This window comes from Chinchilla lanigera, unplaced genomic scaffold (assembly GCF_000276665.1).
Source record: "Chinchilla lanigera isolate Chin_1 unplaced genomic scaffold, ChiLan1.0 scaffold00005, whole genome shotgun sequence".
NCBI lineage: Eukaryota > Metazoa > Chordata > Mammalia > Rodentia > Chinchillidae > Chinchilla > Chinchilla lanigera.
In genome coordinates, this window is record NW_004955406.1 from 40,413,183 (window position 1) to 40,516,986 (window position 103,804).

The following is a 103,804-nucleotide window of genomic DNA, read 5'->3' on the forward strand; positions in this document are numbered from 1 at the left end:
AGAGAGAGAGAGAGAGAGAGAGAGAGAGAGAGAGAGATTCCCACCACCAGAATATCATCTAAAGTAAAAGGACCCTTGCTATTATGGCTTGTGTCTAGATGTTCCCACAAAGCCTCATGCAGTCATAGGTGGGGTTTTTCAGAGGTGGCTGGATCTAGAGTGTGTGACTGATTCATGGTGCAATGCTAGCATTAAGGGTGCTGGGATGAAGGGTGAGTGATTACTAAATCAGCCCACTGATTAGATTGGCAGTGCCCTAACCCTGGTAGCCTGGATACAGTGTAAGGGGCAGAGAGGCTTGCATTCTCCCTTCCTTGCTGCTTTTGCTATCTTTTGCTTGCCATAAACTGGTTCTCTGCTGCGTTGTTCCTCTGCCGTGCCACCCTGCCTTGGAGCCAGGGAATTATGAACTGAAATCTTACAAACTGTGAGCTAAATAAACCTTTCCCTCTTTAACTTTGGGTGTTGGGTATTTTCCCTCAGCATAGAGAGAAAAGTAACTTTCTAAATGGAGAAGTGAGTCATGGTGACAATCTTGCCTTAGACATACATGAAGCACGAAGTTACACCCAGGGTCTTGACCACAGCACACTTAACCTTTTGAATAGATGCTTCTGACATGTGGGTGGGCTGTCCTGGGCAGCACTGGGTGTTTAGCAGGTTCCCTGGCTAAGTACTAGGTCTGTCTTCAATATTTCTATCCATCATCAAATGTCCCCTGAGGAGCAAAACCACTTCTTGTTGAGAACGACTGAGTTATACTGTATTTATTAATATATACTGTATTAAATACTGGTTGCAGTAACAGAAACCAACTCTAAGCCCAAATGAGAAGCTTGTTAGAAGAATGTTAAGAGTATCATGGCACCCAGAGGCCTGGATGCAAGGGCCTCCTCTTTGCAGGTCTGACTCCTTCCTTTCTCTTGCTGCAGACTGGCTCTCTCTGGTGCTTGATTACCTGGAGGGAAAGGCCACCACTACATATTTAAAGCTGACACACCTTTTGTTTATTATGGAGGCAGCTGTCTAGAGTCTCTTGGTTCCAAATCCAAATTCTTAAGGAAGGCCTCTGATTGGCCTAGATTAGTCAGACTGTGCACGGCTGGTCCAATCAGTGTGGTTGTCAGAGGAGAGAAGGGCATATGCCCCTGGGAGTTTCCCTGTAACCTATGGATGTGCAGTTCCTCTGGGCAGCTGACACTTTAGGAGTCCCCTTGACACGTCTGCAGGAGGTTTAGAGATGTCCAAACTGGACGCTATGCTTGAGAGGGCAGGAACTGTTGCTATTGGTTTCTGCTCCTAGCTCAGCCTACATTTACAGGCTGAGCAGCTGCTGTGCTACCCAGGCTTTGGTTTAGGATGTCCTAGGTGGGAGGGACCAGTCCCTCTGTGACTCATGGCATAGCTCACTCAGCCAGGTCCAACCTAGAGAGCCATCTTTACAGTCTGGCATTTGCAAGTCCATAAAGATGTTTTATGCAGGAAATAACTGCAGCCCTCCTTCATAAAGCTGGCCTTAGAATGTGCAGCCATGGAGGTAGAGGAGGCCCAGGCTTTCCCTGGCTCCCCAGTGCTAGGTATCCATCCTCTGCCTGCGGGGTGGGAGTGTGGCATTGCTGCAAGACTCAGCCCCTGGGGACAGAGACCCCTGCACCCTAGATGCTCTGAGCTAATGGAATATGGGTGAAAGGACATGGATGTCCACTTATTTGGACTAAAGGCAAGGTTGGTCCTATTTTGTAAGCCCTTCGAGCTCGCAGGACCTTGGACAGGTTATTTCTCCTAGAGCCTCAGTTTTTTCACCAGCAATGGGAATGATACCTGCCCTGCTTCTTGCACAGTATCTACAATTTATTGGCTAGGAAAATGCTTTCAAATGTATACTGACATTTATGGTCATTAGTTCAGCTTCAGGAAATTTCTGAATCCTCAGAGACTGCCATTTGCTTGACAGAGGCAGAGCAGGGGTGACACTGCTTCGAAGCTGTGCCTCCCAGACCTACAGCTGCTAAGTGAGGATTTCAGAGAAGATCCCTCTAGAAACCCAGGAGCTTAAAAATGAGTTGAGTTTTTATCCCTCTGTAGGTTTCAACCTCAGCTTCTGAAACATGGGCAGAATAGCAGCTCCCACTTCTGCCTGGCGCAGACTAAGGGCTGACTCTGTGTTGCTCTGTTGACTTATAGCAGAGCATGCCAGGCATCATGCCACGTGCTGGGCACAGAGCGGTGGCTAGAACATGACCAGCCCTTAGGATATTTATGGTTTGCCAGAGGGGGTGGCATCTTATAGAGCAATGTGGCAAAGCGTCTGACAGTGATCCACCTGCCCTGGGCTCTGGATCCTCTCACATGCCAGCCTGGAGCTGGAGCGGAGAAGTCAGATCAGGCACGACACAGGGATGCCCAGCATCCCAGGCCCGCCATGGAGCAGACAGCTTTCAGGCTGGTCCCCTCCAGGGATCCAGAGGAATGCCTTCTGCCTCACCCCTCAGGCTCACCAGGAACACCTTTAGGAGGAAAGCAAAAACTCTCCCTTTAAAAAAAACCCAAAAGATTAGTCATCTAACATTTTCAACCCTGGTGTAAAGGTTAGGGAGGGGGCATCTGGCAGACAGGGTATAACACAGTCAGTAAAACTGATGCCACCAGGGTGACACAGGGTGTGGTGGGACCCTTCGGCTCAGCCTGGAATTGCAGGAGAGCTGTTAGCTGTGGGCAAACCTGTGGCCAAGGGAACCTAGAGTGGACGGGGGCTCATGTCACAGAGGTAGTGAGCCACTGAAGGAACAGGGGTCAGAACCTCCAGACAGACGCCAGGACGAGCAGCCTGCCCAGAGGGGCAGGGGGGTTGGGGGTGATGGGAAGCAAAGCATGAATGAGTCTAGGACTTTTCTGGGGGTAGGCAGGGCTCTGCTTCCCTCCCCGGATAGTGGGCCTCCCTCTGCCAGCCAGGTGGGACACCAGGTGTCTCTGGAGGGGCTGGGGGCAGAATGTCAAATTCTGTCCTCACTGAGGCTACGGTGAGGTAGTCTCATGTGCACACAGAGGGACATGGAAGATACACAGGAGGTGAGAACATTCATGAGGGCAGCAGAAGAGCAGTTTGCTTAGTTTTAGGCCTTTTCCCATGTCCTTATCAGGAATATGCTACCCTACCTGTCTCATCTGTCTCCCCCAGCTTCAGGTCTGGCTCCGTGTCCCTATTGTCATCCATACTCAGCTCTACGTATGCATCATGCCTGGGTTTGCAGTCGGGAAGATGAGCTCTCCCACTGTGGGTAAAGCCAGCTTCTAGAAGTTTTGTTTTTTTACATCAGTCTAATTTGTGTGGAGTTGGACCCCCACCTTTATTTATCCTTCCCTCTCCTTTCCTGCCCCTCCTCCTCCTCTCTCCTTCCTATTTGTTCTCTCTTCTCCCCTCCCAGCTGTTCTGTATTTCCTTTGCTTCTCATATGTCTCCTCTCTCTCCGTCCCTGCTCTGTGCCGGCCAAACTGACCTTCACCTACAGCTTGGCCCTGGAGTTTTGGGCTGAGGTTTCTTTTCCCGAGAAAGGAGCCCCAGGCTGCTTTGGTTTTTATGGGGAAGGGAAGGAGGTGCAATGGGAGCCTCAGACGGAGGCTGGGAGCGGTCGGAGTCTTTCCAAATCCTACATCCAGGCTATGTATGGACCCCTTGCAGGGACCCAGCCCACTGCTTTTTTATTTCTTCATGTTCTTCTGATGGTCAAGGACTTACTGTCCATGGCTAAAACCATCTTTTGCATGCTGTGTCTCCCAAATCCACGTAGCTTCTCTGCACTCAAGGCTTGTGGATTTAAATACCTGCTGGACACCTCCACCTGGGTGTATCTCACATCCCTCAGACCCCAGATGTATATGGCAGAAGGAATCCCCTCTTGCTCGCAGACCTCCAGTAGACCCTCTGAGACACTGGAGCCCCAGGGGCTGGGGCCAAACGGAAGTCAGTTTGCCTGTTCCTCATCCACTGCCCTGCCCCACCCAGGCCCCTCATTTACATCTGTAACTTGTCTCTCCTTCCCCACGGCTGCCAAGAGGCTTTATTTTTTAAAGCGGTTTTGGGCTCACAGCAAAAGGGCAGATGGTCAGAGAGTGCCCAGGCAGTTGCTCCCCTCACTGCGTGCCTCCACCTCCACCATCCTCCACCATCCTCCACGAGACTGGCACGTTTGTTAGGACTGGCCAACCCATATGGGCACGTTGTTACCACTCAGAGTCCACAGCTTACCTTGGGGTTCCCTCTGGGGGTGCTCGCTGTATGAGTTTGGACGAAAAGGTAAGACCTGTACCCACCTTACACCCGGGGCAGTCACACTGCTCTCAAAATCCCCTGTGCTCTACCTGGTCATCCCTCCCCGCACAATCTCTGGCAACCACTGCTCTTTCCATTGTCTGCACAGTCCTGCCTTTTCTAGAATGTCGGGCAGCTGGGATCATACAGTAGCCTTTTCAGATGGGCTTCTTTCAATTAGTAATATGCTTCCAGCTTCCTTTGCATCCTTTACGGGTTGGTTGCTCCCATTTAGCGCTGAAAAATGCTGTGTTGTCCACAGTTTCCTATCCACCTACTGAGAGACACCTGGCCTGCTTCAAGGTTTTGACAATGATGAGTAAAGCTGCAAACATCTCTGTGCAGGTTTTTATGTGGACACAACTTTTCAGCTCATTTGGGTATATGCTAAAAGTGCAACTGGTGGATTCTATTTTAAGAGTGTTTAGTTCTGTGAGAAACTGCCAGATTCTCCCGAAGTGGCTGCACCATGCTGTGTTTCCAACAGCAACGAATGGGCGTTCCAGTGGCTCCACACGCTAACTGGCGCCTGCTGCTGTCAGTGTTTTGACATTCTCGTGAGTGTGCAGTGGTGTCTCGTCATTTTAATTCACACTTCCCTGACAACACAGGGCACAGCGCAACTTTCCACATGCTTATCTGCCACATCATCTCCAGGGAGGTGTTTGTTAATGTTGTCACCCCACTTTTTAGATCTAGTTGTTTTCTTCTTGTTGATTTTCAGTGTTCTTTGTATATTTTGGATAACAGCCCTTTATTAGGTATGTCTTATGCAACTGTTTTCTCTCGGTTTGTAACTTGTCCCTCATCCTCTTGGCAGTGTCTTTTACAGAGCAGAAGTCTCAGGTTTCAGTGAATTCCAGTTTGTTAGTGTTCTTTTATGGATGATGCCTTTGTTGTTGTATTTGCTTTTTTCCCCCCCTCTTTTTGATGGTACCGGGATTGAACCCTGGGTCTTCACACTGAGCTACATCACCAGCCCTTTAAAAAATTGTTAACTTCTGAGACAAAGTCTTGCTAAATTGCTAAAATGCTAAATTTCCCAGGCTAAGCTTGACTTTGTGATCCTCCTGCTTCAGCCTCCCAGACTACTGTGATTACAGGTGTGAGCCACCATGCCTGACTGTGTGCCTACTTTTATGGGGACCACACCAATGGTCTCTCGACCTGACTCCCCATATGGCTTCCTCTCCTGCCTCCCTGCCCTGCGCTTGGAGGATCTCTGCAAACTCCACCAATGTTGGCCATGCCCTCCAACTACAGACCTCACCTGCTGCTGGCCGAGCTGCCTCCCAAAGTCCCTAGGAACTCAACCTGGGGCCACTCCTTGAAGGTTCATGTTTTTTTTTTTTTTTTTGGTTTTTCTCCGGTACCGGGAACCGAACTCACGACCTTGCACTTGCCAGGCAGGTGCTTTTGCCGCTGAGCTAAATCCCCAGCCCTCCTTGAAGGTTCATGGCAGCCCAAGTGCCTCCTCCTCCTGTGATCTCTCTCCCACTCCTGCACCTCTCTACCCTCCCACATATGCCAGTCCTCAGGGGCAGTTTCCCTGCAGCTTCAAGAACTAAGCTCCTATGGGCAGGTGGAGTTTCTTGGCTGGGTACTGTCTTATCTCTAGTACTGTGTCTTCCACATGGTGATAACTATTAATTTAATAGCAAAAAGCATCTCCAGCACTATGTGCCTGAAACTCTCCCAAATGGGTGATGTATTTAACTCATCTGTTCTTTGCAGTACCTCCACAAGTGAGTGTTTGATTTTTGCCAGCCTACAGACAAAGTATTGGAGGCCTACCAGGGTCACAGAGCTGGGGCTCAAACGCAGACCATCTGGCTCTAGAGTGAGTGCTATTTATAGTACTGAGTTGCTTCTCCAATGCAATAATATATCTTTTTTGAATGACTGACTGACCTAGAGATGAAACAGAGACAATTAGGAAATAGTGTGAGAGAGTAGGTGGGTCAAGCTCAGAGTGAGTAAAATCAGCATTTGCCTCTGACAGGCACTTAATGGTTGTTGATTGACTGATGGATGCACTCTGGAACAAGGACATTTATCCTGTCCCAGCTGCCCCTTCTTCTGGGAGCAGCAGCATAAGGCAGATTACTGGTGGGACAGAGCCTGAGTCCTTTCCCAGGGACGTGTTGGAAGGACGCCACAGGGCACATTAGTATTGTGCTTCCTGAGGAAGAGACAGCCTGAGATTCAGATAATTACTTCTGAGATGTCTAGGACATCAATTAAAAAGATTCAATCAGTCATCCCTGAGCTCCAGCTCAGCTCCATCCCTTCATAGCAGAGGACACTGGAGTGTTCAGTGCCCCGAGGTCCTTGAGGTCACTGCTCCCATCTTGCATCTGATCAGTCCCTGGCCACCTCAGGGGTCTCCTCTGTTGCAGACGCTGGGGAAATTCCCACAGCCCCTCACATCCTTGCCTCAGGGAATCTTGCTGTGCAGTCGGAATATATGAAAGTAACTTTCTCAGGTGGTTAAAATATAATTGAGGGGCTTGGAGAATGTGTTTGCCCCCCAGGAACACCTGGATGTCCTACGCTCAGTCGACAGGACTGCTTCTGAGTGAGTTTGTTTATCGGTGAGTCACAGCATTTCAGTCTATAAAGGATGCACTCCGCTCTGTAAAGGTGCAGAGAGGCACTCTTAGCTCAGAAAGCAGGATGTGGTCAGCCTCCCGGATGGGAACATGGCTTGCCTGTCAGGGACAGTGCTGCGAAATCAGAAGGCCCTGGGAAGACGGTGCCTACCTTAGAACCTGCCGAGCTTCCAGAAAGTCTGAACCAAGATGGCATCAGGAGTTTGTGGAAAAGGATGAACCTCTCAGGACCACTTTGGATTCCTCTTCCCGGAGGTGTGAGGAAGGTGTGTGGGAGGAAGACAGGACAGTCAGACTCACAGCAAGAACCTCAAAACCAGTTAGGAATGAGCCTTCCTTCCTTGGGAGGCTGGAGAGAGCCTCCTGAGGACCAGCATAGCGGCAGAGGTGACCAGAATAGCCCAAGTGTGTCCCTTGCGCTTGGAGTTAGAGAGAGGACAGGCAGCAGGAAGGTCAGCGGCCCCCAGATCCAGGCTATTGGGACCCAGCCCCTGAGTATCTATGGTTAGCTCCACCTGGCAGATCTTCCCTAGGAGGATAGGGATTTCTAGGGGTATAGGGGCACAGGGATTGGCGACCTGGGCAGTGCCAACCAGTCTCATCACTTCTATAGTTTGATCAGGACAGACCTGGTGATCTGTCACTTCACTGTTACGATATCCATGGGGAATTGCCCTTGGCTTCTTACAAAGATCCTTTTAAAACAACTGTTTCACTACATTAAGGGAAGGAAGCCATTTGTTTGGTTGGTCCATTGATATGTTTGAGAATGGGCGAAACAGACCTTTGGTGAGAAAAATTAGAACAGTGGAGGACTCTGGCGGACTCTGGTGGGAACGTTCTGTGGTGTGCACACTGATTTAGATGTTGTTTACCTGGGCATATACACGTGGCTAAGTTTATTGACCTGTACACTTTATGTGTATGTTTACTGAATATAAATGATACGTCAAATCAAGGGACCTTGTCCCTCTGTCCTGAGGGGAAGAGATGTCCCCGCATTTCTTCACTGCAGAGAGGTGGACGGCAGGGGCCCTGGGTGGGGAAGTTGAGTGCAGTAGAAAGCACTTGGCTTGGGGTTTGGTCTCTGGCTCTAGTTTTATTTTGCCATTGCTGTTTTGACCTTGGATGAGCTGATCTCTGGTTTCTTAAATCCTTAAGATGGGCTGGGGGCTTGTGATGACTAAACGAGCGAGAGAAGCAAAGCGCCTGGCGTGCAGCTGGTGCCCGGGCAGCTCCTCACAGAAGCCTTCCCTGCTTCTCCAGATCGCGTCAGGTGCCTTTCTCGCTCCCACGCACCAGCCTTGGCACCTGTGTAATTCAAATGTGTATCTTGACAACAGTGCAACTCTCTGGCAGCTGCGGAAATCTGTGGGTTTTTATTAAATAGTCAGACTGCAAATAAGGACTCTGCAAATGCCAAGAGCTCACTATATTACAGTATTTTTGTCATTCTAGTCCCCACCCCCTCCTAGGCTCTCAAAGCTTGATCTCTACTGCTCCTGGGCTTTCTGATCTCGAGGGCAAGGCCTGGGTCTTGCTTAGCTCTGTAATGTCCCCAGCTAACAGAAATGCTCAGTGGATATTTGGCCAGTAAGTGTGGAACTAATGAATACACCAGTGTGTACATCACTGACTAAGAACACGGAAGAACGCACACACTAGTGAACGTACGGGTGAGTCGATCAGTGCATCAGAAGGGAGGGGGTGAACGGGGAATGAGTGAGGAAGTGAGGGTGAAGGTAGGAACGAAGGAGGCTGGTTGCTTTCCTTCCAAAGGGCTATGGGATGGTACAAATCCAAGCAGGCCCGTTCCAGAGTTCTGGGAAGACTCAGAGGGGCAGCCTGGAAGACAGCCTTCAGGGAGGCCCGGCTGCTGCCCCATGCATTCACCCTTCTTTCCTTCCTCCCCTCCACTTCCTTCCTTCCCGCCTTCCTTCTTCTCCCTACCATCCACTAACTTGCAGACAGGTAGCAATGCTGAAGAGCCATGGAGCAGGACATGCCTCCAAGGGACAGGGACCGAGGCCCGAGGTTGTCTCTTCTCCTCCAATCCCCTTTCCACAGCCTGTGGGGACCGCTGCCTCCCCTGACACCGTGTCCCCTAGCAGATGTCTCTCCTGTCTCGTCAGCCACAGAGCGGCTGTCAGGAGTCTGCATTATTTATCTGCTCTGTAACATTTACTGGGATTTAGTGTTTAATAACTGTCACTCCAATATATCTTTTCTTAATCCCTTCAGATCTGCTGCTGTAGCAATTTTAAATATTTATCAACACTGTTCTTGTGCTCGCTGGTTGGGTTGCAATTTTCTTGTAATTAAAGATTTACAAGACACCGCTTGAGATTTGCGAAGGATTGGTGGGGATCAAAGGGGGAGGGGAGGAGATCTGGTGTTGGAATCTGACACTCGGGTCCTGAGCTGGAGTCGGAGCCTCTGGGAAAAAAGGGCAGGCTCATCGCCAGCTCCCAGGGGCCCTCCCCCTTCCCTCCGTGTACACAGCCAGGTGTTCGGCGTAGGCGGACCTTGTGGGGAGAGGAGGTTTGCCTCCCTGCCTGCCTTCCCCTGGGCCCCCACTCTGTGGCAGGCTTGGGTGAGGTGCCAGGGGACAGGAAGGAGCAAGAGAGAAGAGGACCCTGCTGACACAGAGCTTACATTCTAGTGGCGGAGACAGACGGTAAACATGTCAGCACATTTTAAAAATACCATTTTAGTCTTTGAAAAATGTTATACAAGGACTAAACAGCCAGTGACTAAGGACAGGACACTGTGTGCCAGAGTTTTTTGTTGCAAGGGATTAGAAACTGGTTCTGGAAAACTTAAGCAAAAAGAGATGCCTGGAAGGATAGGGAGAGTTCATAGGATCAAAGGCGAGAAGAAAAGAGAGAAAGAATTTTAAAAATGCACAGGAACCAGAGTTACTTCGGGGATCTTCACGTCAGCATTCACAGACAGGTTCTTCAGGACACAAGTCTCCCGACAGTGTTCTGTGTTTGTGACACTCTTGTTAGGATCCCAGTCCAGGGGCAGAGGGCCCTCATGATGGCTAGGGAGACAGGGTGGCCAGCAGGGAGCCCTGCCTGAGCGGTGCAGCCATCTGAAGCAAGGTCAGGGCAACGGTGCCAATAGCAGGGCCTTTCTGAGCTGACAACAAAACAGTGACGGAGCCAGACACAGGAAGAGCTGAGGGGAGCGAGAATGGCAAGTGCAAAGGCCCTGTGGTGGGAAAGAGCTCAGAGCGTTTTCAAGGGGCAAGGGAACTGGGTTCTACATTTCCTTACAAATTGGGCTGGAGAAACAGACCCATCTTTGAGGACTGTGTCCTGGGGCCAGAATTTTGTTTATTCAGAGTAGAATAGAAAAGACCGAGGTCCATAAAGCAACCCCCTACCTCCTGTGACAGGGTTCTGGTGAGGTGGAGCTCTGGTCAAGGGATGCTTCTGGAAGCCTGTGGTGGACCAGGTGGTCTGTTAGGTTCTGTGGAGCAAAGATGGCTAAGATATGGTCCTCAGAGCACTTAGAATCTGTGGGTGGGATAGGAACAGATCATCACATCAAGGCAGTAACAGAAGGAAGTTGGAGAATTTATTTGAAACCTTCTTTTCTAGGGTAGGTGTTTAGTGCTGTAAATTTTTCTAAGTACTACTTTAGTGGCATCCCACAAATTTTGTTATTTTGTGTTTTTATTTCCTTTCCCAAGTCTTTTATTAGCCCATGGATTTTTTAACAAAAGTTATTTAGTTTATTTAGTTGCCAAACATCTAGGGATTTTTAAGTTACCTTTTGTTCTGTTCTATACTATTCTAGTCTATTTTATCATCATTATTATTATTATTATTATTATTATCATTATTATTATTATTTCGAGGCAGGGTCTTGCTATGCAGTGCAGGCTGGCCTTGAACTCACTCTGTAGCCCAGGATGGCCTCAAATTTATGGTGATCCTCCTGCCTCAGCCTTCCGAGTGCTGGTATTACAGGCATACACCACCATTCCCAGCTTACATTCTATTATCAATTCTGATTTATTTTCATTGTGGTCATAGAACCTACTTAGCATGATTTACAGCCTCTTAAATTTATTGACTTTTATTGTGTGGCCTGGAAGATGATGTCTCTTGACAAAAGTGTCACATATATTTGAAAAGAATGTCTATTGTGACATTGCTGGTGAGTGCCTGAAAATGTTGATTAGGTCAAGCTGATTGATAGTGTTGCTCAAATCTTTTGTTTGTTAATTTTCTGACTACTTGTTTCATTAACCCTTGAGAGAGGGGTATTAACATTTCTGATTATAATTGCACATAGTTCATTTCTTTTTGTGGTTCTATTCATTTTTGCTTTACGTATTTTGAAGCTCTGTTATAAAGTATGTGCCTTTTTTTTGAGACAGTTCTTGTTATGCATTCCAGGGTTATGATTTGTATTTCTGAAACAGACATTGCTAGTGGAAAGGAGATCACTGATAAGGATGGAGGCCTGCAGACCTTTTTATTTGTTTGTTTGCGTGCTTGTTTCTTTGCTCCAGGAATAAGTTCCTGGCCAACCTGGCTGTGGCAGAGAGCTCTTGCTGCCATGGGTGATCAAAGAGTCCGGAGAGGGCTTGAGAGGTGGTCTGTGAGCATTTCCTGAGTGGCAGCCACCTAGCTTTTACTTATTATTTATAAATATAATTTTAGCTAACATTTGTCATGCGCTTAGCATTATGAGGTATGCTACTTTCTATGCATTAACTGCACATAAACCTAAAAACCTGAGGGTTTGAGTATTACTAATATGCACCAATAGAGAAACAGAGCTTTGAGTAACTTTCTCAAAGTCACACAATTCCCAAGTGACAGAGGCAGGAACTGAAGCCAGACCTATCTGGCTCCCAAGTCTAAGCCCTCAAACGCTGTGCCACACTGTCTTAATGTGTAGGACGCGGAGTGCTTGCCCCTCACAGGGTACGCTGTGCTACTGTTAGCCCGCGCTGGCTGTTAGAACAGCTCCCATGTTGAGTGGAGACCTTCCTCCCTGTGACTCACGTGCCCTGTTCAGTTCCCTCCAAGACTCCCCTCTCCTCCCTCTTCCACATGGCATCCCACACCTGCCTGAAGACAGCTCTCCTAGGCCACCGTCCGGCAGGGCCCCTCTGGGCCCCAGCGCTGGGTGCTGTGCTGAGGGAGCTCCGGTTCCCAGGGTCCTTAGACTGTGGCTGGCAGGCTAAGCAGGTGAGGTCCGGCCAGGGCAGAGTTTCAGGATCATTACCTCCCGTCTAGACACTGCTGTTACTAATGCCGTTGTGCCCCACACTGTCCTTTTCTTTGGCAAGAGAAATTCTCTTGCTGCTCAGACCTGCTGGGCTGAGTCATGGTGGAACTCAGCTCAAAGCCGGAGGTGGCATAAGAGGGGAGGGCCAGCGAACTTCCCAGGTCTGGCATGGGTCTGATTCTTGTTCCTGAGACAAAGTCCCAGGCAGGCAGGGAGAAGAGGGAGGCTGCACAGGTTGCAGGGGGATGCTGGGCAGTCATCTCTTCTAGAGTGGAGCCTGTGTACAGTGTGTGCACATGCGTGTGTAAGCACGACGGGGCAGGTCATCTAGAACAGCCGTGAGCCTCATCTCCCTGGGCCTTTCTGGTCTCACTTGTGGGAGACGGAATCCCATTTCACTGAAAAGCATCTCCGAGGCAGAGAGGAGCTCTGCATGAGCCGGTTCCCAGCCTCCGCCGCTTCCCTCCAGCTCCAGGGCGGAGGGACGAGGAGGGAGCCGGGGGACCCCAGGGCAGCTCTGGCAGTCTGCAACAGGGCTGAGGGGCGTGGCAGAGCCCCAGGCCCAGCGTCACCAGGGCAGGCCCTGTCACCCTCTGCCTGAGTGCTGGTGGCTGCCGCTCTCCAATAATTCGCTCTTACACAGAGCCCCGGGTAATTGCCTTAGATTTACTCCTAATTAAGACTTCATGGGGGTCCTGATGGGTGCAGAGGAGTGAGCAGAGGTCTTGGAGAACCTCTCTGACCTCCCCACGGCCCGGATGGGATAAGCGGGGGAGTCCAAGTGTACGCAGTAGGAGGGGCACCTCCCTCTGATCTCCTGCTCTGTGTGTTGTCCACAGTGACCTTTGAGGGAGGCAGCCTGAGAGTCCTGATCCTCAGAGAGCCTGTAGCACCTCCCTGGCCTCTGCCAGGCCTCTTCCTGGAGGCAGGCTGCCAGAAGACTGTGTTCTCTCTCATCACACGTATTTGTGCTTCCAAGCATCACATTCGGCAGCCTGGTGTTTCACCTGTCACTGGACAAAGCTTTGCTGCTTTGTCCACAGCAAAGCAATGTTACATGCAGCAGGAGGAGGAGGCAACATTAGAGTCTCAGCTGTGTGACCGTGGGTAAATCACCTAACCTCTCTGAGTTCTGTGTTCCCCATCTGTTGACTGGGGAGGAAAATGCTGCCCAGGTGCAGAGCATGAGCTGGTCGCTTTCCTCTCCCCGCTGGCTGCCATCCCTGAGTTGTCAGTTGTGACTGTGGTGGGAGGCAGGGTCCCTGGAGAAGGCAGGCGTGAGCCTGGTGTGAGGGAAAGGGACTGGGAGCCCGCGTCGGTGGCCCCTGGGTTCCTTTAAGGAAGGGTTCCTTTAAGGGTGTGGCGTGGAGCGCCTGGACGCTGGGTAAGTTGGCCTTTGGAGGAGTTGGGCTGGAACTGGCACAGGTTTAGCCCTGGGCAGGCTGTGTGGGCAGAGGGCTGAGTGGTGCCAAGGCTTTAGGCTGGATGCTCTGGCATCCAGAACACAGACACACTAATCACTCTGAACTTGTGCCCACTCCTCTGCCTTCCTTCCATGGCACAGAGAGGACCTGCTGGGTTCCAAGCCCAGGCCTGCCCCAGGGACGCCGGACGGCAGGTCTCACCTCCACACTGCAGGGCAGCTCCCCATTCTGGGATCTCTGCTCCAACCTTCCCAGGTTGGTCATGGCCAGCGCTGGGGTCACCACCAGGACGGGGCACCACCCACGGCGTCTGGCCCCGGGCAGGCATCTGGGGCTCCCATCCTGCACTGCCCTTGGTTGGCTGTGTGGAAAAAGCCAGATTTTGTGTCAGAGGAAGAAAGGGTGTGGCTTAGAAACCAGATAGACTCTGATTTGAGTCCAGGGCCTTGTACTACGTAAGTCATATGCACTTGCTAGACCTCAGTCTCTTCGTGTCTAAAATGAGGTCACAACTCTCCATTTAAGCAGAGGAGTTTTAGGAGGAGTTTGGGAGGAGTTTGAGGACATTGAAACTACTCTGATACCATTGTAGCAGGTACATGTCATCTGTTTGTCCAAACACACAGCATGTGTGGCACCGAGATTGAGCCGTACTGAAACCTGTGGCCTCTGGGTGACAGTGATGTCCCCCTGTAGGTTTGTCAGGTGTGACCACTGGGCTCCCTGGTTTGGAGCTTTGGTGATGGGGAGGCCACGTGTGTGGGAGGGCAGGGGGGGCAGGGGCAATATGGGAACATTTCATCTTCCACTCAGCTTCACTGTGAGCCCCAAACTGTTCTCAGATATAAAGTCTATTAAGCAACAAAAACAAGACCAAATACAACAAAATGATGGACGTTATGGTGTGGATCTAAAGTATCCTCCAAAATCTCACGTGTTTAGAAGTCTGGCCTTTGGAAGGTCATTAGATCAGGGAGGTGCTGTACTCATCAGTGGGTTAAGCCCCTGAAGAATGCATAGCTGAATGTGCAGTTAGGAGGTGGAGCCTTGTCGCAGGTGGGTCACTGGGCGGTGACCTGGGAGGGTGTGCTCTTGCCCCTGCTCCTTCCTTCTCTCTCTGCCTCCGGGCTGCCATGAGGTGAGTGGCTTTCCTCTGCCTGCCCCTTCTACTGTGATGTTTCTGCCTTGGAGCCAGCTGACCATGGACTGAATCCCCTAAACCCTGAGCCAGCACAGACCTCTCCTTTAAGTGGCCAGTGTCGGGTACAACATTCCAGCAATGGGAAAGTGACTTATACAGTGGTGTTATGAATGTAACACTGAATAATAAGCACTAAAAACCTTGAATTTTTGTATAAAGACTTGAATTTGTATACTGCTTTAGGTTAAGAAAATAACTCTCCTTCGTGGTATTGTTGGGAGGAGAGACGATAACGTGTGTTGAACATCCGTCTCACAGGGAACACGTGATAAATAACAGTCCTATAGTTGTAAAGTTCCCACCCAGCCCTCCTACCTGCCAGAGATGGCACAGGAGCGAAAAGACGCATAGATATGGAAATCTGTGTGGTTCTGCATGCTGTTTTTAGTTAGAGCGGTAATGACAGCAGTATTCACAGGAAGTGCCCTAATATGTTGTGTTCTCAGAATGTGTAAGCCTGGGGACCCTGGGGGGAGCCCTGGCACTTCTGGATGGATCCTCTCTTCCTCCCGTCCCCCAGTCATTGCTCTTCCCTTCCGAATATTCCCAGTCCAGGAACTTACTGTTTATCAACTACAGAAAGGATTTGGGATGCTAGAGGGGAGATTTTTGTCTTGCTAAGTCCTCACACTCCTTGGGGAGTGGCCAATTAGAGCCCAGCTCAGAGAGATACATCACTGTCACACCAGGCTCTTGGGCCTCTGGGCCAGGCCGGCTCCCAGGGAGGTGGCCATAGGTCACGCAGTCTCACAGTCTCGAAGGCAGGCAAGGAGGAGGAGAGGGTAGGGGTGGTGAGGGCCGAGGGGCGCAGGTTGTGATCATTGGTCAGAAGCCAGGGAGTCAGGGCGGGGCTTGAAGAAGCTCCAGACTCGGGGCAGGGGAAAGTCATAAATCCAAACAGGCCGCAGTCCAGAGCTCTGGAGCAGCTTTCCAAAGGAGCTGAGGGTTTGTGCTTTGCTTGTGAGGCCCCTGCCCACTTTGTGTCTTATTTCCCATAATTTTGAGGAGGCGCTAAAGGCTAAAAGGCAAGAAAAAAAGCCCAGTTTTTAAGTTGATATGTTTGCATATTAGCACGCTCTCTAGTTCTGTGGGTGGGAGGGAGGTGGGAGTTGAGAGCCCAACCCTGTCTGTCTCTCCAGCCTCATGTATTCCCCCATTCATTCATTCTCCGAACTCCGAACCAGGCAGAGTTCTAGGCACTAGCGGGGAGCATGGCCGCGACTCTGTTATCTTCATGGGGCCTTGTATTTTAGGACGTCCCCAGTGTGGTAAAGCATGATAAGCCTTGTGGTGGGGCTGAGGAGAGGTCCTGACTAGGAGGAGGTCAGGGAAGGCTTCCTGGAGGAGGTGACATCTAGGCTGAGACCCGAAGGATGAGTAGAAGCTGGTGGATGAGGGTGAGAGTGTGGTGTGGGCTGGGATGTTGCAAGCTGGGGAGGGGGGCATTGTGTACAAAGGCTGACAGGCAGCGAGTGTGGTGTTTGATGAGGCTGACCGCAGAGACAAGGGAGACACTGGAGATGTAGGCGGGGGCCGGGGAGTGAGGGGCCATCGCTGCACCCGAAGGCTTGGCACTTGAATCTGAGGGCAGTAGGGAGCCTCTGATGCATCTTAAGCAGGGAGGTGGGATGTGAGAGAACCAGAGAGGAGCTCCCCAGGCTTCTGGCTGCCGAGTTCCCAGAAAAACATTGGGCTGGTGTCTGTGACAGCGGCCTGGGGAGAGTGGCAGTGGCCTCCCACACCCGTTCCCAGCCCAGCCTCCCTCTTACCCCCTTGTCCGGTGCCATGGGCCGTGGGTGGGAGTGGGACTCCTCCTGAGCCGGCCTCCCCAGGGGGTGCTCCTGCCGCCCAGCTGCCACTCTTGGCATTGGTGCCCCTCAGTCTTGGAACACCCCCCTGCACAGTTTCCTCTGTTCCTCTGAGGCCGCTGGAGGGGGAGGCTCCTGGGGGCCCAGTGCTGCCTCAGATCCCCCAGGAGCAGCAGTGGGAGCTGAAGGGGAGGCTGGGAAGGGCCGGACCTCAGTCTGCCCAACCCACCTGAGGCCCTGGCTCTCCTTCCTCTCAATGGCGCTTTCAACCGCAGAGCGGGACAGAGCCCCTGGGTGCTGCAAGTGTGAATGAAAAATAATGCAGCACTATGAGAAACAGCAAGCTGTTCTTCAGGAAACTGCAGCCGAATTACCGCACGTGCTCGCAGTCCTGCTTCTGGGTACACACCCTACACGGAAAGCAGAGTCTTGAAATAGTATTCGTAGATGCAGACACACAGCAGCATTATACACAGGATCCAGGAGGTGGGAGCAACCCGGGCGTCTGCTCACAGATAATGGATGAACAAGATGTGGTTTATCCACACGGTGGAACATTATTCAGCCTTGAAAAGGAAGGGACTTCTGAGTTGTGCAGCCATGTGGGTGAACCTGAGGACATTGTGCTATGTGAGCTGAGCTGGTCACAAAAGGACAGGCACTATATGATTCATGTACACGACATACAAGAGCAGTCAAGGTTAGAGACCAAAGTAGGAGGGCAGCTCCCTGGGGCTGGGGTAGGGACGGGGAGTTGCTGAGGGAGTGCAGTTTCCATTTTGCAAGATAAAAGGATCCTGGAGACTGGCGTCTACTTACACGTGGACACTTAGGAGTGGCTCAGATGATAAGTGTTGCTTTTTTTTTTTGTTAAACCACAATTTAAAATAAAAGTAAAGAAAATAAATCAGATGATGATAATAAAACAGCAAAGCAGAGGCCAGGGTGGGGGTTAGGATAGGCAAAGCTCTCGCTTCTAGCGGGCAGCAGGAAGCAAGAAAAGCTTCAACCAAGCGAAGACTCCCCACACCTGAGCCACCTCCACTAGGGGCCCTGGCTCCCCCTGTACTCTTCACCTCATTGGGGAGCTGGTGGGGACTCAGAGAGGCAGCTGGACATTTCCCTGACACCCACCTGGGCGGGGATCACCACTGCTGTGTCCCTGACTGCGCCCTCTCCATACGGGGCACCGCCTTCCCTCTGCACGTATTTATAATAACTTCCTTCCCTTGTGCGTCAGTCTTGGCTTATGTCTCCTCCACGAAACTACCAGGGAGGCCAGGAGGTGGGCGGCACAGTGTTGCCGTGAGCCCCGCACCATCTAAGGACCTTGCCTCCTTCCTCTGCCTGCGGTCTCTCTGGGGCCCAGCTGAGGCCAGGGCACGGGTGGGACGCAGTGCAAAGCCCCGTCCCCTCCCCGGGGATGTCAGTGTGCACTCGGGAGGCTGCTCACGCCCCTGATTCCCTGTGCCCAGGTGTGACTTCGCCCCTCCCTCTGGTGAAAGCAGTGAACCCACGGGGACCCATGGCACGTGCCTGTTGGAGCAGATTCCCACGGCCTGGAGAGCAGGCAGCACTGGCTGCGTGGTTCCTCAGCGGGGCCCTCCTCCCTTGTCTCAGGGGACCGGGAGGTGCCCTCATCCCCCTAGGCTTCCTCTGCCGCCCGGCTCCCTCTGCTGCATGTCTGTGCACCTAACGCCGTGCCCATAGCCCTTGCAATTTAGTTCCTGAGTGCTTGGTGTGTTCGCTGTGCCGGGGTTTCCTGAGCTTTTTGGGAATCTCTTGATGTGGATCTGTGGGAACCCAGAGAGGAGACAGAAAGGAAGATGGTGGTGGTGGGGATGCCGAATGTCAGAAATAGGCTCAGGCCATCCTCCTTGGCAAAGCTTCCCCTCGCCGCGCTGGTCTTCACTGGGCCCCTTCTGAACTCTTAACCTGCGTTCACCTTAATCTCGGTCATTGCTGGCTTATATCATTGACACAATGCAGAAGTTATTTTAATGGGCAAGGTTAGACTTGAAATAGTATTCCTTTGCCAAATGATAGACTTTTTGAGGTAAAATACCATTTCTTTTTCTTTTTTCTTTTGGTTGAGACAGGGTTTCACTAGTAGTTCAATTTGGACTTGAACTCACTACGTAGCCCAGGCTGACCTCAAATTTGTCACAATCCTCCTGTCTCAGCCTTCCAAGTGCTGGGATTATAGGTCTGCACACCATACCTGGCAAAACACCATTTCCTATTTGAATTTTACAGCAAGATCTGAGAGAAGATCTTTATTTTTGCAAAAACATTATACTTGGCCAGGTGGGAATGGTGGCCCACACCTGTAATCCTAGCTTCTCAGGAGGCTGAGGCAAGAGGATTGTAAGTTTGAGACCAGCCTGGCTAACTTAGCCAGACCCTGTGTTAAAACAAACAAATAAGAAATAAAGGTCTGGGGGTGTAGTGGTTGAGAGCACCTAGATTCAACCCTTAGAACTGCAAAACAAAATTGTAGTGCTTCATTGATTTCCCATAGACTTCTTTTGATTTTTCATGCCCAAATCATTTACTTTGCAGGTACATATTATGTCATGATGCTGTTGATTTTTTTCTTCTTCACTGTAATGCATCTCCCCCAGATCCTTAGTTTTTCAGTGGCTTTGAGGGTGATTTAAACACTTGTCTAACATTGATTTCATCAAAACTCATTAAAATCTACATTTCTTGGGGCCAGTTATGCAATTTTACTTTGCAGTTGGTTCACATGTTGTGTGTGTGTGTGTGTGTTTGGGTGTGTGTGTTGAGGTAACAACCTACAGTTCCTGGAGACTGACTAGGGCCTCTGACACATGGTTTGGGTCGGACAGAGGTTGGGGTTCAGTTGCAAGCATGTAGAGGTGAGGCGTGAAGGTTAAAGAGTAGGTAGCTTATTAGTGAGTATTTCTGTGTTGTACTGGCCTGCGTTTTTCAGCACAGCCAGGGAGATGTAAATGTTCCCAGAAGGACCCCTGCGCTGCCCTTCTGATCCCTTGCTGGTGGTTCTGAAAGTGCCTTGACTTTCCTTTCCTTTTTTTTTTTTTGAGATGAGGTTTTGCTATGCAGTTCAGGCTGGCCTTGAACTCACTTTGTAGCCCAGGCTGGCCTTGAATTCACAAACTCACAGTGATCCTCCTGCCTCAGCCTCCCAAGTGCTGGGATTACAGGCATGAACCACCACATCCAGCCTTTCCTGTGGTTTTCTCTCCCTACCGACATGAGGGAAGGGAAGCCCGGGAGGAGCAGCTCCCAGGGTTTAGGGCTAACAAGGGGGTGTCATAGGGGAGTGGGTTTCATTTGTCTAAGGAAGCATTTTCTAACAAATAGAATTATTAGCTGGATAGGCTGCCTCATGGGATAATGAGCCTTCTGTCATCTGAAGTATTAAAGCTGGGAGGTGGGTGGGAGGTGGGGCCGGACTCTCCCAGATCTTAGAGTTTATTATTCGACGTTTTTTTGTATTATGCTACAAATTCCTGAGAACAGGCCTGGATGTTTTACTCATCCCTGACCCCAAGCACCTGTAGATGCAGGGAGAGCAGCTTTGGCTGGTCACGAATACGCACAGGGGCACCTGAATGTATGGTGAAGCCATGGAATGAACGAAGCAGTTCTTAACTTCTCTGTGGTCCCCAGTATGCTCTCTGGATGCCAGAGCCAAGGTTAAACTTCCTCCCATGGAGCTTCAGTGGAAGATGGAGGCCTGGAGAAAGAAGAGAGGAGGAAGGGCCTGAAAAGAGGGGCAGCTGGGTAATTTATAAAGGGGTTTTGAATTTATTGGGCTCTTACAGTCACTCTTAACCTTGCCCGTGGGTGTAAGTCATCTGGGAGCCTTTAAGAAGTGGTGCTGTTGTCTCTCACCTCTGGAGACTGCGCTTTAATCGGTCTGCGGTGCTGGGCATTGAGATAGTTTAAAGCTCCCCGGTGATCGCAGTGCACGCCAGGGCTGGGGGTCACTACTGCCTCCCTGGCAGGTGCTGTGCAGAGTCCCTCATTTCATCCCCACCACAAGCTGATGAGGCAGGTCACGGCTCTCAGAATGCAGGCCTTGCATCAGCAGGACCCTGGGAAACTGGTGTTAGAAATGCCAATGTCCAAGCTTCCCTCTGCACTTAGGGACAAGAACCTCTGGGGCTTTGCTTTGTGTTTCACCCTTCTTCCAGGAGGTTCTGGGGCAAGTGCAAATTATGAAGGGAGGTGCTCCGATCCCCGGTTCATTGATGAGTAGGGAGATTTACTTACTAGCTCAAGGGACCGTGCAGAGCCAGGGTCAAAGCCCAGATTCGAATCTGGTGCTTTGCTTCTGTCCCCACCTCTAGGTCCTTCCTTTCAACCTGTAGGGCTCTGGTCAAAGCTGACGCAATGCACTCCTTGTGGGGCGGTCCCTGGGGTCCCTTGCTAGCCTTTGGTTGATGTTTTTTCTGCTTTTGTTTGGTAGTAAAGTTGAACTCCATCTGGGGCCCAGTTGCTCTTGCCCTGGCAAAGCAAAGGGCAGATAACCCTGGAATTGTTTTAAAATGGTTTTATTAGGTGCTTAAATAGCTTCTGGCTGATGGCATGTAGAATGGAAGAGTGGAGCAGAATTGCCTGTGACATTTACAAAGTTGTGTTTGTGCAAGCACATGTATGTGCGCATGTGTGCGTGGCTCATGCACATACCCGTGGGCTGGAGGGGGTTGGTCAGAGAGTTGAGGAGCTGAGGAAGCAGCAAAAAGGAGAAATAAGGTGAGTCTGATCTACCCAAAACTAAAGGGAAGAAAGACTTTGAACTAGGTTTCCACGGCACAGCGGTGAATCCTCTGTCCTGGGCACATGCTGGTCAGATATGGGGTTGGCAGGGGTTGGCAGTTGGCAGGGAGAGCTCTCACGTGGCTCCAGGGGTGAGGAATCTGTGGAGCTGGTGTGGTGGAGTGTGGCAGGAAGCTGTAGGTTTTGATGGGCTACAAACTGGAAGCTTTGGTTGAAGGTTAAGAGCTGACACAGGAGCCCTTGCTTTGTAATGAAGGCACCGGGTGCTCCCTTCCGTTTCCGTACTTTAGAGGAAGTGTCTATATACGTGAATCCCAATCCCACTTAGCTGCAGACATGGTAGACATTCTTCACTCTAAGTCTCCCTGACAGACCCTCAGATCACTGTGGGTGGCTCTGTTTCCCTTGGCAACTCTCAGCTGATGTCTTCCATTCTGCAGCTGTGCGTGTAGTTCTCAGACCTTCTCGTGCACTGGTCCTTGACCTTTCTGAGTTTTGGACTCATTTCCGAATCCTATCAAATCCGAGGTGCCCTCTCTCCAGCAAACTTCACATATGCATGCACCCAGATTAGCCAGCAGCTCACAGAGGTCTGGGACTCTTCATCTTTGACCTGTGGCTCTTGTGGAGACCCTGGGAAGAATGGCTGCCCCTCTACTCCCTCTGGCTCTTCCTCCAGTCCTGCTCCAGACCTGGTTCTAGTCCCCTCTCCGCCACTCAGTGTAAAAAGAATGAAGAGACTGATGCCTGGGCTTAGAAGGCAGTGGCCTGATTCTGACGCTCCTCAAGGCTGGCTTCAGCTGAGAGAGGTGGGATTTTACCAGACAATGTGGCCTTTGAGTTCTGGAACAGCGAAGTGAGTATTCATCAGCGGTGGAGCCTCTGCTGTGGTTGCTTCACCCCCAGGCACACAAGGATCCCTCCACGGGCTCTTGTTCCTGCCCACGACATGCCCAGCTCCTCTTATCTACATCAGTGCAAGTGATACCGTCTCCTTATCCTCAGCACTTCCTACTGACGGCCTGATTGTCCCATCCAGCGTCATACCCCTCAGAGAACATGTCCACCTCTTTCCTTGTGCTTTGCCCATAACACAGTGCATCAACTGAATAGAGCATGGGAATTTGGAATTAGAAGACCTGGGTTCAAGTTCTAGCTCTACTCTTATTGATTGTGTGACCTTAGGTAAGTTATTTAAATTTTCCCAGACCTCTGTCTATGTAGAAATTTCCAGTCCTCACACTGTGAGCACCGTGCAGGCAGAAGGCGCCAGTGCATCTTCCTTCAGGAGGTCCTAGAGCTCTGGTTTGAAAATGGTAGCTTCCTCGGCAACAAGAGAACAGCAGTAGGTTGGGGAAATGCTAGGGAATTATTCTTCCTCTTGTTACCACCCTCAGGAATAAAAAAGGGCCAGGGTGTCAGCCTGTGAGGAGGAAAGAAAGGAGCCCAGCTCAACCTATGTGATAAAAATAATTCATATGGGAGGCTGAGGCAGGAAGGTCACAAGTTCAAGACCAGCCTGGGAAATTTAGCGAGTTAGCAAGAGACTCTGTCTCAAATTTTTTAAAAAAGTAAGAGGGCTGGAGGTGTAGCTCAGTGTGAAGGGCCTGGGCTCAATCTCCAGTGCCGAGCACATACACATAAAAAGAATAATGTGTGGTCTACTGGGGCACATGCCTGAGCTCACTGCTAAAACTACTTTGTCATCTATTCTTAGTAATATCTCAGTGACTTAGGCCAAACAGGTTACTATTACTCTGGGTTCTGGGCTTTTTGGGCACTGCAGAAAAGGGGCCTTAGAGGAGCACACGTGTGCACAGCAGTGGTGGAAGGGGTGGTGGGGCCCTGACTCGTGACTTTAGCAGGGAGGTCAGCAAGGAGCAGAAGCAGCCTTTGGATGAGGACGGATGGGCACTTGCTCAGGAGGGCTTTGTGGGATGAGAATGAGACAAGTCCCATGGCTGCAAGGAAGCCCCGGGACCACGTTTCCTAACTGACCCATGGGAGGGGCCCGGGAGCTGGGGGAAGAGGCGATGGAGACTCCCGCCCTCTAGATGCCGGCTTGGTGTACACTCTGCTCGGTGTCCGCCCCCATCTGCTAGCTGACATCTGCGCTCCGAAGCAAAGGAAGCCCATGGGCAAAAGCTGATCTGGTCTTAATTCTGACCAGCAAGGAAGAACCGAGAGAGAGCAGAGTGATCAGAACCTCCGGAGGAAGCCGCCACCGAGTTTTAGAGTTGATAGAATCCAGGAAATGAAAAGGAGACTTGTGCCAGGGCATGTTTTGAAACTTTGAGGAAAAGAACTGTCAGCTGTGGTTCTCAAGATATCATTCCAGAGGTTTCAGTACCAAAGTCCTGACAATGAAGTTGCAAATTATCCTGAGGACTTTTTTTTTTTTTTTTTTTTTTTTTTTTAAAGAGCCCAGTATCTAAAAATAAACGTGGCTGTGCAGGGAGCCCTCTAATGCACATATTTTAGAAGTTCTAACATCCGCAAAGATTTTCTGACATACTTTTAAAGTCTGTGAATTTGAATACAGTAAAGCAGACTGGTTATGACAGAGCCCTTGGAATCTGACAGCATTTGAATCTTGACTCTGCCACCTACCAGCTGTGTACACTTGACATCCTTTAACCTTTCTGGGTTCTAATATTTAAATATGTCCTATGGGATAACAGTATCTACTTTCTAGGGTAGCTGTGAGTGAAATGAAATGGTATCAATAAAATCTGCTGCAGTGGCCAGCACGTGGGAAGTGCTGAGTCTATGTTAGACATTGTTGTCTTGTGTCTATGTTAGACACAAGACAGGGAGGCTCTTGAACAGGGGCAACTTCTAAAGCGTGGTGCAGATGGGTCAGAACATATGGGGTAGATTAGCGGACAGGTGATTGGACACTGGTGACACCCATGCGGAACCCAAGTTTCCTTTGATAAAATCATCTGTAGGGAAGTAGATACCGTGCCTGGACCAGCCATGGCATTGCGTGAGGCAGGACAGTGATGCTTCTGTCACTGCTGTGTCCCTGGGAATGACATGCTTTGACAACAAGCTTAACTCAGATGGAGTTGAGGCCAATTAAAATCATTCCTGATGCACCGCAGAGCTTACAGGCGCAATGGCAAAGCCTGGATTGACGGGAACTACTTGGGAGAAATGGAGAAGGGTGAGAAGCCTGTGAATGAATACTTTTGGCTTCAATTTGCAAAAGTAGGGGAAGGATGGACTCAGAAAATACAGAGGTGTGTTTAGTGTCCAGCTCTGGGAAAGTGCAGGAAGAACTTTAAGATTATGTCTGCAATAGTCTCCTAACCGATCTCTCCACTTCTGCTCCTGTGGACCCCAACCTTTGTGCTGTCTTCTCAATCTAGCAGCCAGAGGGATTCCATGCCACCCACACCCCAGTGGCTCCCCTCTTCCTGGAAGGCAAAACCAAAGTCCTTACGATGGCCCATAAAGTCCAACAGGATTGCTGCTGCTGCTGCTGCTGCTCTCCTGCTACTATGACCTTGCAGCTACTCTTCCCCTCCCTCTCTGGCTCCAGCACAGCAACTTTCTTGCTCTTGGCCTTAACCCTTGCTGTTCTCCTGGCCTGAACACCCTTCCCCAATTAGTAACTGCTTGGTTCTCTCTTCTAAGTCTGCCCAGTGAGACCATTTGTGATCACCCTATTTAAGTCCCTCTGACCTTTCTCTTCCTCATCTGTGACTTTTCTTTCCATAACACTTTTGTTTTGTTTGAGGCAGAGTCTTGCTTTGTAGTGCAACCTGGCCTTGAACTCACTATATAGCCCAGGCTGGCCTCAAACTCAAGCCAGTTCTCCTACTTCAACCTCCTGAGTACTGGAATTGCAGGCATACACCACCAGCCCAGTTGTAGTGCTTCTTATGATCCAATATATTGCATATTTTTGCTACTTTCTTCTCCTCATTAACTTTCTCCTTTCACCAAAATGCAAGGTCCCTGGGCTCAGCAATTTTCACCTATATCCCTAGTTTCTAATTATGTTCTCTAGATACTTGTTGCGCACAAAGGCTGGAGGAAGACAGCTTCAGTTGCCTCAGGGCACTCACTACCCTAGTGTGCCCACTTACCCCAGCTTTCCCAAGACTGGGAGAGTTCTTGAACACAGGAGTTTGGGGCTGGGCCCAGAAAGTCTCAACTGGTCACCCATGCTAGATTAGCCAGTCCTATCTACCTCTGTGACACAGTGACTAGGCTGAGAGTTCCTGGCAATGTCATGGACTCACTAGACCCTCATTTTGACCGCATTCTGCAAAGTCTGCCTTGCTGGCCCTGCAAGACGCTGCAGACACATGGGCTGTGGGCTGCAGGATGGTGTACTTTGGTGGCTGGTCTCGGCTCAACAGCCAGAGATGGTGGTGAGCACAGAGTATCAGGTGGCAGGGAAGGCCGCAGCAAGGAGCCACAGGACTGTCTCCTGGCCCAGATCTGCTCCACAGTCCATCCCAGCCATGAATGAAGATGCAGAAGACAGTATGGAATTTCCCAGTGGCACCACTAGGGAAGGAAAATGAGTATGTTCAATAATTGGGCCGGGCACAGAAATCATTTCAGTAGATGTAAAGGACAGAGCCTAAGTAGCAGCTTAAGATTCAAACGGAAACAGAAGGGCAGAGTGGTGTGCACTTGTGATCCCAGCAACTGCGGAGGCCAAGGCAGAAAGACTGCAAGTTCAAGGACAGCCTGGACATCTTAGGGAGCCCTTATTTCAAAAATAAAAAGTTGGGACTATAGAACAGTGGTACAGTATTTCAGGGTTCAGTCCCTAGTACTTCAGAACAAAAAAAGATTTAGACAGAAACAAAGCTTGTTTTCTATTTAGGATTTAAGAAAAGATAGCAATCTTAAATGTATAATGGAGGCCAGGCCTATCGCACTTTGCATGTTATAAAGCCAACATGTTCAGCTGACACAGCCTTGGTCTAGAGCGCAAGCTGGCAGTGAAGGCCACACGGGCTGTGTTCACAGAAGCACAGACCTCGGCAGGGTAGGGAGGCTGCTGTGCTCTTGACTGGTGGAGCCACACCTGCGAGGTGTGTGTGGCCTCATCCCTGGAGAGGCTGCTCTGGCCCCACCTACTCTAGGACACCTGGGGCCCCACCTGGGGCCTCTTCCTTCCTCTCTGCTGTCCCTAAAACAGCTCCCACTCTCAGGAGAAAAGAGGCCAGGCCCGCCTTCTCTTCTTTGCCCCACCTCACCTAGCTTCATTCCCTGGGGGAAGCTGACAAATTTGGGACCTGGGATTCAGCTGAGAGACAGAAAAAACTCCCCGTGACTTTTCCGCCAGAAGAAGACTTGAGCTGTGGAGAGCAGCATGGCAACTGGGCACTGGCAATAGGGACAGGGGCCCCTAGGGCTCAGTGACGTTCCCCTGCCCAGGCAGGGCCTCAGGGAGGAGCCTGAGGGAGACAGGGTAGATCAGAGGAGCAGAGGGCCCTGGGGACCCAGGACACTTGCCCTGCTCACCTTCCAAACTCAGGTGCGTGTTCTAGTGTTTGAGCTGGAGGAACTGAAAGCCTTGGGTCCTCTAGATCTGTGGGGGTCACTTTTTAGGCTGCTGTTCCCCAGCGTGGGACTCTCTAGAAAGCTGTGCGGTGAGAGTGGGTTTGGTGATTCCAGAGCATCGCAGGGCTATGGCTCTTAAGGGCATGGAAACTTCATTCTCCATGTCACATGGATTGGCCAAGAAAGGCAGGGCTGATCCACTGAGGAAAGGAAAGGAAAGAAAGGGAAGGGAAGGGAAGGGAAGGGAAGGGAAGGGAAGGGAAGGGAAGGGAAGGAAAATGGCAACTCTGACCGCAACTTTCTATGGTCACTACAGGCCCCGCTAAATCCACAGGCTGGCTCCAGTCAGGTGGCAGAGCTGCTCAGGGCAGCTGTTATGATCCCAAATGCATCCAGGAAGCACCTTGAGAAGCATCAGGAGTAGCTGCCAGGGGTGGGCAGAGGAGCGGGAACAAGCACATGGATGCAGAAAGTACCTCTTTACCCCTATGTCACCAGAGGCCACATTCCCTGGGAAAGCAGCCACGAAGGAGTCGTACTGGCCTTAGGGTGGGGAGGGGCAGAGGGACCGTCCTCCATCCTCTTGCCTGACTCTTCTGCTGTCTACCAGAAAGCCAAGCCTGGAGCAGGTGTGAACAGTCCTAGTAACCCCAGGCAGCTGCCCCGTGGTTCTCAAAGTGCTGTCCCCAGGCTAACAGGGTCAGCATCACCTAAAAACCTGTTAGAAATGCACATTCTCAGGTCTCCTCCTGCTCTTCTACCTGAGGTCCATGTGTGAGTGTGCATACAAGTGTGTGTGTGTGTGTGTGTGTGTGTGTATGAGAGAGACCAGTCATCTTTGTTGAACAATATCTGCGGAGATTTGTGGCAGGTTAAAGTGTGAGACCCCTGCCCAGGAGGAAGGAGACTTCTAAACTGGCTGCTTGCTGATGGTCCTCAGAGACAAAATCTTTGTGCTTACTGAGGGATGCTACCCTCTGGTTTTCCCTCTGGGTTCTGTGAGTATTCTCATTCTAGGTCCATGGGCCTTTGGCTCTGTCCTTGGTCTGGTATCCATCTTTGTACCTATTTGCAGTCTTGCTGGTGGCTTAGGATCTGCTTCCAACCAGTCTGCCATGTGTGTTCTGTAACATTGGGTGGCACTCTTGGGCTCATATGTGGCTTCCTGACAGGTTCAGGAAGCCCATTCCTCTCAGTAGTCTATCTTGGAAGCAGAGCACAGCTGCCCAGTGGCTTCCAGCCCTGGCACTGCCCCTCAGCTGTCCCACAGCAGCCCCTCTACCCTTGGCTCTGTTGACTTTCCAACAGATGTTCACTCCTCTTCACATTTGGTTCTCGGAAGTCAGTCAGTTAAAAAAAATACTACATAAGCAAACCAGGCTCATTGCAGATTATACCAGACTGGAAGGGACGAACGAAGCAGCAATTTCCTTATCCCGGAGTCCTCCCCTCCTCAAATCCTCTGCCACCCCATGCCCCCCCCCCCCCCAGTGAGCCAAAGTTTTTGCTGTCTGGATGATTTGTGATTCTCTGCGTGACTCTGCCTCTTGGGTTTGTTTAATTAGAAATAGGCCGGGAAGTACTTCTATGCACTGGCATGTTAATTGCTTATTAGAAAAGGAGAAAGGGTGACTGTGCTGGGCGATGGAAGTTTCTGCTCTTGCTCCATCTCTGGGCTCGTCTCCGTCTTTCTCCCCTACGCTCTGCTTGCCTTCGGGGTCCTCTTCCTCCCTTTCTTGCTGGTCGTCAACAGCCTCTCTGCCCTTCCTCCCCCAGATCCCCTGTTCACAGCTGTGAGGACTCTCTGGGCTCTGCACAGACCCAGAAGCCCGAATTCAAATCAGAAAGAAAACACTACCCCACCCCTCTCTTCTCACTTTTATTAAACCCCAGGTCTTCGCCCCCTCAGTTACCTTCAGGCTTTGAAATGACACCAAAGTAGAGAGCTCTTTGCTTAGACCCAGTATGCAAAATACTTTCCTTTCATTTGATTTCCCCTCTTACTATTGTTGTTATTATTGTTTATTTTTATTTTTTACAAAACAGGAGAAAAGAGTGAATTGGGTTGGGGGCAGGTGACACGTTTCTCCACAAAGGTACAAAATCGCCTATAGAAAGTCAATTCCAAAGAGCCCAGGCTGTTGAGAGGCGGCATCCCTGGGCATCCCTCTCCCCAGATGTCCTTCAGATCCTGCAGGGGCCGCTTCCGCTTTGGGGGCCGTCCCCTGAGGTGGGAAGGAGAGGCCTCCTCAGCCCTTGCCCAGGAGGGGAGCTAGCAAGCAACTGGGACTGTACAAAGAAAGAGAAGAGGACGAGGGGCAGCCTGCGGGCCGAGGGCCTGGGGGCACGGGCAGGAGACAGCCAAGCAGAAGGCCAGCAGCCTCTGGGCGAGTAGATGAATGGGGAAGTGGGAGGCTCCAGCCAGAGTTCAGCCAGCGACCTCCTGCTCCTTGGAGGCAGCCCTCAGAGTGGGGGCACGGAACCCCCACGAGTAAGAGGACCATTTGGAGGTCACAGGAGCGCCCCCTGGAGCCACAGAGCTGCATCTGTCTTGGTCTAGCTTCCAGGCCTCAAGCACATGGGTCCATCCACTGTCCTGGCAGGGCATCAAGCCCAGATTGCTTCCCTTTTGGTAAAAAGTAGTCCTAGTTATTTCTCTACTGCTGAGAACTGGCTGAGCTTCAGGAATTTCGAGACAATGGTGGTGACAGTGCCTCCCCTTCTGGTGATCTGGACAGCTTCCTCCCTGGATTCCAGGGCAGAACAAGGGGTACAGACACCACCCGGACAGAGGGGGCGCCCCAGCCCCAGAAAGCCCAGGCTGGAAGGAGAGGCCGCCCACCTACCCCTTGCCCGGGCTGGCCTGTGCCAAGGTGGGCTGCAAGCCCAGCTGCCAGCAGGAGGACAGCAAGAGCCAGGATGGCTATGAGCCCAGGCCGGTCCCCTAGGGCTCTGTGACGAGGAGTGGCCTCTTTAGTCCTGGCCCATACACAAGCCAACTCAGTGTGGGCATCGGCAAAGGCCACTTGCAGGCAGGCCCAGTACTCTGTGGCCGGCAGGAGGCGGGTGATGTTGTAGCTGTGGGTGCCCTGGGGCAGGCGAGCCAGAGCAGGGTTCCCCTGGCCCCGGGGGGCAGAGGTGCTGGACCAGGTAAGTTTGGTGGAGAATGTGTTGGGTGGCGGGACCCAAGACAGCAGGATGTGATAGGGGTGGGTCTCCTGTACCCGGAGCTTTAGTTCCCGTCCCTTGTCCCTGCCTGGCTGCAGGGGAGCCCTGCCAACTACCACACTGACCGTCTTGGTGTCAGCCCCCACCAGGTTCTGGGCCACACAGGTGTACAGCCCTGCCTCTTCCACAGTCACCCTTCGAAGCTCCAGGGTCCCCTCGGGATACACTCGGTATCTCCTGCCTACGTAGGCAGGCGTCAGTCGAACCCCGGCTGGAGTGACCCAGTAGATCTCAGGCTCTGGTTCAGCCAGCGCCCGGCAGTGCAGTGCCACAGTCCCTCCACTGGCCACCTGGAGGCTCGGGGGGAAGCTGCGGGGGGAGATGAGGGGCAGGCAGCGGTCCGTCATCTCCCGGAAGGACACCTCTCGGACCAGGTGGCGCTGGAGGTCGGGTGGCTCAGCGCACATGGTGGACTGTGGCTCGATGAAGCGGAGGCGGGTGCCGGTGGCATTGGCCCAGCGGATGACGCAGTCACAGCGGATGGGGTTGCCGTGGAGCCCCACCTCCTGCAGGTTGGGCAGGGATTCCACTGTCTGCTGGTGCAAGGCACTGAGAGCATTGTTGTTGAGCATGAGGGTCTCCAGCTGGGGCAGGTGGTGGAAGGCGCGGGGGTGCACGAAGGACAGCCTCGGGTTGTTGGTGACATCCAGCTTGGTCAGCTCGGGGAGGTTAACCAGGGCGAACTTGTCAATGGAGACCAGCTCCTCCATGTTGTTGAGCCCCAGCTCCTTGAGGTGCAGCATGTTGGCAAAGTCCCCTGGTCCCACCCGCTGCAGTGGGTTCTTGTTTAGGTCTAGAAACTTGAGCCCCGGCACCTGCTCCAGGGCCCGCCTGGGCACCCGGGCTAGCTGGTTGTCATAGAAGGAGAGGCTCTCCAGGCTTTGCAGCCCCTCCAAGGCATAGTCTGAGATCTCCCGAAGGCTCATACCCGCCAGCACCAGGCTGCGCAGGTTGGCCAGGGGCCTGAAGTTCATGTCCAGGATGGCGTCCACCTTGTTGCCGCCAATCATGAGGATCTCCAAGTTGGGCAGCATCTCGAACCAGCGGCTGTCGATGGCCCTCAGCAGGTTGGAGTTAAGGTGCAGCCGCAGCAGGTTGCTGAGGCCCGCGAAGGCCCGGGGAGCAATGCGGTAGAGCTGGTTGTGGTTGAGATAGAGCTCCTGCAGGCCAGCCAGCCCAGCGAAGCTGTGGTCCTCCAGTCGGGTCAGCTGGTTCTCCTCCAGGTGCAGGCTCAGCAGCTGCGGCAGGGCCCGGAAGTCACAGTCCCGGGCGTCTGAGAAGCTGTTCTGGGACAGGTCCAGCTCTGTGAGGTTGGCCAGGTAGGCAAGCTCACTCTGGTCCACGCGGACGATGCTGTTGCTCTGCAGCAGCAGGGTCTGTGTCCCTGCAGGGAGCGCAGGGGGCACCGCCGTCAGGAACAGGTCATTGCAGTCCACGGTGGTGGCCTCGCGGTAGGATGAGCGGGGTGTATACCAGGGCCGGATCTGGCAGGCACACTGATGTGGGCAGGGCACACGCCATGGCACCATGGGCACAGCGGCAGTGGCACCAGCCACCCAAGCTAGCAGGAGTGGGGCCACAAGGAGCCTCATGGTGGAGCTGCAGGGCAGGAGAGCATCCACAGGAAGAGTTCGCGTCCTGCTCTTGGAGTTTTGCAGGGTTAGGCTCAGCAGCCCTGCCAGGGCCCAGGGAACCACCCTCCCAGGGCAGTCATTCTAGGCGAGGCTGGGTAAGCATCACTTGGTGCCCTCCTGGGTGTGGCTTCTCATCCTCACGCACCAGGGCCTGGCCTGCTCCCTCATCGCCACAGCCCATCTCGGGCAGCCCTGGAAGGAGAGGGTGCAGAGTTAAGGTGGGGGCAGGAACAGACTCTATCACTCTACCCAGGCCTCCCCGTTCCACTCAAGAAACCAAAGGTGCAGCAGAGGTTCCAGGACTCTTGGGTTCTGCCCTATAATCCTTAAAGCTTTAGTGTCTTTTTTCTACAACCTATGCAAAGTGGCTATGAATCTTTAGGGAAGAGCCCTGGGATGACTCAGAGGAAGGTGTGTGTGTGTGTGTGTGTGTGTGTGTGTGTGAAGCAGCATGGGTAAATTGGAATTATGGTCATCTTCAGAGATCTTCTGAGCCCAGAGAGATGAGGAATAGATTCTCCAACCTTTCTTGCCTCTTTCTTCCCTCCCTCCCTGGCTCACTGGGTAGATGGAAGAGAAAATGATTGTTTCTAGGCATCCCTCTGGTGATGTGGGTGGGGAGGGGGATAGTGTGAACAAGAGCACCTTCTAAAGTGTGGGACGGAAGCTGGTGCAGTGGTGAACAGAGTCTCAGCTACTTGGGAGGCTGAGGTAGGAGGACAGTTCAAGGCCAGCCTGGGCTACAGAAAGAGACCCCATTAAGAAAACCACACCAACCAAATATAAAAAAGGGCTACCCAGGACTCAAGGTGAAAGACAGAAAACCTGGCCCTACATCAGCACAGGCTGGGGAAGAGGGGGTGGCCCTGCTTGGGATGTGCCTAAGTGTTCCTAGGTGGGGGGCTTTCCCTTTCCCAGTCACTTGCCAGGGCTGCCCTGAAGGGAGGCAGTGGGGTTCAGAATCCTGGCTCTGTGGGTATAGCTCAGTGGTAAAGCATTTGACTGCAGAATCCTGGCTCTGAGCACCTCAGTCCCATTAGAGACCTTCAGTGACTGACCTGACCATTCTTTTGATGCCCCTCCCCTCACTCATGGTGCACAGACCTTGCAGGTTGAAGTCACCCTGACAAGCTGCCCTTCTTATGTTTCCTCCTCATTGTCTCCCAGACATCTCCTTTGCTCTTGAAGACCCAAGTTCAGCCACTTCCCACAGAAAGCTTCTCCTAAACCTCGTACCCCAGGGGCTAGGGGCTGGTTTGTGCCTTACAGTGTCCACACTTCCTGCTGTCACAGTCCTGACCTCCCTGAGTGGAGAGCAGCACCAGCTAGCGCAGTGAAGGTGAAACTTTTAGAGACCGAGTGCCCAAACTCCCTCCTCAGACCCCACTTATTTACCACGACGGGCTAACACTGCCCCTGTGGGTGCTGTTATCTGATGCTCAGCTGCTGGCGTGATGCTGGGGTGACTTGGCTCATGTGCCAAGAGGGCTCTGTCACGGGCTTGCCAGCACTGAGCTAGAGGCTTTCCTTGCTTGTTGTTGAGCTTATATATTGGAGGACTCAAGCTTGTCCAGAAGGAGGCCCCTCCACCCCAATCCAGAATCCAAGCAGCTCAGCTCCTCTCTTGGACTCCAGGGCCAGGCTTCCCAGAAGCAGGGCCTGCCTTGGCCTAGAACCAAAGATGGAAATAAAAAAAGGCCAAACTCTGGGTTCCCTCTTCAGATCAGGTCTAGCTCTTAGATGGAGGTCAGATTCCAGGCAGATTTCCAGCCGCAGGTGTCAAAAAAAGTGCCTACACAAACTTAGCGAGCACCTACTACTGCTAGGACTCTTCAAAGTCTCTGAACATCTCACTCCATTTAATCCGCATTATGGGCCTGTAAGACATCATTTATAGCTGTAGGTCTGGAGGAGGTCAAAGGACTTAATCCAAGTCATATAGATGGTCAGCAGCAACAGAGGAAAATCACCGAGTCTGGAGGTTGGGCCATTTCCTCCTGCCTTCTCTGTCCCCAGTCTGGCCCAGGCTGCTCCGGGCCACTGGAGATCTGGGGTGTACTGGCTGCAGCAGTGAGCCGGTGCCCATTCCTGTTCCTTGGGGTGAGGGTTCCTCACGAAGGAGCCAGGAAAGCCTAGAGGCAGGTCTCGGATGCCGCTCTGAGGCCAGAGGGGCTCCAGGCCACCTCATCCTGCTCTTGGGATGAAGGAGCAGGGAGCAGTTGGAGCAGGGTACCCACCCCAAACAGGAGAGCGGCGGGCCTGCATACATCTGACTACTTCCCACTTTCCTCGGCAGCTATTTCTGAAGGTGGGATAAACAACCGTAGCTTGAAAGGCGCAGAGGTTTGCGTAGGGGTGTGTGCGCTGACACGTAAACCTCAGGGTAAACAAGCACATGTGCACACATGCATGCACGGCTGTGCACGTGTGCAAGGGGAGGCCTGGGGAATACTACAGCCATCCAAGCCCAGGACTGGGGGCTGGGGAGGGGGAGGGAATTGGGTGGTATGCAGTGTGGGCAGACAGGAAGTAGGGACCCTGAGAGGGTCCCGTCATGGATTTGGATGCAAAGCTTGTGGCCCTGTTACTTATACTCACACCCCAGGGCCACTGACTCTCACCTAGACCGGGCCTGGGAGAGCAGGCCCACCCCCAAATGGTGCAGGACACCGAAGCTGCTTCTACCACTTGCTATCCTGGAAAGAATTGCTTGCGTTCTCCAGGCTTCCATTTCCTTGTGTATAAAATAAGACTCATTAACGTTAAAGGGGTTGAATGTGTTGCACCTACAAGGAGCTCAATAAATCTCAGCTCCCTTCCAGTTCTGGCATCTCCCAAGGTGAGAGGTTGGATCCTAGGGCCCAGTAAGCCTCCACTGAGCTTACCCACCCCGGCCCAGCATGGTCTCCCCACTGGCTGGGGGGCTGGGAGCAGAAATAGATAACACGGTCACACCTTCATAGAGTGCCACGCTGGTTGGGGAGGCAGGACCCAAACTGTAAAATGATGGGGACAGCCCAAGATGGCTCCCAAGTGGACAGTCTCTGCAGTGAGCACACAGCCTGCCCTGACCCTCAGACCCTACCTCAGCCTGGCTTCCCTCTCCTCCTCCACCACCTTTGTCCTAAGTGCTAAGTCAATGTTCAGCTGCACGGTTACCAAGAAACCTCTCAAACTTAAAAGCTCCAGCCCTGGAGCCCCTCCCCTGGCCCCCTTGGCTGGGCAGGAGCCTAGGGCTGGCCTTTAGAGTCCAGAGAGAGGCGGCGGCTGAGGTCTCATCTCTACCCAGCACGTCTTACTTGAAGGGATGGCACAGGCCCAAGCGAGTCCTCCCCTTGCTTCAAGCATGGAGCCCTTTTCATGATGGGGCTCAGAGCTGCCCACTCACTTGCCATCACCGTTTAAGGCTGTCTTGCACGTGGCCCACTCACAGGGACCCATTAGCAATCTCTACTGGGGAGCTGCAGAGAAAGCTAATTGTGTTTTCGCTATAATCTCCTGGGTGAGCAGGAGTTCAGACTATCACATGTCCCCTTCCCCAACTGGATTGTGAGCTTCTTGCCATAGGGACCATGCTTTTTGGGCCCCTAGAGCACCAAGTATAGGATTTAGCAAATGCTGGGACTTGTGAATGGGTATAAATAATGAAACACGTAGAACATGTGTACAGTGATAGTCAATTCTTGTACCCATCCTTTATGCAAGCAAAGAAGAGGTTGTTTAGTCTTATTTTGTGCAGGAGGCAACTGACAGAAAGGTTGAGTGACTGGCCAGAGGTTACATAGCTTCTGTGAGGAGGGGTCAGGATTCAAACCCGAGGCCTCTAACTCCAGAAGATGTCCCTCCAGTCCAGTCACCATCCATCAGTGCTGGCTCTACAGGAGCAGAGAGCCTAGAGCACCTGCCTCAGTTGCAAATGCCCCTGGGTCCTTAGCAAATCTACCCTGACTGTGGCCTACTGGGCCCTAGATCCTATCCTTGACTCCTGGCTTGAGTAATGCCCTGGGGCATGGGAGGTGGTGGAGGGCTGCTCCTGTGTGAGTGCGGGTGGGCCTGTAGCCACAGGGGCAAACAGCCAGTGCTGCACCCAGAGCTCAGCCTGCCCTCTGACTGCAGTCAATGGCTGGCTTGGAGACCACAGCCGCTGAGCCACAGGCCAGGACACAGGGCTGGCTGCCTACTCCAAAGGCAAGGTATTCTCTTGGAAGAGCCAGCTTTGCAAACCCAGGTGGACCCCCTCCTCCAGGGAGCATCTCTGGATTAAACAGGCAGTGTAGAATGGACCTCCTACACCTCCTATTAAACTAAGCCCTTGGCAACCATGGAAGGCAGAGTTTTGCAGACACTGCGGTCAGGAGTAGGAGCCCTGTCTTCCAGCTCCTGCCCTGGTCCCACCCTCAGCACAGCCCTGGGGCTCTGGCTGGGAGGCGTGGAGGTTATGTAAGCAGAGCCTCTCTCTGCCCTCCTCCTCCCTGTTTTTCCCTCTCCATGCCTCCCAGCATCCTGCCCAGCCCTGGGAAGCCGGGGGTCCAGAGGGAGGACGGCGGGTGGGAGGTGATCGATTGCCTGGTCTTGGCTGCTGTGGTGCCAGTTCCCCTCCACCCAAGCTGCGGAGACAGATGGGCAGCATAATTGCATGTAGTGTTGATAAACTCCGGCCTCCTCAGCAGCAGGTAAGCGCTGGGTGGGAGCAAAACTGAGGGAGTGGAAGGAGCCCCCCTCTGTAACCCGATCTCCAGCCCCTCCTGGGAGGTGAGAAGGGCTGTCACTCCCACCTTTCATTTAATTACACACAACTAGATCCTTGGGGCTGGTGGGGACCTTCGCATTTTTCTGGTCTTCCAGAGCCGGAATTCCATAAATAACTTATGCAAAAAAGGGACGGTGGAGCAGAAGGAGCCTGGGCTCTGCGATCTGGGACTGAGCCTGGCTCTGTCACTGGCTGTGCGACCTTGGGCAATGAACTTAACCTTGGGAGCCTCAAATGCCTGGGCTGGGAAGTGGGGAGTTGCTGTGAGGTCCACAGGCGGTAAGGCCTGGGACGTGCCTGCGTTCCTCCCATCACTGCAGCCTCTCCTTCCACCCTCCTTCTCATTTCACCGTTTGTAATATTTTTTGAATCACCATGGAAGTGTAAAATACACACAGGAGCATGCACAGTGGACCCTAATCCCACACACAGCTGCCAGCACAACCACCACCCAGATCTTTGAAATGAATCCCAGCTCTCCAAAAGGTTCCTACCTGCCCCTTCCCTGTTGATATGTGGCCTCCATCTGTCCTGAGCTCCATCATCGTCAATCAGTTTTATCCTCAAAACTCAGAATTGCCCTTCCTTTGCCATCACAGCTTGAGACTGGGTCTTGGGGGTTAAGTGACTCTTGCATTAGAAAACTTTAAATTCACTGAATTCATCCTCCCACTGCAGAGTGGACCAGAGCTTCCCTGGGGCTCACGCATCACCAGTGGTCTCCAGGGAGAGAGACTGGGCCTTCTTCCTTAGAGTTCCTAGATCCAGAAACTGCTGTAGGCCTTAGGACCCAAGCACTGGCTGGAATCCCCTTAGCCTGGGTGTGCTGTGTCACCATGAGCCAGGAAGATGGCCTGGCCACCTCCTGCTCCCTGGGCACCTAGAGTTCTAAGGCACTAGGCAAGGGCACAAAAGGGAGGTGGCTGGGATGGAAGGGCCCAGTCCTGCTTCCGTGCGCCCGAATTTCCATCGCACCTCACTTTGTTCACCTACATTCTCCCACAACAGTGGGAGGCAGGCGCTGTCTAGATGAGAAGCAGAAGCTCAGGGACACTGAAGGACCCAACAGGGCCCCACAGCCAGCGTATGGGCGGCCAGGGCTGGACCGCAGCTCTCTCCTTCAGCAGCCCAGCTACTTCTGTGTTTCTGTGCCAGAGCTCACCTGACCCCACCGGCACAATGGGGAGGGTGGAGAGCCCCGGGCAAGGATGAAGTTCTTGTGGTCCAGCCTTGCCCGCCCTCCTTTCTGGAGTACCCGCGGGCAGGGACCCCTTTCTGGACCTAGGCAGGAAGGGTCCTGTGGCCAGGCAGGAATCTCTGCTTTGCCAGGGCTCCTGGTTGGCCCCGGCAGTGGGTGAGAGAATGCCATGCCTGGAAGGGAGCCTGCCTCATTATCCCTTAATTAGGCCTGCGGGTGCCAGCAGGTAGCACACGGTCATTTCTGATGCACTACACCAAAACAGGCTTTGGGGAAGCTGAGCCAGCCCACCAGGTGTGAAGAGTGGCTTCCGGCCGAGCTCACCTCAGGGAAACATTCTCTGACTCCCCACCACCCTCTCCCAGGCTCCCATGCGCCCAGTATTCCCCCCTCACAGCCTGGTGTTTTCCCCTCTGCCTGTCCCACTTCGAGCCTCTCAGGGCAGGAGCTCTGCTCCAGGCTGCTGGCTCTTCCAACAGGTTGGCACACAGTAGGAACTCAGAGAACATCTGGAGAAGGAGAGAAAGGAAGCAGGAAGGAAAGAAAGGCAAGGCCAGCGGGGTGTTGGGGTGGGTTGTGTTGGAGCTCAGAAGCCCAGGGGCATCAAGCGCCTAGGAGGTGGGCTGTGTTTGTGCTGACCCTCCTGTTGCCTTCCTTGCCAACTGTCGCCATCCCAGGGCATGTGTTCCTGGGCACACACCCTTGTCCCCTGCCCTGGTTCTTGACCTTCCCTGGCTGCTTTAGCCCATCATGGTCACGGGCTCCAGGGTGAAGAAAGCTCTTTGCTCTGACTCAGGTTTCTACTCCTGGCTTTGGCAGGATCCTATGTGGGCTGCCTCAGGCTCCCCGTCAGAAAGCCTGTGGACTCCCCCCACCCCCAGAGCTTAGGTGAGGGGTGAAGGCACCAGAGCCCTGTGCATGGCCCTGTATCTTGACCATCCTCTTGGATTCTCCATCTGTGCGTGGGAAGGGCCCTGTCTCATGCAGGGAACATGAAGATATCTCTACAGCACTTGAGCTTGGTCGAGTTTCCTTCCCTTTTCGTCTACCTTTGGTTCATCAGGGCCCATACCCTTCGCTGGGCAACACCTCAGTCTCTAGGTAAGCAGGGCGCCCAGCTCCTGGGAGCCTTTACACTGCAGGCTGACACTCCTTCCCGAGAGGGGCTTCCCTCTTTGATGTCACAGACAGCAGGGACTGGGGTCCCAGGACAGTCCTCTGAGCTGCTCTAGTGACACCAAACAGCCCTGCTGCAAGTGCTCCAGGCTGAGGTGAGCAGCCCCTCTGTTCCTAGTACTTCCTGCAAGGGGTGAGAGGGCCACTCCTGGCCGAGCTCTAAACACTCAGCTTGATGGCATCCACAGATATGTGCTTTGGCCTCTGCCACCAGCCAGATGGACAACCACGACCAGTTGCTGACCCACCAGCTTCCCCAACCTCCCTTCCTAGATCAGGCTGGGGTACCAGGCAGACTTCCAGGGCAATTGCTAAGTTGCCCAGGCTTGGCTCCAACATGTGATCCTCCTGACTCAGTCTCCCAGTGTTCTGGGATTATAGGCAAGCACCACCATGCCCAGCTCCCTGTAGCATTCTTTAAAGGCTTCCTCCTGCAGCCAGGGGCCTGGTTCGCCCCTTAGTCACCAGGGATCCCTGGGAGCTTGCACAAGGGTGAGGGAAGAGGGACAACTCCAGAGAGGTGCAAGCAATGCTCTCTCTTGTCCCATGCTTTTGCACGTGCAGGGTCCTTGCCTAGAAGCTCTTCTCCTCACTTATACAATGGGAAATTCCTATAAAGAGTGTACTTATACCGCACATCTGCAAAGTCCTTTCTGGCCACCAGCACCCCTCCCAACAATCTGCCCCTTGCTGCCTCCTGCACCCCTGAGCCGCCCCCGCTCAATGCAAAGCCCATCTCTCTGTGAGCTGCCGAGGCTGGCTGGGGCAGTGGCTTTTTGGCCTGGGCACTAATAGACAGGAAGGCAACCACAGGGATTCCAGAAGCTTGAGAGGAGGTCCGAGGTCCTCACAGGGCTGCAGTGCAGGGGAGGGAGCACCGAGAATGGCCCCATCCGCTCCGCAGAGAGGGAGGCAGAGCGCAGGAGGAGCAGGCCCGTTCAATGCAGAGAAAGGCCAGACCCCTTCTAACGGAAAAGGAAAATGAAATCAGAATGAAAATTGATGAGGCGGAGAGAAAAGGAGACTCATTTCATCAGCAGGTTTGCCAGATGAAGCTCAGAGATAAATCACACTGCAGAAGGAGCCTAGGTCTTGCACGAGGACTGCTGTCTTCTCCCTCTGTCAGCTGTCTTGGGCAGCCACGAGATAAATGGTTGCAGCTGAGCCCCGCTGTGGGGAGGGGTTCTTTTCCTTCAGTCCCCCCATGCAGTGAGAATGGCCTGTCCACCCTCGCCACCGAATCCAGGGTCACCCTAGACATTCCCTCTCCCAGTCCCTCCCCAGAATGGGCAGCTGGGAAATTTGTCCCAAGTGCAAATTCTGGGTGGGGCCCTCCAGGTGCTGCAGGTGAATGCGATAACCTCTAGGGGCCAGCTCCACAAACCAAGGACAGTGACACCTAGACGTGCTCACTAAAAATATATGTATACGACGAGCTTCCCTGGCAAGAATGCCAGACTCCTTGCCTCTACCTCCTCTGGCCACAAGAAAATGCTTTATCTGAGGAGCATTAACAGAGCCCTGACTGTAAACTAGGTGCTTTATGGATGCAAGGGGCTAAGGATACAAAGTATGGGGAGGGCAGGTGAGGATTCACAGGTTAAAAACAAAACACCCTATTAGAGCATACAAGTTATCACAGTAAGGGCAGCAGGACTCAGCCTAGGGGAGAGAGCACGAATCTGCCCAATGCAGGAAGCTGGGCAAGCATCCAGGGGAAGTCTGTTAACAACCACTGAACTGTGCGCTACAATGGCGAGTTTGATGGCGTGCAAACTGTACTTCGGTGAGGCCCATTAAGTGCTGCCTGGATCAGCAGGTCAGGGAGTGCACAGATGGTGAAAAACTGTAGACTTACAAGAGCGTCGGGACAAAGGGCTGGGAATTAAAAATGCAGAAGGTGAATTACAAGGAGAAAGTGGCCAGAGAGAGAGCTATGTGGTGAACAGGCCATGGCAGCTGGCCAGAGTCCTGGTCTCGAATGACACTGCAGGCAGAGGGAGCCAAAGGGCCATATGAGGCAATAACTACTACGGTCATCAACAATAACAACCTTTTAGGACCGAATGCACCTGGCAATTGAAATCTCGTGTCTCTATGTTCTGCATACATGCCCCAAAATTCTTCTGTTGGATACTTAATTTCCAGTGTAACAGTGCTGGGGGGTGGGGCCTTTGGAGAGGTGTTCAGATCATGAAGCCCCTGCCCCTGGATGAATGTTGTTATGAAAGGGCTTGAGGGAGGGAATCCAGTCCTTTTATGTCCTGCTTCTGCCCTATTAGGACACAGTATTCCTCTTCACCAGATAATGCGGCATTCAGGGTGCCATCTTGGAAGCAGAGAGTAACCCTTGTCAGATGTTGGCACCTTGATCTTGGACTTCCCAGGCTCCAGAACCATGAGAAATAAATTTCTGTTCTTTATAAACTACTAGTCTATAGAACTCTCTTATAGCAGTGGAAATAAGACATAGTGGAGTCTCATAGATGCCAATATCCCCAATGTTAACAGAAAGAGTATTAAGTGACTTGCCCAAGATCACAGAGCAAACAAGTAATGGGGGCAAGGTAGAAGATCCAGTACACTTCTAATCCAGTCCTTGTTTTCCCAGTGCGAGGGCAATGACAGTAATGGAAGCCACTGACAGTGATTGGGAGCCAGGCCTTGGACTAGCCACCCGCATGGCAAGTCCACAATACTGTGATGTAGGGGTGATGAGCTCCACTTCACAGATGGGGGAGAATAGGGATCCCCCAAGAGCATTCAGCGGAAGCCAGGACTCGGGCTAGTACCAAAGTCTGGGCTCTAAACCCCAACCCTTCACCTCCTCCAGCCCCCACTGCCTAGGTCCTTCTTCCTCAAGCTCAGAATGAAATAGGGAGACTTCCAGCCGACTTCTTTTTCATCATCTCCCTTGGATCTGGGCCAAGCTAAGAGAAAGAAACAGGCCCCTGGCCTAAGGTCAGCGATCTTTCCTCAAGGGAAGGAAGCTCTCCAGCCTGGCATGGGCTCCCTCTCCTCCACGCCTGTCCGTGCCCTCCGGTCCAGTGCACCCAAAGAGCCAGTGGCACCCAGAGCCCTGAGCTAGTGGAAGGAAATGCTTCCATTTGCGATCAATAACAGGCATAATTCAGTGACTGCAGCAAGTACAAAGGAGTGTAGGTTAAATCAATATTTAGAAGCTTCAAAATTAAACTAATTAAGAGCAAGCCTTAATGATTTTTACTGTCTGGGAATAAAAAAGACAAAAAGCCCACCTATATTTCACGATTCCACTTTAGTAGCTTGTAATAATCTGGGAAGAGCAGAAATTGAAGGCGCTCCAGCAGCTCCGCGTGCTGCACTGCAGGAGAGGGAGCACCTTGTCTTTGGTGGAGAAAGATGGGGGAGAAAATGCATGGGGTGGAGCTCAGCACATGAACAGCACATGGCAGAGCCCACTGGCATGGAGTCGGGGCTGTTATGGGTTGAACTGTGTCCCACCCCGAGTGTTGTATTGAAGTCCTAACCCCAGGCACCTGTGAATACGATCTTATTTCAAGACACATCCCCCACCAACGGCCACCAGAGAAAGAAGCCTGCAGAGGCAAAGGCGGCCTCTCCTCATCTTTCAAAGGGAGGACAGCCCTGCTGACACCTTGAGTTTGGACTTTCAGCCTCCAGAACCCAGAGACGATAAGTTTCTGTTGTGTTACGGCCGCTGGTTTGGGTTTGTGGTGCTTTATTAACACAGCCCCGGGGAGCTCACAGAGGGACCCTAGGGTATTGTTCACACTCCGCCACTGGCTACCTGTGCAAAAGCAGGGAACAGGCTTAATCTTCAGGCCCTTCTGTCTTCACCTCTGAAAAATGGGGATAAGAATAGCACCTTCTGTCTTACTTAGAGATGCATAGATCAACTAAAAACACAAGTGTGACTCAGGCTCTAAGAGCTGCAAGTGCTGTGCAAATACACCCAGGCTCATGGCTTCGAGGAAAGAATCTGCGAACAGACTCAGGAGCCATCTGTCAGGTGAGCAAGAGAAGGACCATTCTAAAAGCTAGTCAGATCATAGAGGTGTGTTCACTTGGCGTTAGTGATATTATATACAAGAAAGGTGTTTTTATTGTCATTTTGTTTTTTTTGAGACAGGGTCTTGCTATGCAGTTCAGGCTGGCCTTGAACTCGCTTATGTAGTGCAGACTAGCCTCTCACTCACAGTGATCCTTCTGCCTCAGCCTCCTGAGGGTTGGAATTACAGGTGTGTGCCACCATGTCTGGCATTTATTGTCATTTTCAACAGGAGTTTTATGTGCTGCCTGCTTAATGCTGGTTTTTTTTATCTGTAAATGAATGGGTTGGACAATGTTATTTTAAAATTATTTTTTCAGCATCATTTTCTGGGAATATATATATATAGAGAGAGAGAGAGAAAGAAAGAGAGAGAGAGAGAGAGAGAGAGAGAGAGAGAGACAGAGAGAGACAGAGAGAGACAGAGAGAGACAGAGAGAGGAAGGATGCGTAGTGTGTCTTGGCAGCCCTAACCTTGTTCTCATCCTTAAACCTTTCTCTGCAACCCAGTCAGAGTCAGATCAGTGCCAGCCAAGGCCTGTGGGGAGAGAGCTCAGGAGTTGGACTGTTCCGGGGCTTTTCTGGGGCTTGCTCGGCTCTGCCCCCTGCTGCCTGGGTTAAGTGAGAGGGAGCCAGAGTAGTTTGCCTTTATCCTCCCCAGTTTACCGGCACGAAGGGAACAGGAAACCACACTGCCAGCAGATAAAATCTCTATCGATCTTCGGAGTGCCGGTGTCCCAGGCCTGGGTATTTGTCCAAAATAAATGTACCCGATGCCCCACATCCTCAACACGGGAGCTCCATCTCAGGTGCTGTGGAATGGGCAGCTGAGCTTGGAGCCTCTTCTAGGGCCCCAGTAGGGCCTGGGGTGGGGAGGTTCTCAGGTTGTCTCTCAGAACCTCTGCAGGGGCTGGACCTTGCAGCTCTAGGGCTCCTGAGTGGCCAAGGGAGGGGCCACCCTTCCTGCCGTGTGACAGCCAGCATTCTTCCCAGGAAGGCATCCTATCCCTGTGGCGAACGAGCGTCTGTTGGCACATAACTCTCTCTGGGACAGGCGACATCAGCAGTGTCACCACCACTTGGGATTTACCGCCACACCATCACTACAGTCAGCCCATCCCCTCTGCTAATGTCGCCAGACCCATCACTGCCACGTGCACTGTCCCTGGCTGTGGTCGGCAGCGTCCTGTGCTCGCTGCCCTCACCACACATCACTCCGAACCCTCCATTAGCACCATCACCTCCATCCCCTGCCTGAATCCTGATCCTCGCAAGGATGCGGATTTTCGTGAGAGCATGTGTACAGCTGTGCTGCTGGGACACGTACAGACTCGAAGACAGAGATGGATTCTGCCATTGTAAACATGCATGAGATGGTGAGGGACACTCTCCCACGGTGCCAACATGGGCACAGTGGCCACGGATACACAGACCTACACACGAAGAGAAGCATGAACACGCACAGGTACTGCACACATGTAGTATGCCAGAGGAAGGGGCGTGGCGATTGAAGCACGTGCAGGGGATGAGTCTACATGTGACAAGGAGAGCCCCTGCATTCTGCCTGGGGGACATAAAAATGACAAGTATTCACCTCCCGTTATCACTGTGCTTTTCAACTCTGGCTGCACCATAGAATCACATGGGGATCTTTTAAAATATACCAATGCCTACATCCCACTCTAGACCAATTAAATCAATCTCCACAGGGTAGAATCCAGGTATGGTATTAAAGAGAAACTTTCCAGGATTTCTGTGTATATAAATTTTCTATCAAAAGTAAAAATAAACTGTAAAGGAAATGTGAACCTTATAGTTGTTAATTCTGAAGTATTTAGAGAGAAGCATGCTGATGTCTGCAATTTATTCTGAGATGCACCAAAACTGAGATGGATGGATGGATAAAGGACCAGATAGATATATAGAGAGAAGTAATAAAGCAAGTCTTGTGAAAAGTTAATGGTAGAATGTAGGTGGTGTGTATATCGTTGCTCACTGTGAAATATCCCTTCGCTGTTGGAAATTTTTTATAATAGAATATTTGGAGAAGAATCCCCAGCTGGTGTTACTGCAAACTCAGGGCTGAGAACCAGTGCCTACCAAGGGGAAAATCCAAGAGCAAGTGAGTTTTGCTCTTCTCTCCGCCATGCCAGGCTCCAGTCGGGGGCTCTGCAAACCTTCTAAGCGTTTGTTCAGTGCACCAGGGGAGGCGGAGGTGGCTGCTCGCCTCGGCCCCCACAGGGCTGCCCTACGTGCCCCAGCCTGTGTCAACCACCGCCTCCAGCCCCTAGCTCTGCCCTGTGTGCACAGATCCCCAAACCTCCCATTTCTACAGCCCTGGCTCTGCATTCTGCATTCTCTGCAAGGATTAAAGGCTTCCCTAGGAAGGAAGACCAGAGCCCGATGATTGCAGTGTGTGTGGCTGTGGGGGGTGGGCAGCGGGGGTGAGGCTGGCAGGAAGGACCGATCCTCATCAGTATGCTCCTCCCGCCCCTCGCCCTGGCGGGAGCGCCATAGCAACACCACTCTCTTTAAACACGGGGTTTGTGCTGCCATCACAAAGCAGCATTAGGCAATTTAATTAAGGAGCTGGCAGCAGACAAACTTCGTGAGTTAAGGCATTTTATTAAATCCCACTGTATTATGCAGCTCAGTTCCCCCTGGAGCTGTGGAGCTGGTAGAAGACAGAGGAGAATTTGCTGGGGCTTTCTTTTCCCTTTCTTGCTTTTTCTGGTCTTCTTCCTGCCTCATGAAAGCTAGAGCACAGGGAACCCCAACTGTGACTGTGGACTCCCCCGAGCCTGAGGGCCACAAGCAGCAGTCCAGGGACTTCTATCCTCTCCTTCCTGTTACAGAGGCTGTCGGGCACCTGATTGCAGGGCCAGGCCTCCATGGCGCGCTGCAGCATCCACGGCAGGCTGCTTCCCGGCGGGCTCCAAGCCCAGCTCTCCATGCCCTCTTACTATTACCGCTCCCATCGTGCAGATAAGGAGGTGGAGGCATATAGAGGTTATCTAACTTGCCCAAAGTCTTGTCAGAAGTATGCAGCAGAGAAGCCAGCCCAGATTTGTCAGGAGACTGTGTGGGGCCTGTTAGGACTACATGACACCTCACCTGCATTCTGTGAAGCAGGGTCCTCCTGTCAGGGAGCCTCAGGTCCTGCCTTGGGGGTCCCTCAGTGTGAGCAAGCACAGGGTGCGGCGCTGCTGGGCAGCTCTGCAGAGGCCCACCGCCTGCAGGTTTCTGGCCAGCCGTAAGGGTCTCCTCGGCTCCCCAGGTGATGGGTCTGACCTGACCAGGGGAGCCCAGAGTCCTACGCTACAGCGCCAGGGCCCTGCTGAACAAAGGTCAATGCCTTTCAGTCCACAGATACCCACCAAGGCTCCCACCCCATGCGGGGCACCATGGAGGCGAGACAAGACCCTGCCCTCCACACCTGCACCCCACGACGGCCTCCTGGGCTCACTTTCCTCAGCTCTAAAATGGAAACAACAATAGATGCCTTGTCCTGCTACAACAGCCGCAACCAAATTAGTGAATTTCATTAAGGGCTTACTCTATAACAGGAACTTGTCTTTCATTATCTTTTTAAATTCTCATGACTCTATTTATTATCCCCATCACGCAGCTAGGAAACTGAGGTTAAATAAAGTTAAGCCTCTTGCTCAAAATCATAGAGCTAGTAAGGGGTAAGTACCAATGCTTTAAATAATGTATATGATTATATGGAGACATATAGAAACAGATACATGCAATATATATACACATATATGTATATTATATAATTATATATTAACAACAGGGTTGAGGTAATAATTCTTTTCTGTTTGTTGTTGTTGGTTTTTTTTTTTTTTTGAGACAGGGTCTTGCTGTGTAGTTCAGGCTAGTTTTGAGCTCACTATGTAGTCTAGGATGGCCTCGAACTTGCAGAGATCCTCCTGCCTCAGCCACCAGAGTGCTGGGATTACAGGCATGCACTACCACACCTGGCTTGAGATAATAATTCTTACATTTATAATCATATTATATTTTATTTCAGAGCTCAGTTTGCCACTGTCTGAGTCCATTTAGACTACCATACCAAAATACCAACAACTGAGAAATTTATATGACACAGGACTTATTTTTCACAGTTCTGGAGCCTGGGAAGTCCAAGATCACAGTTTTGGCAGGTTCAGGGGGTTCTGGTGAGGCCTCCTGACTCACAGACAGAGGGCTGTCTTCCCCTTGTGGCTTCCCATGGTGATGGGACAGGGCAGTTCTGGCCACTTCTATGCGGACACTAATGCCATTCCTGAGGGCTCTGCCCTCATGAACTAATCACGTCCCAAAGCCCCCACGTCCTAATGCCACCCCCTTGGACATCAGGTTTCAACATGGGGACTTGGGGTGGGGGCAAACATTCAGACCATGAGCCACTAAACACAAGGCGGCGTCATGGCGACATGGCAGGAAGGAGGAACACGTTTCCTGCACACGGGCTTCTCTCGCCTGGGGTTCAGAACTGCAGCCATGGAGCTGGTGGTCCCACCAGGCAGCTTTGTCTGGGCCAGTGTCTCTCTTCTCTCCCCAGCTCTGGCCTTCACTGCTTGACTCTGTCCCCTCATCCTTCAATGTCCTGTCTGTGCCTATCACCATCTTCTCCCCTGCCCACCCGGCCCTGCTCCCGGTCTCTACCTCTGCACACGCCTCACTGTGCCCAGTGCTGACCAAGGCACTGCACTGGGCACCGGGTGATGCCTTGGAGGAGTCCCCAGATGGCAGTCCAGGGAGGACAGCACTGGCAGCAGGGAAAAGGTGAGTGGAGGGCCACCCAGACCATAGCAACTCCACGCGTGTCTCTCAGGAAAATACATTTGGCAGTAAGAGCTCTGCCTGGATGGAAACCCAGGTATCCTAATCCCAGCTCTACCACGTGCCAGCTATGGGGCAATCTTGCCAACCTCCAACACCTTCTCTTCTGTAAAACGGGGATAAGAATATCTGCCTTGAATCTTAATAGGTATTATTTATTGAAGGTTTGCTATGGGATGGGCCTTTCAGAAAGTGTTTTAAAAACTTGAATCCACACAACAGTAAGGGTGTTATACTTACTTCAGAGGACATGGAGGCTCAGAGAGGTTAAGCAATTTACCCAGGGGCACACAGCTGGTACAAGCAGAAGCCACAATTCAAGTACAGCACAGTGTGTGGCACCTCCCTTTTCACTACCAAGTGTCTGGCTGGGAGGAGACTAAGGAATGAGGGGTGTGAAAGTGGTTGTCAGTAGAAAGCTCTGGAACAACGAAAGCTGGGGTCTTCCCCTTCCCCCCACCCCTCCACGTGGCTGTGCTACAGCTCAGCCAGTTTTCTTTAAGTGGCACAGGAACAAGGGCTCAGTGCCTTCTCTCACACCTCAGGGGCTGTGCTCCCTCCTCTGGGGCGTGTGCGTGCTTGTAGAGCTGTGCACACGTGTGTGTTAGGGGAGGCGGCCACAGGCAGAGGGCTGTAGTGGCCCAGTAGGCGGACCTGCGTGGAGGGGTCCGGGTGGGGATGCTGTACCTGCAGCGCTTGCTCTCCTGGGCAAGCTTGGATGGTTCCAGTTCATTTTTCCAGGGAACTAAGAGGGGGGCCATTCTCCCCCGTCATAAGATAAAAGTACTAATAATTAACATGGCTGTAGCTGATATTTCTCCAATGCCTCTTTCCCAAGACCGCCAAACTCTGAGTAAAAAGGAAATCTGCTGGCTCTATAGCTGCACCCAGGGGCTGGGAAGCCTGAGGAGTTGCCGGACTTTCTCTCCTCCAGCTGGGAGACAGGTGAAGGCACACTTGGGCCTGTTCTGTCCTGGACGTTGCCCTCTGAGGCCACTAGCAAAGCCAGGGATGAACCTAGGTGTCCCACTTCTTGGGTCCCCAATCTACCCTTCATGGTCTGGGTTCATCCTGTACCCAGGAGGAGCCGGGCAGGTCAGGGAGGAGCAAGGTGTCAGCTCTCTGCCCAGCTTGCTAACAGCACCTCTCACCCAGCACCATCTCTGCTCCCCACATAGCTAGCTCTGTGCAGGTGGGGCCGCCCCCTGCTCCTGCAAGCAGTAGGGACCACAGTCTGCCAGGGCTAGTCCCTGCAGGGGACAGCTGATGGCTTTCTCTGATCCCAGCCAGGAGTCATTACACACCAAATGTCTGGCTTAAACAAGTGATTAGGCAGTTCTATTACAAGTGCACGTGCTTCCCACCAGGGAGGGCCAGGAATTTCCCAAGGCAGGAACTTCCCGAGGCAGCAGTAGCCGCCAAGGGGGAGCGGGAGGAGGACCACAGCACCTTGCAGCAACTGGCTGTTCTCCTGTAAAGCATTTTCTGGTGACTCCTGGGTAGGCTGGGACACCCACAGGTTCCATGAGCCAGTATCCCGAGGGCAGACTCAGCAGCTGGGGCAGCCCACCCACCCTATGGTGGACGTGGAGGGCCCTCAGCAATTCAGACACAGATCATCCAGAGCTCTCACAGCACCCAGAGGCTACAGCTTCCCCGTACAGGTGGGGCCAACGCCCTCTTTTACATGAAGACAGGATCTGAGTTTCCTTTCCTCTACTGTCCCCAGGAGCTTTAGGACAGGGAAGAGGTCAGAAGGGGGGCACTGTCAGAAACTATGTGTATTATAAACTCATCCCACCTGCAACCCTAGAGAAAGCTTCTTAACCTCAAGTCCCTGGTTGGACTGCAGAGGGCCTGAAATTGGCTGCAACTGTAGGCAGGCATGTCCACGTACGTGCCCAGGTGCGTTCTTCTGGAGAGACTGTCCACAGCCTTTATGAGAGTCCCAGTGGGGTCTCTGGTGCCCCAGTGTTGAGCATTGCTTTAGTTTTGCTGGGTTATGAAAATGCTGGGTTGCCTTTTGCCACCAAATATGATGTCACTCAGAACTCAGGATGCATTTGGAGGCCTGGCTTCCTCCTGCTTGAAGAGGGGCTAGGACCGTTTGCAGAAATAGTGGAAACAAAATTATGACAAGGAGTCCTGTGCCAGGCAGAGCGATGGCCGCCTCTAATCCAGAGGCAGTGATGGAGTGCCTTCCTCAGTGTCTCATTTTTCCCACTGTGACAGCTCCATATCTACTGTTCCCTGTCACCTTGGTGACAGCCTTCTAATGATGAAAGCAGCATCAGTGTCACATAAATTCTTCCACAACCCCAGGAGCTACATAGAAGGAGATCGGGTTCAGGAAGTTGGAAACTAAAGGCTTTGTATGAATGTGGAAAGAACAAAGCCTTTAGAACATGAAAGACTTGGGTTTAAATCCTGCCTTGGCCTCTTCCTAGCTGTGTGACCTTAAGCAAATTACTTAACCTCTTTGAGTGTCAGCTTCTATCTCATAAAATGAGACTAGTGCCTCACAGGGTTATCTCGAAGATTAAAGGTGATAATACCGGCCAATACTGTGGCATACAGCAGGTGTTTAATAAATGAGTTCCCTTTCCCAGTAGGTATGGGTGAGGATGTGCACTTCTCTGTCCATCTGCTGCAACAATGCAGTATCAGGGAAATGGGTCCTCAGGGGAATGGTGGTTGGTGAAATGGGACAGGGGTTAGAGCCATACCCGCCTCCATGGCTCTGACCTCTTCATGGCTGGCTGAGGGGCTCCTCTCCTTGAAGCTGCTCTTGCAGAGCCTCTTCTCCTTCCTACAGTTGCCATCTGGGCTTTCTATCTGCACTGAACGGGCTTTCTATCTGCATTGGACGGGTTCACCCCCCTCTGTCCCTGTGACGGGAGATCTCTGGCTCTTCAGTCCCAGCCCTATACCCACCCAGCTCACCAGTTCTTTTCTTTTTCTGGTACTGGAGATCGAACTCAGGAGCCTGCACTTGCCAGGCAGGCGCCTGTGCTGCTGAGCTATATCACAGACCCAGCTCCCCGGTTCTTCTCTCCTCTTCACCCTGCCCTCTCCCAGGGCTGGCTGTTCTCTTTTGTGCTTTTCCTGTCTTTGAACCTGTTGTTCTCGAATGTCCTTCTGCTCTCTGCTTGGGGAGCTTTTTTTTTTTGTCTTTTTGAGACAGGGTCTCGATATGCAGTTCAGGCTGGTCTTAAGCTCACTTTGTAGCCCAGGCTAGTCTCGAATTTGCAACAATCCTCCTGCCTCAGCCTCCCGAGTGCTGGGATTACAGGCGTGCACCACTACGCCCGGCAGTGGGGGAGCTATTAATTATTTTCCAAGTGCCAACTCAACTGTCCTCTCCTTTGTGACATCTCCTATTCCTGCTCCCAGAGCACCTGCCCTAGTTTAGCAGGAGCCATGGGGCCTCAGTCCACCTCCTAAGGTTGAGCTTCTCAAGAGCCAGGCTGGGTCCCTCTGTCCTGGCACCCCAGGCTCTGGCAGGTGGTTAATGCTCCATCAGTGTGACCTGGGGTAGGTGGTGTTTGCCATACATGGCAGTGCAGTCTCCCTTCATGGAAGCGTCCTGTAAAGGTGGTGGTCCCTCGCTAAGGGTGGCATGCTGGAGGCAATGGAGCAGGCTTTACTATGTGTAAAGACGTGGACAACAGAGGGCTGATGTGTTCACCTCATCTGCATTTGCCCTCTCTGAGCTAGGGGGCAAGAGGGCTTTGCCACTCATCCCAGTCCCTTTACTGGGCACTCAGGGTGCCGTCAGGTGTAGTTATGATGGTGACGCTGGTCGGCACCAGCATTGCCCTCTCCACTTACTGAGCTCTGCAAGGGCTCTCTCAGCAGCAGTTCCTTCCCCTAACTCAGTGACTGCCCAGGCCCTTTGAGGGCTTCCATCCCTGCAGGCCTGCTCACCGGCACTGCCAGGTCTCAACCCCCAAGGCATGGAGAGGAGGCTGGGAGGAAGAACTGGGGAGAAGAGCTCCATGGTGAGGCGTCAGAGCTCCAAGTACCAGCAGCAGAAGATGAAGGGGGCTGGGACCAGGCTGCTTGGACCAGTCCAGCCCAAATCATCAGGGACTTGACTGTTTTTATTTTGAGCAGAAATATATGACCTGAAAAAACTTGGCACTTGTAGCTTGGCTTTTTGGTGCTTTGGGGTTTTTATATTTTGTGTTTTTCTTTTTGGGAATGTGTGTTGTTTTTCTTTAGCTTTTAGTGAATGTTCCTTTCTTGAAACAAATCTTGTTCCAGTTGCAAGTGAGAGGAAATAGGAATTGTGGGCACTTGTGTTAGTACAGCTGAGGGGAGGACATGGGGAGGACAGGGAGGCAGTGTGGGCGGTAACATCCGGGGAACAGTGCCTGTGAAGAAGGTTGGGCTTCCGCCCCGCACAGCTGAGCTGTTTCCAAAGCCCACAGGCGGGACCCGGATGGTCACCCCAGCACCCTGATCCAGGGTTCCAGCCCAGGACAGCAATGTGTCCCTGCTCCATTCTTTCCTGGGTGTCTGCTGCAGCAGAGGAGGAGGAGGGGCCCAGAGCTAGGCTGTGGCGGGAGGACTGACTCTAGGTAGGAAAGGAACAGGGGCCATGGAAAGCTAGAAAGCGGGAGAGAAAGCCTCGGGAGGCCTGGCCTGGCAGGGTTAATCACGCCAGGGTTAATCACGCCTTTGAGAGGATTCCATGCCACGCTGAATAAATAAAATACGACACAATGGCAAAAGATGCGTTCCACAGTGTATTAGATACCACCACCCTGTTGTCCAGATCTGCCAGCCACCATCAGAGTGACAGATGACTTATCAAAAGCCACTCTGACATTTCCAAATGAGATGTTTTGATAGAGGTGCCATTCAACAGGCCAAAAACCCCAGACAGAGCCTGAATGTAAATGAGGTACATTTGTCTCGCCTATTTGAAGGTTGCTTGTCTGACAACGATGCTTTCTCCAGGAGAGCTAAGGAGGGCAGAGCATGTGGCAGGAGGGCAGGTGAGAGGGAAGAGGAGCACCAATCCCCAAAGAGCCCAGAAGGCCAGCTGGGCTCCCCAGGGCCATAAGTAGGAAGGCAGGGGACGCAGAGACAGGCAAGGGGGCTCTGACTGTGCTGAGTCACCCTATTACTCAGCAGGAAGGAGCAGCGGCACGAAGACAGGCCCGTGCAAGACATGGCCCAAGGAACACTGTGAGACGGGACGAGTCCAAACTGAGACTCTTGGGACGTGTGATGCACACCAGGTTTCAAGGACTTAATACAGAAGAATAATGTAATCCATCTCGATAAGTTCATTATTGGTGACATTCCGAAATAACGTTTTTGATATACGAAGTTAATTTTTTTTTTTTTTTGTCTTTTAATGTGGCCACTCAAATATTAACATCATACGTGTGACTTGTATTCTATTCCTGCTGAACAGTGTTAGCATAGCCTGGATTAGAAAGACTTAAGGTTCAAATCCCATCTCTACCACTTAATGGGGACTCAGTATGCAAGCCTAGCTCAAGACAGAGTTGTAAGGACAGCATGGGCTGGAACTGGTTGGTCAGGGGTTGGCAGTAAGGGAGCGGGTACAAAGAAGAGAGGGTTGGGGAGCAGGCGCCACTGGCACCTGCCACCAGAGAGACAGGGGGCCCGGGGAAGGACACAGGTGCCATGTGAAGTGGGGTCTCCCACAAGGTCATCCTGCTGGTGGATCGGCCTCCATGCTGAGTCCTTTAATGCAGAGCTGGATGCAGAGAAGCCTGCAGGGTGATTGAATCCGAGGGCCCCAGGAGTAGAGAAATCCCCCTCACTCCATGTGCTTTCCTGCCCCCCAGCAGGAAAGTTTGTCTACTGCCTATCAGTGACAAAGTTCTCTCATGTGGCACCATGGGTTTAATTCCAGGGGCCCTGGCCTGCGTGGACTTGTGACCTCATGGTTGCTTCACTGCCTTCCCTGCTTTTTGGATGAGGAAGTGAGGCTCAAGGGCTCAAGGTTAGCCTGCGGTGAGAGCATGTACCCAGGCCGCCCCTGGCTAGGCCAGAGCCCTTCCACCAGCTGAGCTGCTTCTGCTACCCCTGGCAGACAAGGATGCCAAGGCCTCTCCCAGCCAGTTCCAAGGCCGAAACATCATGGCAACAGATGCTCATGGCAGTCAGGAGGCAGAGCAGGCCAACAGTGCCAGGTGACCAGACTCCAGGGCCACACCTTGCAGACCCACCCAGGCACACCTACAAGTATGTCCACCAACCCCACAAGTGGATCCCAACACCAATCAAGTTGATGATCTACCCTAACCATCACTCCCTGGCTTTGGGAAGGAGAAACCAGGTCAAGAGATTTGTACGAGACCACAGAGAAAACCAAAGTCAAAGCGAGGAAAAGACCTCAGAATTCCTGGTTCCAAACAATGCCTCAAGCAGCAGCAGTGATTCAAAGAGGCAGGTGAGCTTCTGGCCCCTCTGTGGGAACGGGTGGAAGCAGGAGCCTGGTCCCTCCCTGACCAGCTGCTGCTCAGGCCTGAGGGAGGATTCCTGCTGAAGAACAACCTTGGGAGGACTGGGGGCCATGGGATGGACAGGTCCATGTTGGGAAATCATTAGGTTGTGAGGTCCTTGAGGGTAGGGAGGGGCCTGACTTATCTTGTCCCTAGAACCTGGTAGGCTCCTTAGCAGGCAGCAGCAGCACCGCATGCACGAGTGAATGGATGGAAGTGTGAATGGATTCAGCCTACCCGGAAATGAGGCTAAGTGATGGTGGGGCAGGAGACATGGACTGGCAGTCCTTGGGGCAAGAGACATGGACTGGCAGTCCTTGGGGCAGCTTCTTCCCACTTCGCTGCACTTGTGAATGCACCAGGCAATCAGTGTGCTGGGTACAAACCAAGAGCAAGAGCAGGAAGATGTTCTAAACCCCAGTAAAACACAGCGAGAGAGAAAGAGAGAGAGAAAGAGAGAGAGAGAGAGAGAGAGAGAAAAGCAGGATGGGCTGTGTGGCTCTGCTGGGCCCTGACCCATGTGACCTTGGCCAACTTCTTTCCCTTCTGGGCCTGAATTAGGAGGAGTTAGGCTTAGGCTAACCAGTCGTAGTACCTTCCCACACCAAGCCCTCCTCTCCCAGCTGCCAAGACCCACTGCCTGTGCTCAGGTAGGTGGAGAAGATCAAGGCCCGGTAGAGCCGCCTTATCCCAGGGGAGGCAGACAGACACGCCTGAAGTTGGGCCCCCAGAGACTGCACAGCTAGAGGTAACTGGCTGTGACAAGGAGCGAGCCAGTAGTCAATTCTGTTCAATAAAACTTTGATTGCCTGAGCCTGGTAAACAGGCAGCTCCCCTGTGGCCTGAGGAGCTCTCTTCCCTCTCCCCTTTCTGCTGCCCATGCCAGGGCCCAGGCCACCCCTACCAACTCCCTCAGCCTCAGGCACAAGGTGGGCAGCTGAGGGTTAAATGCCTGCTGGCAGGTGAGGGCCCCAGGCCTGGGGGCAGTGGGAGGAGGAGGGAGCGGAATCACTTAGCCCTCATTAGTCCAAATTAAAATCAGGAGTGAGATGACAATTACAATTTGCAGTGGGCTAATTGTTTTTCCTCAGAAGCTGATCGTTCTGCAGATTGGGAAAATTAATTGTTTGAAGTCCCAGGTGGGTTGGCTTTGAACCCAGCAGAGGCAAGGCAGGCCTTGTCTCCACCTCATCACCGCCCTTAGGGCAGCCACCCAGCAATGACTTCCGCCCCTTCTCCCCAGGCAGGGAAGACTGAGCATCTGGGCTCCTAGTGGTTCTTTCCAGGCAGGGCTGGAGGGGAAGGGGGCTTTGACCTGCCTGACATTGCCTGCCATCATCCCCGGGGCTGGTGTGGGCTCTCAGAAGCTTCTTCATCTCTGCCATGAGTTCTGATTTCCACCAGGCATCAATAGTCACTGTGACCTTTATTCATTCCTTCATTCTTTCAACAAACATCAACAGCCTACTACACACCAAGCACTGTTTAAGGGGGCGCTGCAGTGCACAATACAGACGCTACCCCTTCTCTATGGATCAGACATGGCAGCAAGCGAGTGGACAATAACTGTAAGTAACTGGGATGTCAGAGAATGGTAAGGACTCTGGAGGAACTGCGGTAGGCAGAGCCTCCAAAGACCTCCACACCTGAATTCGTGGCGCATTACATGGTGAAAGGCACCCTGAAGGTGTACAGATTCTAAGGTAAGAGTGTGTCTGGAATCACCTGGGCGGGGCAGTTCTAGTCCCATGAGTCCTTTCCCTGCTGGAGGCAGCAGAAGGATGCCCAGAAGGCAGGACCGGATGTCCTCTTGCGGATCACAGACACAGGAAGCTGTGTGCAGGGCAGCAGAGAGGCCTCTAGCGGGCAAGGCCTGTTTGAGGAGGGGACTTGCGAACTGAGATGAGAATGAGGAAGCAGAGAGAGGAGACTAAATTGTCCCTGTTTCCCACTTCTAGCACTAAAATCCTGCATTCCCTAAAAGCTGCTCTGCTCCAGGGACCCCAGACAGTTGGTCATCACACAGGGCTCACAGCAGAGCCAGGGAAGGGCTCTGAGGCAGGTGCTGTCAGGCAGGTCACACAGGATGGAGGGGGACCAAGCACTTCTAGCTAGGGGGCTGTGAGACCTTTCCTTCCTGAGCCCCACCTTCCTAGCTGTGGGGTCCTTCCAGCTGTGGGGCTGAAGAGTTGCCACAGCCTATCCTACTCCGAGGCTACTCCCTCTCTCCCCACCTCCCTTCCCCAGCTGGCCCCTGCCCGTGCGTGCCAGGTGTCTCCATGCGCTGGGTACCAGGTGCCTGCCACTGCATTCCCCAGCGGGATGCTGGCACACTGCCAAGCAACACACAGCAGGGGGGATTTTTCAGGACATCTTTAATTAGTGAGACAATAGGAGGCTGGGAAGAAGTGAAGACAGAAGTTGTGGACAGCTTCATGCCCTGTCAAACCAGTGACTGTGTGCCTGCAGATGCCAGCAAGGCAGAGGGAGGCGGAGGGAAAGCAGAGATGGGCAGTGGGGTCTCAGGCCCTCTTCGCTGCCCCCTGGGCTCTATATTAACCCACTCTCTCCTGGCTCTGCCCTTCTCCTTCCATCTATTTGGGGTCAGGGAAGAAGCAGCTGTTTAGGGCCCGGGCAGAAAGGCAGAGCCATGCAATGGGAAGAGCAAGGAAAGACCGAGTTAAAATTTTGACTCTTTGTCTCATTATCTGTTTGATGTCTAGCAAGTTAATTGCTCTGGGTCTCCGTTTTCTCTTCTGTACAATTACAGTAATAATACCTGCTTTGCAGGGTAGCTGTTGGAAAGATTAGAGATTCAGAAAGCACCCCACATGGAGAAGGCACTGGATGAACGGTGGCCATTTCCATCCCAAGAACTGCACCTTCCGAGCCGAAGATCAGCCCCTAACACATTTCTCAAACCCACAGTATCCTCGGGAGTCACCTGGAGCCCATTCCACTCCTCCCAGTCCTCAGTCTGCTTGCAGAATGCTGTAGCTTGGCCTTTCTCCCAGCAGATGATTCTGATGAGGCAGCTGGGTTCTCCCTTGCTGTCCCAGGTCAGTCCTGCCCTCTTGGAAAAGCAGTTGGTCCATGGTAACCCTGTCCCTGTGTCCATGGCAGAAGGCCCCTATGCGGATGGAGAGAGCTGGTGTGAGACAATGTTTCCCTACCTCCCGATGCCACCAAGTGCCTGTCTCTTGGGTAACTTCCACATCCAAGCAAGGTGAGCTGATCCTCAGAAGGCCAGAGCTTTCAAGGAAGGAAGACATGGCACCCAGAGCAGTGACTTGTATAAGGGCACATGATAGGACACTGGGCAAGTACACTGCTACACAATGGCTGGTTGCTCTTGATTCTGAGGTTCTGAATTTCAGGAATGATCTACTTCAGGAGCTGGCTTTGCTGGACTCAGGCTGGAGACCGCTAGGGAAGCCCACGCTGCCTGCCTTCCTCCTGGCTAATTGTGTTAGCTTTCTGCTACTGTGACAAAATACCCGAGAAATACAACTCAAAGGAAAGGTTTATTTTGACTCACAATTTCACAGGTTTATGTCCCCTGGGCAGCTGGCTGCATTGCTTTTAGTCATATGGCAAGGGAGACCATCATGACAGAAGGGTGCGGCAGTGGAAAGCTGCTGCTGGCAGCCAGGAAGCAGTGAGGGAGTCGGAGGAAGGGGCTTCAGTCAAAATATATGCTTCAAACCCACACCCCCAGGGACCCGCTTTGTTCACTTAGGTAGGCCCTGTCTCCTAATGCAACCACTGGGCTGGGAACTCATCAATGGAGTAATCCATTAATCCATTAATGAAGTTCGAGCCTTCATGATGCAATCACTTCTCAAACCCCATAAGCTGCCAGCCAAGCCTTCAATGAGCCTTTGGGAGACCATTCTAGACCCCAGCCATAACACTCACACTTCTCTGATCTCTGGGTAAGGAGGTTCCCTTCTCACCTGTCAAATAACAATGGGCTGACCCTTCCAGGCCACTTAGTATTCAGCAGGAACTATTCTAAGTGCTTTATGTGTATTAACATGTACAATCCTACCAAAGCCCTCTGATGCTTTAATCCTCATTTATAATGGCAGACCAAGACACAAGAGATTAATCTGTACGGGAACAGCTGTACAGATTGAAACTGCGATCTGGTCTGGCCTCAAAGTCTGGGTGCTTAACCATTGAGCAATACGCTCCCTCGAGCCACACTTCAATTTTCTCCTCTTCCTTTCTTTTTTCCACCTCCTTTTCTCTCTCCCCATACATTCACTCAAGCACTGATTCTGTACCTGCTCTCTGCCAGCCACAGCGGGTAGATATGTAAGGTGAAGCCTGAGTCCCAGCCTCCGCCCTGAGGAAGCTGTCAATCTAGCAGGATAGACAGACAGACACACTCTTAACAGATGTGACTGTAGCCCCAAGGGCTGTGAGATAAAGGACAAGGACATCTTGCAACTGGGGAGATGGCATTTGAAGCAGCCTGGTAATCTCAGAGCTCCACATCTGCCTATAAAGACGTATAGAAAGTCTTTATTCTTTGTTTGCTTAACATTTCTCCTCTGCTGATGGCTCTCTGTATCCGCATGTAACAAATGTATAGTATTGAAAAATGAAAAAACATAGATAAACATTTGGAGAGAATTTAAAGAACCTCCTTTTCCACTTCCCAGTGCCTGTTTTTCCAGTCTCTCTCCTATGGTGATCAACATTTTTACTACTTGTCTCAGCCCCTGGGTCTCATGTCATCTTTATTTCCACCTTGTTTGGGAAGAGTATATCCTCAAGTCGCTTTTGAAAAAGAAGTAAATTTCTTAAAATTTTTGCATGTTTGAAAATGTCTTTATTCAACCTGCATAGTTAATGGGTAGTTTGGTCAGAGATTTTTATGGATATAGTTTCACACTGAAAAGAACTTCCCCTCACATGTGTGAAGGCATTCCATCATCTACTTGCTGCCAGTTGCTGTTGAGAAGTCTGCTGTTTTTCTAAAGCCTGTCCTTTTCCTTCTGGATACTTGTAAGATCTTCATTGTATCCCTGACTTTCTGAAATTTCAAAATGTGTCTTTATGAGGGTCATTTTTTGTTTTGCTTTATTTGCGATGGGATCTCACTATGGTGCTCTGACTCAGATTTTGTGGGGAGTCTTTTTCCATTAATTATGCTGGTCACCTGGTGGACCCTTGCAATCATCTTCATTTTATTTAAATTTTATTTTAAATTTTAATTTAGATTTCCAGAGTTCACTCTTTCTCTTCTTCTTCTTTTTTTTTTTTTTTGGTTGGTACCAGGAATTGAACTCATGACCTTGTGCTTGCCAGGAAGGTGCTGTGCTGCTGAGCTATATCCCCAGCCCCAGAGTTCACTCTTCTTAAGCCTCTTTAAAAAGCAATAATCACCCAAATGTGTTCATCAACTGGCAAATGGATTTGAAAAACACAGCATATCCATTTAGAGAAATATTATTATCCAGCCACAAGAAGGAAAGAAACAATGACATATGCTATAACATGGATGAACCTTGAAAACATTATGCTGAATGAAAGAGGCCAGACACAAAAGACCACTATTAGATGATTCCATTTATATGACATGTCAGAATAGGCAAATCCATAGAGACAGGAAGTAGATTAGTGGTTGCCAGAGGCTGAGAGAAGGAATGGGTGAGTACTTATGGATATGGACTTTTTTTTTTTTGGTTGGGATAATGAAAATTTTCTAGAACTACGTAGTGGTGATGGTTGCACAAATTTGTGAATACACTAAAAACCATCAAGTTGTACACTTTAAAAAGCTGAGGTTTTTTTTTTTTTTTTTTTTCTCCTTTTTATGAGACAGGGTCTCATTATGCAGTTGAGGCTGGTCTTGAACTCACTTTGTAGCCCAGACTGGCCTTGAACTTGCAACAATCCTTCTGCCTCAACCTCCCAAGTCCTGGGATTATAGGCATGTGCCACCATGCCTGGCTAAAAGGCTGAGTTCTATGGTACATGAATTATATATCAGTTTTTTAAAAAGCCTTGTGTTTTTGTTTTGTGGGCATAATATCATCTTTTAGCTCTTGGAGGACATCAGTTATGTTGGTGGTGCTGTCTATGGTTTTTGGGTTTCCTCCCTGCATAGTATTAGTTTTCTTCAAATTGTTGTTTTCTGTTTATTTTGGCCTAGGCTGTTTATAGTAGAAGCTTTCCTTAAAAATCTATTAGGTCTTGGCCAGAGATCCATATTTACAGTGAGGCACTGGAAGTCCTGTGTGCATGGGCAGAGCTTGTTAACGGGTGGGTCTCATCATGGGAGGGTTCCATGGAAGTCTCCCCAGTGTCACCACTGTCTGGCTATCAGCATTCCTGGGGCCACTGGAAGAAAGGAACAAAGGGTTCCTCATTTGGCTTGCAGACTTTCAGCAAATTCCCATCTTTTTATTTGTTTATTTTTTGAGACAGTCTCGGTATGTAGTTGAAGACATCCTTGAACTCACTATGTAGCTCAGGCTGGTCTTGAACTTGCACCAGTTCTCCTGCCTCACCCTCCCAAGTGCTGGGATTATAGGCCTGCACCACCATGCCAGGGTCCCATCTTTCAACATATTGCCTTATGTCCGCTCACATGTATAGCCATGTCTCCAAGTCAGCGCCTTTTTAGTTCAATCTCCCTGGAAAGTAAAGTTCTCTTTGGGATGCTTTGGGGTAAGCCAGAGACAGCCCTGGGGTAAAATGGGATAAGGAAGTGATCTGGAGTTGCGTGTTGTTCTGAGCCCTACTCCAGACCTTATATTCAGGTACTGAGTTTTTCAGCCTTTCTGTGGTCTTATGGTAGGAATTTGCCCGTTCTCTTGGACTGCCCTCTTTGTGGGTCTTTCTAGGTTTTTCTTTTTAATTCAAGTCAGTTAGCTTCTCGGCTTCCAAGATTGGGTTGACAGTGTTTGTTTACTTCGGTCTCCTCTCCCTTGCCCTGTGGGTTTGACCTTTTTCACTCTTTTGTTCTAGTGTGGGTTTTGGAAGAAGCTGAGTCACATGGATGTGTTTAGTGTCCCATGTTTAATGGGAAGTCCCTTCTAGCTATTGTCATTTGGAAGGGACAGTAGACACGGGCATGCTCAGATTTATCATGACACGGCTTCTGCAGCTGTGACCAACCGGGACCTGACACCAAACAGTATATACTGCTCACCCACAAGTGTTGTGAGCTGATGCAGGGAAACCTCCTGGCCAGCTGAGAGTGAGAGGACTGCTCCCTCGCTAGCCATCCTCATTACATTCCTTGGTCATACGTTACTGTGTTTTATGGGGGAAATTACATGGTAGTCTCTAATCCATGGAGTCAGGAAGGGCTATGATGTGTCCCTTGAGAATGTCAAGAAGGGGCTACTGTACCTCTGTTACTATGGAAACTAGTTCCCTGGTGGAATTGAGGCTTAGCTACCTCCACAGTGGTGTGAAACATACGGATTCTGACTCTGATAAGGGGCAGGGAGCAGTCCCTGGAGAGAAAGTCACACTCTGTAATGACCAGCCAATCCCCCGTGCTGCTGTCTCGAGTGTCTCCTCCCAGATTGAGCAACTTCATGGGGCTTGGCCTAGACAGCTTCAGCTCAGTGGAAAAGAAGGGAGGGGTGAGCTAAGATCTGGAATCATTCAAGGATCTGGAAGTGCTTCCCAGGACTTCTGCATCATGGTCACCAGAGGGAGAAAGAGCTAGCCTAGAGCTCTTATGGTGGCCGACAGTTCATAACCAGCTTTCACAATGTGTATGTGGATAGTTCAAAATACACTTGTGTTTGGCTTTAGAATGTATACTTATTATGCAAATGAGTTAATATGTGCTAAGGGCTTAGAACAGCCTGGCTCATGGAAAGTGCTTTAGAAGTGTTTATTATTATTATTATTATTACTAAAATTGTATTTAGCTTGGGTCTATACGAAAACAAATTTGAATTCCCTGCCTCTTGACAACTCCTTTAAGAAAGAAATGAATGGGATAGAGACCCACTGATGAGGAGCTCCTGGGTCTTTAGTCCCTCTTTACATAATAGTGGACACACCATCTCTTAGATATTTTCTTCATTGGTTCCCCATTCACTGCATGAACTCGCTCCCTGTCGGCCTCACTTCTTGACCCTCTACCAAGAACTGACGCTGATGCCTGCTGGGCTCTCTTTCTCAGGGTCCTCACAGCTGCCTTCTCTGGTTTTAGGCAGATAGAAGGCCCATCTTCTCCTTCCCTGCTTTGTTTCTAGCATGGAAATCAATGCTAGAAACAAAGGTGATGAGGTCACCTCGCAATGGCCTTGGCCTGCCCTCTCCAGTGTCCATGCTGATCTCCAGTTCTCTTGCCACCCTGTCTGGTCCTTCCAGGGGCTGCTTCTCCCTTCTACAGATACATCTGCCACCTCCTCTGGCCGTCCCTGTCATCACCACCACCAACACTTTCTCTCTTCTTCCCTTGGGCTGGGAGCGCCTAAGATCTCGTTGATCTTTACAGTTTGAACATGTAGCACAGAGCCTCCTACTAGATGAACACTGTATCAGTCTATCTATCTATCTATCTATCTATCTATCTATATTTTTGTGTGTGTGTGGCGGGGGAGATGACAGAATCCTCTTCCTATGCTGTCCTGTTTCTCTAATACCAGACTGGTGTCCTCTGCACACTCCCTACACACACACACACACACACACACACACACACACTCACCCTCTAGCTTCCCCTTAGAGCCTCCTGGGCTGCCCCTCTCCCTGACTGCGTGGGAAGGAGATCGTGTCTCCCACCACCAGGGAAGCCTTTCTGACCTCAGCTGCAGGAAGAGGCTAAAATAGGTTACACAGCCCAGCATGTCAGGCCCGATACCTACTGATGAGGAGCAGGCTTGTGCAGGGCAATTTCCATCTCATTTGTCTCTTCATTTGTAGCTTAAATTGGCCAATTTCATCTGGAATGTGCCTGGACTCTGGCAATCCACACATTACAAATGAATATCCCTAGCAGCGGTCTCGAGAGGGAGCTGGGGAGCTGGCCTGGGTCCTCTCTAAGCCGCTGAATTTCTGATGTGGAGGTCTGAACAAGGCTGGTGAAGGGGAGAACACACAACAATAATGAGGGGGCTTTTGAGTTATGCTTGGGAAACAGGTTGTTTGCCCTTGTAAGAGCAGGTAGCACTGACATAATGTGGAGAGAAAGAAGGCAAATTCTCCTTTATACGAAACTTAAAAACACAGAAAATGAATCTCTGTTGCAAGCACTCCAAATGGTGATTAGCTCCTTGAGTTACAGTGGAAGTGGGGGTGGGTGGAAATGTTCTATATGTTCTAGGCCCTGTTCTGAGAGTGGTAACACGGGTACACTGCACATCCCATATCCAAATTCATGCAGTTGCATGCTTAGGATGTTTGCCTCAGTGTATGAGTTCTACCTCAGTAGAATTTGGGGGAAAGGTCACACCAATGGTTTTCAGACTCTACCATGCATAAAGATCCTGTGGGAACCGGGTGTAGAGATGCACACCTGTAATCCCAGCACTCTGGGATGCTGAGGAAGGAGGACCACAAGTTTGAGCACAGCCTGAGAAACTTAGTAACTTAGTGAGATTCTACCTCAAAGTAAAAATTTAAAAGGGGCTGGGAATGTAGCTCAGTGATCTGTAACACCAAAAGGAAAAAAAAAAAGATTTCTGGACTCCTACAATCTAGTCAGTTAATCTGGAGGATTATCTGGGGATCTGCATTTATGTATGTATGTGTGTATTGTTTTCTTTGAGACAGGGTTTTGCTATATAGCCCAGGTTGGACTCAAACTCATGTTGATCCTCTTGCTTCAGCCTCCACAGTGCTGGGATTACAGGCATATACCATCACTTTAAAAATGTCCTTCCATTCCCAAGGGCACTTTTGAAGCAGGTGGTCCACTGACCCAACAAGACAAGATGGGGTGAGGGGGATTAGACATCTGCCTGGTCAAGTGGTCCAAATGGCCTAAGTGCCATCCTGCTGGGAGCCCTGAGGGGCAGCTGGGAAGGTAAGAGTTCCCAGATGTCCTTGACAGGAAGAGTTGGCCAGGCTGCAGCAGAGGAAACACTGTCAGAATCAAGTGCAGAGGTAGCAGCAGGAAACGAGCGGCTGCCTTTTGGGCCAAGTAGGATCAGCACAGGAAGTGGGTCCGCTCATCAGGGATGAGAATCTCTCTCCAGAACTTCTGTCCCCAGGCACCTGCCCAGAATCACTGGGCAAACCTCATGGTGGAGCAGCTGGGGAGAACGGGTCTCCCACAGAAGGGCCATGCCATGGGATGGCCAGGTCTCCGGGTCTCTGCAGACTGCATTTGATCCATCCTGTGTTCCTCAGCACACACACACAACTAGAGACCCCGGGGAGAGCACACCCCACATGGCAGCATTTCCAGAGAAAAATGCCAGGACTGGCAAGGGTCAGGAAATGTGTGCAAATGAGCTGCCCTTGACTCAAAAGCCTAGAAGGGCTAGGATGGGGGCTGGGGAGCCACATTCAGGGGCACGACATAAGCAGACCCTTAAGCAGATAAGCACCATTCTATACAATCCAGTAATCCTCAAGCATGACTTTGTTGTGTCTGCTTTGCAGATGATGAAGCCAAGGGCAGGAGAAATACAACTTGTCCAAATCCACAGTCTGACAAAGAGTGGGGTTAGAACTCTGCTCCATGGGACCCACGCCCGAAGATCTTCCCATATTCTCTGCCACCAGCCCCTCTCAGCCGCTGAACAGTGACAGGACATTTCAGAATTTTCTAGGTGTGGTACACACCTATAAGCCCAGCACTCTGGGAGACTGAGGCAGAAGGACCACCAAGTTTGAGCCCAGCCTGGGCAACTTAGTGACTCATCAAGACCTTATCTAAATAAAAATAAAAATAATAAACAGTTCTGGTTCAAAAAAATTGCAGAATGCTTTCTCATACATTGCCTCATTTTCACAAACATCCTGTGTAAGGCAGTTGTTAAATCATTCTTTGGGTAAAAGGTTGGAGCCGAGCGTGGTGGTGCACACCTGTAATCCCAGCACTTGGGAGGCCGAGGCAGGAGGATCATTGCAAGTTTGAGACCAGCCTGGGCTACAAAGTGAGCTGAAGACCAGCCTGAGCTGCATAGTGAGACCCTGTCTCAAAAAAACAAAAGAAAAAAAGAAAAAAAAGTTTGATCTTCAGTTAAAGAATAACAAGCCCAAGTTCAAATAGCTGGTTGGTAGCTGGGAACTGGAACTTAAACTTCAGATGGCTCGAGGATTGCTTCAATCATTTGCCTGGGAACTGAGAAACATACCCTTGCCCTGTCGTAAAGCTAGGGATAGCTGGAGATGCCTCTTCTTAGGATATAGCTCATTTCATGATTAGTAGAATCTGTTTTTCCCAAACTCCTTTCTGTTCTCTGAAAGGCTCAGGGGACTGAGCTGGAAAAAATGGCCTCAGTAGGGGAGTGGGGGCCCAGACAGCCTTGCTGAGTCCTTACAAGGTGCTGAGGTCAGAGGTGAGACCAGAACCTATGTTCCTTCATTTCCACAGGGCTTGAAGGATTTTCCTTCAGTCTCAGGTTCTCCTTCTCAGGTGTCCTCCCCTGCACCTTTCACAGACCACAAGCTGACAGATGCCACAGGTGCAAGGAAACATCAGCCCGTCCTGGGGTGGATGGGGGAGGAGGACAGGGCAGTGGCCCTGGGACTCTTGCTCTTTCCTCTGGCAGACAGCATCCACAGGCATCAGCTCATAGACCTGGGGCATGTCAGCAAGGACACAGGAAGGGACAGGGCTGAGTCATATTGGGTTATAGCCCTGACACCACCCACAGGAACTTTCCCGGCCCTTTTCCCTTTCTAACCTGGCTGTCGGGAAGCCATACACAACAGTGAGGAATGCAGAGTAGGAAGCTGTGTTCTGGGGCTACCTAAAGCATTTGGGGTCATTGAATGCACCAAGTCTTGAGATGGGGGAGCCACCCAGGGCCCTGTAGTCTGTATGTGCATGTACGTGGGGATCAGTCCCTTGCTTCTCTGCAGCACACATTAGTAACCCATTCTGGTTTTTCCTCACTGTGCACGGGACTATGGGAAATGCACCCCACACTCTCCAAGTCAGAGCTAATTAGACCAGCGATCAGGGGTCCTTGAGCCACGGCATCCTCCAAGCATCTATGGAAACCCTTTTGGATAACCCCGGAGCTGCTTGTTGTGTCTGTGTCTCCCCGGCTTCTCCATTCTCCCTGCCCTGCCTTCCATCACCTCCCTAATGGAGAGGCAGGGCACAGTCCCCCACAGGCCAGCATTCATCTTCCCAGCCTGACCCTCTGCGAGGCTATTAAGCTGCTGTGGCCAGGCGGAGGAGGGAGAAAAATGAAAACAGTGCAAGGGAGCAGCGGAGGGCAAATGGGACTCTCAGAACCGCATCCATTCCTAAGTCAGGCCAAGGAGAAATGGTTTCGAGCTTTCTGAAGGGCTGGCTCTCCTAGCAAGGCCAGGAGAGTGGGCTTCCGAGCTGGGCTGTCCAGGAAGAGGCCAGGCTGGGAGGGTCACTCGGCAGCAGGCTGAGGTCAGTGCTGTCCCCCTCGATTAAAACATTAGAAAGCGTCCCTTCCCAAAGCATCCTAGAAGAAAGCAGGGAAGCTGGCAGACCAGCCCCATTAGAGATCCGCGATGCCAGCTTCCTCCCATCCTCTCTGTTGTAAGCTTTTCATTCCTCCCTGGCTGCTGCCCCAGCATACTTTGCATAGCCCTTCCGAGATCTGCTCCTCACTGTGCTCCCATCTGCACCCTGTTCTCTGAGCAGACGACCTTGACAACCTCATGGGGCTGTTGGACGCCGGCAGGTGTGACCTGCTTTGCCTCCATCCCTGTGCCTCCCACACCTCTCCCCATTCTGCCCAGTCCATCTGCCTTCCCTCTGACTCAGGGCAGAGAGGCTTCCACCTCTTAAAACCCAATCTTCATCCCTCCCCTCACCCTCAGGAAAAGAAGGCCTTTGTCTTCCCTCCATCCTTCTTTCAGAACAACAATAAAAATGTTGGTCTGTCACTCCTCCTATGCACAGACCCCTCCTGCTCAAGCCTCTGAGTTGGTTGGCAATCTCACCGCTCTTCTCAATCCCACATTTTCCCAGCTCTCAGCCCCTGGGGGCTCCTGAGCAGTCAGCATGGCTGACAACCCTCCTTCCTGGAACAACACACACCTGCCACCTTCCAAGTGCCCACCCGCCCTTCGGGACCCACCCTCCCCACCCTGCTCAGCTCTCTTACAAGCTTGTCTGGTCTCATTACACTGTCAGTGTTAACCCAGTGACCATCTCTCTCTCCGATCTTTCTCTGCATTCAGTTCCCTCAAGTACCAAACTCCCATGTGAGTCCTGCGAACGCTCAGAACTCCTACATCGGAGGTGGCAGGGGCTCCGCTTCCTCACAGTCCATTCTATCTCTCCAGCTCTCTTTCCATCTGGGTCAGTCTGCTTTGCATTGCCATTAAAATGCCTAAGATAATGAAGTCATGAAGAGAAAGGCTCTTTGGGCTCACAGATGTGGACGCTTTACCCATGACCCACTGGCTCCATTGTGTTGGGCCTGTGATGAGGTAGCACATCATGGAGGGAGCATGGGGGTAGCAAGGCGTTCACTTCTTGGTGGGGATTGGGGAAGAGCAAGAGTCAGTGGTTGCACGATCCCCTCTGAGTCCCCGGGGAGCTAAATCCTCCCACCAGCTCCTGCCTCTTAAACTCCCCACTACCGCCCCATACCCCCACTGCTGAGGACTAAGCCATTCCCATGGGGGTATTTGAGAGACATTATCTAAACCATAGCTCCATCTCCTTGGCACAGTGACTCCAGTCCTCTCCGTGAAGTGGCTCTAACAGCAGAGCACTTCCACATTCACAGGGGTTGGACGGACAATCCCAAAGGACCTGCCCAAGCTTGGTGTGGTGGTGCACACGTAGTTCCAGCACTCCGGAGGCTGAAGCAGGAAGATCACCATGAATTCAAGGCCAGCCTAGGTCACATGGTGAGTTCACGGCCAGCCTGAATTACATAGCGAGATCCTGTCTCAAAACACAAAAAACAAAAAGCAAATGGCATGCCCAAAAGACAAAATTACTTTGAAGTTTCATTTTAAACTGCTTGTGAACTCCACACTAGACCCGTCCAGGCCTTGTCCATACCTTTCTATAACTTTTCCTCCCTGACCCTCTGTGCAAGTGTGGTTATGGCCATTGAGAAGCACGTTCCTAGGCCTGCTCTTCCAGTGTGGGCCCCCGTCCTCCAGGACACTTTCTCCCATGTGCCTGTTAACACTGCCTCTCTTTTCCATGAACTATCGCTGGGCTAGGCTCTGTAGGATTGAGCTTGGCATCTAATTACCCTGCATAGCTCTGAGGCGAGTCAAGCCACTGGCAGGTTCTGAGGGCAGCGCCCACAGTCTTACCCTCCTGTCCCTCCTACCTGTGGCCCCTGGTACGGCCTCCACTGGCCAGAACCACAGGTTCCTTCAAGGCCACAGGACACATTTCCACACACTCACAGTGAAAGTCTTGCCGTGGGGGCCCCTCTTGTCCCTAATGTACCCCTGGAGGCAGGGCTTGGCTGTCTTGCCACCTCACCTCTCCACAGAACGGGGCTAGGTAGGTGCTCCAGAAACCTGCCTCCTGGGCACTGTGCCCAGGGTGAGATTAGTCCAACCTGGGGTTCCTTTCCAATCACTTAATCGCATTTGGCTCTCCACACCTGAGGGTGAGGACTTCCAACAGCTTCACAAATCCTCCTTAATTAAACCTCCTGAGGCCCCCGCCGAGTGGCAATAACTTCTCACCTCTTCCACGAGCAAAGACACCCCAGCAGATTTTTCAGCTTAAGGTGGGCACATTCAGCTCCCCACCAGTTGTTTCTGCAGACTGCACTGGCACCAGCTGGGAGGCAGTGGTGGCAAAAGGCAGGAGCTGGGAAGGTTGCTTTGCCTTTTGATCAAATGAGCAACCTGCAAATTAGATGCAAAATACCATGCAAATAGGGCACATATTAATTTGGAACCAATAGCTTTGGGCATTTTGGGCAATAAAATGCTAGACCTGTGTGTGATCATATTTACTATCTCAATTTCCCTTTCCTGACACTCCAAGTAAAACACAAAGTACAGATATCACGAAAGACGACGACGACGACGACGACGACGACGACGACGACGACGACGAGGACGAGAGGGATACACTGCATTCCTCTCGTGGATGTTTAGGTGCAGACTGAACTGGACATAACTGCTACCAAACTAAGTGTAGATGCCATTCACCCACAGCCTCACTGGCAAACCTACTATGTGCAACACACCATGCTGCGACTGACAGAGGAGCATAAAGTACCCTCACTGCAGCTGAGCTCAGGACAATAAGCATCTATTTGGCACCTATTACTAAACACTTATTAAATGTCACTTATTAGTCATGTGACCTGGGCAAGTTTGTTTCCTCCCTTATAAAATGGGTGATGCAAATGTCCACAGACCAACTGTAACCCATCCCGACACAGGGTGCTACTCAGCAACAGAAAGGAGCAAACTATTGATTTAGGCAATAATTTGCGTGAACCTCAAGGAAATTATACTGAGGTCAGAAAAGCTGGTAGCAAAAACATCACCACCTGGATAATTCCGTCTATATAACACTTGGAAATAATTACGGAGATGGAGAACAGATTGATATTTGCCAGAAGTTAGGGTGGGAACGTGTGGCTATCGAAGGGTAACAGAGAAAGTCTTCCCATGGTATAGTTCAGGTTCCTTATTGCAGCGACAGTTACACAAAGCTGTGAAATTTGGATAAATTCTGTCAGTTTCCCGTCTTTTGTTTTTTGCAGGACTGTTGATTGAACCCAGAACCTTTGCACTGAGCTACGTCCCTATATCCCTAGCCCCTTTTTGTATTTTTAAATTTTAAAACAGGGTCTTGCTAAGCCACTAATTGCCCAGGGTAGGCTTAAACTTGTGATCCTCCTGCCTCAGCCTCCCAGAGTGCTGGGATTACAAGCACGCACCACCATCCGGGGCAGTTCCTGGATTTGACATTGTACTGTAGTCAGACAGGATGTTAACACTGGGAGGGGCTGAATGAAGGGTTTTCAGGACTTCCGTCTACATCTTTATTCCTCTCTCAAATCTATACTTATTTTAAAATGAAAAGTTGCTTTGAGTATTCAAGGAGTTAAAATTAAGCACTTAAATGGCATCTAGGACACACAAGCCTTCAAGGTGTGTACGTGGTTGCAACGGCTGCATGCCAGGCACCGGGAGCACCCCCATGAATAACTGAGTGTGTGCCTAACTACAGCAGAGGAGAAGGACCTGGCAAAGAAGGGCACTGAGTAGGATGTGTGGAGTGTGCTGAGCACATGGGAGGCATTCTCAGGCCTAGGGAAAGTTTCCTGGAAAAGCTGTTCCTAGAGGTGAGTACAGAAGTCTGGCAAAGTCAGCCGAGAGAGGAGGCTATGAAGAATCCCAGCCAGGGGAGCAGCCTGAGAAAGGTCAGAGGTGTAGGGCAGCAGGGCATGGCTGGCGAACAGGCCAGGTGGCTTTACTTGGGCACCTGGGAGACAGCAAGAAGCAGGGAAGAGGCTGGCAGAGGAGGCAAAGACCAAGGGGGCTGGGGGAGGGGCCACCGTCCTTCACTGGCTTCCACCATCTTCATTCTTTGCCTCACCAGTTCTCTGGCCACTCCCACCCCCGGGATCCCAGAGTGCTCTGTCCCCGCGATGCAACCAGAGGCGAAAAGGATCCATGAGAGAAGCACAGGCCAGCTAGCTCTGCAATGCCAACTTAACTACAGTCAAGTTACTACAAACCAGAGCACATACTACACCCACATGCCCTCCTTCCCACCCTGTGTGGGTTTGTCTTCGGTGCCACCCTCCTTCCATTACTGTGAGCAATCTTCCACTTGCAGCACTTCTTTTCTATGAATGTGGGAATGGGGCAAGACAGACGACGTGGTAGGGGGCCGCAGCACCAGCCACAGGACTGCAATAAGCCATCAAGCCCCTCCGGGCTTCAGCTTCCCTGCTGCAAAACAGGTGATCCTCACGAGGTAGCACAAGGGACAAACACAACCAAGCACTCTAATGTATGCTGGAGAGTTGAGTAGATTGCGAGGAGCTATTCAAATGTGAGTGATTGTTGCTATGGCTCCTGAAAGAGTCATTGGTGAGGAAGAGCCTAGATTGGGAACTCAGGGGACTGTCCTTTGAATCTGGGTGGGATCTTTAGCTGGGGATGGAGAGAGTGGGAAGTGCAGGGGGATGGGGGCAGGAGCCCCACTTTTTTATACTGGCAAGGCACGGTCATCTGGTCTACCACTGCCACATTCGAGGAGCATCTGTTCCTCTGGCTTTTCCCATGGGACCCTTTTTGTGCTTAAAGACCTCTCATTCATGAATTCATTCCCAAGTATTTTTGAATGTGGAATCGGTGCCAGGCACCAGTGACAGAAGGTGACCGAACGTATGGTCTCTATCCTCATTAGGCCACAGCCTAGTGCCACAAACAGGCACTTACCTCATAAGTGACATTGTTGTCACAATGTGTGTTATAAAGGAAGCCTATGGGACATTGTCGAGTGTTTAACAGGGTGAGTCAAAGCACCTTGGACTAGCAAGCTGGGTAACATTCTGGAGGTACAGGAGGGCTTTTCAAAGAAGGGTTATTTGCTAATGTCTGAAGGGTAACCTGAATTTAGGGAGAAGTATAGGACAGGCAGAGTGACAAGGGCCAGAAGACAGTGTATGTAAAGGTCATGTGGACAAAGGAGCTTAGCAGTCCAGGAACCGCAAGAGGCTGCACCAGTGCAGAGCAAGCAGAAGAAAAGGGCAAGCGTGGGCCAGATCCGACTGGGTCAGTTCTCTGGTCATCCTAAAGAGCAGAGTCACTAAAGGGTCCCGGGATGGTAGGACAATATGATTGGGTCCAATCTTTGTCCTCGAAAGGTCCTTCTGGCAGCAGGGGAGGGACAAGAGTGGAGGCGCAGGGTGGATGCAGCTGATGAAGGTGACCCAGTGCTTTACACAGGAAGTGGGGGCTCCCTGACCCAAAGCAGAGCTGTGGATCTGGGTGTAGTGGTGCCTGCAATGTCAGCACTGTAGAAGGCTGAGGCAGGGAGATCACAAGTTTGAGACCCTGTCTTAAACTTTAAAAAATTTTTCTTAAAGGGCTAGGGGTATAGCTAAGTGCAAAGATCCTGGGTTCAATCCTCAATACTGGAAGTGTGGAGATGGGGAGGAATGAGGGGAATGTCTCTAGGTGCCATTTGAAAGGCAGCTAGGACCTGGTGACAGACTGGATATAAGGAGAGGACAGGAAAGGGTGAACAATGATTCCTAGGTTATGGTATACAGAGCAGGTCTGAAATGGTACCATTCATAAAAACAGACCACATTAGAAGAGATGGGGGATGAAAGGTAGGGAAGGCAGGAGAGATTTAGGAGGAGAAGCACAACTTTGCCTTAATATGTTGAGTGTGAGGTTCCTTGGGACATCCAGCTTAGTCAACTAGGCAGTAGAATGAGACTATGGAGCCAATATGAAAAGATACAGGTTGGAGATGTGGGTGTCACCTGCAGGTCGATGATAGTGGAAGCCATTCATGCAGTGGAGATGCCTAGGGACAGAGCACCTCATCAGAAGAGAATACCTTGAACCAGCCCATCAGGAACATTTAAAGGAGAGGTGAAGGGTGAGTCAGCAAAGATGACTCCAGAGTAACCAGAGAAGCCAGGAGTACAGGGTCAGAGAAGGGGAGGGACGTGTCAAGAAGGAGTGGAAAGTGCTTCTGAGAACTAAAATTGTTGCCTGGCTTCAGGGATCTAGAGAGCAGCTGCAGTGGGTGGAGGAGGAAGCCAGACTGGAGAGGGGCTGAGGAAGGGGTGGGCGGTGCAGAAATGGAATGGGCTGTGGAACTGACTCTTCCAAGACAGTTGGCTTGAAAGAAGAACAGGGATGGGGCAGCAGCAGATTGGGCTCGAGGAAGGTTTTAGTTGTTTTGTTTTGTGAAGCTGGGAGAAACTTGAGCATGGTGAGGAACTGTACATTAGAAGGCTAAGGACAGGCTAGGATGGAGGTGGCAGAAACTGTGACCCAGGGTGACAGCGCTGCTGCCTCAACTGAAACAGGAGGAAGGGGAGAGGACCGATGCAGAGGCAGGTGCTTTTGAGGGTTTGGTTGGGGACAAGCTGGGGAGCTCTGCCTGGCGAATTCTATTTCTTTGTGAAGTGGGAGGTGAGGTCCTCAGCTGAGAGCAAGGTTGGAGGCGGAGATCTGGGGAGGAATGTGTGAAGTAGTTATTGTGGAGACTCAGGCGAGAGGGAACCAGGAGACATGACAGGAACACCAGGCGCTTCTGAAGAACAAGTTGGGTTGGGGAGGGTGAGTTTGTAGAGGTATCTGTGTGTGTGTGTGTGTGTGTGTGTGTGTGTGTGTCCCCAGCAGCTTCAGCTGCCTGGATGTAGGCAAAGGGAGTAGATAGAGCAATTAATCCAGAACTGGGACTCTGCCCAACTAGGACAATAAAAAGAGGGTCAAAAGAGTTTAGGACATGAGGCAGAAGATTCTCAAAATGATGGACCACGAAATCCATCTGGTCTCATGGAAGGGAAGGCCAAGGAAGGTAACGGGTGGCAGGAGAGCAGAGGTACCAGCAGACCCAAGGTCTCCAAGATGTAAGACTGGTGGTACGGAAATTCTCAGACCAGCAAGCTTGGAGACCAGAGGATGATGACCAGAACGCAGTGTGCTCCACTAACTGATTTTCAAGTGGTGGCAAGAGCTGGGATGTGGCTTTGGGAGTGAGTGGCTTTGGCAGGAGAACCAGGGGATGGACTGGTGGGGCTGGGGCTCCAGGGTAAAAGATCAGGAAAGGCTGTGGGAGGAGGAGACTTGAGAAAAGGGAACGGGGTAGCATGAGGCCAAAAGTTAGAAGCCTTCAACTTGGTCCTGTGGCACCAACTCACTGTGTGACCTCAGGAAGCCCTCTGCTTACCCTAGAGTTTGAGTTTCTCGTGGATCACAAAAGGTCAGGGGAACCGGCTAAGGTAGAATGGATGCTAGGTGTGCTGAGCTAGCGACCCTCACCTCCAAGGTCGCAGTCCCAAAGCCATCATCACTGTGGATACAAGCTACAGTGTGCAGTAGAGAGGCAACACAGCAGGCAGCCACTCCTGTCCCACTGTTGCTGGGGCGCCATCTCAGAGGAGGCTGCGGGGAGGCTCCCACAAGAACAGAACTCTGCTGCAGGCAGAAGTCCCCCTACTGGCAGACAGAAGCAAGTTCCCAGCTCTTCTTGCTTTCCCCGCTCCCTCCCTGCACCAGCAAGGGGAGCAGATGATGGTTAGGATGGCCAGGTGGCCGCAGGTGCACCTCTTCCAGCTGGTGGCTGGCAGTCCTTTGCGGCCCCCTCCAGCCTCAGCAGCAGCTTATGGCTCTGAAAACAGACTCGCCCTTTCTAAAGACTTGGGCAGCAGCTCTCAGGGGACATGACCCAGACACAGCCTCCATGAGCCAGATGTTTCCCTAGCCCTGGCCCTCCTGAGAGATGCCATCTGCTCAGAGAACACACAGGCCCCTCAACTCACGATGACAGTGACACACCAGGAAAGACCCGGCACCCAGCCCAGGACTTTGCTCACAGAAGATTCTCAATAAACATTTACTGAATGAATGAAGACGATTCGCAAATATTTAAAAAAGAGAACCTCACCAAGTCCACCAGAACTCTTTAACTTATCCATCCCGTTGTGCCTGTTTATTTGGGGAGATCATTAAAAGACTACTTTCTAAATTCTCTCGTATTTGTCAGGGCCTACGAAGCATCACACATTTTTTAAGTATGAGGTGGTTTCATTTGCACAATCCTGTGAGCTGGGGATGTTGGTTCCACGTTAGAGAGAGGGAAACTGAGGCTGGGGTGGGGCTAAGAGACAGGTCCAAGGTCACAGCGTGGGTCAGCAGTAGCCATGGGGTTCTAACGCAGTGGAGCTCACTTGAAACACAGCGCTCTTTCCTGCACGCGGGGCCGCCTCCCACGACTGCAGAGTGACAGCAGAAGGGGAGGCAGAGCAGTTGTGTGCAGGAGGACCGCAGCCATACAGCTCCCCACTGCGTGCCCTGGGGAAGCAGTACTGAGGCTGGGGAAGCTTCTCGGAGCAACAGCGGAGAAGGGTCAGCCCTGCTCATCTCTCCCCTTTGATGGCTTGGCTGGCTGCCCTCTCCCTGCACCTACGTCATCTGGCCTTTCATGCAGTGCTGCCCTGCCTGGTTGCTTGAGTGTCTGCCAGGACCTGTCCTGTGGAGATGCTGTCCTCGCTGCTCTCCCCATGAGGCTGAGTGATTTCTCAGCCCAGAGGGGACCCCTTGTTCTCACGGCTCAGGGAGCGGGCGTGAGACGTGGGTGGTCTGACCTGCCGTGGCTGAACATGGCTGTCGGCTCCCTCATGCCTGCCCAAGTCTGCCTGACAGGTGAGCAGCTGTGCGCTACATCTGTCTGTCCATCTGTCTCCCTCACAGGGGCCTGGAGATCGCCCATGTCCTCAAAGAGGGAGGGAGGCCCTGGGCACGGGGCAGCCCTCTTCCTTGGGACAGCAAGCAGCAGGGACTAGGAAGGGTGGGGCAGGACCAAGTGTGCCTCTGTCCTCCTGCAACACCTGAGCCCCTCCCAACCGCCTCCCGCCCCTCCTCACAGCTCCCTAAGCTCTCTGCCTGCCAAGCTCTGCAAATTACCACACATGCCAATAAGTCATTAGAAACCAGAACGGCAAATGTGGGGTTGCCATGGAGACTGACACCAGGAGCTGGCAGCCCTGGGGGCTGGCCAGTGGCTCAGGTGTGCTATTGGGGGGGCGCTGAAAGGCCAAACTGTCTGGCAGAGGGGAGATACTGCACTATCAGGTGCTGGTTTCAGGCAGGGCGTTACTCTGCTGCCTCATTTCCCTCCCTCCTTCTCCCCTCCCCTCCCTGAGGCCATGTCCGGCTCACCTCAAGCTTGCTAGGGTGCTGCAGGCGGGCAGGTGCCTGCCCAGAGGAGGTGGTTCTGATGAAGCCCAGCTGGGACCCGACAGGCTGAAGTGGCTGGCCAGTGCCTGTGTGTGGAGGATACTGAGGGGTGGAGGGCAGGGCAGAACTGTGCAGCACTGTCCTCGCCTTCCCTGCAGCGGGAGCTGACTGTACCTCTGCCCCAGGCCCAGCCTGGCACCCTACGCGTCACAGGTACAAACACACATCTGTTAAAAATAGAGGAATGCAGGATTTGTGGAAGCATCCAGGCTCTCTGACCAGACACAGCCAGCCCTGGACTCAAGTCCCAGCTTGTTATTGTGTCTTCCAACAAAGCCTCTTCTCTGTTTTGCCTTGGTTTCATGGTCTGGAAGAGGTAGAGGTTGTGTTTCAGACATGGTGTGCTTCAGAGCCTCCGTGCTGAGAAGAAATTCTGTAGGACTGCTCCCTGGAGGCCAGGAGGAGGTCAAGGGGTCTGGTCCCCCTGTTCTGCTTTTACCTTATACTTAATTTGCTGTGGCTACATACCACAATACCACAAATGTAGTATCTTAAAACAACACAGAGGTATTATACAGGTCTGGAGGTCAGAGACCAAAATGGGTGTCATTGCTTTAAAGTGCTGCATTCCTTTCTGGAGGCTGTGGGGAGAATCTGTTTTCCTGCCTTTCCCTGATTTCCAGAGGCTGCCCGCATTCCCTGGCTCATCGCCCCTTCCTTAGGCAACATCAGCCATGGCTAGTCAAGTTTTCCCCACATGGCCTTACTCTGACACCAACCTATGCTTCCCTGTTCTACAAGGACCCTTACAATACACTGGAGTCATCAGGATAATCCAGGATATTTTTATTTTTTGACACAGGGTCTCACTATATAGTTCAGGCTCCCCTGCAACTCACTATGTAGCCTAGACTGGCCTGAAACTCACAGTGATCCTCCTGTATCAACCTCCCAAATGAGCTCTTTATTCGAAGATCAGACAACGTAGCAACTTTAATTCCATGTGCAACCTTCATTCTCCCTTGCTATATCATAATGTGTTCCCAGTTTCCAGGGATTAGTCTGTGGGCACAGGGAGGACATTATTCTGCCTATCACACATTATAGTTTTGTTTTGAAAATATGAGTCAATTTCTATAAGTGCTTGAAAACCACAGGAGGAGAGGGCTCTCCATTGCCATCAGTTCTAAAGTGCTGAGACCTGGGCTCCCCGTCTTCATTTTTCCCTGGGGAAACGCAGAGGAGCTGTACGGTCGGTGCATCAAGCGTGAGTGTCAGCAGGCTCAGGCTGTGCTGGGGGTTGTGCAGACACAGGTCCTATGTGCACCAGAAAAGGGGTCCCCAAAGAGGAATGTGTGACGACTGTTTTGGGGACTCTCTCAGGTCCTCTCTGTTCCGTATGCACCCCTGTGTTCAGATTACCCTCCAAGCCATCTGTTCTGGCTTTATTTCCAGGTAAGGTCAGATGCAGCTCTGTGTGTGTGTCCTTGCACACCTCTCCTGCTGCACAGGGCTCACCAATCCAGCAGTCACGAAGCCAAGACATTGTCCTTCCTTCCCCACACCTTGACCTTCAGCACTGTCCTCTTCGCACATCCATCCAGAGAGTCCCAGGTTGGTTTTACTACACTCCAGAAGCAGCAGCCAAGTTCAGAAAGCACAGGCCTCAGACTCTAGTAACTGACCAGCTCAAGTACCTGAGGGTGGTGCTGTGGCCTTGGCCCCTGGTCTCCAGTGCAACCCTGGCAAGGTGCCCTCTGCCAAGGACCCTGCCCCAGTGGGGCTGAATGAAACACTCAGGGCAGATGGGTACCCTGGGGATTCATCACAGCCCTGGAGCCTTATAATTGTATGCAAATGGCTCGCCTTTTCTAGGCCCTTTTTTCTCTCAGATAAACTGGCAGCTCATTCCACTCCTACTTCTATTGCACATCCCAGGGGGTCCTGGAAAAGAACTGTGTTGCACTAGGGGAAAGCTATTCTCTGGAGGAACAGCCCTGGGGAAATGGAGGAGAAACGTGCTAACATTTATTGAGCTTCTACTTTGTAGCAGGCACTTTACACAGATTAGTTCATTTCACGTGGTGGTTGAGAACCAGGACTCTGGAGTCAGAATGATTTGGGGCTGCATTCTGGCTTTGCCACTTGCTGCCTGTGTACAGCCTTGGGCAAGTTATTTAATGCTTTTTGGCTTTAGTTTCCTCAACTGCAAAATGGGGAGGAATAATGTCTACTTCACAGTGACCTGTGGATTAAATGAGATAGATACATTAAAGCTTTGGTGCCTCATAAACACTCACAAGTGTTAGCTAATATTATTAACAACCCTGCAAAAGTGCCTGTTACTATCTGGGCATGGTGGTGCATGCCTGTAATCTTAGCACTCTGGGAGGCTGAGGCAGGAGGTTCTCAAATGTGAACCCACCCTGGGCAACTTAGTGAGACCTGTCTCAAAATAAAAAATAAAGCAAGCTTGGAGATGTAGATCAATGTAAAGACCCTGCGTTCAGTCAGTCCTCAGTACTGCAAAACAGAAAGTGGGTGTCATTAACCCAGATTGATAGATGGGGAAACTGAGGCTCAGGGAGGATAAAGTAAAATGTCCATATGGCTAGATAGCATGGATGCTAACCAACTCCAACAGACTCTGTTTGCTCTGGATTCTGAGGGCTAAGGACAAGGGCCTCAGATTCACTGGCCGCTCAGAGGAACAAGGCCTGGGGTCAAGCGTCAGTCCCCCTTTCTCAGCTCCCAAGGGCCCAGAGTGGGCAGGGCTGATCGAGCGAGGGGGCTGCTCTGCCTACAGACTCTTGGCTTCTGCTCTTTGGCTGGGGTCCGGGGAGAATCGTGTGTCCACCCGTGTCTCAGTGGGTGAGGGGACCTGCCACGGAGTCCCTCACTCCACTGTGAGGAGCGACCTCGCTCCACACCTCAGAGGTGAGCTCAGCCTTGCTCCGGGGAGGACAAGATTCCCCCTCCTGGGGAAGAAGCCGGCTCCCTTTGTCAGGATTGGGTTTCCGGTTCACTAAGTGTGAAACTCACAGGGATGTTGCAGGACTAACCTGCCAGACAGGAGCCAGGGCCAGGAGAGGAGGCCAGGAGAGAAGCTCCCTGCAGTCTGGGCAGAGAAGTGGGCCCAGAAAATCGAGGGTGCAGCTCTGTGGAAAAGACAGTAGAGGCAACACGGGACCTGCTTAAAGCCTGAGGGTTTCCATGAACAGAAATCACCTGGCCCTGGGAGGGAGGGGATGAGAGCCCTGGACGTCAGAGTTTATGACTAAAGGGCAGCCATCCTTGTTCCCTGAGGGATTAAAGAGGGCACCAGAAGCCCAGCAATGTAGTACACACCTGTAATCTCAGCTCCTGGGGAGGCTGAGGCAGGAGGGTCCAAAGTGCTGCTGGTGGAAGAGTGCTTCCCTAGAATGTGTGAGGCCTTAAATTTGATACCCAATACCCCAAACAAAACCCACCCCTCATACCAACCAAACAAAAATAAAGAAAAGAGTATATCAGAAGCCCAGCTGGCCCAGTGTTGGGGCAGGGGCTTATCCAGAGGCTAAGCCTCATGCAGGGAGCTAACATGCTGCCACCTGTTCCCTACCCATAAGCCTGCCCTCCAGTCTGGCCATTTCTTCCACCAGCCCTGAGTTCTGGTGAGAACCCGCCCTCTACAGAGCCACAGCTCTGCTTGCTGGGGCCCCAGTCAGCCACACCTCCCGAGGAAGCGTTCCCTATAGACTCCCACACAGCGCTCACAGTTCTGATAACATTTATAGTCTAAATCACACAGTTTAGCACTCGGTTTTAAATACTGTCTGGTATTATTCCCTCATTATTTCTTGTGAGCATGAGTGCTGCCTCCCCAACTGATCTGTAGTTTCCCTACCAGCAAGGCCTGGGTCTTAAGTGCCTTTATGTCCCCACACCCCACACCCCACACCCCACGCCCCACAGACAAGGCTGTACAGATGCTCGAGAACACACTGGGTAACTCAACTGGCTTCAAAGGCCGGGGAGTCCCATTCGTCAGAACTTCCTGACTAGCCACCTGCCGCCATGTTGGAATGGATGGTCAAAGTTCTGGGGTGTAGAAATCAGAGCATCACCCCACACTCCAAACCCTTCTCAGCCCTCTATCTCACTCAGGAGAAGCCAGAAACCTCCCCCTGCCTTCCTCAGTCTGGCCTCCTCTTTATTCTCCAACCTTATCTCCTGCCTGCTACCCTCTGTGAGCATGGCCTCCTCTGTGCTCCTCAACCCTACCAGCCCTGGGCCTCCCTCCTAGTTGTTGGGCCTGCTGTTCCCTCGTCGTAACTCAACATCACCTTCTCACAAGCCTCGGTGACAGCCCGGACAATCTGCAGCCTCCCTTCCTCCCAACATATGCACTATTTTCCTGCCTGGGTTTACTTAACCCTAGTACTATGCCATTTGCTTCTCAAATTCATTTTACTGTGTGCCCAGACAGTAAAGTGAATGCTCCTTAAGGACAGAGCTCTCTCACTGGTCCCTGCTGTCTACACCCCCAGGCTGTCTGGCCAGGCCCGGATGCTTAAGAAATGGCACTAATGAGACTCCAGTGCCACCATGCTCCGAGATGGGCAGTGGGCGGTACGATTCTGCAGGTGCCCTCTGGCTGTGTGCGTCCACCCTTCGGGCCCTGGGCCCGCTTTGGGGGATACCTTCTGAAGCTCAGGGCCTTCTACCCACTGGGAGGTCTGTTCAGAAGTAGAAGTGACAGCGGGCAGTGACAGCAAGCAAAGCATCAGCTCTCCCCTTCCCCTCCTCCCGCACAGGGCGATACCTCCAGCTGCCCTGTGTGGTCATTTCACCTTCTGGGCATTGCCGCCTCCAGCCTCCCAGGCCAAAGACAGACGCTTTCATCCTCCAGCTCCAGGGCTCGGTCTGAGCACTTCACAGAAGAACCTCTCTGCACCTGACTTTCTTCTCTCCTCTTTCTCTTTCTTCCTGGAAGGATCAGATAACACAGACCTACTTTTCCTAGGGGACCTGAGCTGACAGCCTCAGTCATCGCCCCATTTTTCCATCTGTTTTCCCCCAAGGAGCGGCCTGGTGGGGTGTTTGGAAATAGGAATGGTTGCCCTCGCTCTTCCTGGGACATGGGAGCCTGCCTTGTTAGCGGCCTCCTGCTGGCAGCATGATCCCAAGTCTGCCCCGCTCTGTCTGTCCTCACGTCTCCCAGTGAGTCAGCCTCACATCAGATCCCGTCCTACATCCATGGGCATCGACGCTTATGGCCCAGCTGCCCTGAGCCCCCTGAGGCACTCAGCCGAGACCAAGCAACAGTGTTGGATCCTGAATAAATATCAGGTCCCATAGGAGCAGGAAGAAGGAGATAGAGAGACCCTCTCTGATGATCTCCAAGACAAGGCAGGCGGCCCCTGGCTCAGCCAGGGCTGGGTGGGAAACATCTTCTTACAAGGAACTGGAATAGCCTATATGACCAGGAAGCCCTGGATTCTGGGGTGGTAAAGGGACCGGAGCCCTGGAGTCAGAGAGAAGGGTTAAATCCTTCCCTGGGTCTCTTTTCTAGCAACATGTCTTTGTTGCTAGACCTAGATCTCAGCTTCTTCATGTTTAAATTAGGGAGAATAAGAGTACCTGCCTACCAATAGGGGCATTTGAGGATTTAGTGAGATAATGCTGGTGAAGCACGTGGCTTGGTGCCTGGCACATAGTAAGTGCTCAATAAACTCTAGATGCTATAATCTGTCATTATAAGCTGAGTGGTGGAAGCTGACAAACCATTTTTGCCCCAGGAACCCGCTGCTTGCTCGTCATCTTGGAACTCACTTTAAGTCCATCAAATGCTGAACTGCAGGGAAGGTGTCGGTGGAAGAAATATACAGAGACAAACCAAATTCTAAACCCTACCCGGTTAAACTCACCTCCTACAAGGCAGCTCCCTCAAGCCAGGGGGGGTCTCCTGGATCCCTGGGAAGGGCCAGAAGCCAGGGGACAAGGGTATGGCAGCTCTGGGTTTTCAGCTGAGTCTGTGAGGTGAAGGCTTAGTGTGGGTCAGAGGCCAGGAAACCACACCCAGTGGGGCTGCACTGCATCCCCTGCCCTGAGGCTGATGTTTTAGACCAAGGGGTGTGGGGTTTTTCTGGGCGCTGACCAGCCTCACTGGAAGCTGATCTCTTTGTACAGGGGACAAAAAGGCTGAGAGGGACAGGTCAGTGGTGTCGATGATGTTCACACCATGGAGCCTTTTGAAATGATTCCTGTGCTCCAGATACCCTCAGCACCAGTGTCCCTGGGCCCAGTACATCCACCTGAGGACTCCTTTTCAAGCCTTGACTCAAATATCACGTCTTTCAGCAAGCCTGTGCTATCTGCACATGGAAGCAGTCACCTCTGCTCACCCAGAACTAGAACACAAGCCTCATTTTTGTCTACAGGACTGACCCCCCCACCTCCCCACAATAATAACAATAATATTTATTTAGCACTTACCATATGCCAGACACTGTTCTGGCTTGCTACGTGTATTACCTCATTTCATCTTCCTGACAACTTTCATAAGTACTATTTTGTCCGCTTTGAGGAGGAGAAAACTGACGCTCAGAGAGATTAGAAGACTTGCCCAGTGGCTCCCAGCTATAAGTGGTGGAGCCTGATTCAAATTCCAGGTGCTTGGCTCTAGAATTTGTACCCTTACTGAGAGTTCCTGGGGGCAAGGCCAACATCTGATTTGTCTCTTTGTTTTTAGCACCTAGCACGGTAGGCACTTAGAAAAGATGGGGTGATTAACCAAGCAAGGTCCAGAGTGAGGCCAGCACGGTGCACTTTCAGTGTTAGCGTTACAGGCCAGAGATACCAAACCTCCAAGCCCACCTGAGATGTGTCTTCTCGAGGGATCCAGCCACAGGACTGCAAGGTTGTGAGTGTGTAGGGGGAGGGGTTCCCATGCCTCTTGCCTTGTGGTTTTTGTTTCCTAGTTAACTTCTGCCTCTGTCTTCCTTCCTCTGTGCTTTGGTCGCTCTTCCATTGCAGCCTCTGACCGTGACCTTGTCCTTCCCCGTAGCTTTCCACCGCATCCTCTGCCACGGACCTTTCACAGGGCTCAGAATTGCCCAAGGAGGCTGAGAACATGAGCGACACTGACTCATTAGCCTGGCCATGGACCAAGCTCCTGTGCCGACCCTGAGCGGAAGCAATAATTTCCCAGGCGCTCTCCCTGGGTGCAGGTGGGACTAGGGGAGGGTGGCTGCTAGCCACAGCTTGGCTCACATCTGTAGAAGATCAAAAGGATTCCTTGCCTTTCCTGCCTCCTCTCCAGGGTCCCAATTCCTCCAGAAAGCCTTCTCTGACCATCTGAGAATGCTTATTCATGTGACCATTCACCAAAGGCTTGTATGTGCTAGTCTCCTAAATGGGGGAGACAAGACACACTGCTGCAATGGTAGGTGAAATGGGAATTCCAGAATAACTGGACAGCTTACCAGATGTCACAGACATCAGAGGGGACAAATGAACTGCAGATAACCAGTGATTTCAAAACGGAGACTCTGTGACCCAGGGCAAGCAGTCCATCATCTCTGGATTTCAATTTTCTCAACTAAAAAATGGGATGATAATGCAGACCTTAGGAAGCTATCAGGAGGATCGAATAGAATTTTTTTTATAAAGCTCTTAACATAAACTAGTACACAGTAGGTGTTCAATAAGCAATGATTAATGCTTCCCTGCTCTGAAGCACCAGTTTTCTACTCAGCCCTCCAGAAAAGACTGAAATACTAGCCGGTCCATCCTTTCAGACCACCGATGTCTGTTTAAGCAGTGCCAGGAACACGGTAAAGAGATGGCCCTGGCAGGTCAGGGTCACCCGTGTGAGGACTAGTCACTAGGATTGCTCGCTGTCCTCCCCGCCCCCACCGGGTCTTTGGGAGAACCTGGTGAGTGCAGAACGAGTTAGCTGTCAAGTTGAAATGCAAGTTCAGCTCTGCCTGAGACACGGAGGTTTGTTTACTGCTGTATCCTCAACTCCTAAAATATGGCTAGGCACACAGTAAGTGCTCGATAAATAATTATTGAATGATTTTTTTTAAAGCAATAGATTTTCTTTTTCTCTTCAAATAAAAGCAATAGGGGGTGGGGAGTAGAAGGGGCCAGGGTGAATAGCAAGGGGCAGGGGACACTGGGGGCAGGTGGATGCAGCTGCCAGGCCCGCCAGCCAGGCTGCTCTGTGAGGGAAGATAGTGAAGCCAACAGTGCCTGCACCCCACCCCCAGGACGAGGAGGCTGGGCCCAGGCGTGTGCTGCCGTTCACAGGTGAAGGGCAAAAGCAGAGCAGAGACTTCTCAGGGAAGGGTGGTAAGTGATGCGGGACAGCGTGAGGGCAAAGGCAGCTAGAGCAGGGAAGCAGGAAGAGGGAGGAGGGCGCCGGGAGCCTGAGGGGCTGCCGTCCTAGCCTGGCTGGACTGCATCTTAGATCTCTGGTTGTGTGGGGGAAGGTTCGGATTTGGGGGTGCTCCTAGGTGCCAAACCCTGAGGGAGCCTCAGCTGCTGAGGCACTGAGGCCTGTCACTCCATCCTCTCTAAAATAATGAGTTCCCATCCCAGGGCCACAGGGCTCCCTGGGCAGCAAGGCGGAGCGTCGGAGCCAGCCCAAGGAAGAAAGCGGGCACAGGGGGCTCAGACCCCTCGATGTGCCCATCCTCTTTCTGCGGTGACAACAGTGCCTGGCCAGGAAAGTGGGCCAAGCTACCCACAAGTGACTTTCTCAGGCAGCAACAGGACCCACTGGCAGGGGGCCTCGGTGACCTGTACCCAGCCCTGCCCCCCCATGCCCAGCCCTCTGTTTTGGAAAGACATTAAGGGGCAGGGGCAATGGGAGGAAATGTTGGCCTTTCCCTTCAGCGAGAGAACACCCACAGAGCCAGTCCTGGCTTTGGGGCAGGGGCGCACGGAGCCTCCATCATCCTGGGTGCGCAAAGGGACCTTCATCTACCTTCCTGTCCCCTCACTGAGGGTGAGCAAGCTGGCAGGGAGCCATCCGACCTGGAGAGGCTGCCCCTTCCACCACCCCGCCTCCTGGGGTCTTCAGGCAGTGAGCTTGCCAGTCCGTCTCTGGCAACCCAGAGCTGTGCCCAGCCCACCCCCTCCAACCCTGCCAGTCGCCCAATTAGAAGCTGCGTTGGCTCCAACAGATGGGAGCTGCGGCAGCCTGAGGAACAGAGCACAAAGCCCAGCTGACATTTTCCTTCCTGTTCCTCTGGTGGGGGAGGAAGGACAGGGACAGAAGGGTGCACAGCAACACCCCTAGGTTCCACCCGCGGGGTCCCACTCTCCTGCCCCTCTTTGGCACCTCAGCTCGGGCCCCAGACGCAGCTCCATCCCCCTCACCTAGCCACTCCTTGCTGTGCACTGCCAGCCGGGCAGCCAGAGCCCACACCGCCCTTCGCCATGCGGGCAGGACTGACGGCCCACCTGTGGCTGCCCAGTGCTCCTCTCCCCCGAGGGGCTCCCAGCTACCCTTCTGTTCTGGAGGCTCCCACTCCTAGAGCCCCGGCTGGGCTCTGGGCCGGCCCATCCTCCACCCCACATGCCCCATCCCAGGCTGCAGTCAGACCCCAGCCGGCCAGCCCGGGAAGGACCTGGTTCCTGCAGCCAGATACTTAGGGCAGCCCCAAGGCCACCTTGTCCCTCTGCACTGACACCCGAACCCTGAGGAGGGGAAAGTCCCCGAGCTCTGAGCACTTACATCCTGCTGGTCCACCCCTGGCACGCCCTCCGTAACCTCTCTGCCACCTCTGGGCACCTCGACGCATCTCCAAGGCCCCGCTCTGCCCAGCAACAGTTTGGGGGAGCTCAGGCCTGTCGGGGTTGATGAAGGCCCAGACCCCTCCCCCGCCGCTCGGGTCCAGCCCCGGCGCAGCGGGCCACCTTCTTTTGCATTCTCCAGTCTCCCTGCCGCTTCCCTCCGGCTGTCTTCCTCTAGGCGCCAGCCCCGCTGCGGGCATCTCCTCGGCCAGCAGCAGCCCGTCCCTCCCCCGACCCCCGCCCGGGTCAGGCGGAGCTGCGGAACCACGGGGACCGGCGCTGGTCGCCCGCAGCCACGCTAGCGGCCTCAGTGTCCGCGACACCCGGTCGGCCCGGAGCCGCACACTCACCCCGTGGGCGCCGTCCGCAGTCCTTGCCACCGCGCTCCGCTCGCCTACCTCGCACCGCGCGCCCAGGCCGGGGGAGGCTCAGTGGGCGCCTCTCCCAGGCGTGCACTTATCCCTCGAGCCTGCTAGGGCGACGTGGGGATCGCCGATGTTCCGCCCCTTCCCGCGCCGCGGCCCGAGGCTGCCTGGCGGGCGAGGGCAGGGCGCTGGTGGTGCGCACCGCCGGGTGCCAAGTGCGCGGAGCAGGCCCGGCGCACCTCCGCGCGCCCCTCCTCCCGCGGCTCGCCCGCCCTCCTCACTCGCTTCTCAACCGCTCTCCCAACCTCCCCAGCCCACTCTGGTCGCCTCCTCCCAGTCTGCATGCCACGCCAACCCCCTCCAGTCCCGCTGCCATGTTAACTCCTGAGTATCCGGAGGCCCTCTCTGCCTAACACGCACACACCCGAGGAGTTGGGTGGGGCTCCATGCTAAAGCCTGGGCTGTCCTTGTCACTTAGACCCCAGGCTTGGCTGAGACAACGAGAAGGGGGCACTGCCCTGGGATCTGAGAGGTGGACCAGATGGCTTTTCTGATTCTCCCTCTGACCCTCTTGCAAAGGCCAAGAGGACAGATGGGAAACTGAGCAGCTTTTAGAGGATGGGTGCCGCTCATGAACACCGGCATGCACAGCGTGTACGTTTTTGCTTTGTATGGTGCTATCCTCGAAAGTCAGCGGTGGACTAAGGAATGTGCTGGTGGGTTAGAATTTGTCGCAGCGCAGGCCCCTCTCACCCCAGTGAATGGAGTGGAATAGCCCCTGGGTTCTCATGGCTCTCCAGCACTGCCTGCTGAGGCCAGCAGCTCCAGCATCCTGGAAGAGCCCATCCTGGCTCTGGGTAAGGGATATCAGTCTAGGTAGGAGTGAGGGAGGAGCTGGCAAGCCCCCCACCCCTCAGGGGAGGCTTGGTTGTACATTTCACCCTGCAGACTGGGTAACCTGAAGAAAGGAAAGAAAGACGGAGAGCAGAGGCCCAGCCATGCGAGGCAGGGGATGGGGTGTCTATCCCCTAGTAGCTTAGAAAATTTGGGCCCCTGCTACCCATGACAGTTCAGGAAAGTGGGTCTCCTGCTGGGGTGAAGGCTTCAGACCCAGGTCTTTGAGGGGCCCACTCAGAATGAACACCAGCTCAATGACAGGCCATACCCTACTGAGGGACTTGATCAGAGCCTGCAGACCTAGCCATGGGGCGGTGGAGCCCAAGAGGCAGGGAGTCCTGCAAGGCCTGGTGTCCCTGGGCTGCCTCCCAGCACCCTGAGCTTGAGCTCAGGACCTCTGACCAGACAGACCCGGCTTTTTTGCCCTGTCTTTTCCAAGGGTGGTGTCTGCCATGCCCGGAGGCTTTGTGAAGTAGTTTTGAAGGTCTGTGTGTTTTGTCTTCACAAAAGGATTTGCACTTACAGCTATCCAATAAGCACATATTAAGTCCCCATCTCCCCCCCACCATCCACGCCTGCTGTGGGGCATAATGGCATGAAGGATCTGAGAGGACCAAGTTGAAACTACAAGAAATAAATTTTAGCATTTCAAGGCAATGGCTGTGCCATAGAAATACAGCAAGAAAATGGCATTATGGGCTCATGTTATTCATGGAAGGTTTTATAGAGGAGCTGAGCTTCCAGCTGAGCCCAGCTGGAGGGATAGGATTTGAACCAGCAGAGAAAATGGGGACCAGCAAGGCAGGAAAGTGGAGACAAGCAGAGAAGAATGGGTTGCCTGGAAGGTAGGGGCAAGGGAGGAAATTTACAGAGCTACTATTAGATGCTGGCCTTTTTATATGCTTCTCATCTCAGGCTCCAAGTTGACTTATAGCCCCATTTATCAGATTGAAGAGTGGAAGCTTGAAGCATGTAAGGAAGTAGCCTGATCTACAGGCAGAATTCAAGTCCCCATCTTTGCAAACGCTGGCTACACCGCAGACTGAGTGTGAGAGTGGAGCTACTAATGAAAGGCCTGAGGTGCCAGGCTCAGCAGGGCAGCTGTGGCCCAGGGCGTGTGTGATTTGAGATGAGATGAGAGGCAGGCGGAGCAGAGGCTAGGCAGGTGGCTGCTGCGGGGACACAGGAGGGGCAATGAGAGGGCAGAACAAATGTCACGGGCCTTGGAAGGAAGCCTTGGCAGAATTAAGGTAGGGAAAGTGTTCAGCGGCTGATTTGGAGCATTTCAGTCTGAACATTCGGGTCCCTTGTCAGGACAGCAGAGCTGTCTTTCCAGCCAGAAGGCCTAAGTCAGCACATAGAGACTGAAAGGGGAAAGGAGGGGAGCTTGCCAGCCTTTGGAAGCTCCAGGACTCACCCCAGTGCCTGGCCTTCCCGTACCTGTGCACAAGGCCTAGTGTGCCTTCCTGAGGCTGAGACTGCCCCACGCAGCACCACGATGGGACGGGGACATCATAGCACAGGCTCAACAGCTGATTATGGAAGGAATATTTACCACATGGCTGTCCCTGAGTGGTAGATCCTCATCCCACTGGATTCTGCTCGAAAATTTAAAACATAAAAAAATAAAAAGGGCTGAGACTGTAGCTCATTGCGAGAGTGCTTGCCTAGCAGGCACAAGCCCCCAGGTTCAACCCCAGTACTGCAACAAAAATTTTTTTAAATTCAAGTAATAGAAGTTGACATTTACTGGGCACCAGCAAGGGTAAAGATTTCATTTATGCATCATCACACTGAAAACTTCACCTACTCTAGGACTTGGAAAATAGGAGAAAAGCAAGGCCAAAGCCAGGCATGGTGTCACATGCCTGTAGGTCCAGCACTTGAAGCCTGAGGTAAGAAGATTACCACTGTGAGTTCAAGGCCAGCTTTGGAAAATTAGGAGATGTTGTCTCTAAATAAATCCAAATGAATAAAACAAATGAAATAGCAAATACAAGGTCAGCATTCACAAGTAGTACATAGTAGAGCTGAGACCTATATTCAAGGCCATCAGAACACAGGGTCTAAACGTGAAACCAATTCCTGGTTATGCTTATTTAGGGAAAGGGTAGCCATAAGGATACGAATTCAGACTCCCAGGGTTGTTGCAACTGCCTGGCACAAGGCACAACTCGGCAAGTGGCAGCCACCCCTCTCAGTCCCACTTCCACGGCTACTGTTCTGAGCCAGATTCTTTCCTGGAGAAGCTGGGGACTCAATCCACAGCCTTTTGGAAGCTCTTAGGTAATTACTCAGAGGATTTAATGGCCCTGTTATTGACCTTTTGCCCTCCAAGTTTAGTCTCTAGGCTTAGCCAAACGTAATGTCTTGCCAGGAAGCCTGGGACTCTGTGACATCAGAATGTCTAGGGAGAGGGATGCCAGGGCCATGCACCCCTAGACGATCCTGGCCTCAGCTGCACTGGGATCTTCAGAGGAGGGGTCTGGACTCTGAGCCAGTGAGTGTGCTGTTTGTGTGGTGGGGGCTGTGAGGAGTGAAGCCTGGTAGATGAAGAAGGAAGCTGGAGGTATGGTGGGACAACCTTTAGGGGATCCTCTGCTGTTGGATGTAGCCTCTCTTAGCCTCCAGCTCAGAAGATGCAGAGCAAGGCCTTGGAGTCTCTGAAGACTATAGTCCTAGCAGTAACCCAACTCGGGAGGGTGGTCTTAGGCAATAGTCTTCAGATATCAGAGCCTGCCGGAGAGCACACAAATCCTATCCCAGAGACAGGTTCTGTAGCTCTTGGAGTCTGCTTTGGGATAAACTCCCTAGGTGATTCTGACTCAGGTGATAGGGTGGACCTTGCTTTGAGACATGCTGGGCTAGGGGCACACACTGCTCTCCACCTCTTCCTGCTCAGGCTCTACAGGTACAGAACTTTGTCCTCTAGAGCACAGGGGAACGAGGGACAGGACAACAAAGTACATGGCCAGTGAAACTCATGAAGCATAAGCTTTGGGGTGTCTCACTTGGAGGATGGTGGGGAGAGGGTTGGCCATGGAGGCTGGGAGTTGTAGAGTGTTCGAGGTGGGGAAGGAAAGCCAGCTTGCAAATGCCAGGGAGTGTTTTCATGTAAGCGTTTCTGATAAACTAAATGAAGAGAGGTCAGAAGAGAGGGACCTGAATTTGCAATACTTGTGTAAATTGTGATCTTCTTTTAGTGCTAAATAAATATCACCATTGAGACTGAGTTTATATTGTGTTCTCTTTACAATATTGTGTTCTCTTCCCCCACAAAGCAAGGATCTTCTGTGGCCCCTGCCCTCAGGGAATTCCCAGGATCCACAGACATCCTGGGAACACAGAGAACCAGAAAGGCAAGGGGACATACACTGCAGATGGCAGAGCTGTGTGGAACTGCAGGGAATCCCCAAATTTATCTTGGATTATATTCCTGGAAAAAGCATTGCAGGTGAAAATGATGTAGGATGAATCTGTTTCTGCCCAGAAACAATGTGATAGTGGAAATTACATTCTTCACCAAGGTCCTGGTACCCAACATTTTATAGGCATAAGCATAAACACCACAAATGCCATATTTAATCAACTATAAATGATATACCTGTACTTTGTATTTCCTAAATTGAATCTGAGTATCTAAAACCGTTAAACTGGGTAATATGGTAATCAAATCCCATTCTTTTTAGCTTAGCATGTTCAGACAATTCCTTGGGGAAATGCTATTTTGGGGAGAGGGAGTATAGAAAAGACTGGAGAGTCCCCCTCTCCCCTACAGGCCCCACATAGATAAAGAGGGGGGTTCTCAGAGGTCTGAAATTGGGGGACAGGGGTTCTATGCTGCATGGCACACTGGAAAGAGACCAACCAGGCACCTTGTCAGTGGTACACTTGGCCAACTCCAAAGTTCACATCTCTTAGGTCAAGGGTGCCATAAACACATGGGGTGGGGACATCTGAGAGGGCTTGGGGTAGCTGAATTGGAGTGCCCGTTGGAATTCTGACCTAGAAAGGGCTTCTGGAAGAAGAAATTCTTCAGGAGTCAGGAAGAATAGCTAGGCTTCCAGAGACGACTGTCCCAGGAATTCTAGATTTGACTTCTGACCCACTTCCCATAACCCAGAGACTCCCATGAATACTTGGTCCCTAAGTAATCACCACCCATTTCCCCTCTACTTTGATGGTTTTATCACATGGGTGGAGACCCACTAGAGATTACAGCCAGCACATTTTAAAATCATGAAATAGCATAGGAATTTGTTTCATTAATACTTCTGTTCTGGTTTCATGTGAACATAGATACTATGGGCACTAAATCATAGTGTTCTATGGACTGTATATCTTTCTAGGAGTCTAGCAAACCTTGCGTTTTTGTTTCAGAGCCTGCAAATAAGACACACATGAGGCATCCCCCATATTGAGAATAAAATATTTACTCAAATTCAGAGTTACACCTTGTATTACTTCTGTGGACTGCCTTCTTTTCCAACTAGGTTTTATTTATCTCTGAGCATTTCATTTCTGAAATGGTTCACAGGACAAAGACACCAGAAGTCCATGTCTCCTAATCCTGGCCTTCTTTCTTTGCACTGTCTCTAACCCCTGTATTTTCCTTCTTATTTTCTTTCCAAGGAGGAAGTCTTTATGGTCTTACTTCCAATATTTGAATTAATTCTAACATAGACCTTAGGGCTTGTAGGGTTCTCCACAGATCATTCCCAAGATTTGTCCCAGCAGCTCCCACCTGGGTCTATTTTTGCTTTCTAAATTGGTATTTCTGAAACTATAGGTGCATAAGAACCACTTTAGGGGTCTGAATACAATGCAAATTCTTGGGTCCCACCCAGTTGGTCTGAAGTGAGGCTGAAGCTACATTTTTGACCAGCTCCCCGAGCAATTTTGGTACAGGTGTTCTGAGGACCATACCTTGAGGAGCACTGCTCATCCATGGAGAAGTCTCAGCTCCTACCTGAAGGCTTTCTCCCTTCACATCTGAGCCCACTTCCTCTCCATCTCCCCTCTGTAGGAATATGCATGCTTTATGCTACTTCAGGCATATTTGCAATGTTTTGCACTTTTCCTGAAAACTTACTTTCTCTGGGTACCATGGCCTCCCTATTAAGTGATAAATTCTCTGAAGGAGATGAATCATTCATTATGACATTTCCAGAGTGCGGGTGGAGGGGCTTTCTCATGGCAGACTTCCCATAATCTCTCCCTGCACAGCACAGAACCCTGCCCTGTATCCCTCTGTCCCTCAGGCCTTCCCCTCTGGATAAGGGTCCCCACCCAGGAATGCTCAGGGCAAGGGTAAGTGAATCATTTTCCAAAGTCACACACTACTGATTTTTTTTATTTTTTTGTTTTTCTGGTACTGGGAGTCGAACTCACGACCTTGCACTTGGCAGGCAGGCACGGTGCCGTTGAGCTATATCCCCTGTCACACAGTACTGTTGATTGAGTGACTCAGCTCTGTTTGACAAGCTCAGGGAGAAGTGAAAGTGCATAAACCATTGAGTCCAGATTCCTCCCTGGATTGCAGCTTCACCAGGGGCTGTTACCTCCCAGAAACACAGCCAGGAGCCATCGCCGAGGGCAGAGTGGCAGTCTGGAGCTCAATGAGGCAAGCCACTGCCCAAACCCAAAGTGGAGAGGGCTCCTGGGGAGCCGCCTGCACTTGCAGGAGCTTGGGAGTGACTGCTCCTTAGCTTCAGGCCCCAGGCACCTCCCTACAGGGCAGCCTGAGATCAGCTAGCTGGGACCCAGGTACTGGCTATAGACCTCATAGTGCACAGAGTAGGGAGGGCTGAGGAGCGGGTGACCTGACAATGGCTGGACTGGTTCTTCTGGAAGAGGCCAGCTTTCCCCACTCTCCTGTCCTAGGAGCTGCCTGCATGATGAGCAACTGGGTAAAAGTAGCTGGAGCCCCTGCCTTGTGCAGGTGTGTCCTGTACATCATCCTGGTCAGCCTCACGGGGATCGCAGTAGCTTGAACCCCAGCTGGGAAGAGCCCAAAACTGGTGTCAGCCCCATGTCCTCCCACTTCAAGTCCACTGGGCTTTAGTGGGATTGAAATTTTTTTCCTTCTAAACTCTCCTGCTTCTTATGGAACAGAGATCCTACGGTCCCAAAGAGTTGCCTAAGGGATTAAATTATGACTGTCGGAAAGCTCATCCTTCTATTTCACCCTGGCATCTCACCACCGAGTCACACGCCTCCCTAGTTTAACCTCAGGAGACTGGAGAACAGCCCATCGCTGGTCCACAGGCACCAGGGCACCTCTGCTTCCTGAAGTCTCTGCTTCTTTTCTTCAGGCACATTCACCTAGCTCCTTTGCTGGAGATTTTTCTGTTCTAGAAGAAGGGAAGTTAATTAAAAGGGAAGTCAGAAGGCAAAGGGAGAAGGAGAAGGGGAAACTCACCTCCCCGAACAGAGGGAGACTGACACCCTGAAGACAAGAGATGAGGGGGTGACCCCTAGAATGCTGGGCAGCCTCTTTGCAGGCCAGAAGCCGGGCAGAGAGTCCAGGTGCTCTGGTCACTGCAATGCAGTGTCCTTCTGCATGAGTGGGTGATGGTTCTGATCTTTCAGGGACTCAGGCCCATGCTTCCCCTGGGCACCTTGGCCACAGAAGAGTGGGATTTCCAGATTCTAAATAGAGGAGCAGAAAGCCAAAGACCAGAGCCAGGCTTCTGGCCCTCTTCCTCTGCACCCTGCAGTTTCAGGTTCAGGTCCCCCCACCAAGTATGGGGGCTGGACTGAGTGACTAATGCATGTCATTTTCAAGCTGCTTTCTCTGCACAGAAAAGCACATTGGGATCCAGGTTTTAATTGTGTGTGATTTTAGCTGAGATGGCGTTAATTTATTTCCTTTGCTACTTCAGCGCTTCCTCCTCTTCCACCACCGCGAAATTATCTGGAATGTATCTTTTTTTCTTAAGGACAAAGAGAAGACGCTGATCTGGTTCCTTTTTCACTGATTGAGGCTCGGGACATTTTAGGGGCTGCCAGATGCTGTGCAGCAGGTGCTTTGGAGTGTGGACCATGTGGTCTTGCGCTCCCTGCCCTCTGCCTGTCCACAACAGTGGTGTGAAAGGGAAGATTTCATGCTCCCCTCAACTCTGGGAAGACCACAGGCAGCTCCCGCATGGAAAAGAGCTCCAGTGCCCTCTTCCGTGCTAAGCCATCCCAGGACAGGGAACAACCCGACATCCATAAAGGACTTCTTGAAGGAAGGGAGCAGTGTTAATCAAAGTAAGAGGGAGCAATAGGCAGCTAAGGTCCTGTGACAGGTGTCCTGAAATTGACTTTTTATATTATTTTTTGAGACAGGGTCTTGCTTTGTAGCCCAGGTCGGCCTCAAACTCATGGCTATCTTCCTGCCTCAGCCTCCCGAGTGCTGAGATTACAGGTGTGCACCACCCTGCTCAGTCAAAGGTGACTTTAGTTGGTAGATGTTGTAGTTAGGGTTTGCAAGGGGAGCAATTATATACAGGACACATAGTTTATAAGGTTATTTTATGAGTCACCCAAAGAGTCATACACAAAGAGAGTGCAGGAAATCTGTCCACACACTAAAGACCAAAAGAATGTAGCAGAAGGCCTGGATCTTACGGCAGTGTCCTGCATGAATCCAGCTGAGGGCCTAGAGACCATGACAATGTCACCAAGAGTCCAATTGGAGGTCAAGAGCCCATGACAATGTCTCATGCAGGCCTGTTCCAAAGATTTGCACTAAGAAGGCCCCAAGGTCAGTGGTGGAAGCTGGAAAGTCTGTGCCAGCAGAGTGAAGGATCTGTGCTAGCAAGCTGAGGGATCTGCACCGCATCCAGGAAGCGATGCTTAAAGTAAGGACCAGAGCTCCCCCAAAGTGAACTGGAGCCGTTCCCAGCAACAACAAGGTCCCAAGCTCCCCTGACAATGAGAACAGCTGAGTTCATCAGGAAAGCCATCATCACAAGCTCCTCCAAGAGAACCAACAGCCCCATAACAGCCAACAGCTCCCAACAGTTTCTCCAGTCCTTTGCATTTGGTTGGCAACAATCCTCAGGTGAGCCTCCCACACCCAGCACCATGCTGGTTCAGTTCAGCTGGGTGTTACAAGTTGACCACCAGGTGTCAATCCACCACAGTAGAGATCCTATCCTTTGAGAAAGTGCATAGGATCAGGATGAATCTTACAGTGTGAAGGTATTATAACATATTCAGCATAGTACTGGTGCCCAACAAAGACCTCAGTGTGTTACCATTGTTTCTAGGGTCCCTGATGCCCTGCATCTTCTCCATGACCTACAGCTTGCCCTCTGGTACAAAGCTTTGGCTGGTGAGATGCTAACCTTCTTAAGGTACCCTAGAACTTGGCAAGATCTCTGCCCCCAACATCCTCTTGTTTGACAGAACTTACTTTTCAGATGTGACCACCTGCCCAGATACTGGCTTCTTTTGCTTTGGTGGAAACACTAGCAGAGCTCCAGGTACACAGTAGGGCCTCAGCAAGTGTTTATTGGAGGAGAGAAGAAATGGTCCAGTGTGCTCTACTTGGGAGCTCCAGCAGGTGGGTGAGGTGAAATCTGGAGGAGGTGAGGGTTGGACCGCAAAACTCCTCAGTGAACACTTATGCCTCTTTGACTGTGTTCTTTATGCACAGGACTCTGATTTATCAGCACATTATTATAGCTTGAAATCATCCGGAGCTGCTCATCTTTCTAGCATGGTTAGGGGTTTATTGGAAGCCAGCATCACTTTCTGATTAAAATTTGTTTCTGTGCTTTCCGTAGGTTGCCTTCAATGAAGTTCAGATAGCCCTCCCTTCCAATTGGCTCTGGTCGTTTCCCAGCTGTATCAGCTCCAGCCCCCAGTCTCTGCAGGGCAAGAATGTCTTCCTTTCTCAGCCAGGGTTCATCTTACTCCTAGTGGCCACCTCCAAGCTTGCAGTGGAGACCCCAGTGCTTCCCAAATGTGGCTCATCTATTTGCCCTCACATGCAGGTTCTTGAAAAGTAAACATACTTGTCATATGATCCAGCAATCACCTTCCTAGACATTTGTCCCATGTTCACAAAAAATTGCACATGATCGTACAGGGGAGCCTTATTTGTGATAGCCCCAAATTGGAAACAATGGAAATCATCCAATACGTGAATGATTAGACAAACTGTGGTACATCCATGTCAGCAAGTACTACTCAACAACAAAAAGGAACGAGCTCTGGCTGCATGCATCAACTGGGATAGATCGCAAGGGCATTATGCTGAGTGAAAATTTTTTTCAAAGGTCACATACTGCATGATTCCATTCCTATGACATTCTCAAAATGAGAAAATTATACGGGAGAGGTGGGGGGACACATCAGTGAGTGCCAGGGCCTGGGGAGGAGGGGCATGGTGTGACTGAATCTGCCACTGGAATAATTCTGTGTTGATCATGGTGATTACATGAATCCTCATGTGTGAAAGTGAACAAGACTAAACACACACACGAGCATGGGTACAAAACTGATGAGACTAGAATAGGACCCATGAATTGTCCCAACATCCATTTCCTTTTGATGATGATTGAACTGTAGTTGTGTAAGATGGTTTACCATTGGGAAAACTGGGCAAAGAGTACATGTGTCCTTTCCATGCTCTTTTGTAGAAACATGAATCTATAGTCATTTCAAAATTTAAAAAAATCAAAAACCTTTAACATTTATGTTACCACTGTCCATGAGCCCGGGTCTGCCTTTGATCTCTGGCCTGGTACTCGGGGAGAGGTTGAAGGGTGAGATTCTCCTGGGAGCCCCAAATATTAGGAATATAGCTAAAATGCTTTGGTTCTCCTTCTAACCTACAATGAATCCATTTCCCCCAAATCATCATAATCTCATTTGGGAACTCTGCATATCTCCAGCCTCTGCCTCCTGTTGGGGTATTGTATTCTAAGTGGATTATCTATCCTGTGAAGCAAGACTATAAACTTATTTTGTCTATTTGTTTATCCTAAGCCTAATCAGCTTCACCTTCAAGTTGAAGAAGATCCTGAATTCAATTACTGTGGGAGTTGAGTTCTGCAGCTGCTTTATGTTGGAGCCAAGACTGAATTCCCTGAACCTACCCTGTGCTTCTGGTGATGCCAGGTTCCACCTCACAGTTGGCATGGAGTACCTAGAGCTCCTTGCCCTGGTGGGGTCTGGGAAAGAGCTGAAACTCTTCTAACACTCGATTCATTTAACGGCTCTCACCTGCTCCCAGCATTAGCCGCCCAGGGGCTCAGCTCAGACTCCTCTACCTAGCTCTCTTTAAGAGAGAGGTGCAGGAGTCTCCCCACGCCCATTCCCTTGAATCCCCTACTGCTCACCTCAGCCCTCTGCCCTGTTTTGCATCTGATCTTCCTTGTAGGGACTCCCAGCAAGGTAGACAAGTAGCCAGAAGTGTGCCCTGTTCTTTTCCACACCTCTTTACAAATCCCTGGACAGAGCCCTTGTATGGTAGACAAAGGACACCATGGAATTTATACCACTTCTCAGGAGCATGGATTCCCTGAAGCTATCTTTGCTTCACATTTCTGGTTTGTTTATTGGAAGAGTTTGGCCACAATCAGACATGGGATACCACCTGAGTTGCCCTGGCAAAAGCTGAGGATCCATGCCCTTGGTCCCTACTTCCTATGGGTCAGTTTTGGAAGGGCTGAAGGATTAGAAAAAGCTCCAGAGGAAAGGAAAGTCTGGTTCTTATGAGAGCAGCTTTGCTTTTTGATGTTCTGGCATTTTGGAGTACCAGGTCCACACTCCAAAGGATCGGCTCCATCCAGGGGCAGAAAAGCCACGTCTCTGAGGTTAGGACTCCAGGAAGTACTGTGGGAAGACTGGGAAGCATTCCTAATGGCTTAAACCCTACACACACACACACACACACACACACACACACACACACACACACATGCACATGATGGGGTTGAAGATGCTTTTTCCTGTCTTCTACCATGTGAGTGTGTGTAGGACACACAGGGTAAGACCTGTCTGTACCACTTCCTGGCCACATTGACTCTGGATAAGTGTTGCACCTATTACTCTTAGCTTCCATGTTTCCACTTCTAAATAAGCGTGACCAACAGCATCTATCTCACAGTGTTGTCACGAGCACTGGAAGGGAATGTATGTAAAGTGCCAATTCTGGTCCTTGGCATTTAGTACAGTCAATAAATACAAACTAATTTGACAGTCCTGATTATGATGATAGCAACTGCGAGTGTTTTAAATTATTCCATGTGTGTCGCTCATGTTTCAGTTTAGGCACCATTTCCTCTAAAACACCTTGTCTGACTCTACAAAGATGGACAAAGGGCTTTTCTCTGGGTCTCCTAGTATCCCATAGAGTCATGTCTTGGTAACCAAGGCCCACCCACCTACCTACCTCCCACGGATACCAAAATCTGAGGATACTCAAGTATCTTGTACAAGATGGCACAGCGTTAGCATTAAACCTACACACACCCTCCTATATGCTTTATAGTTGTTATTATTATTATTATTATTATTATTATTATTATTTTGCAGTGCTGGAGCACAAACCTAACTTTTTGCACATGCTGGGCAAATCTTTACCTCTGAGCTACACCTCCAGCTCCCCTATATGCTTTATTTATTTATTTATTTTATTACTCAATTTTGTATTTAATAACAGTTGTAAGTATAGTGGCAGAAACTGAAAGAGAGAACCCTTAGTAGAAAAAGAAAAAGACAATTTAAAATTAAGTTTCGTTAAAGGGTGTTGCAAGCACAACATTATTCATTAAGCATTCTTTTTAAAGGGCATTTTCATTGTCCAGATATCATAACATGTGCATCAAGCTTTATATGATAAAATGGGCTCCTTTCATATTACTCATTCAAGGTTTAAAAAAAAATCTCAGGATTAAGAGTAGCTGAAAATAAAGAAAAACTAATTCACCACTTTTCTCATGAAAAGTAACTTAAAACACAAAAGTGATTTAGCATACATTATTACTCGCCATTGTAATTCCAGATTTGGTACAGTATCATTCTCACTTCTGACAAAAACCGATAAACACTACAGGCTGTACTACTTCACTTGTGATGTGGCTGCAATTCTGTATTATGAACAGTGATTTTTTTTTTTTTAAGTTAGGTCTTTACCATGCCTTACATGAAAGGTGCTATGTATGGACCTGTCTTATGAACTCTTTGGTAATCACCAATTCAGTAACTTGGACCAAAACATTTCCACATGGCTAGATCTGAAGCACTTTGTTAGAGCTCTGGGCCAAAGCTATTTCCCAGTATATTGAATTTTTCAGTTTCCTTGGGGTTTTAGGTATTACCTTATAATACAGCCAGATACTTAAAACCATCCAGGTCCTACTGAGGAAAATGGTCCTGGTTAGTTCCAGCTGGCTTTACTATTTTTTTTGGCAGCAGTTTATGTAAGGGAAAAGAAAGGCTACTTATGAAGTCTGCTTCTGAGGGCTGCTTTTGGATAAAGTAAAATATTCATGTGGTTACTATCTAGTCCTTTCTTGAAATGGCATGAAAAATGTGATGAATATAATTGAGAGTATTTGAATGTTTACAGTCCCAGTGTACTCCCCTGGTTGTCCTTTCTCAGGACCCTCCCATCTGCTTTCCATCATGGCTGGATGTTTATAATACTTACACCAGTGTAAATGCTACGTAAGTCACTGTTATATGATATTGTTTAGGGAATAATGACAAGAAAAAGTCTGCCCATTGTTAGTACAGAGATGATTGTACCGAGATAAAGATATTTATCTGTGGTTGGTTGAATCCATAGACATAGAACTCGTGGATCTCGAGGGCCGACTGTCCTTGTTCTCCTTAATATTTTCACATTGTACTGTTCCTAGCCAGCCAGACCTTATTCACCTCTGTATCACCAAGGCAGCTGCTTGAGAAATATTTACTGAATGAATGAATGAATGAATGAATGAAGAGATGATTGAGTGAATGAAAAGATAACATGTAAATGCGGGATTCAATAACCCCTCTCCACACTGACAGTAATCTTGCACCTGGGTCTTCACTCGTTCTAGAATGTCTGTCCCTATCTCTCCATGTTCCTATAACCTTTTCAGCCTTCAAGGTCCATCTGGAGTTTCTGCCTCCTCAGTGAAGCTTTCCCTGATTGCTTCACCCACTATAGCCCTTCCTGAGCTGGAACTCAGATGAGACTTCTTTGTAGTTGAGAGTCAGAGGAATCTCACATGAGGTCAAGTGGGCAAGGAGCACCACTGCAGGACCCTGGAGGAGACACAGTGCTGCTTCCCTGTACCCCTAAGATGGGAACCTTGGACAAATGACTTGCTTTCTCTGACCCTCAATGTCCTATTCTAAATCTATTCTAAAAACAAAAAGTGCCTACTTCAGAGGGTTGAGTGAGAAAGTGCATGTAGAATTCCTGATGCACAGCAATGTTAGCTACTGTGATTGTTCTTTCTTCTTCTGCTACTTCCTCTCCTATGAGCTGCCATCCACCAGATCCACTGCATTGCCCAGCACCTTCCACCATCTCAGCTGGATCCTCCTGAGACCTGAAAAGCAAAGCATCACCCCTTGCTTACATATGAAGAAACTAAGACTCAGACATGCTGGTAGAAAGATCCACACAGCAGGAAGATCGCGGCACCAGCGGGCAAGTCCAAGGCTATCTGACACCAAACCCACACCTACTATACAATTCTGGAGAGAGCACAAGTGTTTAGTCCACTAAACCGAGGGATTTTAGAATGGGTTTGGGTGGCTCTGAAGAGAGGGTGGTCTTGACCCAGGGCTGCAGCTGGAGCCACTCATCTGTGCTGAGCCATAGCAAAGAGGACTCAGCAGCCGAGGAACCATGGCTTACCCTGCTCTGTGCAGTTTGCAACAGCCATCTCCTCTCCTTTAGCCAGGAAACAGTGTGCAACACTCAGCCCCCAGGGAGGCTCCTCTTCGAGACCTTCCTGGGCCCCCTCGGAAAAGCCACACTTTGGTCTATGCTCCTCCAGCAGGATGGATGAGAGGCTGTGCCTTGGCATTCAGCATCGTGAGACCTTGTGGGGCTCTACCCCTCCCCAGATGCACCATGCGGTCCAGGCCCGGTAAGGGAGCTGTCTGAAGGAGTCGACTTCCCCAGCAGGTGCCCCCAAGGGTGACAGGATGGGTCCCAGCCCCTCCCCCATAGTTTCCTCACTCTCACACCTCCTGTGCCCCTCTGTGCACTCTTGCTCCCTTTCCTTCCCCGAGTCACTCAGCCCAATCCCTTGTGTGCTCGTCGATCCCCTGCGCACTGTGGAGAAGGGGACACCAGAGCAGTGTGAGGTATCACACTGTGGAAGGGAGGACTCATACACCATCCCCTACAAAAGACCAACAGTGCCCTGGTTCGGTCCAGTGCTAATCTGGCCCCCCCATGTAACACAGACCATGAGGTCCATGCTGGGCAGTGATTCCTGGGCTGTTTCCTAGGCAGGATCCAGCTCCAGGGTGTCAGCAGTACCTCTGCCTTCTTCCTACCACATGTGGTCCTTGGCTCTTCTCTTCTTGGTGCCAGGGTATGGCTGCTGAGGGGGCACATAGAGAGCCGAAGAACAGCTTTCAGGAGGTCTGTACACTCCCCCTTCCTTGCCTGGGGGCTTCCCTCAAGGGCTCCTAGGGAGTCAGCGGCTACTGCTCCCCACCAGCCTCCTGAAGGTGTCTCCTGCCTCTGGGTGCCCTGAAGGAATCACTTTGGATGTCCACCCCTGGGGACTCTACGCCTCAGCCACCCAGACAGAGGCCCTGGTGTTATAGACAGGCTGGGAGGGCCGAGGTGGAGGGTGACATTGTTCCTTGGCTACTTTATCTCCTAGGTTTGTGGCGGCTTGATAACAGCAGTAAAAACAGCTTATAAATTAGATGCCAGCTGTAAACTGCAGGAACATCCTCAACACAGGAAGCCGCTGGCTTCCCCAGGCAGGTCAGGGGCCCCTTCCCAGCAGCTGAGGCCCAGGGCAGGGCAGGGGCAGCACGGGCAGGGTCGGCATCTCTCACTCGGTGCTTTCTCCATCACAGCATGGCCAGAGAGCCCTGTGTGCTCCTCAGAGACTCTTCAAACAGAGAGATGTTTATGTCTTTTCAGGGCGGTTCAAATTACAAGCAGGGAACGGGAGCCCAGGGAAAATAAACCAAGGGATACAAGGTAGGGATGTTTTTTTTCTTTTAAAGCTTGATTTAAATCAACCCCTAGAAGACCTCTAAGGAGGCCAGTGGGGAGGAAGTGCTTTAAGAAGCAGGCAGGCGGGGCAGTCAGGGTCCAGTAGATCCTATACATGGTTTCTTTATGTCCCAGGCTCAGTTTCCCCCTCTGCATAGTGGCCTCTCTCTCCCAGCATATTCAGCAGGCTGGTTAATCAAGTGGGGAGGGACCCTGCAGAACGGAGGACAGTGAGGAGGCCGCAGGCTGCTTACCCTGCTGACATCGCCCAAGCACGTGGCTGGCCTGTACGGTAGGGCCTGTTCTGCCGCTTCCATCCAGCCAGGCTCCTGTCACTTCACCTTCCTGCTTCAGGCCCTGTAGGAACCTTAGGCCCTGGGTCAGAGTCTGTGGGGTCTAAGGCAGCCACTTAGTAGTGCTCAGTGCCAGACAGGATGCAGAGGGAACCTTGGGACAAAACTCACCAGGTACAGCGGACCCTCGGAGTCCAGTTCCTGGACTCAAGGCAGCTGCTTTGACTCAGCACCCCCGGTTCTGTTTCTCTGCTCATTGCATTCGCCCCCTGGCTCGGCTGTGCTGTGCCAGGCTCCCACAGCTGGGTTGTTAGCTTGCATTTGTTTATGTATTTTCTTTAACTGTGTTAAGTCATTGTTCGCGTCTCCTGCCCACACAAGCAGAGCTTGGAGAGAGAAGCTGGGGCCTCTTCTAGATCTGAAATTCTGCTCAAGGAGCGGTGCTGGCCCCAAGGGTGCCACAGCCAGGGAGAGGACTCTCAGGACCCGTAGGGAGAGGGCACTCACACTTATGTGTGCATGCAGGTGTGTATGTGTGTTCGCATTCACGCATGCAAATACATGGATGCTGTGGTACAGCACATAAGTCTTGAGGGGGCTGTTTTGTTCTAGGCATTTTAGCTCTTTCTTATTTCCTTATCCCACATGGCAGCTCCCCACACAATTCACCCTGGCCCAGGCCCAGGAGGCCTAAGACAGGAAAGTGCTAGGAACAATGGCAGACCTGCTGTGTCTTAGACTAGTGAGCTGCAGAGCAGAGCGCTACCTTTCTTTGATAAAATATGACATTTGTGACCCACTGGAAACAGCCAGGAAGTACAGCCATCCCTGGGGCACAGTTTTCAGGAAACTTCCCAAAGGTACCAAAATCCATAGATGCTCAAGTTCTTTATATAAAATAGCACAGTATTCACATATAACCTATGAGTATCCTCCCATTTTTGTTCTCTTTCTTTCTTTCTTTCTTT

General features: G+C 51.5%; 1 protein-coding gene across 1 annotated transcript; it reads right to left on the bottom strand.

The window, feature by feature from the left end:
- Positions 1-29,497: 29,497 nt before the first annotated feature.
- Positions 29,498-86,763, bottom strand: Lrrn2 (leucine rich repeat neuronal 2). The gene is made up of 2 exons (XM_005375318.2): positions 86,445-86,763; positions 29,498-31,963 (listed from the first exon to the last, which is right to left on the bottom strand). Exon 2 carries the CDS (start codon positions 31,727-31,729, stop codon positions 29,591-29,593), a length of 2,139 nt encoding a protein of 712 aa, XP_005375375.1. The 5' UTR covers positions 31,730-31,963; positions 86,445-86,763; the 3' UTR covers positions 29,498-29,590.
- Positions 86,764-103,804: the final 17,041 nt, after the last annotated feature.

Bases quoted from the DNA above. Each gene is read 5' to 3' on its own strand.
- Lrrn2 (XM_005375318.2), bottom strand. From the start codon at position 31,729: ATGAGGCTCCTTGTGGCCCCACTCCTGCTAGCTTGGGTGGCTGGTGCC.